This window comes from Chenopodium album, chromosome 18 (assembly GCF_948465745.1).
Source record: "Chenopodium album chromosome 18, dcCheAlbu1.1, whole genome shotgun sequence".
NCBI lineage: Eukaryota > Viridiplantae > Streptophyta > Magnoliopsida > Caryophyllales > Amaranthaceae > Chenopodium > Chenopodium album.
The window spans coordinates 45,882,569-46,026,747 of NC_137851.1; the positions used below are offsets into that span (position 1 = coordinate 45,882,569).

A 144,179-nucleotide genomic window follows, 5' to 3' on the forward strand; every position below is an offset into this window, starting at 1 on the left:
TTAGGTGACCTGTTGGGACCATTGAAAGCAAATTCATATTAAAGTTCAGATTATTAAAAAATAATCGAAAGTTGGGATAATTTTGGGTGAATAAGGCAAAGTTGGGATTATTCATGACAATTTTTCCAAAACAAAATAAAATGTTATCTTTTCTTGCATTATTATCTTGATAATTGCCTATGCTTTGCTAATGCGTGCACGGGTAAATTGTTAACAAGTTACGAGTAATGTTTTTAATTAAAAGACTACAATCCAATACGTTTTACTATTGTCAAATCTCATTATGTTTTCTTCACATCATTCTATTTTTACATCATATAACTAATATATAAAGCTAAACTTTTAGCTAGGTCACGAATCAAACGACACTTGGCGTTCTAACTTTTCGCCAAGTGTCGCGTCACGTTGGATATATTTAAATAGACTTCATAAGATTAAAAAAAAAATTAGTTTAGAATTTAATTTTAGGATAAAAATGTTAGTTTGGAGTTTTATTTTCGATAAAATACCAATATTTCAAATGTAAAAATTAAATTATAATTTGATTCAAAAAAAATAATTAGATTATAATTCTCAAATATGTCATAAAAAATTATTTTTCATATCATAATATTTTTTGAGCGAAGGAAATAGTTTACAACGTAAAACATCCATTTATAATATATATTAATCGGTTAAAATAATATACTTCACAATCCAATGTGTAAATCTGTCAATTAGGGTCGGGTCATGAGTCATCTCGGAATGGGTCACTTCAGGCTACAAGTCAAAAAATGTTCAACGCCACCTAAAGTTTTGGGTTCGGGTCAACCCAACGGGCTTTGAACATTTAATTTATTTAATTTATTTTTTGCTAATTTTTTTCTATATTTTTAATGTATTAAATTAAATCAAACATTTCCACCAACATTATTATTAGTCATCACATCCCTACTAGATAGCAAATCATCACAAAATAAAGCACATCAATTCCTATCTAATTTTGTATCAATGATATATTTTAATATTTAACATATAGATTAAAAATTTATCTTAAAATTAAATAAATAAATCGGGCATCGCACGGGGCACACAACTAGTTAGTATATAAACAGAACATAGCACAAATTCCTTCTACATTTTAGATAGCACCAAACTGCAAACCAAACCACTATTTTGTTGTTTTGTGCGGTTTGCGGTTTGAAAATTGCGGTGTGGTTTTTGAAAGCGACCAAATCGCGGTTTACGTTTTGGTGCGGTTTCCAAAAAAATTAAGACCAAACCACACCGCAAACTGCACTTTAATGTGGTTTACAATTTTTATACTATATTTTTATTAAAAAAAAAAAAGTATAAAAGAACTAAAATATATGAGCTAATCTTTGAGTATTAGCTAACTAAAGGTTAAAAAAAGTGTCTAATATTTGAATTATAAATTAATAACTACAAAATACAATAAATTTATTTTTTTAAAAAAACTAATTATAATATTTAAAAAAATATGGTTTAACCGCAAACCGCACCACACCAAACCGCATTTTACGGTGCTGTTTGATTAGAAATGCGGTTTGGTGCGGTTTGAAAAAAAATACAAACCACAATTTTTCGGTTTGCTACGGTTTAGGATCCAAACCGTACCGCGAACATCCTTATACAGAAGGGAATTTATCAATTTTCATGTTAAAGTGTGCATTTTGTTCAATTTCTAAATTTAAGTTCATCACTAATTAATGAACTGAGGTGTCAAAACCGACCCGATCAAGCGAAAACTAATCTGATTTGAACCGAGAAATTCAAGACCCATACCCAATATGTAACCGATTTAAACTCAAATCAAATCCGAATTTGACCAATCTGATCTTAACTCGGCATTGTTTTGACCAAGCCTGAATTCAACCTTTTTGACCCGACTTGAACTCAAACGAAACCGGGTTGTGTTTGACTTGAACTCAACCTGACCTGAAATTGAGCAGCTAAATACTCGATTCAATATGATCCGTTTTGACCTAAACTAATATTAACCTAATCTGATCCGATTTTTACTGACCTGATTTCATATCAATCCAACATGATTTCAAACCAACCATAATTTTTATCCAACCTAAGATTCAAATCAACCACAATTTTATACCCAACCACGAACTCTAATTAATATTTTACACGAATTGAATTAATAACTTAGCAAACTAACATTGCTTTTACATAGCCTCGTAAGATCATACGGTTAAAGAGTACCCCGTAATAATTAATAGCAAATCTAATACATATATATATATAAAGGAAAGTTTTTTTCCCGAGTTTTTAGAGAGCAACATAGGATTTAATTTTTTCATCGCGCCATGTAGGATAATAATTTTTAGTGGTAGCCAATTAAATACGAGATTATTAATTTCTTTTAAAATTAAATAATTTAAATGACACGTAAGCAAAATTGACGAATTAGATTTTCCAGTTTAAATTAATTAAATATAAAATATTATCTTTTGATATCAGGAATTTTATCTAAATATATAACAAATTTTAGCACATAAATATATATATATATATATATATATATATATATATATATATATATATATATATATATATATATATATATATATATATATATATATATATTTATATATATATAAAGATACATAGTATAAATTTTTGTTTACAAATATACATTAGTTTCCAAAACAAAAGGATGTACAAATTCTTTTGTGTGTAACTTGTTTATTAATATATGTAAACTTCATTTTCATACAAAGAAAAAAATTAGTTAAGGAGTTCATTACGTAGGTGTTTACATACTTTGCTTAGGAATTGAATTAGAAATTTATAATTATAAGTGTTTACATACTTTTTTTTTCACGTGTGTCAATCTCTAATATATCAAAACTAATTTAAAAAATTTGATTAATATGGAGTATTTTTTTTTTCCTAAAAGGTTTATTGTATTATATTATCTTTATGTATTAAAATGTATGTCCGTTTTATTAAATTTGTATACTAATGTAATAATGTGTGACGATATGGAGGCTGCAAACTATATGGAGATAAAAGGTTTGTTGGAGTTAATAACCCAATGCGTGGCTAATATGATTAAAGGAAAATCGCTAAAGGAGATTAGGGCTCATTTTAACATCAAGAATGATTTTACGCCTCAAGAAGAAGAAATTATTCGAAAGGAAAACCCGTGGCATTCGAAAATTAAAAATTAATATATGGTTCTATAAATCGATTAAAATGTTATCATCTAACGTTTAAATTTTTTGTTGACACATTGTGATTATTTTTATTTTGTGTATGTGTTTTCTGTTTTTAGGCCCCGTTTACTTCAGCTTATTTTTGCTGAATTGAAATTATTTTTACAGAAGTGAAATTATTTTTGTTGAACTGAAATAATTTTTACTGAATTGCTATTATATTTCTTCTTTCACTTTACTGATTTTTATTGAACTAAAATTATTTTTATCGAACAGAAATTATTTTTGCTGAACTAAAATTATATTTACTGAATATTATTTTCTTAAGGTAAAGTGAACAAGGCCTGTGTGAAATTTGTTGTTCTTCACTTGATACTCAGAAAAGTTTGTGTGGAATAAAATTATGTTTTATAGTTAAAAGGACTTATATTTTTTTTCCTTACCATTTTTTTTTTTTGGACAAGATCGGAAAAGGATTAAGTTTTACTATAAAAGATTTCATTCACTAATGTAACGAAAAACCTTATGCTTAAAGTTAAACTCAAATAGAAGTACCTAATGACAGAACAAAATAAAACCTTATCTTTTCTTGCATTTTTATCTCGATAATTTGCCTATGCTTCGGTAATGCACGGGTAAATTGTTAAAATGTTAATATTTTTAATTACAAGAACTAACAATCCCATTATGTTTTACTATTAATGATTCAAATCTCATTTGTTTTTGTTTACATCATTCTATATTTAGATTACTACAAGTAGAAACATTGCATAACACAAGTTCTCCCTCAGGAGAATGGAGTTTATCAATTTTCATATTAAAGTTTCTTGACCACTTGAATAATTGTACAATACATTTAACTGGCCAACTTAACTTTATGGGTGCATCATTATGTTCAATTTCTAAAATTAAGTTTATCACTAGTGAGTAGGGGTGTCAAAATTAACTGGACTTTAAAAAACAAAAAACAAAAAAAAAATAATAAATAAAAAATAAATAAATAAAAACCATCTGTATCAAATTTTAACAGATCTGATTTGACTTGAGAAATTTAAGACCCAAGTCGATCTTGACCTAATTTGATCTTTACTCGACACCGATTTAAACCGACTAGAATTCAACATGAAACCGATTTGACCCACTTGAACTCAACCTGACCCAAAATTGACCAATAAATACCCAATTCAATCTGATCCTTTTTGACCCGAATTGATTTGAACCCCACCTGATTTTAAACTAACTGTAATTTAAAACCAACCATAATTTTAATCCTACTTGTGATTTCAAACCAACCATAGTTTTAAACTCAACCTAAAAACTCTAACTAACATCTTACATGATTTAAATTAGTAATATATAGAATAGGAAACTAACAATTTCTCGTAGCCTCATAAGATCTACGGTTGAAGAGTAATAATAACCTTAAAAATAAGACATCTTTTGTGTCTATATAACCATATGTGGCTATCATCCATCAATTTGTCACTAGTTCATTACATATTGTGTCATTTATGTATGTATGATAAGTCATCAATAATTCAATTTTTATTTAGCTTACTTAAAGATAAAAATGGCACAAGAAGTGGTCGAATAATATAATGAGAAAACTAATAATTTGGTAGTTTGGTACTCCATAAATATTAATGACACAATATGAAAAAGGAAAATTTGTCAAGAATAAGCAAACCTTTGCTCGATCTTCCCAAAATAAGCAAAATTTTTTACTAACCCAGAGTAAGTTGACCTTTATGGGGTATTTTCTCAAAATAAGTCATGATCAGTTTCTTTTAAGTGTAATTAATTGTTTGGGTTGCTTATGCCACATGTCATTGTGTGGTTGGCCAATTTTTAAAATTTAATTAAAATGTATTATTTTAATTAATTTTTAAAATTTTGTAAAAATTTTTTTTTTTAAAAAAACACTTTTTCAAGAAAAAAAAAAAAAAAAAACCCTTAATTTTTTAGATACCCATAGGGGATGTGGTTTGTGCGGTGGCCGGCGGGGATGGGGGTGGAGCGTTGGTATGCGGTGGGTTTTTTTTTTTAAATACAATTTAATTAATCATCAAATATAAAATAAGAAAAATATTAATTAGAATTAGGAAAAAAGTGACCTATTTGGTAGGTGTAGGTCATCTGAATTATTTAAAGAAAATACGCAATAAAGGCCAACTTACTTGGGTTAATCAAACGGTTTGCTTATTTTGGGAAGACCGAGCAATGATTTGCTTATTTTTGACACATTTTCATATGAAAAATGACACATGAATGACTCAACAATTATAGGTAATAACTCAACAATTACTTTAGTTTAAAAATAACCTTATTTAATATTGACCCAATTATAGGTAATAACTCAACAATTACTTTAGTTTAAAAATAACCTTATTTAATATTGAATTTAATCAACTCGACCAAAATTCTGTCAAACATGAAAAGGATTTGAATTGGAATTACTGAATCAACCTTATGTTAATCAATATTAACTTAACCGAATCGAAATCAACCCCTGAAGTCATTCGACCTGAAATTAACTAGTCAAACCCGTTTTTGAAACCAATATGAATTTGTCAGGATCGAATATAAACCGATCTGAAGTTGACCAACCTAAACTCAACCTTGACCTGAAATCAACGGTGAATTAAATTAAAAGACTAATCTTGACCCAAAATCAACGGCGAATTAAAAGGGTAATCTTGACCCAAACATACCCAACCCATCATGGGTGAACCCAAACTCCATCCGATTAGCCGAATTGACACCTCTACTAATGTGTTGTCGTTAAGGTTGATTAGGTTCAATTAAGTGTATAAATATAAATTGAAGGTTTTTTTTTATTTTTTATTTTTTTTTGTGAAATTAATATCTTATAAAATTTAATTGTCAACAAAATTCAGATTAAATAAGTTCATATATAAAGAGAGCAAAAATAAGGCCCTGTTTACTTCACCTTAAAAAATAATATTAAATAAAAATAATTTTATTTCAGTAAAAATAATTCCAGTTTAGTACACTTCAGTAACTATAAAGATAAAATATAATAGAAAATCTGTAAAAAAAAATAATTCAGCCAAAATAATTTTATTTTAGTAAAATTTATTTCATTTCAGCAAAAATAATTTATGGTTAGTATACATAATTTAAGTTCGGCAAAAATAAGGTGAAGTGGATGGGGCCTAATAATAATAATAATAATAATAATAATAATAATAATAATAATAAATAAATAAAAAATAATAATAATCCTAGTGAGGTCGCTGCCCCTAAACTCATGAAAAAATTGGCAGATATATATTTCACAAAGGTTACCGCTTCTGCAGAATCTGCTTATTCTTTAACTCCTCGGCAATCAGCATTATGGAAATCACAGCAACGAGATCACACCTCTGCCTGGCTTAAGGCGGTCCCTATTTCGGGGTTGGGTCAGACGATGAACGCCAAGACTTATCGCTGTGTGCTGTGCTACCGGTTGGGTGTTCCATTGTTCTCTCTATCACGACGCCGTGCTCTACTTGTTCAACGGTTTTTGCTGGGGATATTTTCGGTGATCACGCGGTGTCTTGTGCTGGTATTGTGGGCATTAAACATCGGTATAATGTTGTTCGGGATACCCTTGTTGATATTTGCTATCGGTTAGGGATTTCAGCTAGAAAGGAGGTGGACATTGGGTTATCTGGAGGGAACGGCGGGGCTCTCAAACCTGCAGATGTGTTACTTTATTCATGGGATTGTGGTCGTAATGTCTGTGTTGACTTGACAGGGCCTTCTCCATTAACACAGTCTCGGCTTTCTGACTTTGTTCCTGGACAGGTAGTGACTGATGCGGCCAATCGGAACCGGGTCAACTACGAATCCAGTTGTCAAGCAATTGGATATGGCTTCCTTCCTTTCTCTTTATTTCTCTTGGGGAGTTAGAAAAGGAGGCTGTTGCATGGCTGAAGCAGATCCATAAGTTCTCGAACACTCAGGACATTGGGGCGCATGTTGCAGCTTATATCTTTACTAGGATCAGCTTTTCTAAAGCTAGAGGAGTGGGGGCCCAGATTGTGTCTCGGCTTTCCACTAATTTTCTATAGGTTGTATAACTTTGTATGTTTTTGAGATATAATAATAATAATAATAATAATAATAATAATAATAATAATAATATGGTTGATTCTTGAATATACTATCAAATAAGTAAAAATTGTTGGAGAATAATTGGGTGATTCTATTTGTATCTTCCCACAGCTTCATTGAACCGCAACCCAGAATTTTCACATTATTTTTTTTTTTACAAGAATTACCTAAAATCATGAAAAATGTCATGAAAAATAGAGATGCAGTTCAAGAAAGCCGTGGAAAAATAAAAATAGAACCATATATTATACGAGAAAATGGTGTATATAATATGGTTTTGATATAATCATAGAGATATGATGAAAGAGGCTATGAAAAAAAACCCTAGAAAAAATAAGAGGAGAGAGAAAGAAAGAAAAGAAGAAGGATGTTTCTACAATGGTCATCCTTAAAACAACCACCACTATTCTTAATTCTCATTGGCTAATTTTTCCTTTTTTTTTATTGCTTGGTCAAACCTTTTTTTTTTTTCTCGTTTTTTCTTTTCTAAATTCAATTTCTTTTTTTCGAAAATTAAATTCTGATTTTTAGAAAATCTTTTTTTTTCATAATTATTTTATAAAAAACAATTTTTTATAAAATCAAAAATAAATATTAAATTAAAAGAATTAAAATCAAAATATTGTTTTTCATTGTTATTTAATATTCTTCATCCATAGATGAAAATAACCACCATCATTAGAATCTTTGTTCATCCATAAATGAAAATAACTACCATTATTAGAATCTTTGTGCCATATGTAAACTAACACATCAATGCAGATTGAAAATGGATCTCGATCTACATAGTTTATGCAAAATTTGAGTTTGTTCAAAATCGGGGTTTGTATGTACGAATTTGGATTCGATTTAAATCTTAAAAAATACTATATGTTAATTGGACAATCCCAATCAAGGGATGCATAATCATTAATTATATCTATGCGAATTATTTTTTTAAAAAAAAAATCAATTTTTTTGGCAGTCTGGGTTTGTGAGGCAAAGTGAAGAACAAAGCATATTATTTTTTTCGAAAGCATGTTTGATCCAAAAAACGAAGAAATTTTAAAACTTGTTTGTGTATAAGCTATTCACTAATATGCTAATAGGACATTACCTATAACAAACAGTTTTACTCTTTATTCGTTTGTGATGACCATGGATTATTGTTAGAATATATTTAGTATATATTATATGATAATTGTATATATCTAATATACTTAGTATATATCCACTTTCCTTAGCTTTGGTATTCAGTTGAGCTAATCTAGCATTATTGTCTTATTGATTCCTTTTTGAAGAAAATTGATTCTGTGACTTTTGCATTGCTAAACAAAGGATATATTTACAAATTACAAGCCTCAACTTAGGCTACAAAATCCGTATGACAGCTATCCCAATAATGCTAGATTAAAGCTAAGGAAAGAGGATATATACTTGTCTTCCAAAAAAAAAAAAAAAAAAAAAGAAAGATATATACTAACTATATTAGATACATATATACATACAATTATCATAGAATATATAATTAATATATTCTATTCTAACAGTTATTTTGGAAATTTTCAATTATTAGAATATACTACACTATACTAAGATTATTTTATATCCCTTTTATATGAACCTAATTTAGGATCATTAAATATTTCATCCTATTAATTTATTAGGATAATATCAATATATGGAATACAAGATGGTAAGCAATTAACTATAATAACTCAATTTATATTAAAGACGTGATCTTTTAAATTGGAATATTGTAAGATTTGTAACATAAGTTTGGCAATTATTTGTCAAATATTAAAAGACATTTAGACTTCAATTGATAAGTTGATCATAAATATAATTGTTAATTAACCTTTTTTTGGGGAAACAATGTTATAGTTTTTTTTTTTTATTATTATTTATTTTCAAAAATCACACCAGTGCCAGATTAAATATATTAAATAATTCATAGATCGTTGTTCGTTGATACTTATTAATTAGTTGAATAACATTTCTTAATAAACACTACATGACATAAGCCTGATATAGGGCCTGTTCACATTTACTTAATTTCAGTTCAGTTCAGTTCAGTTCAGCTCCAATCAGTCCAGTTCAGTTCAGTTCAGTTCCAATCAGTTCAGTTAAGTTCAGTTCAGCTCTTAATTTTCCTCTCACATAAAATATTCATTTCAGCTCAATTCAGTTCAGTTCAGTTCAGTTCAGTTCCAATCAGTTCAGTTCAGTTCAGCTCCAATCAGTTCAGTTCAGTTCAGTTCAGCTTAGTTCAGTAAATATGAACAGGCCCATATTGTTTCATAATGTAATGACCTATAATGTATATGAGCATAACCTTCTGTTTATTATGAACATGTTGATTAAAGTTTTCATTGTAATTTTATCAATTATTAATAGCTAAATTGAATTTGTATTGATAATCTAATGAAAATTGTTCGATGATAACATAAATATAATTACAAAAGCCATCATAATCATAACATTAAATATGATTTAAAAACTTCTTAGGATCGTAGACGAATAAAAAAATAAAACTATTTGTTAGCGGTAATGACCTATTAGCTTATTGGTGAATACCTTATACACAAACAAGCTTTAAAATTTCAGCTTAGTTATTTTGGATCAAACAGACTTCGAAAAAAAAATGGTTTCTTCTCCAATTTGTCTCACGAACCCTAATTGGAAAACAATTTTTTTTTTTTTAATTTTCGCAAAACATAATGGGTGAATAATGATTATGCATCGTATCCTTTGCCTTGATTGTGATAGTCAAAATAACATGTATTGTTCTAGGATTTAAATTAAACTACGAACCCCGATTTTGAGCGAACACAAATTTCATATATACTATGTCGATCGATGCATATTTTCAATCTTCGTTGATGTGTGACTGTCTTTAAGGGATAAAGATTATGATATTGGTAGTTATTTTCATCTATGGAAGAAGAACATTGACGAAGATTAGAATAGAACGATATTTTGATTTTTTAATTTTGTTAATTCAATCTTTATTTTTTATTATATCAAAAACTGATTTTAGTAAAAATTAATGAAAATAAAAAATATATTTTTGATAAATAACATATTAATTTTCAAAAATAAGAAAATCAATTAAAAAAGAAAAAAAATAATCCAAAAACAAGTTTGACCAAACCCCCAAAAAAAGGAAAAATTAGCCAATAAAAATTAAGAATAGTGATGATCATTTTAAGAATGACCACTGTAGAATTTTTCAAAGAGGAATGAATCAGCTGAGGAGAGAGATATCATCGCATAATCTTTTACCACAATTCTTTAAACCCTAATTATTCAATTTTACAAAACCTTTTATATACACCTTGTTAAATTTTTTTAATGGTCAAAAATAAATTTTTGTTTTCAAATATTAATTACCTGACTAATTTTTTTTTCCTCAAACTGAATCCCACTATCTAAAATTATTTAACTTTCCAAATAACATTCTAGTAACAATAACGATGATAAGGTATAAATTATCTCAATAATAAATTTATAAATTTGGAAATTTACGATAGAAAGATCAGAGTATAATTTTTTTGTTTACAAAAATACATTAGTTTCCAAAACAAAAGGATAAAGACTTAAAAAAAAAAAAAAGGTCGGTTTGTGTGATTTCACCCATGTCATTGGCAAACATTAAAAAAATAAAAATAAAAAATAATCGTGTTAAAAAAAGGAAAGTATACTTCAACTAGAATTTAGTCAAAAAAAATAAAATAAAATTTGCAAATACCAACGAAGTCTTACCAAAGTCTCATCATCAATTCATATTCTTTCATACTCCCAACAAAAATTCTCTCTCTAAAATTTCTTAGCTTTTCCGAACCTTAAAACAGTCAACCTAATTAGCAATGGCAGCATCAACCTCTTCTTCATCTTCATCCAAGAAGATAATCCTAAGGAGTTCCGATAAAGAGACTTTCAACGTCGACGAAAAGGCAGCAATGCTTTCGCAAACAATAAAGAACATGATTGAGGACCTCGGCGACAGCACCGATCCCATCCCGCTGCATAATGTCACCTCTAAAATTCTCGCTAAGGTTATCGAGTATTGTAACAAACACGCTAATGATGATAACTCCGAATCACCTAATAATGATGAACTCAAGCAGTGGGATAAGCACTTCCTCAATGTCGACCAAGACACCCTCTTTGATCTTATTCTTGTAAGTATCTTTCTTTTAATTTGATCTATTTTCTTTATTTTTGTTGATTTGTGATTGACTTTAATTTTTTTTTTTTTAGTTTATTTTGTTGATTTAAGATATTATTAGGGCTAATTTTACGATTAATCGATCTTTTTAAGGCTTAGGTTCGGATGTGTATATATGATTAATTATTTTATATTTGAAAGGGTTTGAGTTAATGTTTAAAATAATTTTTAGGGTTTAAGGGTTCGAAAGTATAATAATACGACTACCTTAATCTTTTCTTGTCTTTATAAAATCTAGTTAGTCTTTAACTTTTGGGCTTGAATTATTTTACAAATAAAATAAAATTGATTATATTTGTACGATTAAATTATATTAAATCTTGATTTTAGGTCTGATTGGGTCGTCCATATGAATTCAATGAGCAAATTGGAGTTCTACGAGTTCTTTGCATTTTTTTTTCTTTTTTTTGTGTTTGTTAAAAGGCTTTAATTAAATATTAGCTAGTTTTTGTTTTGGGATTATATTAGTTAGTTATATAATTTTATCATATATGATTATCATAATTTTTAATAATATGATAATAGTTTAACACTTTGACTTCACAATCATCGCATTAAACATAATATTGTACCAAACTTTTTTGCTTAGATGTACCATGTATGAGTTGTTTGTTAATATAATTTAAGGATTGTTACAACGGATAAATATAAGCGAACATGTTCTTATAATATATACATTTACGTGGTCAAATGATAGAGCAATAACAAAATTAATAATGTGTGATGATGGTATGCAGGCTGCTAATTACATGGATATCAAAGGTTTGCTGGATTTAACTTGTCAATGTGTGGCTGATATGATCAAAGGAAAGACACCCGAGGAGATAAGGAAGACATTCAACATCAAGAACGATTTCACACCCGAAGAAGAGGAAGAAGTTCGCAAGGAGAACCAGTGGGCTTTCGAGTAAAACTCAAGTAGCAATGGAAACATAAGAACAACTTTATCTAGCTACATACGTTTGTTTGTTTAATGTTTTAGTACTCACTATGTTTACTGCTTCATTGAAGAACTCATCACAGTGTTTAGGATTGTTTACTGCTTCATTGAATTATTTTTAAGATTCACTATTTTCAATTGTTGTGTTCTCTTCATCAAGAAACAAATAAAGTTTTAGGTGTAATAGTTATAAAGGTTCAATCAACTATCTTGCGATAAGGTTAAATCACATCAAGTAGCTTATGTTCCACTCATAATCGATTATAGGTAAATAAGTTACATTATACAAGTATACATTCCGAAATCAATTAAATTTATAATCAATCAAGTTAAATTACATGAATTAATATTCAAAAATCAATTAAAAGGTTTCATTCAAGTTACAACCTATAATAGCTTAGGTTCCATTTAAGTCTAATATATATTCCAAAATCGATTATGTTTCATATCTCTAACAACTTCAATACTTAAATACTAAAAAATGTACTTCTATCTTAAAAATTGAATTAAAATAATATGTTTGCTAAGGAGCTGAGTATAAAACTAAAGTAAGTGAATCAATTATATAGTTTTAGCATATGATAGTAGTGGACTAGCGGTTGTATACACAAAGCCGCTATCACATTTAAGAATGGATTATTGGGAAGTTGGGACAAATGAGATTTCGAATACGCGTAAAGGTTTGAGCAATGATATATGAAAATGATGTTAAATGAAAACAACTAATATTAATAACAATTTTATGAAATAAACTGCTAATAATGTCAATAGTAGTTTTATTAAATGAATCGTTAATTAATTCAATTAGCGTTTTATTTTCAGTAAACCGCTACAAATATTAGCGATTTTTAGCCTCGGATAATTAGAAAAGTATCTATAAACATCTACTTATTATAAGAAACACTAATGATAATGATATTAGTTGTTTATTACTTTTTAAAATCGACCATTATATATTTAGCAGGTTTTAGCCTCAGAATGGAAAATATTTTTAAAATGGATGGTAATTAAAATGGAAAATATTTTTAAAATCAACACATATAAAGAATTAGTCTATGTTTTTAACATAAATTAAATAAATCACTCAATAAATCCTTTTTTGGTTCACAATATGTTTCACTTGAGTTATGATGATCCAAATAATTAAGATAAAACTAACTAAAAACGAGTTGTCATAAGTTTTTATGTGTTAATAATGGTTATTCAAATTTCGTATGTAATGTATGTTGGGTTTGAGAAGTGTGGAGAACGGTTCAAGGAGGCTAAGGGGGTGCATAGATTAGGAGTTTAAGCTATAGGCTATTGCTTGGTGTTAAGCAATGGTGGATGACAAAGGGCTGACTTCAAATGATAATATCTCAAGATATAGGAATGATATTGAGATTATTCAAGTTGGAGGTGATAGCTTGTCTCAAGAGCTTTCTAATGACTGGTCATAAGCTCAATTTGGCCAAGAAACGAGGAAGATATGGCTGTTTTACGAGAAGCTATTCTGCAGGGGAAATCGGAGCGGCCGCTCTTTCGAGGCTCGTTTTGGCTAATTTCTTCCAGTTTGTTGGAGCACCCTCTCCTATCCTTTGGAGCGGCCGCTCCACTGGATTTCTCGGGGCTCTGTTTTATTGCACTTGAGCCTCGATTTTACGGTCTTGATTTCTTCTTTGTTAGTAACTTATATTCTTAGCCCTTGGATTATTTGCCTTGTATTTGGAGTATATATACTCATGATTTCATTGTAAGAGAGTAATAGGATGAGGGCAAAGATGTAGAGAGAGAAAGCCTCATGTAAACCCATACACTTAGGGTTTGAGTGTTTGAGAGGGTGTGTTTGGGGTGGGAGCTTTCATGGGGATTGAAAGCTTGTAAACTACATTGTTCTTCATCAAATTATTGCTCCATAGGGGATTGGTGGGTTTTTCTCCCGGTTCTCGGGTTTCCCACGGTAAATTCTCCTTCGTTGTTGTTAATTGTCGTTAATCGCAAACTTGCTAGCACATTCGTTAATCCCTTTCAATGTCCATACATCAGGCTCAGTTTCAAGCTTCGCTTATTTTTTTTTTTATTTTTTACCAATGTAAAACCACTAATGGTTATGGCAGTTATAGTAATTGTAAACTCTAAAAGTAAAAACGGACTGAACCTGTAACGGTATTAGTGGTTCTATACATAAAACCACTGTCATAATTACGAATGGATTATTGGGAAGTTGAGTTAAATGAGACTTCGAATTTGAGTACTAATGTTTGAGCACTTATATGTCAAAATACAATTAAATGAATAACACTAATAATTATAAAATTTTATAAAATAAACTGCTAATTTCACTAGTAGTTTTATTATAAAAACTGCCAATGAAATTAGCTTAGCGGTTTTAAAAAAACCGTTATTATTATGAAAACTGCGAATAACACTAACGATTTTATGAAATAAACTGCTAATAGCTGTAGCAATTTTATCAAAAGAACCGCTAATGAAATTATCTGTTTATTAAAAAAAAAAAACGCTAACATATTTAGCAAGTTTTTAGCCTAAGAAAAATTTAAAAATAGAAACTTCAAAATTGGGGAAAAAACTTCAATTCGTGAAATAATTAACATGAATATGTAATTTAATTTGATTTTTCCCCAATTTTAAGAGGAGTACAATATAGGGGAATGAGAAATTGAGAGAGAGAGAAAGAAAGGGAGGGAAAATGTAGTTAATGGGCCCTATATAACGTCACATTTGAGTTGAAAGTTAAGTAGGTGGGAAGTTTTGATGTTTTGAAAAATAGTTGGTGGTAAAAAAAAAAAAAAAAAAAAAAAAAAAAAAAAAAAAAAAAACTGTAGGTGGTAATTGCTAAAACAACAACAATTGTAGGTGGTAATTTTTAAAAAATCCTAACATTAATTACAAAAATCACTTAATTAAGTCTTGTTTGATTCACAATATTTTTCACTATACTTATGAAAGAAAAGGAGGGAAAATGTAGTTAATGGGCCTTATATAACGTCACATTTGAGTTGAGAGTCAAGTAGGTGAAAAGTTTTGATGTTTTGAAAAATAGTTGGTGGTAAAATTCAAAAAAAAAAAAAAAAAAAAAAAAAAAAAAAAAAAAAAATTGTAGGTGGTAATTGCTAAAACAGCAACAATTGTAGGTGATAATTGTCAAAAAATCCTAACATTAATTACGAAAATCACTTAATTAAGTCTTGTTTGATTCACAATACTTTTCACTACAGTTATGATGATCCAGATAAGATAAGACTAACAAAAAATGAGCTGTCATAGCCTGTTAATAAATGGTCATCCAAATTCCGTGTGTAATGCCCATATAGGTTCGATTTCAAGCTTCGGTTATTTTTTATTTATTGCCAGTGTAAACCGCTAATGGTTATGACGGTTTTACTAACTGCATAACCTCTAAAGGTATAAGTGGTTCAGTATAAAAAAACCTCTAATGGTATTAGTGGTTCTATACATAAAATCACTAATATAATTACGAATGGATTATTGGAAAGTTAAGATAAATGAGACTTTAAATTTGAGTATTAGTTTGAGCAGTTATATGTAAAAATATGATTAAATGAAAACCGCCTGTTACAATAATGAGTTTATGAAATATATCGCTATGCAACTAATATATTTTATTTAAAAAATTGCTAATGAATTTACGGTATTATTTAAAAAAAAAAAAACCTCTATTATTAGCAAGTTTGATGCTCGGATAATTAAAAAATTGAAACTTCCACCAATCCTATGTGGATGGTACAATGGGAAACAGTTTGTAAATCAACACATATAAGGAATTAGTTTACGGTTTTAACATTAATTACGAAAACCACTCAATTAAGTCTTGTTTGACTCACGAGGTTTACACTTGGGTTAAGATGATCCAGATAAGATAAGACTGACAAGTAAATAAGTTGTCATATGTTTTTATACATGCTAATAAATGACTATCCTAATTCGATATTTCGTAACCAATAAGTTCAGATATGTATAGACAATTATGCTTAAGTGGTAGAAATCAAGTTATTAAAACACTCTTTAAAACTGTGGAATTACATTGGTTTAAAAATAAATAAATAAAAAAAAAAAAAAAAAAAGAGGTAAAGGTTGTATATTACCATATATAGTATTGCTTTTGGAATTACATGGGCTTAAAATAAACGTGAAACTCCTTGTTCCAAAAGTTCTATAAATACAGCTCTAGTCTTTCTTAGGGCCTGTTCTCATTGACTGAACTCAGCTGAACTGAACTGAACTGAACTGAACTCAGCTGAACTGAACTGAACTGAACTGAACTGAACTCCAATACTCAATTCCTCTCTTTTTCTCCAATTTTCTCTACTTTTCAATTACTTCCTTCTTCAATTGCTATGGCTTCTTCCAGGAAGATAATCCTCAAGAGTGCCGATAATGAGCGTTTCGAGGTCGACGAAAAAGCAGCAATGCTATCTCAAACCATCAAGAACCTGATCGAAGACATCAGCGAAAGCAACGATCCAATTCCGCTGCCAAATGTGAGCTCAACAATTTTGTCAAAGATCATTGAGTACTGCAAAAAACATGTCGAGGAAGAGAAGAAGGCTGAATCCGAAACCCCGAATAATGATGATCTCAAGCAATGGGATGCTGACTTCCTCAAAGTCGACCAGAAAATCCTCTTTGATCTCATTCTTGTGAGTTTTTTTTTTTTTTTTTTTTTTTTTTTTTTTTTTTACTTTGATCTATTTTCTTGATATTGGTTTATATGTTATTCACGTTAATTTTGTATATTTTTAGTTTGTTTTTTCGATTTCTTTTTGCTTCTTTTGTTTGATTTATTTTAGGGCTAATTTCATGATTAATTATTTTATTTTTAGGGTTTTTGTTTGTTTTAATAGTTCAAGATTTAGGGTTCAGATGTTTGGTGTCTTTTTAATTAAATCTGAAATTCATGTCGCCACATCCGATTGGGTCTTTCATGATGTATGATTTTTAATTTTTGATGATATAAATTAGTTTAATTTTTATGATAATCGACATATATTATTTAGTTTAACTTTTGCGCTTAGAGATGTATGTTATGAGTTGTTTGTTAATACTTAGGTCTGTTCTCATCAGATTATTTTCAGTTCAATTTAGCTCTAATAATTTCAGTTCAGTTCAGCTCCCAATTTCCTTCTCTAATAAAATATTCATTTCAATTCACTTTAGCTCTAATAAATTCAGTTCAGCTCAGCTCATTTCATTCAATGAGAACAGACCCTTATAGTGTTATACATTAGTGAAATGTAATTGTTCGTTAATATGAGTATATATTATATATACATATACATGATTAATTGATGATCGAGTATAACTAAAATAATTTTGCGTGGTAAATGTAAACTACTGCTAATTAAATGCATTTAGTGAATGTTTTCCTGTTTTGTTTTTTATTTACATTTTCATGATCGATTAATCAATTATGTGTGTGAATGCAGGCTGCTAATTACATGGATATTAAGAGTCTGCTGGATTTAACTTGTCAGTGTGTGGCGGATATGATCAAGGGCAAGTCACCCGAGCAGATAAGGAAGCACTTCAATATCAAGAATGATTTCACACCCGAGGAAGAGGAAGAAGTTCGCAGGGAGAACCAGTGGGCTTTCGAGTAATCTGAAATAGCAATGGACTAAACTGTTTAGAACAACGAACTTCATTTACCAGTCTCAAATTGTGTTTCTAAATAGTTTAATTACCCTGCTACATTTGTTTGTTTATTGTTGTAGCACAAACTATGTTTACTGCTTTATCAGTTTATCTAATTTAATTTCAAGCGGTTGAAGTTTATTCTATTTTTGTGTGTGCAATTTTTTTTTATTTCTAATCGATCATCATGCTTAACTACCAACAAATTTAATGTGTTGTGGATATGAAAGAAGGAAAGACAATAGACGAGACAAGAAGTACATCCATTTAGATAATGACGAATTTACTTGAGGAAGTAGCAGAAATTAAGAAAGGATTTATTGCCATTTTTTTTTTTTTTTTTTGAAACCACTTGCGGATAAATATATTAATAGAGATCAATTTCCGCCAAAGTTAATATACTTTGAGGAAATGGACCTAAGCAAACAAACTCATCACAACCTCTAGACTCCCACCTAGCCACATTGTGTGCTAAGGAATTACCCGCACGTTTTACATGAGAAATCGAGAAAGTATCAAAACATTGAGAAATTACACTAATATCATCAATTAGAAGGGAAAGAGGAGTAAAATTGCCAGCCACCTTCCTGACCCCATTCACGACCTTTAAAGCATCAGTCTCCAGAATCACAGCCCCATAGCCCAGCCTAGTAGCCAACTGAAGTCCATAACGGCATGCCGCAGCTTCAGCCACAGCGGAGTCCCACCCCGAACACTCTTTACGCACAGTCACAACTAGCAGTCTTCCTGTTTCATCTGTAAACACAACCCCCAACCCCGTCTCACTCCCACAGTAAGCATCACAATTAATTTTTACCATCCCCGAGTGTGGCTTTACCTAAGATGAAGCTGATGGCAGAACTAGAACTCCCTACCCCATGAACACTCTTTTCACATAATCCCCATACTCAAGCACTGATTTCAGCAGGTTAGATGCCACACTCACCGAACATAAATTCGCATTTTCAAAAATAATATGGTTGCGGCACCACCAAGCAGCCCAAGCCAGAGTAACCATCTCTCGCAACTCTTCACTACTGACTTTTGATGCTAGCCACAACAGCCTTGAACTGAAGCACATAGATGGAGCTTGAGCAATTGGGGGGGGGGGGGGGGGGGGGGGGAAGTGCTTGCGTTCCAAATACTACTAGCTGTAGTACACTAAAAAATGGCGTGTATTACTGATTCATCCCCATTCCCACAGATCGAACAAGTTTTATTCTCAACCATGTGACGAAAATGTAGCGTTTCCCTCACTGCAAGGAAGCCTTTGCACTCCCTCCATAGAAAGTGTACCAATTTAGGAGGAACCTTTGACCCCTAAATCAGCTTCCATACATCATAAAGAGGTTGGGTTTGCATCTATAACACCCTAGAGATTCCTTTCTTTTAAAATACCTGTTTTGCCCTGTTTAAAACTTTAAATAGGAACATCTATGATATTACCGCCACCGTAAAAACGGCTAAGGCAACTATCAAAGACACACAGCGGAAGAATAATTTCAAAACAATTCAAAACAAGTCCACTTGAAAAGTCAATCAACGAAAGTAAAGTCAAACCAAAGTCAAACGTGGTAAAATAAAATCAACCTACAACTTGGAACCATTATAGGTCCTTAATAAAACCAAATTTAAAACTTTTGCGTTAGTCATGCATAATTATAATATCATAAATAATTAAAGCATTAAACACATCATATACTTATGGAAACTAGCATGATTCGCTCTTCACTCATGCCCATTCATGAATATGCTTCATCACCTGAAAAGCTTCTCTCTACTTGTTTCCATTAACTCCATTAAAAATGGGTCATCATAGGGCCAAGATCAAGACAAGGCCAACAAACACACAAAACACACAATCAGCAAAGTTGAGTACATAAGCGTAATTAACACACTAACATGAAATTACCTATCAACACACAACTTATCTTGTTGAACCTGTTTTTTAAGCATACAACACTCAACAAAACTTCTCACTAGACAACTACATAATTTATGTAGCGTTGATTACGCATCGAACGGGTTTCCCCACTAACCTCCCCCAATTTATTCCTTAAAGAAACTTGATTTTTAATGCACTATCAAAAATTCCAGCATTATATTTTAATGAAAACTTGCTGTAATTTAGCCTTAAAACACTTTAATCAAAGGTTTAAATCATTATATCATAATCCTTCAATAATTCATAATTCAAGAACCTAGGGTTTTTAAAAATTAGGGCTTTTCAATTAAAAATAAAATCTGAAAATTAATTTACATAATACTCATAATCAAACATCAAAAATCAAATCACAAAACTCATAATTAATAATTAGATCTAAGATTAAACTAGTTTTTAAAACAAAGTTTTAATTTTTACAAAGATTTAATTTATTTATTTTTTTTTTTGTTCGAAAAGGGCAGCTGGCCGGCCACCACTACCGGCTGGTGCTGCTGGTGGCTGGCGTCGGCGGCCCACTGGTGGTGGTGGTGCTCGACAGTCAGGGGGAAGCCGAAAAGGGGAAGGGGGGAAAAGAGAAAGAAAAAGAAAAATAAAGAGAAAAAGAGAGAAGTTTACCTTGGGTTTTCTCCACTCTGGGCAAAGTTTGATTTGCCTCAAGTGTTGAATATTTATACCCCTTCTCTAGAAACCCTTCTTCCTAAGCTTTCCTTTTTTAATCTTTCCTAATCCCTTCCCTAATAAAACTTTACTAAAATATAACTTTGCTAAATTAAACCCCAACTTAAATAAAATAATTAATTAAATAAACTTTCCTTTTATAAAATATTTCCAAACTTATTAAAATGAATAATTAAAATACTTTAAATAAAATATTTCAATTTAATTAAATACTTCTCAAAATACTTATTTTGATTAAAATAAGTATAAAAATACAAGGTATTACAATCTACCCTCCTTGAAAGAAGTTTCGTCCCGAAACTTGGGAAACGAAATTCAAACTTTTTCCTCACTTAGTATAATAATAAAATATTTTAATTTAATTAAATACTTCTCAAAATACTTATTTTAATTAAAATACGTATAAAAATATGAGGTATTACAATCTACCCTCCTTAAAAGAAGTTTCGTCCCGAAACTTGGGAAATGAAATTCTAACTTTTTCCTCACTTAGTATAATATTGTTGTACTTTTTGTCAGACAAGGTATTACAATCTACCCTCCTTAAAAAAATATATATTAACATTAACATAAACATAAATTAATAACATTATTTATATAAACTTAAGTTGTTCAAAAAATATATATATATCGATTTTTTTATATACATATATATTTAAAAAAAAAATACGGGTTGGCCCGATGCCCGGCCCGGCACGGCCCGCCAGGCACGTGGGCCGTGCCGTGGGCTGGGGTGTGCCAAAATTTGGCACGGCACAGCCCTGCACGAGCCCCACCCAGGTAGAATTTTTACATGCACTACCCCCCCTGTGTTTGTTTGTTTTTTTTACCTATACCACCCCTCCCCACGACGTCGTTTTGTTTGTTTCTCATGTTTCCATCTTCTTTTTTTTTCCTTTTTTTCTTTTCTGCCATTTTGGTTAGTTTTTTTATTTTCCATTTTTTTTAATGTCTTACTTTTTATTCAAGCTATGTATATATATCATTTTTAAACTTTTATTTTCTCTCTCTTCAATTGATTTTGTTCTTATTTTTTCTCTCTCTTCACGATTTTTCATCATTGATTTGATTTCATCTAATTTCTTCGTTTGATTTTGATATTTGCTTTTTCTTCTAATGGATGATTCTTTTTATTGTTAACTTTGATCGAGATTGCGAAGCTGTTCTTCCATCTGGTGTTTCATTGGTTGATTCATTTGTTCATCAATGTGAGCTATTATGATCCTAATTTAATTATTTTTTAACATTATTGTGTTTATGTTATGCTCTGTTTATATTTATAATTTCAGGATTTGTTTGTATTTTGATGCTCTGTATTTCGCTAATTGATTTATGTTTCCTGTAATTTTAATTTTGTAATCGATTTGTTGTTCTGCATGTTTATTGTGATTTTGATGCTTTGTATAGTGAAAATGTTTAGTTTATTTTGATGCTTTGTATTTCGCTAATTATTTTGATTTTATATATCGATTTGATCTTATGCATGTTTAAGAAAATTGTAAAAATCGCAATACATTTTAGTACATTTTGTTTTTCTAGATCTTAATTTAAATTGTTTCTATGTTGTAATGTGTTTTAATTTGTTTTGTTTAATTGGTTAAACATTTTTAAGTTTTTTTTGATCAAATTTAGTATGCTAAATAATCATTTTTATATTATCATATGTTTTATTGTTTGTTACAGACTTACTGATATATTTTTGAATATTGTTCATTTTTAAGTGATAAATGACCATTTTTAATTACATTAGATTTTAAATTTTTTTATAGTTGATTATTTGTTTTTTAGTTATTGTACAATTTATGCATTGATGCTGATCATAATTTTACTTTATATATCTATGTAGTGGGAAAAAAGGATGGTATTGTTTATCAAGAAGCAGATAAGTCTGAATTATTGCATAAAGGATTTAAATCAGAAGACAAAGCTTATGAAATGTATAATGAGTATGATTTTAGGAAGGGTTTTGGAGTCCGAGTTGGGAAGAGTAAGTGGCGAAGAGATGGCTCATTATCGAAGAAATGATTTGTTTGTTCTAATGAGGGTTATAAGGATGATAAGTGTAGGAATCGTAGGGCTTATAAGAAGCTTGATTTTCGAACTGGTTGTAATGCTTTTATACAGATTTTTGTTGATCATGATGGTGTTTGGACATGTTCAAGACATGAAATGGTTCATAATCATGATATGATTCCTGTTGAAAAGAGGCATTTAATAAGGTCTCAAAGGAGTGTTAATGAAGAACAACTTCGATTTATTTCTACATTGAAAATGAGTGGAGTCAAAGTATCTGATTCTTTGAGGGCTTTAAAAAAGGAGGTTGGTGGGTCTCCTAACCTTACTTTTACGGCTTCGGATGTGTATAATGCATTATCATGTGATAAAGCTGCCAAACTTGATGGATGTGATAGCAATCAATTGATAAAGTATTTTACAAAGAGACATGTATATGAGGTTTATTTTTATTATGATTTTGAGCAAGATGAGAGTGGTGCCTTAGTTTTTTTTTTTGGCGTGATGGAAGAATGCTCATAGATTATCATTACTTTGGAGATTTATTGGTCTTTGATACAACATATAGAACTAATAAATATGGAATGATTTGTGCTCCCTTTGTAGGGATGAACCATCATGGTAACAATGTGATGTTTGGTATGGGTTTTATTCTTAATGAGCGCACTGATTATTTTGATTGGTTATTCAATACATTTCTTTATTCAATGGGAAAGAAAAGTCCCATCACTATTATGACTGACCAAGCACAAGCAATTGCAGCGGGTATAAGAAACATTTTCCCTTCGATTGTCCATCATTGATTATGTGTATGGCATCTTGAACAAAATTTCGAAGAAGCATATTGCAACGTTGAGAGCTTTGGATGGTTTTACAGATTTGTTTAGCTATTTATTGAAATATTGTGAAACCCGTGCTGAGTTTGAGCATTTCTGGAAAAGGTAATATCATTATATTTTATACTTTCTGTCTATTAAATAATTATGAAAATATGATCATTTTATAATTTATATATGTACATTACGTGTTTACATTTGATCACTTGGCATAGTTTTATTATTTGGAATCTATACATTTTATGGTTATATAAGTGATCATATTTAAATTTATATTTAAATATGAACATTTATGTTTATAAAAATGTTCATACAAGTATTTGATATATGTTCATTATTGAAATGATAAATGTTCATTTTTGCTTCACAGAATGTTGGTGAAATATAATTGTGCAAATGATGATTGGTTGTGTGATTTATACAAAATAAAGGAGATGTGGTGTCCAGCTTATTCTAAGAAGTTTTGGTCTGGTGGTATTCTATCTTCTCACCGTAGTGAAACTACTAATAAGTCAGTTTCTCAAAGACTTAATAAGACACAAGGTCTATGTGACTTTTACCATGTTTTTCTTAATGTTGTTTCTGAGTGGAGAAGCAAAGAAGGTGGCAAAGATTTCAATAATTTGAGGGGAAATAGACATTTAGCTTTTGCTAACATTGGGATCTTAGTTCATGCAAGATCTTTGTATACTCACTACTACAAAAAAGCCTTTAGAGAACGGTTGGAATAGGCTTTATAGAACGCCTTAGAACCGTTTTTCTGCTAAGCGATGTGTAAAGTATATAGATCGCCTTAAAGAGGCGTTATATATGTTGAACAATAGATTACGGTTCTTTGTCATAACCGCTCTCTTTTCCCTTCTTGAAATTAGAAAAAATGAAGGAAAAGAGAACGGTTAGAGTACTTAACCGTTCTATATTATCCTTACAAAATAGAACTATTACCTAAGATAACAGTTCTATAATCCTTTTTTTTTTTAAAAAAAACCCAAAATTGCTAGCTTATACATCCTCCTGCTGTATTCCTGTATTTCCAACTGTATTTTTCTTGTATACCTTTGTTTTTGTATATATTACTATGAAATTACACTAATGAAAAAAAAAATATTTTGTATTTATATAATATCTAGCAAAAAAATTATGCATTTCTTATGTATAACTCCCTGTATAATATTATAAAATACGGAGTATATTAAAAGTACTACCAAATTCAAAGGTTTAAATTAAATTAAAAGTACTACCAAATTCAAAGGTTTCATTGCTACTAACTTGTTTGTTGTGATGTATCTGGAATCGGTAATACAACTAAAAGCAAAACAAAAGCCAAGAAAACAAAATGCACATGCAAACTAAGAAATTAAAGCTCCCAGCAAAATAATTTCATTACTTTGTAATATATACAGTACTATACTTAACAAAATTCTTGACCTGACATAATATAATCTTATGCTTGAGTAACCTCAGAAAATTATACTTCGTATAGCAAGGGCTGAATTTTTGTGCTTCGCTTTATTTACATAGCGTTGAAGACTGTATTCTCTGAAGCTAAGCAACCGAAATTTGCATTATTCTTCATTGGATGATCGAGATTTAAACCCGAGTTATGTGAGCTGCCAATAATTTATAAGCCGGGTTAATCCAACAATAAAATTAGCAATCACAGCTTCACTAACAAACAATAAAAATCATGTACCACACAATTAAACAGAAAACCCAATTCAACAAGGGACAACAACACAAAATCACGAAATTGTATATGATGATTTAAAAAGGAAGCTAAGAAAGGAAAACTCACAAAAAAAATGGAGGAGAGAAGCCCATCAATTAAGAGCACGAAAGCACTTCAATGGAGAACTCGAAAATCGTTTCATTGGAAAACTAGCGCGAAGAAGGTGACGACGGAGGCAGTAATTTCCTAGCTCTCCATTGAAGGTCCCACCACCCACAACCACAACCACCTCCTCTACCGACAACGCCGATACCACCATCACCGCTGACGTAATAAATTATCAAGATTTAAACATATCGACCGTAATTAGCCATAAAATCCTTAACAAATACATGAAGATAATCATATAAATGAGTAATTTCTACAATTAGATTGTAGAATACCAACCAAATTAAGTTGATAGTTAGAGAAATTGATACTAGAGGAGATTAGAATCAATACAACTTTTCGATCTATCTTATAAATTAGGATTGAATTTTTTGTTGCTAAAATGAAATGAAAATAGAGTATGTATATGAAAGTTAAGCAATACAGCTAGAGGAAGAAAGAGGAGGCGGGTAGAACAAGAAAGAAGTAGGGTTAGGTTTGCAAAAGTAACAAAGTAACTGCCCAATTTTTAAAAAGAAAAGAAGGATAAACTATGGGTGGGCGGGCTTTTCAAAATTCACTCAAAAAATACTTAGCGGTTAGTATAAGTGCACTGTTTTACATTTTTTTATTAACTTAATAAAAAAAATAATTTTTCTGTGTTAATAAGAATAGAGAACGGTTACGAACCTAACCGTTCCATATTTATTACTTTAGACAACGCCTAATACGGGTAACCGTTCTATATAGTTGCAGAGAACGCTTGTCTTACCCAACCGTTCGATATGTTGCGTTTTATTTTCTAGTTTTTGTTGTAGTGACTATTCAAGCTTATGTGCTTTTTGAAGAGTAGTTCATCAAAGGTACTGCATATGATCATCAAGATTTTGGTTTGTGTTTTCCTGAATATTCGTATCATCTTTGGCATCCTGGGAAGGACATGATTAAACATGAAGTTGTTTTTGATAAAGAAACACATGCAATCTTTTGCACTTGCATGTTCTTTAGTGAAACTGGTTTGCTTTGCTCTCATTCTCTACGAGTACATAATGAAACGCTGGACAAAGGCTGCTATGTGTAGTCATGGTATTGAAGAACCAACTTTGAGAACTAATATTGTGTCTACTAGTGTGTGGAGATCACAAACACTAAGGAAATTTGTAAAGTCGGTAACAAGTTGTCAAAACTCATTGAATACAAGGGCAAAGGTTGATTGTTATTTTAACCTTTTAAAGGAAAAGTTTGAGAGTGTTTCTGGTGCTATAGATTTTAGTGAGCTTGTTGAAGGTATTGAAATTGTTGATCATGAAGTCAAGAATCCACCAAAATCAAGACCTGCTGGTGAGAGGAATTTTAGGCCAAAGAGTGCCTTAGAGAAGGCATGGAACAAAGCAAAGGGTAATTGGAGGAAGAGAAAGGCAATATTTACTCTTTATATACAAGCTAAAGGTCAAGTTGTTGCATAAGTAATTATGATCATTTATCTTATCATATATGTTCATTTAACTCATTACATACAATTATATCTTCAGGAATGAACATTTATATACTTATATTTGAATATGTATCTGAAATATATTATTATTATTATTTTTTTACTAGGAATTTGATGAGAATGGATTTGCAGTTAGTTATGCCAATTCTATAAATGATCTTACCGACTTGATTGTGCTGAAAAAACCATTACATCAGGTTAATTTATTTATTTTCTTTATTTTATCTTTATTTTATAAACAATTAATGTATAATAATAAATTGTAGGTTGGTAGGAATGTAGTTGTAGAAGATATGCCTTCTAGCTCAAAGGATTCTGATCAGAGTGTTCTTAATGAGGTTGATCAGGTATCTAAAGAATGTTTAATAGTTGAATTTTTTACTTTCCATTTTATATGTACATTATTAACATTTTTAAAATTTGTTATTTCAAAGCCTACTGGTGAAAGCTCTCTTCAATCCAATATATTTGTTGATCTAGATATTTCTACTATTGCTAAGGTTATATCATCTTATTTGTTTATTTTATTTTTTGAAATTGAACTTTTAATTGTCTCATAATGTTTAATTTTCTTGTGTAGGAAAAGGATTCACATATATCTACAAATGTCCAGAAACGGGTCCATTTTGGTTGCGTGAATGATAATGCTGCTGGTAGTGCTCCAAGAGTTCCAATACTTTCTACTGTTCTTCCTTCTATTCAAAAGAATGTTCTAGCCAGTGCTAGTGGACATATATCTACAAATGTTCCAAAAAGGGTCCATGTTGGTTCTGTGAATGATAATGTTGCTGTTAGGTCTTCAAGAGTTCCAATACGTTCTACTGTTCTTCCTTCTACTCAAAAGAATGTTCAAGCTGGTGCTAAGGCTTCAAGGGCTAATATTGAAAGTGCTTCAAATGTTACAAGAAATGATCATGTTGTTTCTGAAAAGTTTTCTACCAAGTATGATAGAATTTTAGCTTTTTTTTTATACTAATGTAGCTAAGAGATTGGATAATAGTGGTAAATAAGAGAGCTCATTAGTATTTCGTACTTGTAGAAAGAATTATATTGTCAAATTATATATTTTTTTACACCATTAATGATATTATAATGTGTTTCTACAAAATAATATTGTTAATACAATTCATTAATTTAGAAAGAATATTATCAACAGTTGTAATTTTTTAATATATATATGCTGAAATATGATCATTTTATGAATTTATATATTTACATTACGTGTTTACATTTGATCACTTAGCATAGTATTATTATTTTGAATCTGTACATTTTATGGTCATATAAATGATCATATTTTAATTTATGTTTAAATATGAACATTTATGTTTATATAAATGTTCATACAATTACTTGTTGTATGTTCATTTTTGAAATGATAAATGTTCATAGAAATATTGCTATTTATAAATGAACATTTTATATGTAATATTGTTTATACATAAAATTGATTAAAAAGAAATATCCAAGTACAAAACTTTGTAAAATAATAACTACCAGTCTATATATGAAATATGATTATATTGCTATTTATAAATGAACATTTTATACTACTGTTTTTCTAACTTTCTTGCTTTTCTTCTGTTAATCCTAGACTCGGTGTTTTCTTCAAAAAGCATAAGTTCAGCTGTGTATTGCATCCTCAGTTTCCTTATTTGATCCAACTGTAAATGAGAATGAATTATAAGTTAAGAACAATTCTATGTTATATAAATGAACATTATGTCTTACATAATTGAACATTTGATATACTTACATTGTTTGCTTTCAGGTCACAAATTCATTGTTCATTAAGATCAGCAGTGAAAGTTTCCATATGCTTCATGATGTAGACTCCACAATTTGTGTAATCTACATTGCTACGCCATTTCATTTTTCCAATACAATTTGATAATCTTCAATAGAACTTGCATCTTCATACCCAATGTGTTTCATGTATGCAGCCAATCCTTTTAACTGATTTGAACATTTATCAATCAACAAATGAATATTTATCAATCAGCAAATGATCATTTATATTAAACATTTGTCAAAATAGATTTTAACATTTTTCAACGAAAAAATGAACATTTAAACAATAAGTCAATTATCAAATTGTTATAAAATTTTAACTTATAATCATTTTTGGTTCGTCGAGATACTTTTGAGGTACTAACACATGTTGTGGTAACTTTCGATTGTCGATGATATGGATGGTATCCTTCATATGATTGATGCACAATACGAAAAAATGATTGGCAGTTGCTATTGGAAAAAATATCTGAACAAATAATAAATTGTTAGTGAACATTTAATTCATTATAATTGAACAAATTATAATAAATGTATTGATGTTACCTGTTTGTATCCAACAATGCTTTTGATTTTGTACAGCTGCAACTCATTGTCTATTCTTTCTATGAATTCTTTAAATCTTTTTTCCATTATTGACCCTTTCTTGCAAACTCTATTTGTGCACATAATTTGCTGCATTTTTGTACATGTAAACATTAATGAATAAATCCTTTGTTGAGTAATATATATCAAAAATAATTGATGTAAACTTATATGTGGCATTGTTGAGAAATATATCTTGTTTTTTGTGTTCTTATGATTTAGGGTTGTTGCCCATGAATCTATGACACAATTCATAACTTATACATCATCTCCAAGTGTTTTCATTTCTGCTCTATTTATGAGATTAAGTCCATCATGATATAAAAGTGCACTGCCAAATGAACATTAAGCAATGTATAAATGAGTAATTTCCCAAGAAACTTATAAAAAAATTAATGTATTATGAATAAATTACCTTTCATCTTCTTCACTATAAGCAAAGTCACATACAAGTTGATTCATTGTTTTCTCATCCTTAAAAAGATCTTTGTATTTGACCATGTATGGAGATCTAAGAGTAAGAGGAAGAGTTTGGGATTGACGATGTGGCCTCTTTGATGAATTGAACATATAATGAGTTAAATATGATCATATATTTATATACAAATGAACATTTAATACAATTAGAAAATAAAGGATTGTAATTTATACCTCTCATCTATGTTCTTTGCAAATTGTTTGCTCTTCTCTGGTTGTGTTTCATTTGAGTTTTCTTTAATTTTTTTTTTCATATTTTCTTCCCTGAACAAAAATAATTTATATATGAACATATTGGTTCCCACAAATGTTCATTTATTTATTGAGGAAGATATATAATATATTTACCTTTGGTCAGTCTCTGAGGAAGATATATCTTTCTTCTTGTTCTTCATTGTCAGAATTTTCTTCTCTATCTCCACTGTTAGAATTTTCTTTTGTTTTTTGAAAAATCAAATCAAGTTAGTAACATAATGTTATGTTTATATTTTAACAACCAAATAATTAATAGAAATCATTTAAAATTAGTTTATATTACATAAAAACTAATTAATATTACAATAACACATTAAAATTCATAAATTACATAAATCTTAATTGTTCTTGATTAATTAAAACATTCTTCAGAGTTACATAAACCTTAATTGTTTTTTTTATTTAACAAAATAAACTACATTATTACTACTAATACATAGAGCATCACTAATTGCTGGGGGTTTTGTTTTTTTACCCCTGAACCTGTTCACTTTCTTTGTCCTCCATAACTCACTAATTGCTGAAGTTTGAAATGTCTTCTCCATTTTTTTTTCTCGAAGAGGCTCATTTTCAACTTCTACAGAAGCAGAGGCTTGATTATCAATACTCTTTGGATTTGTCAATCCTGCAGTTTTTAAAATGAACATTAACAAATATAAATATGAACATTATCATATATAAATATGAACATTATAAATAATAATTATGAACATACTATTTCTTTTTAATTTACATGTAGGAGAAGATTTTCCAGTAGCATTTTCAACTGCTACAGAAGCAGAGGCTACAGCTTCAATAACACCCATTGTTGTAGATGTTGGATGACTTGGATCTGATTTTGTTTGTCATTAAATTTGTTAGTTAAACATATTATAAGATAAATTCAGTATAACATTTAAACATTTATAATTTGCTCTTACCAATTTGTGGAGATGGAAAAGTAAGTCCCAAGCTGAATGCTTTTTTGATATTGTACTCATCTTGTTTCTATTTTCCTTTTTTTTTTTTTTTTCATTTCAGCTGCTTTAAAAAACTCCTTTTCATCTTCTGCAATGGCATTCAAGAAATCTTTCAAGCTATAAATCTCTTCATCCTGGCTTAGGATTGATGGTTCTCTTGCCATTTTCCCCATAACCTCATCAACTTTTTTTACCAAGTCATTTTCGGGGAATATTTCCTTTGCTTTCAATAGTTTATCTGATAGTTTTGATAAGTAACGACCAATTTCAATCACCTCATCAATGAAATCATTCATAAAAATCTATATTATAAAGAAATAATTAGATTTAAACAATACATTTCGTAATAAAGAAATGAGCATTTATGTATTTAAAAGTGTTCATTTTACATACCTGAGGACTGATTTTAGCTTTTTCAACAAATCTAGGAAGTATTTTCCCTTTACCAAGTTCCAATTCCAATTCATTTTTTATTCTTTCAAGAACTATGTCCCGTTTCCATACATAAATAATGGGGATTGTTCTTGGTGGCTTTTTATCCAATCTCTGAACTCTATCAAAATAGAACAGCTACAAAAGAAATAATAATGAACATTTATTAGAGAATATATGATCAATTATCAAACAGATTTGAACAATTATCAATCAACAAATGAACATTATTATATATGATCAATTATCAAAATAGATTTGAACAATTATCAAAATAGATTTGAACAATTATTAACAAATGAACATTATTATTCAGACCATCAGAAATTGTAGGGGTCCTTTGTAGAATCCCTTGCTTGACTGTTTTCTCCAATCAACATGGTTCTTCATCAGTGAATCAAAAACATATTGACACCAATCCAAGTTTTTAATTCTTTCCTTGTGCATCATCGAATAGAGAAACTTGTAATGGCACCGATTGTTTTTTATGCACTTTATCAATGCATTCACTACTACCACCAAAAAGTTTGTAATGAAATCTTCATTGTCAGGTCTGTTTTTCTCAAACTTTTTGTTAATGTATTTTGCCACAATTTGGCGAAGGAACTTTTCCATTCCATTTTCCCCTCCACTTCTTCATAAAACTTTCAAACTCCTCACTTGCTTTTTCTGATTTTGCTTCAACAATGGGAATTTCCCCCATTGGTAGTCCATATACTACTCTGACATCCTCTACTTCCACTTCAATTGATTGATTTTTTGGAACTTCAAAAGTTTGACTATTGTTGAGTAATTAGGTTTTGATGATTATAAAGTAATGATGATTATCTATCTAACATGTTTGTTTAGTTGTGCATAGAAAGAACAAGTTATGCTTAGAATAGGGTAAAAGGAACCTGGGTAATGACAGGTATATATGTAAGGAACTTGAGTAATATATGATAAGCAATATAAGGAAAAAGCGCAATAATGAGAGATGGTTGATGAGCATGATGATGGCGAAGGATTCATGAAGGTAACTATGTAAATAGATGTTTACATATGTTAGCTTCACGAGGTAAGTATCCTATGCATATATAGGTCATGTATGTGTAGGAGTCTTTTAATTTAGTTTAGTTTTCTTTATTGTTTTTATAAATGAAAAAACTAACCTTCTGTTTTACTTTGTTATCCTCAGAAGTTTGCTCAGTTTGTCATCATCAAGAAGGGGGCAACTTGTTGAACCTTATGAGGTTTTGATGATGATAGTTATGATTGAGAATACTTCCATTTAATAAGGATTTTCTAGTGTTGTGATGTTTGTAGGTTTAGTAAACTCTGGGAGTTGAAGAAGGAACTGAAACAGAGGAACTTTAGAAGATCCATGAGGATACAAGTAAAATTAGAAGAAGAGTTCCAGAAATGGAACTTCAAGGTGTTCCCTGACAGGATCATATCAAGGGTTGTAATGACCTGTATCCGATGTAATGCTGGGGCAATGGTGTGTCATGACAGGAACATATCAACGGGTTGTAATGACCTGGTTCCGGTGTAATGCTGGGGCAAAACCTGAGATCCAGAATACATCAGGACTACAGAATTCCAGAACAAGAATATCAGAGAAGCAACATGAAGACGGAGAAATAGAAGTATATTGCTCTAAGATTCATGTAAGTATGTTGGACATAAAAGTCGGTCTGGAACAAGTTTAAATAGAACCAAGGTGAACTCCAGACAGTCAATGAAATTAGAGTTACTAACTTGTCAGGAACTCAGAGACTGTCAGAAGTTCCGAACTTAATAGGAACTTAAGTATGCACGTCTTTAAAAGTCAGTTTTAATGATAGATATTTATCTAATACGTGCATATCTTTTAGAGATTTAGTTTTATTGAATAAAGATATTTATTTTCTAATAAATTCCTTTTGGAAAAAGATAAGTTTGTTTAAAAAGTATTTTTAAACAAAAAGATAAGTTTTGAATAAAATCTGATTTTGTATTAATTATATCTTTTTATTATTGACAGATTTTATTCTTAATAAAAAGATATATTTTTGGAAGACTTGTTTTAGAAAATATCTTTTAAACTTATCTTTTCATAAAACCTATCTTTTTCAAGGTGAAATGAATAATTTGAGTGTACTATAAATATGCTCATATGTATTCATTCAAAGTTGAGGCTGATGAAGTGGAGTGGTCATGCTTAATGGTTTTATCCTTCACCACGAAGCTAAGTCAGTCCTCCTGGTCAAAGTTCCTATCAGGTTTTGGTTACAGTTCGTCCAGTGAGTTCCAGACAGATCTCGAGTGTCCAACATATTATTTTTATCTCTTTATTCATATATATGTATTTAGAGTTATTCAATGAGATCTTGTAATGGGAAAAAGGGTTTGAGTATTTTGGGTTTTGGGGTGAGATTGTGAATTCTCTTAAATTCACGTTTGAGTGTAAGAGTTTGAATTCTCTAAAATTCGAGTGGTAGTGAGTCACTTCGAGTGTGTCTTGGGTCGAGAAAGGAACCTGAGTGTGTCTTGGGTCAAAAAAGGTGCCTGAGTGTGTCTTAGGTCTGATAGGATAGGTTCTTATCAATTAGCAAGTGTCCGTGGAGGAACTTGCGAAGCAAAGGTCTGTGTAATAGGTTGTACTAGGAGAGTTGCCTATTATAGTGGAATTTGTTTATAAGTCCCTATAGGGCCGAGGTTTTACTTCCAGCTAGGCACTGGATGGTTTCCTCGTAAAATTGCTGTGTGCTTTAAGTTCCTTTTGCGTTTTTTTTTTAATTTCCGCTTAAGTTCCGCGATCGGAACCTACTACTATTCACCCCCCCTCTTGTAGTAGTTCATCTAAACTAACAACTATTTTTTTCAAAACTATTCAAAATCCAATAACAGAAACTTTGGTCGAACTGAGGTAACTGGATATGAAGTAGGGGTCCTAATCCAATCTCCTCTATCTCTTATTTCTATGCTTCACTCATATTTTTTATCCACTGCATCAACTTCACATGCCCCCCTCTGGTTGATGGTTTCTCTTCCTCAAACTCCTTTTCATCAATTTCCTCAACTTCTTCCGCCTTAACTATTTCTGTTTTCTGTTTACTTTTTCCCCTACCCTCACCTTTTGGTTTATACACAACCAACTCTTTCTCCCCCTTCTCAGCCTTTGCCTTCGCTAACTTCTGCTCCTTCTCATTCTTTGCCTTTTTCTTTTTTAGCTTTATTTCAACCTCCTCCTCCTCCTCCAATTCATCTTCTTCCTCACTGACAAGTTCTTGTTCAGCTTTATAGACAGATTCTTCACTATCATCACCACTGTTAGTGGAACTTTCATCAGAAGGATCTTGAGATGGTTCATCAAATGGTACTTCTTGTATTTTTTCCTCTTCCCAACATTTTTCTTGGCAGGGCTGACAACTGAAAATTGAAATCAATATAAAAGTCATCACATATGATCATTCAATGTATTAAAATGAATTTTAATCAAATAATAAAATGAACAAAAATGTTTTTATATATGATCATTCTATATATTGAAATTGAACATTTATAACATATCATTATATACCTGCTTTTCTTTTGCCAGCAACCTTAGAAGTTTTCTGCAGATCTCTTTTTTCCACCTACATAAATGATAAAGTTTTGTATATTACATACAAATTTTATATTTTATAATACATAACAAACTTTTAATATATTGAACATTTACCCTTTTTGCCTTGTTGTTCTATAACTTTTTCAACAGGAGCACCAAACATTTTTTTAATAGGTGCTGCAGCATATTCAGCAGGGGCACCTGCCATTTTTCTGATTGGAGTAGGTGCTGCAGAAGGTGTACCAGCTCTCTTTTGAATAGGAGAAGTCCTTGGAGAAATTCTTTTTTTTTTCAGACCTTTTTTTGCGGATCCTTCAGTAGGCTCAGCAGTTGCCTCCTTCTGGCCTCCCTTAGCAGATTCATCTAACAGAACATCTATTGTGTTTTTAAATTTTATGTTAGTAAAGTTAAAAATGTTCTATTTAAAATTAAATACAAAAGTATTATCTTTACCTTGGCTTCTTGTAACCTTTCCACTTGGCACTACAGGAGTTTTATTTTTGTTTTTTCTTGCAACTGTTTTGTATCTTGATTTCCTTTGGCTTGATTGTTCACTCTTTTGAGATGATGGAGCTGGCTCCTCCCTTACATGCGCTATAACCATATCTTCACCTATCAGATCAGTCTCATCCTCAATTTCATAATAATCATATGCCATTTCTGCTGCATATTAAATGATCAAATATAAAACAGTAAATGAACATTTATGTAAATAGAATGATAAATGTTTATTATATACAATATAAATGAACATTTCATATAATGAATATTACCCTTCTCATTTCTAGTAGTATCTTCATCTCTGTAGGCTTTGGCATATCTACCTTTTGTCCTTCTATGTAAATTTAATCAGTGAAATTTATTAATCTTCTTGAACATTAAATATTATGCAGATGCAAAATGAACATTTTATGTAATAAATATGTATATTTTACATTTTTTACCTTTCAGCTCTGTTGTCTTTAGAAAGACATCTTCCACAGTTTTCTTTTCAGGGCTTTTCTCCTTTTCTGGCCCTTTTTCCTCTTGTCCTTCTATGAAAATTTAATCAATGAAAATTGAAATTTATTAATCTTCTTGAACATTAAATATTATGTAGATCCAAAATGAACATTTTATGTAATAAATATGTACATTTTTACATTTTTTACCTTTCAACTCTGTTGTCTTTGGAAAGACATCTTCCACAGTTTTCTTTTCAAGGCCTTTCTCCTTTTTTGGCCCTTTTTCCTCTTGTCCTTCTATGAAAATTTAATCAATGAAAATTGAAATTGATTAATCTTCTAGAACATTAAAATTAATAATTATACATATCCAAAATGAACATTTTAAGTAATAAATATGTACATTTTTTTTTCACCTTTAATTTGTGTTGTCTTTGTTAAGTCATCTTCCACATTTTTCTTTTCAGAGCTTTTTTTCCTTTTTAGGAATTTTCTTTTCTACAAGCCCTTTTTCCTTTTGTTTTTCTTCACCTGCAAAATTAATAGTATTATTATAATTTATATATATACACATTAAACAGAAATATTCAATATATGTGAACATTTACCTATCTTTAACTTCTTGCTTGCCTTTTCCATTCTTTTGAGATTTTTCATAATTCTGATTGTTGATTCTTTATACTTCCTGTAAATGTGAGATAATATTATGAAATTTTCATATATATACATTATTTTTTTAATTTAATTTAGTTATTCAAATTTGAACATACTTTGGGTTTTCCTCTATGTCTAAATGTGTTGCATCTTCTCCTTTAAAGTTGTTATTTTTGGCTTCTGTTGATCATCATTTTTGGCTTTTCTGATAATTCATTAAAAATATGTTTGAATTTATAACTTTGACTAAATAAATATAAAATGAACATAAAGTCTATAGAAAATGAACATTTAATTTATCTTACTTTTGGCCGGGGGTATTCTTTTCTGGATTGCTCTGCCCCTCTGATTGAACTTCTTTTAGCTTGCTGAAATCAATATTAAGTAATACTTTTAACAAAAATGCACATAAATGGTACATAAAATAGACATTTATCTATAATAAAATGAACATTGTTTAGATCAACATCATGTTTGTCCTTTTCAGATATAATTGTATCCTGTTTTTGCTCCACATTCTTTTCACTGAATATTGTATGTATTTATTAATTAGAATTTGGATTATAAAAAAATGAACAAATTTTGTATGTAAAATGAACATTTGTGAATACAAAAGTGAGCATTAGCATACCTTTGAACCCTACTCTCTTTGCAGATTATTTCCAATCTTAGTTGTGGTATGAGTAGTAGACACACTCTCAATTGTGGTATGAATAGCAGAGACATTCTCACTTTGTTCAATAAAAAAATTAGAATTATTTTATATAATATGACATTCAAGTATGAACTAATTTATATTATGAAGAAGAGAACTAGTTATTTTGGTATAAAGTTTTTATACCTTATTGGTTGATTTGGCTCTGGTGGTCTTGATTTTAACATTATAAATTTCACTCGAACATTTTTTTTCACTAAAATTTTAAGAATTACCTAATTAGTTTGATATATATACACAATGTACAATTATTACATATAAAATATTTATACATATAAACAGACTTGTTTAAAGTGTATCTTTGATAACTACTACCAAATTCATATTGTTCTACAACCTTCTTTAGAGTTAATGGTTCAGATTTTCCATCTCTATATTGAAGCAAATGTTTCACTCTGAATGGTACATCACTACAATATAAATTAATTACAGGTTATTAGTTTGAATGCATACAATTGAAATGATTATTATCATATTTATATATGTTCAAGATGTTTCAATGAAATGTACATTTGTTGTTTAAGTCTCAATGAATACTCAAATGAATAAATACAAATATATGATCATCACTATATCTATAAATGAACATTATCAGTATCAAATATGATCATTTACAATGATATAACCAAAATCATGATAACATTATATATGATCAAATACAAATAGCATATTAAACAATGATATAACCAAAATATGATCAAATACAAATAGCATATTAAACAATGATATAACCAAAATCATGATAACATTATATAATAAACAAATGAACATAATATATTCTATAAATGATTATATACCTTGGAAATGGAGACATTTTAAAATCCGTACCACTTGATTTGTCAATATCTTTTAAAAGTTCAAGATCTACAATTGGGGTGTTTTCGCGGTTTTTTTTTTCAATTTTTCTACTCTTGACTGAATAGGTACATCATCATTGTCTCTGTTTTGTTTAATAAATTTTTAATATTGTTACTAAAACAACTTTTGAAGCAATTTCCATAGTTTAAGTAGTGAGAAAACTTACATTACGTCAGGATTTTGCTCTGATGAACTCTTCTCTGAAGTATTCTTTTCCAAACTGTTCTTCTCCGAATCCTTTTGTGTTTTTCTACAAAAATCGCATAAATTATAGTACATTTTAGTAATTTTCAGTAAAATCGTAGTATAATCGCAAGGTACCAATCACATTAATTGAATGAAACAAAAAAGGATCAATCATGGTAATTAAATGAAACAAAAAGGATCAATCATCTTTAATACTCCCTCTGTTATTTTTAATTTGCATCAGTTTGACTGGCACATTTGTCGAGACGCAACTTTGACCATTAATATCTTTAATTGTCTATTAGTAAAAAATATAACAAAATTATATTATGAAACTAGACATTATGACTAATCTAATGATATATTATTGTAGGGAATATTTCAAGCCATTAACCCCAAGCTTGAACCCCACTGTGATCATACACTTAAGCATGGTGGCGTCCAAAGGGAAGGAAGCTAGAGCAAAAGAGTCGCCAACAAGTTTTAGGAACTTGTAAACCGTTCACAAGGTGAAGATTACACCCCTTAACGATCCAGGAGATCGTCAACTCCAAAAGGTCTTGAACCAAATAGGGTTCGGGGATGAAGGTACAAATCCAACCTAAAAGAGATTGAACCTGCCCTAATATTAGGCCTCGACTTCATTCTTCTCGTATTCATGTGCACTTTCTGACTAGCATGCAATCAATAGGTTAACCCTAAACCTGTTTATCTATGTTGGTTGAATTTAATGCACAGGCAAAACTATGATTGGCGATCACTTGAATCATAATCATATTAGCCTTAAACAAGATTATTAATTATCTTATTAAGCGTGATTACAAGTACAAATTCCCTTTAAACATGCATAAAAGGTGTGGTCAAGCAATAACAATAAATAAGCATCAAGCAACATGATAATCATAAATCATAATTATAAAAGCAATAATTATAACAATAATAATCATGTTAAAGCATAATATTATTAGCAAGATCCTAGGCATGATACTAACAAGATTAATAACAAACCCTAGAATGTCACTAAACAATAAAGATCAAAGCTTTAAACCTAACATGGTACTAACATGATATTAGAAAAGAGTAAAAGACACCCTAAACATGATACTAGAAAGCAACAGAAACATCCTAACATGATACTAGGAATTAAACAAATTTAAACATGCTTTCCACAAGAATAGAGCAATAAGATTACATACTTTGATGCCTCGTATCTCTTTCTAATAACAAAATACACGCGTTAGTAACTTCAAGGAAAATATAAAATCAAACAATTAAATCAAATAAATTGAAATAAAGAGATTAGGGACCAAACCCTAAGAAATTATAACCTTTCACGTCTAGGGCGAAGGCAACTTCGAACTTGGCTAGGTGTTTCTAAATCTTGTGAATGCGGAATTTTGTTAGAGGGAAGGTTTAGAAAAAGAGGGAGAGAGAAAGCTTTTGAGAGAGATGAAGATTGTTGAATTGTAGATGATTCAGAATTGGTGAATAAAAACGGAGGTTTAGGACCCTATTTATAAGAAAATAGTCCGAAAATAGGTAGAATTTGATAAGGAATAAAACTCCACTCTGTCGCTGCAAAACCGACCTTGTCGCGTGGAGACAAGGCTTGTCGTTTGGCGTCAGGGTCTGTCGCGTGGCGACAAGCCTGTCGTTTGGCGACAGCCTGGATTCCTACGCGCTTTCAAACACGGAGTCCACTTATCAATCAAAATCAATTTGTAAAGTCCGTAAGAAAACTGAAATCGTATTTTTCATAAAATAATATTTTATTCCAAGTAAAACTCATCAAAATCTAATTATTAATTCTAATTCTATTAGGACTAAAGAGAACCTTCTAGAGAATTCTAGAAGACTATAATTAATTCTAATAACTTTAGGAATAATAATTAACATTGGGTCCTCCCCTAGATCATTGGGTCGCATGTAAAGATCAAACCGGGCCCAGTTTAGTATTTTGGCAATAACTTCCTCATTATTCATCGGAATTGGGCTTATAATATATCGTTGGAAAGCTCTTTGCAAGCCCCATCCAACTACACTATTATTGGACCCCTGTCGTGGACCAAACTAAACTGAATTGGCTGCTTTCAAAAAATAGAGTTGTTTTCGAAAATAGAAAGAAAGAATTTTATAAAACCAACCGCAACACTTGATTTTTCACACTTTCACCTCGTTCGATTATGATTCGATGCAAAAGGTATTCATCACTGGGTTTGGTTTTGGGGAGACACATTTGGGTGTCTACAATTATATAATAACATTTATTTATTTTATAGAGGTGAAAAAATTAAGTCAACCATGATATGTGAATAGTGTAAAAATCAAAGTGATGCATTTAAAAAAAACGGAGGGAGTAACATACATATACACAACTTGCAAAAGATGAAAAGGAGGATGAAAGTTCCAGAATCGCACCACGTTTAATTTTAAGGGGATTGACAATGTGAATTGCTAAACACCGCCGTCTAAAATGATCACCACCGCCATCATTTGGTGTAAATGGACAACCATGCCCTTACTCTTACACCACCCCTTATCCTCCCCGGCAACCCACCATCCCTTCCGACCGGCGACGACCACCACCACCTTAACCAGAAACCCACCACATCACACTCTATAACGACCCACCACTTTTCCTCGCCGGTGAGAAGGTGGCAATTTTTTTTATTTCCGGCAACTGTGGTAACCGGAGCCCAAAACCGATTACCGTGCGCGGGATGGGTATGGTAACCGATTTTAAGCACAAGTTGGTACAGTTGTCGGAAATTTAAAAAATACCACCACCTTCCCGCCGACGAGGGAAGGTAGTGGGTCGTCATTGAGGGGATGGTGATGGTCGTCGTCGGTCAGTGTGGTGGTAGTGGTCGTCGTCGATTAGGGTGGTGGTGTCAAGTGTTAGTGATTGGTGGCAAGAGGAAAGATAGTGGTGAAGTACTAAGGGCATGGTTGTCCATTCACAATAAATGTTGGCGGTTTTGATCATTTTTGTTGGTGGTATTTAACACCCCTTGACAATATATAATTGAACACTCTCTATTTTAGTCTCAAGTTTTCTGTTCTAAAAAGAAACACTTTAATCTGAAAGAAACGAAGAGCATCATCACAATGACATACAACACCCAATTAATATGAATGGTCAGCAAGGTCAACCTCTACAGTACAAAGGCATCAGCGGCAGAAAGGCTAAGCACTGATCGATCAGAATTATAATGTCCTCATATCCTCTTGAAATAATTTGAAGGGGACAATTTAATAGCAATGGAGATAGATGTTCAATTTTTTAAGAAGGGTAATGAGAAGACAATGGCATCCTAAAAATAAAAGAATCCCACTATCTAGTACTCCCTCCATTTAATGTTGTTATTTGGAATCTTTGACTTTTTTAAAAAAGAAAGAATTTTTTAAATTTCTCTTAATCTATAAGAACAAATATAGTCATGTGAGATCTAATTTTATTCGTCTAGGTCAGTAGATTATTAATATCTAACATTTATAGTTTTTGCTAGTGTGAGATTAAAGATATTTGCGGTAAAAATGAGTAAAAATTTGCATCAAAACAAGACATCATTCTAAAACGGAGGGAGTAATAATAATAATAATAATAATAATAATAATAATAATAATAATAATAATAATAATAATAATAATAATAATAATAATAATAATAATAATAATAATAATAATAATAATAATAATAAAAGGTACTCCGTATAAACTTTCAACAACTATAAACTTGGAATCAATTCAAAATTTTTTTTTTTATTATTATTATTATTTTTTTTTGTGCAAAAGAGGGGCTAGGCCCTGAGAAAATAAAAATAAGACTAAACATATATTAAACGTGGCAAGGCCACCCCTACAATATCATCATGTAAAATACGTCCTAACTCGATAGGCGGGAATTGAATCAACTCGATATTGTTGTTTTGGGTGACCCCTTGATTTGCTAGCCAGTCAGCTGTCCTATTTGCTTCGCGATAAATGTGGTGGATTTGTACATGCTAGTTGTTATCCTCAATGAGCTGCTTGCAGTGCCTTATTATATGGAATCCCTGACCTCGGTGAATTTCTTCATTGGTTATTGCTGCAACAACCAATTGACTGTCTACTTGGACTTGAAGTTTAGCAGCACGCATTCGTTTAGCCAATTCCAGCCCATATTCAATTGCCTTTAACTCAGACATAAACGCATCACACGTCCCTATTTTTATAGCAAAGGCATGTATCATTCTGCCTGTATAATCTCTAATTAACCCCCCACCCCCTGCTGGGCCAAGAGCACCTCTAGCTGCCCCATCATTGTTCAAGGCTAGCCATCCAATAGGGGGAGCTATCCACCGAATTAAAGCTTCATCCCTTGCTCTTGTTGACTGTTGTATGTTGTTTATATCATCCCCTAACACACGCCATACTTCTTCAAATCTCGCGAGTAGAAACTGATTAATGTCTATTGGTATTTCTTGACTTCTCTTAAACACCACATTGTTCCTCCATCTCCAAATCCACCATAAAATAATAGTGAAAATGGTTGGCCAGATTTCAGGGGAAAGGTTTTCAAGTCTGCACCTTTATGTTACGGGAAATCCACTGCTTCAGTGACCCCTGGAAGAAATCAGGAGCTGATGCTGGACCCCCCACTTGCCTCCACACAGATCTTGCTATTGCACAGTCACGCAGAGCATGAAGAGTTGTCTCTTTAAAATTGCTACAAGATTTACACCAAGGACTATTTGTGAGGTTGCGCTTTAATTTGTTTGCATTGGTCATGATGCGATCATGCATAGCTAAGTATAGAAACACTTTAGCTCATTGTTGCACTTTTAATTTCCAGATTAGTCTCCAAGTGCCATCATCCCCAATATCATCATCTCTTTTAATAATTCTCATAGCTGACTTAATTAAGAATTTTCCTTTTGTACCACTGTAGGGAATATTTCAAGCAATCCTACACTTGAGGCTCACTGTGATCATACACTTAATCATGGTGGCGTCCAAAGGGAAGGAAGCTAGAGCAAAAGAGTCGCCAACAAGTTTTAGGAACTTGTAAACCGTTCACAGGGTGAAGGTTACACCCCTTAACGATCCAGGAAATCGTTGAATCCAATAGGTCTGGTACCAAGACTGGAAGTTCGGGGATGAAGATACAAATCCAACCTAAAAGAGACTGAACCTGCCCTAATAATAGACCTCTACTTTATTCTTCTCATATTCATGTGCGCTTTTTGACTAACATGCAATCAATAGATTAACCCTAAACTTGTTTAATCTATGTTGGTTGAATATTAATGCACAAATAAAACTATTATTGGTGATCATTTGAATTATAATCATATTAGCCTAAACAAGATTATTAATTATCTTATTAAGCGTGATTACAAGTACAAATTCTCTTTAAACATGCATAAAAGGTGTGATCAAGCAATAACAATAAATAAATATAATATCAAGCAACATAATAATAACGATAATCATAACAATCACCATAATCATAATCATAATAATAATCATGATAATAATAATATTCTCAATCTCAAAGCATAATAATATTAGCAAGATCCTAGGCATGATACTAACAAGATTAATAACAAATCCTAGCATGTCACTAAACAATAAAAATCAAAGCTTTAACCCTAACATGACACTAACATGATATTAGAAGGAAAGAATAGGAAGCATTCTTTTAATCATACTTGATATTAGAAATTTTAGTTGTTACCCTAAACATGATACTAGGAAGCAATAAAACATCCTAACATGATATTAGGAATCAAAATAACAATCTAAGCATGATTTCTATATCAAAAGATCAATAAAACAACTAAATTACTTACTTCGATGCCTCATACCTCTTTCTAATAACAAAATACACGCGTTCGTAACTTCAAGGAAAAGTATTAAAACAAGACAATTAAATTAAATAATTAAAATAGAGATTTGGGACCAAACCCTCAGAAATATCAAACCTTTCACGTCTAGGGAGAAGGCAACTTTGAACTTGGCTAGGTGTGTCTAGTGCTACTGTATGAGGAATTGTGTTTGAGGGAAGGTTTAGAAAAAGTGTAGAGAAAGAAAGCTTCTAGCTTTTAGAGAGAGAAAGAGAGAGATGATGATTGTTGATGATTGTAGATGATTCAAAATGGAGGTCCAGGGACCCTATTTATAAGAAAATAGTCCAAAAACGATAGAAAATACTTTGAGTTCAACATGGAATAAAACTGCCATCTGTCGCCAAAGACAGAGCTCGTCGCCAGGCGACAGACTTTGTCACTAGGCGACAAACCTGTCGTTTGGCGATGCAAGACAGTTTTTGCGGATTTTGTTTTTATCATAACTTTTGATCCAGAATTCTAAATAAGTCATATAATATGTCTTTGGAAAGATCTTGAAGTCTAATTTCCAACTCAATTTGAATCAGATTAAAATAGTTTTTAGATAAAAAGATATGGCCGAAATAGTGAAAGGATGTCAGTTTTGGATAGAGTTTCGTATTCCTTTCATATCTTTTTCGTTATAGCTCGGAATTAATATTATAATATATCATTGGAAAGATAATTTCAAGATCAATCCAATAATATAAGATTTGGATAAATATTATGAGGCACGAAAATAATATCTGACTGTCTTTGAACATCTTTAAATTCGAATAGAATTAGGACTTAAAAAAGAAAAGTTTTTATTCAATTTCAAATTCTTTGATTTTATCTTTTCAAAAAGGATAATTAAGAACTTTTAGAAACTTATAGAAGTTTCTAATAAATTCTAATTAGCTTAGGAGTAGGATTAAACCTTTGGACCCTCCACATGATCATTGGGCCGTAGGTAAAATCCGATTTGGGCCCAGTTTAGTATTTTGGCCATAACTTCCTCATTATTCATCGGAATTGGGCTTATAATATATCGTTGGAAAGGTCTTTTCAAGCCTCATCTAACTACACTATTATTGGACCCATATCATGGACCAAACTAAATTGGAATGCACGTTTTCATAAAATAGGGTGAGAAAAGAAATATTTTCAAAAACTGAAAGAAGAGATATTTTAATAAAAACATCCTCATCACTAGACTTTTCACACTTTCACTTTGTTCAATAATCAAATGACATGAAAGGTATTTATCACTGGGTTTGGTTTTGGGGAGACACATTTGGTTGTCTATAACCACCATTATAATATAATAAATCCCCCACATTATTGTCTTTGCGGAGTGTGTGTGCCTCAATCATTCGCAGCATTTCAGCTAGAAATAAGTCAGCGAAGGAGTCCCATTTCCATCCATCTTGGTCATCCCATAACTCTGCCACTGTTGCGCCATCTAAATGCTCTGGATTTTCAGCAATCGCAGCAGCTCTAAGAGGGCTAGGCATGGCCCAATTGTGGTGCCAAAACAAAGTTGAGGCACCATTGCCAACTGCAACTCTCGATCCCGCAACAATATATTTAGAGTTCTCAGTGATTCCCCTCCATACGTTAGACATATTCGACTTTGATTTCGAACATATCAATATCACACCTCCCTTTACAGTATTTGGCTCTCAAAACATGAGCCCGTAGAGCATTCGGTTCCGTTAGAACACGCCATCCTAATTTAGTTAAAAAAGTTGAATTGGTGTTTTGGGAAGGTCGTATACCCAAGCCTCCTTGATCCTTTGATTTTTACAGAAAATCCCAAGAAAGAAGGTGAATTTTTCGGTGTTCTTCATCACCACCCCAAATAAAGTGTCTAGTCTTTTTATCAATTTCATCGCAAATTACCCTTGGGATCTTGGCTGTTTGCATAGCATACGAGCTCATGGTTGTCAAGGTGGTTTTTTCTAAAGTGATTCTCCCCTCCAAGGATATGTACTTTGACTTCCACCATGCCAGCCTACGATCAATCTTTTCGCATAGATATGTAAATGTGTCCCGTGTAACTCAACTTGAAAGGGTAGGCATTCCAAGGTAAGTGCCCAAATCATCTATCCCTAGTGCATGACAGATTTTTGCAACATTATCCATGAGCATATTCTGTGAAAAGTATACCCTTGATTTCGGGTAGCTTACCTTCTGACCAGATGCGCTACAGAAACGAGCAAGACACTCTTGAATAATTATTGCTTGTTCAACATTAGCCTCTGCGAAGAGTATAATGTCGTCGGCAAAACATAAATTTGAAAGCTTTGGCCCATTTCTACTAGCATAGATCAGTTTCCACCTGTAGGGAATATTTTAAGCATCCCACACTTGAGCCCCACTGTGATCATACACTTAAGCATGGTGGCGTCCAAAGGGAAGGAAGCTAGAGTAAAAGAATCGCCAACAAGTTTTAGGAACTTGTAAACCGTTCACAGGGTGAAGGTTACACCCCTTAACGATCCGAGAGATCATTAACTCAAATAGGTCTGGAACCATGATTGGAAGTTCGGGGATGAAGATACAAATCCAACCTAAAAGAGATTGAACCTGCCCTAATAATAGGCCTCTACTTTATTCTTCTCATATTCATGTGCGCTTTCTGACTAACATACAATCATTAGGTTAACCCTAAACATGTTTAATCTATGTTGGTTGAATATTAATGCACAAATAAAACTATTATTGGCGATCACTTGAATTATAATCATATAAGCCTAAACAGGATTATTAATTATCTTATTAAGTGTGATTACAAGTACAAATTCCCTTTAATCCTGCAAGAGAGGGCGTGATCAAGCAATAACAATAATATATATCAAGCAACAACAACAATCATCATAATAATGATCTCAATAAACCATAATAATAACAAGATCCTAGGCATGATACTAACAAGATTAATAACAAACCCTAGCATGTCACTAAGCATTAAAGATCAAAGCTTTATTCCTAGCATGATACTAACATGATATAAAGAAAGAATAGGAAGCATCATAAAATTAGAAATATTAGTTAACCCTAAACACGATACTAGGAAGTAATAAAACATCCTAACATGATACTAGAATCAACAAAATAATCTAAGCGTGATTTCTATATCAACAATTTAAATTACTTACTTCGATGCCTCGTATCTCTTTCTAATAACAAAATACACGCGTTAGTAACTTCAAGGAAAATAATAAATCAAACAATTAAATAATTAAATTAAAAGAGAGATTTGGGACCAAACCCTCAGAAATTATAACCTTTCACGTCTAGGGCGAAGGCAACTTCGAACTTGGCTATGTGTGTCTAGAACTCGTGAATGTGGAATTTTGTAAAAGGAAAAGGTTAGAAAAAGAATAGAGAGAGAGAAAGCTTCTAGCTTTAGAGAGAATAGAGAGAGATGATGGTTGTGAATGATAGTTGTTAATTGTTGATTGATTGATGACTGCTGATGATAAAAACAGGGAAATACGACCCCTATTTATATAGAAATTAGTCCGGAAACAAATCAAGTCCTATTTGGAATAAAACTAGTGTAATACCCGGTATTTTTATACGTATTTTCCTAATTAATTAATTAATTATTATTTTCTAAAAAGGGTATTTTAGTAATTTAACTTACTATTTAAATCTTGGAGCCAAAATGATATTTGGATTTTGGCGCAAAAGTATTTTAAAAACAAATTATTATTTTGGATAAGATTTATTATCCATTTATCCTATTTTAAAAACCGGATTATTTATATATTTTGGATATTTTAATTAAGGCAAAAGCTATATTTTATTATTATTTTAATAAGTCCAAAATCCCATTTATTTGGCTAATAAATTTCGGATTTTCCTAAGAGAAAATCTGATTTTTATTAGTTAAATTATTTGGTGAATATTTGGTATTTTATTATTTAATTATTTATTATAATAAATATTATTTACACAATTATTTTAATTCCTTAAAACTAGCAAAATAATTTCCTAAAGTACTAAATAGGAGGGCCGAAAATATGAGCTTAGGAAAGCTCAAAAATTTCGGCCATCCCATGTAGATTTTGGGAAAAATATTTTTGGTAAATTGTATTTTTAATTATCTCCTTAAAATCTCCTATTTTCCTTAAATCTAATTCTCCATCTTTTTAGTATCCATTCATTATATTTTCTTGCCATCTATTTTTCTTAATTATTCCCCAAGTAATTCCAATTTCCTTAATATTTTTCATGACAATCACACCTTCCATATTCAATTATACACAATCTCTTCAATATCAAAACTTTCCTTAAATCTTTATTCACTTCTCCAAGTAATCCCTTAAACCCTACTTACCATAATTCTTCCCAAATTCTCTTACCATAATTCTTGCATGAGCTAGCCTATAAATACCCCTCCATACCTCTCACATTCTTCACACCAGTTCTCTTCTTTTCTTCTCCTCTTTTTACACAAATCATCCCGTTTATCTTTGAAGCCAATTTTCGGGCACTTCTGGTCAGTTTTTGGGGTATTGCTGTTTCTCAGAAGATTGTTGCTCTCGAAAAATCCTTGAGGTTAGGCTCAAGAATCATTCAATTCGGAGTTATATCGAAGGAGTTATAGCCTCTGCAAGTTCTGCCTATTCTTTCCAACGAAAATCCAATTCTTCTCTTTTCCTTGGTTTCTTATCTTTTCTCTTTCTCTTCTCTTATTCAATTATTATTATTATTATTATTATGGGGGATTTATAAAAATTATTATGAGTAGTTTTAATTATATAAATTAGATTTTTAATGATGTTTATGAAAATTAATTTAAAAGGTTCATGTACATATAGTTGGGGGTTTTTAATTTCATTGTTGTGATTATTTGTTAACCTTATATTAATTAAGGTTATATTTATTTATAGGGTGTTTTTGATCAAGCTACTTGAGTGTTCTTTTGAAGTGTTCTTGGCTAAGCAAGGATCAAGGTACGTTTAGGTGGCTAGATACCTTTGAAAGTGATTGGTTTAATTTGAATAAAATGTTTTACATGATTTGATTGGTGATTGAATTAAATTGTTTTAATTATGATTTATTAAATAAATTATTTTTGGAGGTATTGATTTTAATATTTGTTTTAATAAAAGTATTTTGAATGATTGATTTTTAAATCATGTTTTGAATGGTTTGGATTACTTATCGTGTTTAAATAAAGGAATTGATTTTAAAAGGTTTGTTGAATTAAATAAAAGGTTTTTCAAGGAAGAGTTATTGATTTTGAAAAGTTATTAATATGAGATTTTATTCTCAAGTATCTATTTAAAAGGTTTTGATTTTCAAAGTATGTGGAATTATTAAAAGGAGTTTGAATTATAATGGAATTTATTGGATTTTAAAAGGATTTATTGAACCATTGAATTATTATTATTAATGCTTTATAAGCATGTTGGTAATCCCACTATGCGGATTTGGTATTTGATAAGGCCTTGGACTTTGTATGACCGGGTCTTTCCTCAAGAATAGCCTTGTAACATAAAGATACTAGCTTGGGGGTGTGCACACTTGGGAGAGGAATTGGTTAAATTGGTTTAATTGGTTTTAAAATAATTGGAATTGGTTTTGTTGATTATTGGGATTTGAATATTGAGAATTGATTTTGAATCATGAGTTTGGAATTATTGGAATAATTATTGGAATTGATTTCAAAAGCATGTTTGCAAATAAATTGAATTTAATTATCTTGCACTTACCGTACTTAGCATATTTGCTAACCCGTACTTCTTATTTGTTTTGGTTCGCCCTGTTTACCGTAATGGTAAGCAGTGTTATTTCAGGTGGAGTGAATAAATTGATGCATTGGAGTCCCGGGATTTGGTTTCACTAAGTTAGGAATCTTGGTCTTTGTATCTATTTTTGAGTACTCATAACATTGTTTTCTATCTATAGTTATTATTAATAAAGAAGAGTTTTGAAGTTTCCGCTGCAAAGTATGGTTTTGTTAGTAAGTTGGGTAGCCTTGCGTAATCACGCGGCGGTAATACGCCTAAGTCTATCTCTACGGTATAATTATACGTATTATACTGGTATTTCCGTAGAGGGAGATTTGGGGGTGTTACAACTAGCATCTGTCGCCAGGCGACAGATGTTAGCGCCAGACGACAGACTTTGCCGTTTGCCGCTAATTAAAAGATAAAACGTGCTTTTGTACGGAATCCTCTTTTTAATATGATTAGCAGCAAATTCTGTGTTTAGCATATTAAAATCATATTTGTGCCAAATCACATATTTTATTCAAAATAAAACTCTTTAAAATATAATTATCAATCCTAATGCTATTAGAATTTAAAAGAACCTTCTAGATATTCTAGAAAATTAAAATCAATCTTAATAACTTTAGGAATAATAATTAATAGGCCCTCCTCTAGATCATTGGGCCGCATATAAAATTCATTTCGGGCCCAATTTAATTTAATCTATAAATTCCTCATTATTCATCGAAATTGGGCTTATAATATATCGTTGGAAAACTCTTTTTGAGCCTAATCCAATTTCACTATTATTGGACCCTTATCATGGACCAAACTAAGTTGGACTGGCTATTTTCTTAAATAGAGTGTAAGAAGAAATATTTTCAAAAACAGAAAGAGAGATATTTTAATAAAAACATCCACATCACTAGACTTTCCACACTTTCACTTCGTTTGATAATCAAATGATGTGAAAAGTATTCATCACTGGGTTTGGTTTTGGGGAGACACATTTAGGTGTCTACACCACCGATTCTCCATAATTGATTCCTCAATGAGTTGATTAAACTGCTCCATACATAATACAAAAATGTAAGGAGACAAGGGGTCCCCTTGACGAAGCCCACGCCCCGGTTTAAACATTTGAGTAGGCTCTCCATTCCATAGTACTTTCATTGATGAAGTAGTAATACATTCCATTATAAGATCAATCATGAGCGGGGGGAAACGAATGTCATAGAGAATGTATCTTATAAAATGCCACCTCAAACCATCATAAGCCTTCTCGAAATCGATTTTAATTGCCATCAGACCCTTTCCTCCTTTTTCTGTCTCATAGTATGAATCACCTCTTGAATAATAACTATGTTGTCTGTAGATTGTCTTTAGGGAACAAAACTTGTTTGAGTACACGAGGTTAAGTGAGGCATCATAGGTTCGATCCTATTTACAATAGCCTTCGTAATTATTTTATATGCACCATTACAAAGGCTAATAGGCTTGAATTGAGTAGCAAGCTCCGGCATTTCAACTTTGGGGATAAGAACAATAAAGGTATAGTTTAAATTCTCTAGAAGACCTTTACCATTCAGAGCATCAAGGGCTACTTTGTATACATTGTCAGTGACCAAATCCCAGTGTTTCTGGAAGAATAAAGCTCGAAAGCCGTTCGGTCCCGGTGCTTTCATTGCACCCATCTCGAACACAACTTTCTCTATTTCGCACTTGGCAAACGGCTTTGATAAAAGATTCCAATCCCTCTCCGTAAATTCTGGGAAAATCTCAGTGGGCATTGGACCAAGAATCGGGTGTTCATCTGCTGCAAATAATTCCTGGAAATAAGAGACAATATTTTGTTGAATTTTTTCCTTCTCGTACAGCCACTCGCCATTAGCATTTTCCTTTATGGTTGTCACGTTATTCCTCCATCTTCTGGCTTGGTACTTAGCTGAAAGTAAGAAGTGTTGCGGTCACCATCTCGTATCCATTTGACTCTTGATTTTTGATACCAAAGCAACTCTTCTTGTTCAAGCACCTCATCTAACTCTTCACGGAGCTTAGCTTCAAGTTTAATAAGGTCTCTCGATTTTTGTTCGGCTAAGCATTTTTGTACACCAACAATTCTTGCGAGCAAAGTCCTTTTCTTTTTAAAAATATTATGGAATACATCTTTATTCCATTCTTGCAAATCATTTCCCACTTTCTTTAATAACAGTACTAGTGGGCTTGTTTTGTCCCATTTATTTTCAATAAATTCACGGAAATGCTCGTGACTCAGCCATGCCGCTTGGAATTTGAAAGGTTTATTAATTGCATCAATTGGAGCAAATCCGTTTGGCGAGATTAAAATCGGACAATGATCCGATTGTACAGCGGGACGATTTTTAGCAGTCGCATTGGCGAAACGGAGACTCCATTCACCATTGCATAGAGCCATATCAAGTCTTGCGCTAGTTTGAGTTTCATTGTGTTGCCTCGAGCCCAAGTATGATTCAATCCACTAAATTCAAGTTCCAGTAAGTCCATGTCCTCTACCCACTCACTAAACCTCGTTGCTCTTCTAGAAGTCTCGGGACAGCAAGAGCTTCGTTCATGAGAAAAACGGGTGTCATTAAAATTTCCTGCTAGCATCCAAGGTTTGTTATGAGTTGTTGCAAAGTCCTTTAACTCACGCCATAAATCACCACTCTTAGCAGGGTCGAGGGCTAGCATATATAGCAGTAAAATACCACAGTTCTTCCCCTACCCTTCGAATATTCATAGTAATATACTGATGATGTTGGTAGATTGGTTCAACGGTGACCACATTGGGTTTCCAATAGATCCATATTCCACCACTAAAACCTTGTGCATCTACCCTTGTATGACTCGTATAACCAATAATATTTGAGATACGTTCCGCCTGTTGACCCCCCATGTGAGTTTCAACAAGAGTTAATACATTAGGCCAATGGTTTCTAACTACATCTCGTAAAGTACTAATAAAAGCACGCTGCCCGCCCCTTGAACATTCCATACCATACATGAAATAGACAGGGAAGTTGGAGCTAAATTCGGTATAGTGTCTTCCATTAAAGTAGGAATCGAGGGTAAGGTACTTACATAAGCATTAGAAATAAATCGCATTAATTGATTTACCTCATTGGGTATCCTCAATGTGATCACCAATTCCATCGGTTCCGGGATCGGTTCCATCCATGACTCCATCCTCACTTCCATGATATTCGTCAGGGGTCGACTATGCCCAAGTATGGTATCTCCATCGACTGTCCCACCCAAAGGATTTTCTCCATTGGGATCATTAGTTGGACAACATCCGATGGTGGGGGAAACATGTGTGAGCTCCTTCGTGAAACATCTTGAGACACTACTTCAATTGCCTCTTGAATAACCTCGTTTGTCTTTTGTAATATGGCTTCCAAACTAGCAGTGGTAGAATTTTCTTTTCCAGTCTTATTTTTGGTAAAAAAAAATTGTACAGCCTCTTTTGATGTATTTAAATTTGTGATAAGGGTAAGTGGCCTATAACTCTAAGCGGCTGTTTTAGTAGCTTTTGAAGAATCTTTTTTCCTAAGATTTGATTTACCTCCAAACCGAAGTTCCTGGCTAAATTTTCCACTATTGAAGGGATTAGATTTAGGTAATTTTCCAAAACCACTTTGAGAAACATCTCCTAAGTTTACTGTGGGAATATTTATCTCCTCACTAATTAAGGGAGATATACTCAAATCTTTCCTTGTATCTCCTGTTCCCAAATTAATAATATTTGAGGAATTATCTTTTGCTAGAGGATCTTCCAAAGGGATATTTTCGGCTAAATCAGCTTCACCTTGATGTGCAAGTATATCAAAACTTGACTTAATTCCTTCAATACCCCCTAAGGATATGGCTTGATGTTTTGGCAAGTGTTGACCAGCCCCCTTAGCAGAAGCTTGAACCTGGTTCGGACCTCCCTTTTCCAGTCTCGGGTTTCTTTTTCGACCCGGTTTTTTGACCAACATCCAATCTCCATAGTTATCAATTTCTTTCGGTTTAGTAAGAGGTTCCTTCTGATTATCAACAATGTTATCCAATTGATTATTAACATTATCAATGACCATATTATCATTAGCACCTTTTGTTGCACATTGATTTTCTACATGCCCTAACCTCCCACACTTATAGCATAGCATTTTAATTCCTTCATATTGTATCCTCTAACTTTAACCTTTCAACCAACACTAGGTGAAAAAATGAAATTGGCACCGCCCTAAGGCCACCGGTTCTTAAGAACCGGTGGGGAAAAACGAGGGAAGGGAATTGCCACCGGTTCAAAGAGAACCGGTGGGTAAAATTTTAAACCCACCGGTTCAAAACCGGTGGCTTTATTATTTAAAATAAAAAACCGCCCCATAAATACCCAAATAAACCCTAACTCTCCTCAGCCGCTCTACTTCTCTTTCTCTCTCCTCCTTCTCTTTCTCTTTCTCTCTCCTAATCTCTCTTCTCTGTTCGTCTCCTTCTTTCTCCTGTTCTTCTCCTTCGATCTCATCTCCTTCTCCTGTTCTTCTCCTTCTTTCTCCTGTTCTTCTCCTTCGATCTCATCTCCTTCTCCTGTTCTTCTCCTTCTTTCTCCTATTCTTCTCCTTCGATCTCATCTCCTTCGCTCTCTCTCTCTTTCTCTTTCGTTCTACCCCGATTCTCGTCCCCTTCTCTTTCATTTCCACCACCACGAACACCACCGAAGGCCACCACCGAAGACCACCACCAAGGCCAACACCCAAGACCACCATGAAGACCACCAAGAACACTACCGAAGACATCAACATACAACAGCGACTTTAATCGAGGTGGGTTTAATTTTTCTGGGTTTGATTTTTGATTTAATTAATCGATTTTTCTGGGTACATGCATGTGTTTTTTGGGGTTTTTTTTTTTTTTTTTTTTTTTTTTTTTTTGTATTTTGAGTTTTCTGGTTTTTTTTGGGTTTAATTAATCGAGTTTTGGGTTTAATTGGATTTTAATTGGATTTTTCTAGGTTTAATTAATAGATTTTTGGATTTTAATTCGATTTTTTTGGGTTTCATTAATCGATTTAAATCGATTTTCGGATTTTATTTCGATATTTCTTGGTTAATTTTCGGTTAAAATAATCGTTTTTTTGGGTTCATGCATGCGTTTTTGGGGTGTTTTTTTTACAGTTTTCTGATTTTTGGGTTTTTTTTTTTTTTTTTTTTGGGATTTCTGGGTTCGCCAGTTTTATTAATTTTTTTTGTTTTCATTGATGCAGGTATATTTCTAGAAGCAAGAATATAAATTGAACAATAAGATGTTGTATGGGGTTTTTTCATTTTGATGTTGTAATTTTTTTTTTATTTATATTGTAATTTTTTTTTTGATTATACCGTTGTAATTGTTCGATTATATTGATTTGTATTGTAATTTTTTTTTTTGATTAAATGTTGTAGGTAATCGATTATAATGAATGAAATGGTTCGATTAATATTTTGATGTTGACATTTTTTTTTTTAGTTAATTGCTTTCGATTATATTTAAATTGAAAAAGACAAAAAAAAAATTATATACATGTTATTGTCACCGGTTAACCGATGTCATTTATGTTAAATATTAAAAAAAAAAATTATGGTTAGCATCTTTGCCACCGGTTAACCGGTGGCAATTCTTGTTTTTGCCACCGGTTTTGAACCGATGGCTTTTTAGTGGAGTATTGCCACCCCCCAATTAGGCACCGGTTCAAAACCGGTGGGTTATGGGGGGTTTGAACCGGTGCCTAATTCGTTTTTTCTACTAGTGCAAAATTTTGCTAATAATGGTTTAGATAAATCAATTTCCACACTTAATCTTGTGAATTGACCCCGTTCTGCATATGCCGTAGATTTATCGACTCGCACTACTTTCCCTATTTTTGCCCCAATTTTCCTCAAGAACTCCTTATCAAAGTATTTAACAGATAAATTGGGAATTCTCACCCATGCAGTTAAAACATAAATGGATGCTTTTTCAGGTATAAAATTTGGAGTCCATTTCCTTATTGTGAGGTATTTATCATCAATAAGCCATGGACCTTGTGTGAGAACATAGTTGTAGTCATCCACATTATTGAATCTAGCAGTAAAATACTTGCATCCAATATCTGTAAGGATTAACTCACCTTTCAATTGCCATTTCCTCTTGAGTCGCTTCATTAATCCCATATAGCTCAGGCTGCCATCAAACACAGGGATAATCAGAGTATTCTTCCATGGTTTGCGCATAGCACGCTTCTCCTCCTTTGTGAGTAGAATGACTGGACATCTGTCACTATCCTCTACCCCTTCCGGCGCCTCATCATCATCAGAAACATCATCCACATCCTCCTTAACCTCTATATGATTATCTAGCACTGTAGTGGCTGCAAGTTGGGTATCTCTGAGCAGATCACTAAAGGATTTTGGCGTTGCACCATTGATATGAGGCGAAGGTCCCAAGGCTCCTGGTTTCCGGTTCCCATTTTGACCTTGAGGCCTTTGCACTAAACCTTCAGTTTCAATCTCCATAGCAGCGTTCTGGGGATTAATCTCAGCTTCTTCATCCCTATTGAAAATTATATGTGTGATTTTTCTTTTTGGCTTTTTATTTGATCAATTCAGTTGATCGATCATTTCAGTAGGTTTCAAGTGATGCTGGTTATCGCTCATATTAGAGAGAGTTTCTCTGTAATCAAAATTGTCACAAAGTATAGTATGTGCATTGAACACAAAAAAACAGAGTATAATTATTTTTTTTATTTACACACAGAGTATAAAATTTTGTTTACAAAAATACAATAGTTTCCAAAACAGAAGGATAAACACAAAAAAACCACAAAATTTTGTATGCGGCCTACTGTATCGTGCGGTAGGGGTTACCCAAATTTTTTGATCAGGGGTTTCTCGAGTTTTCGGGATTACTCAAGTTTCTCGGTCAGGGGTTATTTGAGTTGCCGGGGTTAATCGAGTTTCTCGGTCAGGGGTTACCCAACTTGTCGGGGTTACTCGAGTAGCCAGGTGACTCGAGTTCTCGGTCGGGGGTTACTCGAGTTATTCGGTCAAGAGTTACTCGAGTTGCCAGGGTTACTCAAGTTACCAGGCAAGGGGTTACTTGAGTTAATAACTCCTGACCAAGTAACCCCTCAAGTAACCCATGACCAAATAACTCCTCGAGTAATCCATGACCGAACCTCTCGAGTAACCCCTGATCGAGTAACCCCTCAAGTAGCGCCTGACTGAGGAACCCCTCAAGCAACCCCTGACCGAACCCTTAAATAATCCCTGACCGAGTAATCCATGACCGAACTTCTTAAGTACCCCTAAGTAAACCCTGGCCGAGTAACTCGAGTAACCCTAAACCGAGTAACTTGAGTAACCCTTGATCGAGTAATTAACTCGAGTAACCCCTCGAGTAACCCTTGACCGAGTGAACCCCTCGAGTAACCCCTGTTCGAACCCCTCAAGTAATCCATGACCGAGTAACTCGAGTAATCCCAAACCGAGTAACTCAGGTAACCCTTGATCGAGTAATTAACTCGAGTAACCCTTAACCGAGTGAACCCCTCGAGTAACCCCTGTTCAAACCCCTCAAGTACATGACCGAGTAACTCGAGTAACCCCTAAAAAAAAAAAAACTCAAGCAACCCCTAACAAAAAAACTCGAGTAACCCCTGACGCATGGTGTGCCCCGTTACACCAAAAAGTTGCTATTACAAAATTAAATTAGTTTCCAAAACAAAGCGATAAATAAAATAAAAAAAAAAAAAAAAGTCGGTTTGGGTGATTTATTTCACTCATCTCATTGGCAAACATTAAAAATAAAAAAAAAAAAAATCGTGTTAAAAAAAGGAAAGTATACTTCAACTAGAATTTAGTCAAAAAAAAAAAAAAAAATCTGTAAATACCAACGAAGTCTTACCAAAGTCTCATCATCAATTCATATTCTTTCATACTCCCAACAAAAATTGTCTCTCTCTCTAAAATTTCTTAGCTTTTCCTCAACCTTAAAACACTCAACCTAATCAGCAATGGCAGCATCAACCTCTTCTTCATCTTCATCCAAGAAGATAATCCTAAGGAGTTCCGATAAAGAGACGTTCAACGTCGATGAAAAGGCAGCAATGCTTTCTCAAACCATCAAGAACATGATCGAGGACCTCGACGACAGCACCGATCCCATCCCGCTGCATAATGTCACCTCTAAAATTCTCGCTAAGATTATCGAGTATTGTAACAAACACGCTAATGATGATAACTCCGAATCACCTAATAATGATGAACTCAAGCAGTGGGATAAGGACTTCCTCAATGTCGACCAAGACACCCTCTTTGATCTTATTCTTGTAAGTATCTTTCTTTTAATTTGATCTATTTTCTTTATTTTTGTTGATTTGTGATTGACTTTAATTTTTTTATTTATTTATTTTATTTCATTTTGTTGATTTAAGATATTATTAGGGCTAATTTTACGATAAATCGATCTTTTTAGGGCTTAAGTTGATGTTATTTTAATTATTTATGATTTAGGGTTCGGATGTGTATATATGATTAATTATTTTATGTGTGACGATGGTACGCAGGCTGCAAATTACATGGATATCAAGGGTCTGCTGGATTTAACTTGTCAATGTGTGGCTGACATGATAAAGGGAAAGACACCCGAGGAGATGAGGAAAACCTTCAACATCAAGAATGATTTCACACCCGAAGAAGAGGAAGAAGTTCGCAGGGAGAATCAATGGGCTTTCGAGTAAAACTCAAGTAGCAATGGAAGCAATTAAGAACAACTCCCTCTTAATGTTTTAGTACTCACTATGTTTGTTGTCTCATTGAAGAACTCATCACAGCGTTTAGGATTGATTACTGCTTCATCGAATTATTTTTAAGATTCACTATTTTCAATTGTTGTGTTCTCTTCATCAAGAAACAAATAAAGTTTTAGGTGTAATAGTTATAAATAAAGGTTCAATCAACTATATTGCGATAAGGTTGAATCACATCTAGTAGGTTCCGCTCATGTTTAATCGATTATAGGTATATAAGTTACATTATACAATTATATGTTCCAAAATCAATTATATAATTTATATTCAAATAAAGTTATATTACACAAATTAATATTGAAAAATCATTTAAAAATTTCATTCAAGTTAATACCTATAATAGCTTAGTGGAAGGGATTATCGAATGTGCTAGCTAGTTTGCGATTAACAACAATTAACAATAACGAAAACGGAAAAACAAACCATAAACGAGATAAGGAGAATTTACCGTAGGAAACCCGAGAACCGAGAGAAAAACCCACCAATCCACTATGGAGTAACAATTTGATGAAGATTAATGTAGATTACAAGCTTCAATCACCATTAAAGCTCCCACCCCAAACTCACCCTCTCAAACACTCAAACCCTAAGTGTTTGAGTTTACTTGAGGCTTTCTCTCTCTACATCTTTGCCCTTCATCCTATTACTCCCTTACAACGACAATACAAGAATATATATAGTCCAAATACAAATTAAAGCAAATAATCCAAGGGCTAAGAATTTAAGTTACTAACAAAGGAGAAATCAAGACCGAAAAACCGAGGCTCAAACGCAAGAAAACAGAGCCCTAAGAAACCCAGTGGAGCGGACGCTCCAAAGGACAGGAGCGGGCGCTCCAAAGGACAAGAGCAGGCCCTCCAATAGACCAGAGCGGACGCTCCAACAAACTGGAAGAATAGCCAAAATGAGCCTCGACAGAGCGGCGCTCTCCTAGAGAGGAGCGGCTGCTCCGACTTCCCCTGCTAAACAGGTTTTTATAAAACAGCCATATCTTCCTGGTTTCGTGGCCAAATTAAGCTTATGATCAGTCATTGGAAAGCTCTTGAGACGAGCTATCACCTCTAACTTGAATCATCTCAATATCACTTCTAGATCTTGAGATATGGTCATTTGAAGTCACCCCTTTGTCATCCACCATTGCTTAATACCAAGCAATAGCCCATAGCTTAAACTCCTAAGCTATGCACCCCCTTAGCCTCCTTGAACCGTTCTCCACACTTCTCAAACCTAACACTTAGGTTCCATTTAAGTCTAATATATATTCCAAAATCGATTTTATTTCATGTCTCTAACAACTTCAATACTTAAATACTTTTATCTTAGAAATTAAATTAAAATAATATGTTTGCTAAGGAGCTGAGTATAAAACTAAAGTAAATGAATCAATTAAATGAGTTGTCCTCAATTTTCTTTTATTTATTTTGTACTTTTGGCTTCATTTTCCAACACTTTCTGTTTCATAATTACACCGTACCAACTACTTTTCCTCTCTCTATCTCTCTCTAACCCTCCATGCACATTTGTACTTTCCAATCATGGGTTTGAATGAATTTCTAAATTCCTTAATTCTCGTGAAAAATGGAAAATAGACAGGAAGGGAGTAATAATTCTAATAAACATAAATCTCATATATATAGTTTCATTAATAACTGTAATTTTACACTTGCAAAAAACTAGAAACTTTCACCAATCCTAAGTGGTTGGTACAATGGAAAATACTCCCTCCGTCCCTTTTTTACATTTCTATTTGTAAAATTACACGAAAATTAAGAAACTTGGAATAAAACAAAGAACAATGGGAATTACAAGACATTAATTGATGTCTTTGAATAAAACAAAGATAGAATAATATTTAATGTTGCACATGTCATCAATCCTTTGGAAAGAAAAAGGACCAATAACATTTTTTGGTGGAAAAAAAAAGGATTAATCATATTCATCTAAATTCATGCACATGGATTCTAAAAATAAGAGTGATAATTTGAAAATAAGAGTGAGAAAATAGAGAAAGGATTAATTGCAAAACAGAAAAATAGGGATAATTTGAAATATTTAATAAAATTTACTTACTAAAAAAGGAAAGTAGAAATGTAATTTTGAAATTCCCAAAAAGAAAAACAGGATTGTAAAAAAGGGACGAAAGGAGTATTTTTTTTAAATCAACGAACGCATATAAAAATTAATTTACGTTTTTAACATTAATTACGAAAACCACTCATTTAAAGTCTTAATTGATTCACGAGATTTTTCACTTGTGTTATGATGATTAAGATAAGACCAACAAAAAGTGAGTTGTCATAAAATTTTATGGGTGTTAATAGTTAGTACTCCCTCCGTCCCTAAATTACATTCTTGTTTGTAAAATTACACGGGAATTAAGGAGGAAAGAATAAGACAAATAACAATAATGAAATATTTCAATGGGAAATACAAAACATTAAATGATGTCTTTGGGTAAAACAAAGATAGATTAATGATTAATGACGCCATGTCATCAGTCCTTTGCAAAAAAAAAAAGGACCAATAACATGCTTCTAATTAAAAATTAAGAACCAATCCTATTCATTAGGTTAATTATGGGAAGTACAAACTTGAGAAAAACGATGGAGAGAGAAAATAAGAGTGAGATTAGGATAGTAAGAGTGAGAAAGCATTAAATATACAACAGAAAAAGAGAGTTGATTTGGAATATTTGGAAAAAAAAAAAAAAAAAAAAAAAAAACAACTTACTAAAAATGAAAAGGAGGAATGTAATTTTGGAATACCCTAAATAGAAACCAGGAATGTAATTTAGGGACGGAGGGAGTAAATGGTTATCCCAATTTGATACTCCGTATCCAATAAGTTGAAATACGTTTAGCCATTTATAATTAATTACAGTAGTAGAAATCAAATTATTACACGATTTACCACACTCTTTTAAAACCGTGGAAGTACATGGTTGCTTGTGCAGCAATTCTTCCAAAATTTCTATAAATATTGCTCTAGTCTTTCCTAGTCTTATCATCATATTCTCTCGTACTCCAGTACTCATTTCTTCTCCAAGTTTCTCTACTTTCCAAACACCTCCTTCTTCAACTGCAATGGCTCCCTCCAGGAAGATAATCCTCCAGAGTTCTGATAAAAAGCTTTTCGAGATCGCCGAAAACGCAGCAATGCTATCTGAAACCGTCAAGAACATGATCGAAGCCTTCGGCGAAAGCAACGATCCAATTCCGCTGAAAAATGTGAGCTCAACAATTCTGTTGAAGATCATCGACTACTGCAACAAACATGTTGAGGAAGAGAATAATGATGTACTCAAGCAATGGGATGCAGACTTCCTCAAACTTGACCAGGACATTCTCTTTGATCTCATTCTTGTGAGTATTAATTTTCTTTCATCTATTTTCTTCATTTTGGTTCATTTGTTAAACACGTCATTATTTCAATTTCTTTCGTTTGATTTTGTTTAGGGCTAATTTCATGATTGATTATTTTATTGTTTAGGGGTTAGGGTTTAGGTGTGTTTTGATTGTTTATGAGTTAGGGTTCTGAAGTATGATTGTTTAGTCTAGTATATTATGATTAATTATTCTAATTGTTTTAGAGTTATATTAGTGTTAACTTGGATTTAATTATTTTGTGACTAGAGTTCTGAATATGTTAATAATTCCTTGTTTCGTGGTAATTTTTTTTTTTTATTATTTATTTTTGGGCTTAAATTAGTATTCAAGTTAAAAGAAATATTCGGCTAAATTTTATGATTAAATCTGAAATTTAAGTAAGATTAGTTGTTTTACATGATAACAAAAGCAGATTGAGTGCATTATTAGAGGTTATCTTGTTAGCGATCTTTATAATCAAATATCAAGGTTGTTTCAAAAAAAAAAATAATAATAATAATAATAAAATAAAATAAAAAATCAAGGTGTTCAGAATATAGAGATTATTTTATCGTAGAATATGTGGAAATATGATTTTATGATGTATTGAATTTTAATTTTGATGTTACTGTCAGTGGCGGATCTAGCCTTGGTCCTGCTGGGTCACGTGACCTAGCAGAAATTTTTTTTTTTTTTTTTTTTTTTTTTTTTTTAAATGGCACCTATTAGAAAATAAGATATAAACATTATTTTTGGTTATAACTTAGCAATACAATCTTGTAGCTTAGTGGTTGGAGGGATTGGGACAAAGCCCAATTAGCAAGGCCCTAGCCACACAAGTCTTGAGTTCGAGCCTTAAGACTTGTAATTTTTGTATTCTTTTTGTTTTTTTGTTTTTTTTTTTTTGTTTTTTTTTGGAATTCCTTTTATCTTTTTGTTTTTTTTTTTTTTCCTTCCTATGTTATGGTTATGTGATTTATTGATTTTCATGTGATTATTTCAATTTTTTCCTTCTTTTTTCATTTAATTCATTGTAGTAGCATTAGCTAGAAATAGAATATTTTTTTTTTTGGTTTTCCTTTTGAAATGATAATGAACTTATGATATTTGATTAACATGTGATTAATTTGATTATCCTTCAATGCTGTTATGTTTTGTGTTGTTGAGACATTACATTAAGTGGTTTTCCTAATTTGTGTTGTATATATTATGTTTGTATAATTAAATTGGGTATTGTGACTTAATTGGCTATAATATTCTAAAAACCACTTGGGTATAGAATAGATAAGTTGCAAAAAGATTGAATTAATCTATTTTTGACAATATTGGATTTTGTAATTAAATTGAAATTGTGACTTAATTTTCATAAAAAACATATGATATAACAAGTTTCTTTAGTCCCAAGCATCCTCCTCCAAAAACTCATCGTCTATCACAAAATTCATCCACCTCCGGTATGCGGTCGATGAGTGATGATCGATATAGGTGACAGTGACCCAGCACCTTAAAAATCCTGGATCCGCCACTGGTTACTGTATAATATTAGATTAATTTTTATGATGATCGACATATAATATTGAGTCCAACTTTTGTGCTTAGAGATGTATGAGTTGTTTGTGAATAATGTAATGTGTTAGTTAACTATACATATACGTGATCGATTGATATACATTTTCATGATCGATTTATAGATTAATTTTGTGTGGTGAACGCAGACTGCTAATTGTATACATTTAGGGACTGTATTCCTGATTTATATACATTTTTATGATCGATTTATAAATTAATAATGTGTATGTGGTGAATGCAGGCTGCTAATTACATGGAGATCAAGAGTTTGCTGGATTTAACTAGTCACCGTGTTGCTGATATGATCAAGGAAATGACACCTGAGGAGATAAGGAAGGAATTCAACATCAAGAGTGATTACACACCCGAAGAAGAGGAAAAACTTCGCGAGGAGAACAAGTGGGCTTTCGAGTAATCTGAATTTGCAATGAATGAAACTGTTAAAACAACTTCATTTACCAGTCCCAAACTGTGTTTCTGAGTAGCTTAATTACCTGCTGCATTTGTTTGCTTATTGCTGTAGTGTTGTAGTGCTGTAGCACAAACTATGTTTACTGCTTTATCAGTTTATCGTATTTAGCTTCAAGCATTTGAAGTTTATATAATTTTGTGTGCAATGTATTCTATTTCTAATTGATAACCATGCTTAGTAAAGATAGCTCTGTTCAATAGCTCGAATATGTATAACCTGCAAATTGAAATTGTTGCGGATATGATAAAAGGAAAGACAATAGACGTGATAAGTAGTACATCTATTTAGATGCCTGAGGATGTAGCAGAAATTAAGAAGGTATATATTGTGGGCCTTCAAGTAGTGAAATGAAGTAGTTTTCATGGCTAATTTCTTTCTTGAGGATTGTATGCCCTGTTTATTTCTTCAAGTAGTGAAATGAAGTAGTTTTCATGGCTAATTTCTTCAAGTAACTATGTTAGGTATGCATAAATGTTAACATATAAGGGGTCCGTGTTGATGGAAGGGCAAGGTAGTTGAGTTGGTAGCTGATTTGGGATTTGTTTCCTGAAGTGCATTAGGGGAGGAGCTTTAGGAGGTGGATAGTTTACGTGGATTACGAGTAGGCTGGTTGTTATGCTTGTTAAAGCACTTGAAAGTGAGGACTATAAGCCTGTATTCTGCATGTCATTCAGAAAAAAGTCTGAGCTATTTGGCTTTTAACATACGTACCTTTGTGGCTTTGGGCTCTGGACTTGTATTCTAATTCGATAGTCATTGTAGGCTGAGACTGAGAGTATAGATCGTATATTTTATATTACCTTCTTCTAGTAGGGATTTGGGAACTTGTGTATTTTCACTACTGGAAATAAAAGGAGAAAGGGTGCTATGTCAATTTTTCTTGTTTTATACAAGTTTAATATACTGCAAATTTTCATATAAGATATTTATTTCATCATTACAATAGAAATATTACGCCAACTGTGAGAGACTAATACTGACATAGCCTAAATTAAGCTCCACTTCGGCTTACAACAAATGGACTTCTCACTATGAATTTGTTGCTTCTCCATGTGATTGCCCCAAACAAATCTCCCTTAACAGAAGAATCAGAAGTGGAAAACGTAACCATGTATTCCAACTTCTTGGTAGCTGTTGTAAATTTTAGTTCAGTAGGACTCACATCTACCTCAAGTCCTGTAGGTGTTTCAACTGTTACATTATAGACTGGATCATCATCAGTATCAACATTAGTGACAGTCCTATTCACTGTAATAGGACCTATTGTGTCAATCATGGATATAGCTATCGATGGGTAGTTGATGTTTGATATCATGTCAGTGTTTGAAGATACGGGACAAGAAAATCCACTTGGAAGGTCACCTGCAATAAGCTTTATGGTTGACATATTGTATCCATAATAACACAAAAAATTCAGGTATTCAGCTGCCTCGATGTCATAAATTAATCCTGGATGTAATCCCCCAGTCGGGTTCACCTCCCCTGCTCCAAGATTGTATGGTGTGGCTACCTCATCAAAAGATTGTGTGGTAATTGGCCTTTTTATATTATCGGTTTGGGTTGCTGCCAATGAAGTAATCACTTTGTAAGTATATAGTTTCCACTTTATTCCCTAGACAAAATAATGTCTGATGAACTAACAAGAAATAAGAAATGAACAGCTTGTTTACATGGTCAAAATAAAATAGTCTGATTATGCACATAATACTGCTTACAAATTCATAATTCAGATGAACTTTTCCGTCTGCTCTGAACTTCAATTTAGGCCGTGGTTTGTGAATTAACTTTTATATATTCACTGCCTATATTTTAAAGTTGAAATAATCTTCGTTCAATTGTTTCATGCTTAGTTCACTTACCAGTGGTCATGATAGCAGATCTTATAGCAGCGGGAGTCCAAGCAGGATTCTGAGATTTGATGTTCGCTGCAATGCTTGTAACATGCGGACATGCCATAGAGGTTCCAGAAATCACGTTGAATAGAGAAGGTTCTCTTCCCTCAGGTGTGGTTTCATCTAATGTGTCATTACCTTTCCACGCTGCAAGGATATTTACTCCTGGTGCTGCAATATCAGGCTGCCAAAAGAAAAGGTGAATACATCTTACTAATCTGTTAGCATGTTTTTTAAGCAGAAACAGAAAAAGGGATCTTACCTTGAGAATGTTTAATGTGGTTGATGAAGGACCTCTGGATGAGAAAAAGGCGACTGTTGGTGCTGGCTTAAATCTTTGGACTGTTTTTGTCGGTAAGATTGTTGCAACCGGATTTCTTGAACAAAAATGTAATCAAATTAGCATGTAATGTAATAAACAGTACTGAACATGATCACTCTAGCATATTTGAGTTAGGGTAGAGAGTTAAATAGTTATCTTACTTAGTTGCATTTATGTATGCAAGAATTTGGTTGCTATCCTTTGAAGTGATCACAGTCATTGGGAAGTCACCCGTTTTAATTGCAAATAATCGCATTAGATCACTGACAATTATCAACCCTACTGCACCACTTTCGTTAACTTTCTTTTGCTTCCAATACATACCATACTCACTGTTGTCTGCTTGCTGACAAAGGACAATTTTTCCTCTGATCTTCTCTGCATCAATTGAGTCTGGGTAGCAATTCCTAGGAAAAAAAAAAAAAAAAAAAATCTATCAGTACAAATACGATGAATAGCGACTATTAAATAAGAAATATAGAACAATACTGTTGGAAGGTACAACAACAACAGAAATTCACCTTGCTTCATATTCACTTGCAGACTTATTCTTGGCTGATCCTCCAGATATTAATGGGTATACTGGAGACTTTATAAGCTTTGAGAAGTTAATGGATCCACCCTGAAAAATCAAAGTAGACCGAAATCTGTATAACTTTGATTTACCTTATGGTGCAAATTTTTTGTGCAATCTTATGACGATGAAATAATGAATTGACATCCATCAAAAATATGAAATCAAACACTTGGTTTCAGAAAATCACATACTAGGACAGGTGCATTATATATATCTTGGATTTATGTAGTTTAAGTCACTAGATAATGTGTTACCTTAATTCTTGTGTTGTTGCCTAAGATGACATCAGACTCAAAGTCCCGGTCAATGGTAGTAGCAGCAACAGTAAAGATCCAAGGAGCAACATTTACAACAGATTGAGGAGAAGGGCCGCCATTCCCTGCAGAGCAGACCACAGTGATCCCTTTTTGTACTGCATGGAATGCACCAATAGCTATAGCATCAGTGGCGAAATCATTTTCAAATGAAGATCCAGTTCCAAGGGATAAGGACAGCAGATCAACACCATCTGCTATAGCATCATCAAATGCAGCCAAGATAGCAGATCCAAGGCAGCCCTCCTCATTGGAGAACACACGATACATAGCTATGCGTGATGCAGGGGATCCTCCCCTTGCTGTCCCATTAGCTAATCCATAATATGAAGCATTGGCTACAGGAGCACCTGCTGCAGTTGATGCTACATGTGTACCATAGCCAAAATCATCTCTAGGTGAGTCCATTATCGATTTGCTGTAGTGTCTTGCTCCGATTAGTTTTCTGCATAAGTAATAAATATAATGATTATGAAAAGATTAAAGAGAAATACATGGAAAATGTGTCATTTCATAAAACAAGCTAAGGAAAAAGAGACAAATCAGGTATATTTATTTTAGTACTAAACATACTTGTTACAATTTGATGAACTGAAGTTTTGTCCCTCCATACATTTCCCTCTCCATCTCCGCGGTATTGGGCCCATGCCTTTGTCACTAAAGCTCTCGGATTCTGGCCAGATACCTATAGAGTGATGTAATTGGATTATGTACTCTATCATGTAAAGTTTGACAAATTATGCATAGTCTTGAACTCTTTTATTGAAAATTTACCTGTATCTAAAATACCAATAATAGTATCTGATCCTTTAGTGGGTGACACTGCAGCATTAGAGTGTGATGATTGGGAGGCAATCCTTGGGGAAGTTCCGTACTGTAAGAAATCCCATGAACGCGTTGTATGAAGTTGTAGCAGGGGATCTGGAAACACTGATACTACCCCAGGTTGTTTGGACAGTTGAAGTGCTTCTGACTCTGACAATCGTGCAGCAAATCCTGAAAACCCGTGCTTATAGCTATGAATTAATGAACTCTTGTTCCTGCAACACAAAAAGAACAATTTAACAGTAAAAATTAATCACATAAATGAATAAAATTAACAGTAGATTACACACCTGCTTATCAATGAGCTAAGAAGTGTATCATAGCTATTCTTGTTAGCTCCCATGTACACGATATAAACATTGTCATTAGATAATACTGAGTTAGCCTCACTACTGGTTCCGTAATGTGACAAAATGAAGAGCACAAAGTAGTAAAACAGGATGGAAAAAGTTGTTTTCATGGTTGCATTGATTATGTGTTTTAGTAGATAATATTTGCACTCCGTTCATGCAGGTAATGCAGCCTATATATAGAGTTCAGTGGCAGTGAAGTAATGCATGAATTATAACATGTGTAACAAGGGAAGACGCATAAACAGTATAATACAACCTGGCTCTCAGTATGAACCTAGATTGTGACATTATACTTACCTTCATGCCATATATAAATGGTGAACATGGGTTGTGGTAGTGAGAAGAAATTCATTAAGGTAAAATTTGAAGATATAGTAAATCGTATTGTATATTTCTGCTATATAACTTATATACAAGGAGTAATGTATGAGAAATTTGTTCTCAGAGTATAAACCTAGATTGTGACATTATACTTTCCTTCATGCTATATATACATGGTGAAAACATGGGTAATGGGTAGGTTGGTGGACTGGTGGGAGGATAAGGTAAAATTTTATTATATAGTAATTTTTATTGTATATTTCTGCTATAGTAATTTATAGAAGTATTTTTGTATAAGAAATTTGTAAGTATGCGTACATAAATGAAAGTAACAGACAAAAGCAACATGCTAAGTCGATGGAGACCTTGTTTGAAATTAGTATGTGTGTTTTTATATCAAGGTAGAGTCATACCGATAGTTTCAGGACTGTAACAGAAGATGCTCACATAAGTTGGAAAATACATTTTAGAAATATTTTGATGATAACATGATACTAGGATGATTATGAGCTGAACCAAGCTAACCCAGCTCGGCTTGGCTTGTACCAATTCAAATTCAAATGTTTCAATTCTTAGCTTAGCTCGTAACTCAACATATGAAGCTTACAATGATAATTTGATTTTTAACTTGTTATTCAAAAATCACTAAGTCATTTTTGTAGCTTATATGGTCAGTCCTGCTCACGAGCTTGGGTTCCAATGTTGACAAGAAAAAACTTGCTAGGTATCATAGATTTTAATGTTACTACATGAAACATGTTAATAGAATTCAAAATATTACTTGTATGCCTGTATTATATTATAAAAGCTGCTCTTATTATTAATCAATTAAACAGGTGAAGGGTGTTCTGAAATTTTGTTTATCAGTGTTTCAGATATTATAATTGCGCAACACACAACATGACAAATTATTAGTAACTTTGATTTCATTATTTAAGGGAAATAATATTATGCTGGCCACTCGAATGAGTGATTTTAAACTTCTATTATTCTTACACATGACTACATGAGTAACTCCGAATTATTGTTATTTGTCCTGTATTCTCACGCAGTTTAATCTGTATAATTTCAAGTTTTTCATAGAGTAGTATGGGATTGCTACATGTAAGAGCACTCCATTTTGATTTGAGCCTCATTAATAATATAGCCCTCAATTTGGCAATAAAAGAGTTACTCCCGCTGTTCCTAAATTATAGGCCACTTTGAAAGTATTGTAGTCTAATTTAAATTATAGGCCACATTTAAAGTATTATAGTCTAATTTGATTTGTTGAACTTTGACCGATGGCTTTGATCAATAATTTTGGTTAAGTTTTATTTTATTGTGTACCATCCACACTACAGAAGTATTAATTTGCTGTGAATCTTGTAATTTTCGAAGTATTAGTTGGTCTTATTACTGACATTATATATCGACGAAGAAACTTTACAAGGCTTTATTATGTTGATACAGAAAGTAGCTGTTCATTTAGAATGTTTCAAATTCTTGATGTCCTAATCACTTTGATACAATTTCTCTCTGGTTTCCAGGGTAAAGCTTCTTGTCTTGTTATGTAGATGGATAACGTAACACTAAGGTTATCAGGCATGATATTCTATCATACCATGAGATATCTATGTACTAAAACCGATATCAAACTCCACTTCGGTTTACAACAAATGGACTTCTCACTTTATACTTCTTGTTTGTCCATGTGATTGCTCCAAACAGATCTCCTTTAGCAGAAGAAGAGGGAGAGAATGTGACCTCATAGTTCAACTTTTTGGCATCTGCTGTAAATTTTAGTTCATTTGGACTTACATTTACCTCCAGCCCTGCCGGTTTATCTATAGTTACAGTATAGGTTGTGGCTTCATCAGTACCAACATTAGTGACAGTCCTCTTAACTGTAACAGGTTCTGTCGTAGAGTTTATGGATATAGCTATTGATGGATAGTTCATGTTTGATATCATGTCCTTGCTTGAATTTTTAGGACAAGCAAATCCACTAGGAAGTTCAGTTGCAATAAGCTTTATAGCGGAGATATCATATCCATAATAACACAGAAACTGCAAGTAGTCTGCTGGGTCGGTGTCATAAACCAGTCCTGGTTGTATTCCTCCAGTCGGGCTTACCTCCCCTGCCCCATAATCATATGGTGTGGCGTTTTCTCCTGTTTGTGTGGTTATTGGCTCTTTTAAATTGTTGATTTGAATTGCTGTCAATAAGGTAAATCCTTCAGTAAGTATACTCAAAATATTTTTAATCGCTTCTTCTCATTTTAAGTTCCGTCTCCACAAGCTGTGCTTAGTTGCAATAAAAATCAGATTTCAGAATGAGCTTTGCAGATTAGTCCGCATTTAGTTTGAAAATGGAAAAAAATAAGTTATTTTTTATCAAGTATTAGCAATTAGGATATATGCAAGACTATTTATGGTAACGAACTTCAGATCATTTGCAGCAAGTATAAAGTTTTGATGCTTTGATCACTTACCAGTTGTGATTATAGCAGACCTTACAGCAGCAGGACTCCAGGAAGGATTCTGGGATTTAATGTTGGCAGCAATGCCTGCAACATGAGGGCAAGCCATAGAAGTTCCAGATAGCAGGTTGAATCGAGGAGGCTCTCTGCCTTCAGGCGTGGTTTCTTTTGATTTGTCATTAGCTAACCATGCTGCTAGGATATTTACTCCTGGTGCTGCAATATCAGGCTGCATAATGTTTGGGATAAAATTTTAGTTAGTTACAAGTAAAACAAAACATGTTTGTTCTTCAACCAAACAAAAGATGGCCGGTCTTACCTTGAGAAGGTTTTTAAGGCCTGCTGCAGGACCTCTTGCTGAGAAATAGGCAACTGTTGGTGCTGGCTTAAATGCTGGGATGGTTTTTGTAGCTAAGATTGTTGCAACCGAATTTCTTCAACAAAGTTTTTATACAATTAGCTCATATAATACAACGTATGAAAGAAAGAAATATACTTGTACATCTTAGTATCTTACTCAGTCGAGTTGATGTATGCAAGGATCTCTGCACTATCCGTTGAGGTAATGACAGTCATTGGGAAGGTTCCTGAATTACTGGCAACCAACCGCGTTTTATCATTAACTATTATAATTCCTACACCGCCACTCTTCTTGACTGCTGTTAGTTTCATTCTGGGGCTATATATATTGGTGTCTGCATGCTGACAAAGCACTATTTTTCCTTTTATCATCTCTGCATCAATTGAGTTTGGGTAGCAATTCCTGGGAATAATACATAAATATTAGTATGCTGAATGACACCAATACACATACTTCCGAAAAAGGAAAAATAAAAAAGAAAATTCTACCTTGCATCAACTTCAGTTGCAGACTTAGTCTTCGCCGTACTGCCAGATATCAGTGGGTATTTTGGAGACTCTTCAAGCTCAGAGAAGTTAATAGATTCACCCTGAAATTTGAACAAGGAAGGAGTCATTTTTGCACAGTTTATGTGTTATAAGAGGAAAAGATTATACTACAAACTAAGCTAATGATAATACCTTGATCACTTTGTTGTTGCCTAAGACAATATCAGACTCAAGGTCACGATCTATAGTAGTAGCAGCAACAGTTATGATCCAAGGAGCCACGTTGACAACGGATTGAGGAGAAGGGCCGTCATTCCCTGCAGAGCAGAGCACGGTGATCCCCTTTTGGACTGCATGGAATGCACCTATAGCGATAGGATCAGTGGAGAAATCAGGTGCAAATGAAGATGATGCTCCAAGTGATAAGGACAGCATGTCAACACCATCTGCTATTGCATCATCAAAAGCAGCCAAGATAGCAGATCCAGGGCATCCATCAGGGAAGCACACGCGATACATAGCTATGTGGGATGTTGGAGATCCACCCTTTGCTGCACCATTAGCCAAGCCATAGTATGAAGCGTTTGCTACTGAGACACCTGCTGCTGTTGATGATACATGTGTGCCGTGGCCTAATTCATCTCTAGGCGACTGCATTTGTGATTCACTGTCTTCATCTTTATAGTATCTTGCTCCTATCAATTTTCTACATATATGATACACCTTGTGATTACTAAAGATTACAAATACATGCTGTAATAATGTTCTTGAAAAAACTTTAGCATATCTGACTTATATAATATGCTGGGAAATATATGTATTTATAGTTCCAAACATACTTGTTACAATCTGAAGTAGTGAAGTTTTGTCCCACCATACACTTCCCTTTCCATCTTGATGGAATTGGATCCATGCCTTCGTCGCTAAAGCTCTCAGATTCTGGCGAGATACCTTTGCTTATTTTTATAAAAAATGATCAGAGGGAATGTAAGAAAATGAAAATCACTAGCAAATTTCAATACAGAATGCAGTATATAATACAACTACCTTAGCTTAGTACTTAGGATGAAAATAAAAGACATTTACCTGTATCTAAAATCCCAATAATTGTATCTGATCCTTTGGAGACTGACACTGGAACTGCATTAAAGCGTGGTTGGGAGTCAATTAATACAGAAGTTTCGTACTCTAAGAAATCCCATGAACGCGTTGTATGAAGTTGAAGCATAGGATCAGGAAACACTGAAACAACTCCAGGTTGTTTCCTCAGTTGACCTGCCTCTGAGTCTGATAACCGTGCAGCAAATCCTGAAAACCCATTCTTGTAGCTGTGTACTAATGCTTTCTTATTCCTACAACAAGAATTTCACATAATTAAATCCATCAAAGTACAGCAAAATTGATCTCGTGAATAACTATGGCTATGTACAGTATGACAGTATGTAAATGATCTAATGCGGTTAATAATACTCCCTTTGTCTCATAATAATCACAACACTGTCACTGACATACGTGCCAATGCACAACTTTGACCCTTAATATTTGATATTATATATTATTAAAAAGTATAAAGGTTTAATATAATGAAAATATATATAAAGACCAATTAAAAACTATTTTACATGGCAACATATGTTTTTTTTATATATATAAATTGGTAAAAAAAAAATATAGTCAAAATAAGAATATGAGTAGTGTAAAAGTCAAACTATTATGATTATTACAAAAAAGATGGAGTAGAGAGCATACTTTCTTAACAAAGAGCTAAGAAGCATATCATGGCTATTCTTGTTAGCCCCCATGTACACAATATAAACGTTGCCATTCTGAGGCGTAGTAGTAGCATCACTTTCTTTGTAATGTAAGGAGAAGAAGAACACAAAGTAGAAAATCAAGAAGGAAAGAGATATATTCATGATCATTTTCTTACAACAACGAAACGTTACGTTTAATTTCTTGAGGAAATATGTTTGCACTAATCTCATGCACCTAATGCATCATATATATAGTGTAGATCGAGTTGCACTGATGCAGTAAAAGAATTCATGATGATCTGATCATGCCATATACAAAAAGTGCGCATGCGTAAACAGCACCAATACAAGATGACCCTTAGTAATAACATAAAGTGCACCATTATATACTTATCTTGGAGCAGTATATACATGGTGACTGGTGAGTAATGTTAGTGGTGGTGGGAGGAAATGGTTGAATGTGCTAATGAAGATAAGGTTATTCATTAAGATAGGATTCAAGTAAATTGAGTAATTAGATATACACTAAATCTTTACTTATATTGCTGCAATAGTATTTTATGCAAAGCATATTATATAAAATATACAAGTAAATTTTTGTGCACAAATCAATGCAAGGTGATGAACAAAGGCACCAATGTGCTATAAATTTGTGGATGGGAACTTTCTTATGTAGTTGGTGTAAGTGGTACTTCAGTGGGAAGAAGAGATACTATGTATGATTTGAAGGGCCTACTAGCATAAATTCAAATTGGTTCAGATATTCTTCTTGTCATGCTGGCTCTTCATACCGTGTCAGATATCAAATCAAACAAAATTTTATCAATGTGCCTCAGCTCCTGTCTCATCTAGATCTCTCCACTCTATTTAAGTAGGTTGAGATAATGGATATAGTTCTTATTTTATTTTGTTAACGTAATTATTTAATTTATTTTTTAATATCCAAAACTAGAATAGTACATGTATCATTGTATTTGGAAGAACGAAACACATTTTATTCTACCAAAGCAAAGAAGCAAATTAGTTGGACGCAAAGAAGAAGAAATCAAATCAACTCAAAATATTATTTTTAAAAAAAAGTTGACTTGAAATATCCATAGTATGTAGAGTGTAGAGAGTGATATAAATGAGATATGAGGTTTTAATGGATTAAGAATATACATTGGTAAATCTAGCCAGAAACTATTACTAAATTATTTTGAATTTATCAGGGAGAAAAATCAAGAATTAAGTATTTTGGACAGAATACTCCTATACGTAGTTTCACTAACAATGTAATTTTTACGTTATACATGTTTGTCTAACATATCTAAAAAAATTTGGTACAACAATTCAATATACTCCTTTTTATTATTATTATTATTATTATTATTATTATTATTATTATTATTATTATTATTATTATTATTTATAATGGGCACACTTGTCAAGATAAGATTTTGATCGTTACTATACTTATTAAAAATGGAGGGAGTATCAGTTTTTCATAAATTTTACATGTTGGTAATTAGATATATTAACTATTATATAAAATCGGTAAACATGAAATAAAAAGTGTTGTAACTTTAAAAAAAAAATGAATAAAATAAAATAAACGTATTACACTCCCTATCTAAGTGTGACTCAGTTGGTATATTACTTTAAACTCATGCACTTCTTATGAGAGAAATAGAACGAGAAGTGGAGAATGACAATATTCTCAATATAAAAAAAACATGTAAATTACAGGAGCAAACCCATTATCTATGTAACTCCCATTATCATCTATTAGAGAATATGTGAAGAACAGTCCATTAAATAAGTTATATTTTTGTCAAAAATGTACAATTTGCGTCGTGCTGCAAATTTATGGGCAAAACACAGAGGACTGGATTTGCAAGTTTTTGTGCTAATTATACTCCCTATGGTCATCCAATATACACCTTCTTTAGCAACTTGGATTTGGTGCTCCACTTTCATCCAATGGCAAGGACTTCGTGGGAATCGACCCAATTCAAGTACGCCCTCTATGTATCAATGATGACTTAGCCTAGTGATTAAAACTGATGTGAGTGATGTCCTATGTATGATAGGTCTCAGGTTCAAATCATCCACCCTCATTTGTAACTTATTGGCCCTTATGACTCATTCACATTAATTTAATTTTTTTAAATAAAAAAAAAAATTATCTAATCAAGTAAAATGAAACAAAAATAGTATCATATTTTACTCATTATACAATTATGGAGTTATGGACTATATGGCCCCATAGGCCATTATTTGAAAAATGGTTTTATAAAGCTCAAAGCTTGGAAATGAAATAGTTGCAAATCAGCCCAATAGGTTAATTAGCCCAATAGCATTTAATGGTCTCCTTTGATTTTATTTGATTTTATTAGAGACAAGGTAAAAGACACACGTAATAATATAAGTAATCTATCAAACTTGATTCTCTGTGTTTTTTTTTACAATTTTATTTCCTTAATTCTAATTTTAAAAAATTAGTGGGTAATATTAGTGGGTTTCATATATATACATACATACATATATATATATATATATATATATATATATATATATATATATATATATATATATATATATATATATATATATATATATATATATATATATATTACTAAAAAAAATGTGTTGATGATGTCATGTAGGCCCAATAATAAAATTTGATTTCCTTTAAAAAATTAAAAAGAAAAGATGGCATTTTTTTTAAGCAAGATGGTAGGTTTTTTTTTTTTAAATAAAAAAGAAAAAGAAAGAGAGAGGGGATTTTGAAAAAGTGAAATTTATCACCCAAAACCCCTTCACTTTATATATAGGATAAGTATCAATATTCAATTATTAATAGCTAGACCGAGATTAGCTACTAATTTGTGTACCCCATATCATGCCATCTTTTTTTTAAAATATACATATATATAATTAATATGTATTTCTATAAACCATAATTAATATGAAAATTAACTTTATTGTTAGATTTCTAGGGAATCGATCCAATTCAAGTACGCCCTTTATCTATCAATGATGTCTTGGCCTAATGGTTAAGACTGATGTGAGTGATGTCCTATGTATGATTTCACATCACCCACCCATATTTATTGTAACTTATTGGTCCTTTTGACTCATTCACATTAAATAAAATAAAAAAAAAAAAAAAAACTTATTTAATCAAGTAAAATGAAACGAAAAAAGTATCATATAATCATTATACAATTATGTAGTAAAAGGCTAGATTGTAATATCTATAAGGCAATAAATGAATGAAAAAAAAAAAAAAAAAATGGCTAGCCCATAGGCTATTGTTTAGGAAATGGCTTTATAAAGCTAAAAGCTTTTTTTTTATAGGGAATGAAATAGTTGCAATCAGCCCAATAGGTGAATTAGCCCAATAACATTTGATGGACTCCTTTGATTCTATTTGATTTCATTAGAGACAGTTAAAAGACGCGCATATGTGTGCTTGTGAAATATAAGTAATCTAACAAGCTCAATTTTTAGAGTGAGCGATAATTTAAGTGGTTAGAGTTTTTTTACGGGTTTCAGGAGATTTTGGGATCGATTCTCACCCCAAAAAACAAACTAGATTCTCTATTTATTTTTTTTACAATATTATCTCCTTATTTCTAATTAAAAAGATATTAGTGGGTAACATTAGTGGGTTTAACAATTATTGATAAAATATAATTAAAAAAAATGTTATTCAAAAAATATGTTGGTGATATCATGTAGTCTAAATAATAAAATTTATTTTCCTTTTAAAAAAATTAAAAAGAAAAGATGGCAGGTTTTTTATTTTTGTTTTTTTGAACCAAGATGGTAGTTTTTTTTTTAAAGGATGGTAGGATTTTTTTTTTTTAAAAAAAAAAGGAAAAAAAATGAGAGGGGTATTTTGAGAATGTGAAATTTATAATAATAATAATAATAATAATAATAATAATAATAATAATAAAGTATGTATTTTGGTCTGAACTTTTTTAGTCTGATCTCAATTAATTTGATTCGGTCTGAGTTGTTTAGATCTAATCTGAATAATTATGATATGAACACAAATCTGAAATAAGTTGAAGAGGATATGTCCTTATTCATGTTTTATTATTACTTTTACAAAGTTAAAGGGACTTAAGTTTCTCTATTTATAACCTTTCTATGTTGATACTTTCCACTTTTTCTCAATGTGGGACTTGAGTAAATTATGACTCAAGTTTTTCTTTTTATAAACTCTATATATTTATACTCCTTACTTTTTCTTCAATATGGAACTTGAGCAAATCCCTTTATTCAACAAAACTACTTTATGCTAGCTTAGGCCTTGTTTAGTTCAACTTATTTTTACTTATTTCAGAAAAAATAAGTTCGATCATATCAGAAAAAATAAGTCATATTAGATTAGAAAAAATTAGTGCAGCTCAAATCATCATTTTATGTGCAATTTTTTATCGCAAATATCATTAATTTCATAATGAAATACATTATGAAAATTACATATTAATAAAATACACAATATTACAAATCTAACAAGATCCCACTTGATATATTTTTTCCTTACATATTTTCATACACTTTAGGTCAAAGTTCGGTCAAATCAGACAAAAAGATCAAATCAGATCTGACCAGATCAAATCAGATCTGACCAGATCAAATAAGATCAGATCAGACTAGACCAGATTAGATAAGTTTAAATAAGTAAAAATAAGGTGAACTAAAAAGGCCCTTATTCTCACCAATTTCCTATTTTTTTCTTTTCATCCCATTACATTGTTTCATTTGTTCAATCTTAATCGATATTGCATACTTTGTACTAGAGTCATTCATCATCATTTAATTAATTCTCCTTTAAACTTAAAATGGGGTAAATTATGGACATAGATACTAACTACTCTCAAAGTGATACTAGATAATTATTTTTTACTCTGAAAGTGATACTAAATAATTAGTTTTTTTAGCTATGATTTTTGAATTATCATATTTAATTAAAAAATTATGTTTTGCTAACAAGTTTACCTATCGAGTCAAGTTAAACCTAGCTCAATTAAATCGAGTTGAGCTAACTTGAGCTGAATTTTGACCAAGTCTATTCTGAGTTACTCATAATCTGTTAGTAGAGGATTTGGATGGGAGCGAAGATCAAGAAAGGAGAGAGAAATAATATTATATTAGAGATTTTTTTATCAAAAAGGAAGTGTAACACTTGAAATAACGATGGGAGTATTCTTTTTCTTTGCTCTTTTCTACATTGAGTTATAACAAATCAGTAAAAATATTGAAAATAATTGACTATACTACAAGGTCCCTACTAATAGAGAGTAAAAGATTGAAGATCTACTTACTAAAGCTTGAAATTTTATTTTTGTGTGGTTTTTATTATAATAACATGTGTACTAATTGGAATTGTCACAATTAATAGCTTATTATTCAATTGTTATAATTTAAACTTATTGATAGTTGTAATGCAAGTATATAATTTGTCAAAATTTTACACAGGCATAAGTGCGTGTCTAGTCAAAATAGAGTACGTAAATAAAAACAAATGGAGTATTATAGATGATAGATTATAATAATAATAATCTTATATATATATATATATATATATATATATATATATATATATATATATATATATATATATTAAGGGGAGTTTTTCCCATGTTTTTAGAGTGTCACGTAGGATTTAATTTTTTCAACGCGCCATGTAGGATAATAAACTTTAGTGGTAGCCATTAAATACGAGATTATTAATTTCTTTTAGAATTAAATAATTTAAATGACACGTAAGCAAAATTGGCGAATGAGATTTCCCATTTTAAATTAATTTAATATAAAATATTATCTTTTGATATCATGAATTTTATCTAAATATATAACAAATTTTAGCACATATATATATATATATATATATATATATATATATATATATATATATATATATATATATATATATATATATATATATATATATATTATTTTAAAAAGGAAAAATTTAAACAAATCGTGCATCGCACGGGCTTCATCTAGTTAATATAAAAGTAATCTTCTGATAATGATGACTACAATAACAACAATATTAACTTCCTAAAAAACCAACGATATTAACCTGATACTCGACCCAACTTGATTATCGATCAGTTGACTCAAAACCTGAAATGTCCCGAGCCCAACCTGATTATTAATTGACCCGAATTTAACCCGATCCATTTATCAGGTTTAGTCAGAATTCATTACAACCCGACCCGATTAGGACCCGTAATGTTTTGACCCGAATCCTCTTTAAACTGGCAAAACCCATTTTCAAACTGACCGAACTGAGCCGATTATAACTCGACTCGATTAGGACCCGACTTATTTTAACCCGAAATCCACTTTAAACTGGCAAAACCTGTTTTCAAACCGATCGAGTTCAACCCAACCCATTATGACCCAAATCTATTATAACTCGACTTGATTAGGACCCGATCAAAATAGAAACTACAATGAAAAAACCCAAACCGAATCGACCCGATAATTTTTAAAATCGACCTGAACTGACCCACTAACTATTTCAAACCATTATAAATTGACTCGTTATAAACTGAAAACGAATAAACCAAACCCAAAACCGAATCGTATACCCAATTGACACTTCTAATAAACGGTATCATAATTTTATCTTCAACCAACTAATTACACGTAGAGAAAATTAATTACATATCGTAGAAAGCTAAGTTTTATACTCATTTGTTATACAGATCTAAGTTAATTTTTTTTTTTTAAGGAAAAGTTATAGGTGTCTTATATTGATAGTTTTTCCAGCGTTACATAAGGAGAAACCTCACAAGGACTATGGTTCTCCCAAATTTGTTCAAAACCAAAAGGCACTAAACGAGCTAAATTGTGAGCTACAGTATTACCATCCCATGTTACATGACTCCAAGCAATCGAATTAAAAACAGAGCTAGAGAAGAGAATATCATCCAAGATTGTGTCAAGATCGGTGAGGAAGATGGAAGCCTTGCATAATCTGTTAGCAAGCACCTGAGAGTCCGACTCAATAATGACATCAAGCAGCCTATATTTGCGAGCAAGTTGAATAGCCATAGAGGCTGCCTTCCCTTCAGCTATGACAGTAGGCCAATACGCTTGAAGTCTTCTTTAGCTGCAGATAATACATCTCCCTTGCAATCACGAGCAACTACTCCAAGTCCCACCCATCCTTCTTCTCGCAACGAGGCATCACAATTTAATTTAACAATACTTTAAGGAGGGGCAAGCCACTTCTTTGGAATTTTTTTGACCAAGCTTTTTACCACACCATATATATTTTTTGCATAAGTAGTGCAGTCAGCCGCATGACATAATACTCTCTCAATGATAATTGTGTGGTGCGTGTCATTATTTTTAAAAAATCATTTAATTCCTTCTACCCCAAATATTCCACAACAAAATTGCTCCCCTACATTTCTTCTTGTTTTCCAGATTGCGCCAAGAGTTAAATAATTCCAAGAAGTTCATATCTTGGGGCCAAAGGAACATTTCACAACAATCACAATCGATCCATAAATTGCGTACCGTATGACAATCGAAGAGAGCATGTCTAACAGTCTCGGGGCAACCTGGACACCAAGGGCAGTCATCGTTCTCAGCCACGTGTTGGAACTTAAGATAAGCTCTTACAGGAAGGGTGCCTGTGCATATGCGCCATAGAAAGTGTCGCACCTTCGGAGTTACCTCAAGGCTCCATATATCAACCAAAGTCTTGTGAAAATTATCAAGATCGTACGATTTTCCCAACATATATGACGTTTTACAAGAGTAACTGTCATCCATTGAGAATGCCCATGAAATATAATCTGAAACATCTCTCGAGCTAATGGGAATAGCTAGAATACTCCTTGCATCTCTATCATTGAAAAGGCTATTGAGGCGACCCACATCCCATTCTCGACTTTCGTGATCAATGATCTCACTGACATAAGTCACCGAATCATCCCTAGGTGTAGTGATGAATCGATTGTCGCCATTATCAACCCATGGGTCATCCCACACATTCACCGAGCATCCATTACCAATCCTCCAAAGAAGGCCCTATTTTAGGAGTGCCTTGGATAACCAAATACTACGCCATGAATAGATGCCGCCTACACCCAAGTTAGAGTTCAGGAAGCTTTTTTGCGCATAATATTTAGCCGAGAGCACTTTATTCAAGAGAGAGCGGCTTGGAAACAAGTCTCCACGCTTGTCGGCCTAATAAAGCATCATTGAAAACATTTAGGTCCTTGAACCCCATTCCCCCTAAGCATTTAGGGGAACAAAGATCTCGCCATCTCTTCTAATGAACTCGTTTTTAATCATCACATTGGCCCCACCAAAACTGGGCCATCATGGCATGGATGTCGTCCATTACTCCCTTTGGAATCTTATAGACTTCCATGAGGTAAGTTGAAATAGCTTGGATCATAGACTTGAGAAGAATTTCTTTCCCCGCACGAGAAAGGAGTTTTCTTTCCATCCCATTAGCTTCTTCCGGATACAATCTTCGAGAGCCACAAAAATCATCTTTTTGGATTGTCCTATAATTGTAGGAATACCCAAATATTTAGAATGTTTGTCCACCCTCCGCATAGCAAGAACACTCAACAATTCCTCTTACGTTGCGTCACGAACCCCTTTGCTAAAAGAAACCTCTGATTTGTCATAATTAATTTTCTCTCTGGAAGCTGCCTCGTAGATGTTGTGAATTCAACAATTTTTGTGCATTCCCTTCGGCTGGCTCTTACAAAGAGTAAATTGTCGACCGCAAAGAGAAGATGAGATATTTCTAGCCCCCTTCGACAAGCTTTGGCCCCATGAATAAAACCATTTTCCATAGCTTTTCGCATAAGACCTGAAAAAGCATCAGCGACAAGGATAAACAAATAAGGGGAAAGAGGATCCCTTTGCCGGAGACCCTTAGAGGGAGTAACCGAACCACAAACATTCCCGTTAATAATAAATGAGTATTTGAATGTAGAGACGCAATCCATAATGATCTCAACCCATCTATCTGCAAAACCTCTTTTCAAGAGAAGTTTCTCCAGAAAATTCCACTCTACTCTATCGTATACTTTACTCATATCCAGTTTCATAAACATCATTCCTTTTCTCCCCTTGCTTCTAGATTTCATAGTGTGGAACAATTCTAGGGCAATGAGATCATTGTCTAAATCAAACAACCCGGAACGAAGGCACTCTAATTCTTTAAGACAATTCCCGGCAAAATAGACTTCTCATCAGAACAGCTTTGGAAGCTATTTTATATAGAACATTACAGAGGGCAATCGGTCGAAATTCAGACATATGAGAGTGTGTCTTCACTTTCAGAATATGAGCAACTTTAGAATTATTAACAAAGGCAAAGGACTCATTATCCTACAGAATATTACTAACAAGCACAAAAACATCATTCCCAACGATATGCAAAAATTTTTGGTAAAAAATTGCATGCATACTATCAGGTCCCGGGGCTTTGCAAGGGTGCATTTGCTTAAGAGCGACATATATCTCATCCTTTGAGTACGGGCGAAGGAGCTCAAAATTAATTTCTGGAGTAACAAATTTTTCAATTGTATCAAGAACTGAATCACATGCCTCTTCGGATAGAGCACCTACAGTAAAGAGATTTTGATATAGCCATCTTCACACCACACCCAATCATTGTCGAAGAGCCCTACTATCTCATTTTTCTTCTTGCGTTGGGAAACCTTTTGATGGAAATATTTTTTGTTTCTATCTCCATCTTTGATTTTTGATGCACGAGAACAGAGATACATGTACGCTTCTTGCTTGTCAAGGAGATTGTCAAATCGCTTTTTTAACTCAACACACTTGGCTAAAGAATCTGCCAAAACATCTTCTACGTGCGCACTTTTGAGAGCCTTTTCTGTATCATCGACCACTTCCCCAATTCCTAAAATTTGAGGTCACTCCAAATTTTCAGATTAGCCGCCACTGTCTTGAGTCGATCCACAACCCCATTGCCAGCATGTTTCAAAACAGAACCCTTTTTTCTTTTTTCTTTTCTTCTTGTGATGCTCACCAAACTTGTGGAAGATAGGATAATGGTCCGATTTGTATCTCACAAGATTCTCAACCACCGGATGCAAGTCAAGATTATGCCACAGGTCATTCACTACAAATCGATCAAGCCTTTCTCGGATGTGAGTTTATACAGTCAAGCCTTTTTCCCAAGTGAAACACTGCCCAATAAAACCCAAGTCACGAAGATTGCAATCTTGAAGAGTCTCACGAAACTCAGGCATAGCACGTCTCTTCAAATCCTGCTTCTCATCATAGCTAAGTATTTCATTAAAATACCCACCAATGAGAATAGGGCCATTCACATGCTCACATAGACTTTGAATTAAAGACCAAGTTTTGCATTTATTTCTTGTTTCGGGCCACCTATAAATTCCCACAAATCTCCAAGAAAATTCCAAAAGCTAGTGAAACATCCCCACAAATATGATTTTGAGAAAAGGAAATAAATTAAAATTGATTTCATTTTTCCAAAACAAACAAAGACCACCTGACCTACCAATACTACTAACACCAAAAGCATTTGAGTAACCAAAAATGAATTTATTATTTTCTGCAATGGATTTATTGACTTTATCACTACTAGAAAATCTGTGCATTTTGGACGGTTTTAAAGCTTTTTTTCGACGCCAAAAAGCGTCGAAAAATTATTTCTCGACGCTTAAAAAAAACGTCGAGAATAAGTGAGTCGAGAAAATTAGGCGTCATCAAAATTGTCGCAAATCTCAACACTATATTGTGTCCAAATTTTTACACGAAGCGTCGGAATTTGCAATAGTTGACGCACTTTCTCAACTTTAGCGACGCTTTTTTGTGTCTAGTATCTTAAATCTGACGACGCTTTTTAGTGTCCAAAGCTTGTGCATATTCTTTAAAAATTATCTAGAATATATTTACCAAAAAACAAAAATTTCACACTGAAAATTATTACTTGTATACTAGTATTAGCAAAATATAAATTATATATATATATATATATATATATATATATATATATATATATATATATATATATATATATATTAGGCCTAAAAAATTTTGCATATAAATATGTTTAGTAAACATATGTACAATATCTCATAGTAATGAGTTTTCTATTACAACAAATATAATTCTAACTTATACGCTAAAAAAATATCTTTCTTCCATCCTTGTAATCTTGCACCATTAGATGTCATACCTTTTCTACTGCTTCTCAATATTCATAGAAGTCGCATAATTTTTGGACCCTCCACCAAGTTCAGTATTTGCATCAAGACATCACCAAGAGAATCTAAAAACAATAACGGACCAAAATTAGCTTTCCAAAAAAAAAAAAAAAAAAAAAAAAAAAAAAAAAAAAAAAACCAAAATTATTAACACTAGGGAGCCATATGCTAAAAAACATAGAGAATACATTCTCTGGAAAACATTTTCCACCTAATCAAACCAAAATCACAACTAACTTCTAAAACCAATCCAATTACAAAGTTAAAAACTTACCAAAAGTATCAAGGCATCCATACTCAGAAGAAAAGACATCATTAGCCAGCATTTAATAGGTCACGATAGGCTTAAAATATGACATGCACCGGAGCCATGACCTGCACAGTTGTCATGCAAGCAAGAGCATATAATTCTAGACCTGTATATCCAACAGTCTAAGTTAAAATATCTCACAAATGTAACTAACATTACAGTCTACAGGCATCCATGCCCTAATTTTAAGCATATTATTAACCTATAAACCATGTACACCAAAAGAAAATGTTCAAGGTTAAGAATTCGGCAACCATCCTTCAAAGAAAAATTTATGATCTCGGTTTAAGGAGTGCAGCAGGACTCCTCTAGGTAATTTTATGTCCAATATCAACATGAAAAACAAAGATGTAGAACTTCTTAAACTAAAAGTACAAAACACAACCACATACAGCAAAAAGGTTAAAAACTTAGAACCAGCAGCCACATACAGTAAATGAGCCCCCAAAATTTTCAACTTCACCATGCCATGCAAACAGATACATGTGTTATTTTGATGATATGTAAAATTGATACAGAATAAGTGAGTAATTAAGTTTGACATACCAATTTCAAGTCATATTTCGAGCTCGTCTTGGGCGTTCCCTTGGAGCACAGCTCTAAAGTTAGGTCAACAATATAGGTAAAAACAAACATAGGTTGTCGATGTCATTTAGAGCTAGTAGAGTTGTTATTGGCTTCAACCATCAAGAATTGAGTTTCAAACGGAATGTCTCCTCCACAATTACCCATTCTCTGAGTCATCCACCATAGCTTGAATCTGAATACACACATAAAACACAACCCCCTACACGCATGAAAATTACAATTACCAAATCAACAAACTTTCAAGATCTCTCTACAAGCAATAATTCAATTGAATTGGAACATATCGAGTTGAATCCAAAAAAGAGCTAAATAAAATACCCGAGAAAGAAATGGCAGAGAAGAGGGCAGGTAGCAGCAAAAATTAAACAATCAAATCAGCTTCTCATATCAAAGTCAAAATTTTCAAACAAAATAAGAATTATGATCATGACCTGATTCACAAATGAGCCAAGATAGACATATATCGGTATATCCTTCTTTATTATCCATTCAATTATAATACAGAATCTAAATAATCACAAAATAGATTGATATTCATGACATTGCATATATACAAGTGCTAAGAAAAGGGCCACACAAAATTGTTTCATCGTACACCTCTAGCAAAATATCTAGCTTACAATTCAGTTGAAAAGGGAAAATCTCAGGGTAATAACTAAACACCCAACAGATTGAGAAAATGAAGATGAATATCTCCTATACTAGTAAAGTTACGAAGTATACAAAAAAAAAAGGGATTTGACAAATCAGCTAAACCTAGAAAATTATGAAACAACTAAAATGATAAATTTAGAGTTCTAATCTCATTCTCCAGCTCTCTGCTGTATAATCCTCTTTTAATTAGTTAATTCCATATAAGCTTGTAATCAGTAATGAACAAGAAGCAGCGAATGTTAGCTACTAATACTATAATTAAAGTAATCAAATTTAACATGTGTTCCTTCAAGTAGGATTCGAGCAATCAAATATGTACTATGATCCTTCAAGTAGGATATGAGAAATCAAATATGTATTGTGTTCCTTCAAGTAGGATTAGAGTACATTAATTTTAGTTGTTGTAGACACCAAATTGTGTCTCCCAAAAACCAAACCCGGTGATGAATATCTTTCATGTCATAGATTATCGAACGAAGTGAAAGTGTGAAAAGTCTAGTGACGCGGTTATTTTTAATAAAAATACTTCTTTATGTTTTCGAAAATATTCCTTTTCGTACCCTGTTTATGAAAGATGTCCAATCTAATTTAGTTTTTTCCATGATATGGGTCCAATAATTGTGTAGTTGGATGGGGTTTTAAAAGACCTTTCCAACGATATGTTATAATCCCAATTCCGATGAATAATGAGGAAGTTATGGCCAAAATACTAAACTGGGCCCAAACCGGATTTTACCTACGACCCAATGATCATGAGGAGGGTCCAAAGGTTTAATCCCATTCCTAAACTGATTAGGATTAATTAGAAGATTCTATAAGTTTCTAAAAGATCTTAATTATCCTTTTTGAAAAGATAAGATCAAAGAATTTGAAATTGAATAAAACTCCTCTTTTTGAGAGTCCTTGTCCTGTGCGAATCAAAGATGATCAGATATTATTTTCGTGCCTCATAATTTTTATCCAAATATTATATGGTTGGATATATCTTGAAATTATATTTCCAATGATATATTATAATATTAATTCCGAGTTATAACGAAAAAGACATGAAAGAAATACAAAAATGTATCCAAAATTGACACCCTTCCACTATTTTGGACATATCTTTTATTCTGCAAAAGATTTTAATCTAAATCCAATTGTATTGGAAATTATAATTCAAGAAATTTCCAACAACATATTATATGACTTATTTGGACTTTTGAAGCAAAAGATATGATTAAAACAAAATTCGCAAAAAATTATCTCAGCGCGAAACGACAGCTATGTAGCGCCGCATGATTTATGTCGTTTCGCGACAGACTTTTTCGAGCGCGACAGCTCTGGGACAGAACCAATTTTATTCTGATTCAAATTCTAACTCTTTTCTATCATTTCCGGACTATTTTCACTATAAATAGGGTCGTATTTCCCCGTTTTCAATCATCAACAATCATCTAATTTTTTTCTCTTCTCTCTCTTAAGCTAGAAGCTTATTCTTTCTCCCTCTTTCTAAGCCTTCCCCTTTTCAAATAAAATACCGTATTCATGAGTCCTAGACACACCTAGCCAAGCTCGAGGTTGCCTTCGCCCTCGACGTGAAAGGTTGATAATTTCTGAGGGTTTGGTCCCAAATCTTATTTCAATTCTTTGATTAGATTTACTGTTTAATATTTTCCTTGAAGTTACTAACGTGTGTATTGTTTTGATAGAAAGAGATACGAGGCATCGAATTAAGTAATTTAATTGCTTAATTATTCTTTTGATATAGAAAGGCATGCTTATATTATTTTAATTCCTAGTATCATGTTAGGGTGCTTTTGCTTTCTAATATCATGTTTAGGTTGCTTCCTATTTCTTCTATCATGCTAGTATCATGTTAGGGATAAAGCTTTGATCTTTATTGTTTAGTGACATGCTAGGATTTGTTATTAATCTTGTTAGTATCCTGCCTAGGATCTTGCTATTATTATTATGCTTTGATGAGAATATTATTATGATGATGATTGTTATTATGTTGCTTGATATATTATTGTTATTGCTTGATCACGCCCTCTCTTGCAGGTTTAAAGGGAATTTGTACTTGTAATCATGCCTAATAAGATAATTAATAATTTGGTTTAGGCTAATTTGATTTTAATTCAAGTGATCGCCAATAATAGATTTTTTTGTGCATTAATATTCAACCAACATAGATAAACAGGTTTAGGATTAATATATTGATTGTATATTAGTCAGAAAGCGCACATGAATATGAAAAGAATAGAGTAGAGGCCTATTTTTAGGGCAAGTTCAATCTCTTTTAGGTTGGATTTGTACCTTCATCCCCGAAGTTCCAGTCATGGTTCTAGACCTATGGAGTTAACGATCTCATGGATCGTGAAGGGGTGTAACCTTCACCTTGTGAACGGTTTACAAGTTCCTAAAACTTGTTGGCAACTCTTTTACTCTAGCTTCCTTCCTTTTGGACGCCACCATACTTAAGTGTATGATCACAGTGGGGCTCAAGTTTAAGATGCTTGAAATATTCCCTACAGAGGTGCAAACCTTAGTGGATACTAATCAGTTTGTAGAGATTGCCAAAACAATAAAAAACTTTACAAGCAAAATAAGATATAGCAGCAACAAGCATGAAACAAAAATAACATGTACCAAAACATGCACTTACAAACAAAAACCTGAAGTCCTCAACCAAGCATGCATCAAATTGGCTCCGACAATTAGAAGCTTCTAAACCAGGTAAATCTAGTCAGGAATCAGCACTACAAACAACCAACTGAGTTAAATCTGCCTGGGATCCTTGACATCAGACAGTAAAGGAGCATTTCGAAAGAGATGCTATTTGCTACCCTTTTCACTCCCAATATTCTTTTGCCCTGCCTGGGAATACCAAAATGCTATGAATTAGCTCGGGTAAGTAACCAATCATAGATATTTAAGGACAAAAACGAGAGATTAAGGGATGAAGAAGAACAATCAGATATATAGGTGTATAAATGCTAAGCAATTAGAACCCTAAATTGAAGGGAAACACCCACAAAGTATTTCTCAAAGAATAATTGCAATTAGACCCAAAATTGGAAAAAAAAATACATGAATTTCAAATTCTGACCAAAATCAACAACCAAAAATGAATTCTAAATCCCTGCACCCAACACGACATGCAAAAAATCCCTAGATTCCAATACAATGGCTTTCTACTACTATAAAATAACTACAAATTCAATGTTATTTCACAACAATTAAATATAACAAATTAAATCTGAATGGTATTTTAGCACGAAATCCTGGAAATTGATGAGGAGAAGAATGAGATTACCTTAAATTGAAGAAATTAACAAGGAGAGGAAGGAAATTATATCATGGCTTCCACCCAATTCGCTAAAATTCAAGCAATTTGATCAACAGATGAACTGAGATCGTATAAAAATGAAGGGAAAAAAACAATTAGGTTTAATTTGTGTTGAAGTGCTGAGATCTAAGAGCTAGAGAGAGATAATTATATGTGTGGGACTGTGGGTATACTCGTGGGTATAAGGCGGTTTCTTATATTTCTTTTTTTTCTTTTTAATTTTTCTTGCCTTAAGTCACGTGCAAATCATACGAAGTTATCGACGCTTTTTCTCATCAAGAAACTGATTCGACACATAAAAGCGTCGAAAAAAAGTGGGAATTTATTTTTATGTTAACACCCCATACACAGTGTCGAACCAACAACGTCCAAAAACTAAGGGATTTGTAGTAGTGTTAGTTTCATAAAAAAAACAATAAATCTGGGGCAAAAGACGAACACCACTTTCGAAGTGTTCTAACTGCTCGAGGGCTTCCAACCCCTCGACAGTTCCAGCATAGAGTACTCATTGTGAAGGGCGAGGTTGGGTCTAACCAACCTCCGCCGGACTAGTAGAGTCAAGAGTGACACCAGGTGGGATTCGCACCTCTTCCCAGTTGAGTCCTTCTTGGTTTCCACCATATGAGAGCCAAGATTTTTTTGCTTACCAGTAGCAGTAGGAAGATCTTCCATAGAGGTGTCTACATCCCTATCATATCCCTTCTAGGTTTTCATAGCTAGGCCTTTCTTGTCATGTGTCAAGATAGGAGTAGAACAGGATGTGTGTTGCAGCTGGGCATGAGTGTGACTGCTGGTTTTTGCCTGCAAGGAAACTGGTTCAGAAAAAGGATTAATAGGCAGCAGATCAAGAGAAGGGGAGTCTGAGTTAGGTGTTACTTTATGTGAAGAATTGTCAAAATACTCCTTTACTACTTGAGTCTCATTCATAGTCACCAATAGGTATTATTACCTTGAGCCTTCTCCCTTTCTAATACCAGCAAAGGATAATTTTCTGGCCACTCCAGGAGGGCCTTTCCTTATCACACTAGAGCTGTGATAACCAGGAAGCTTAGGGGCACAAGGTAGCTTAAGTTTAGCAAGCCAAGTTCTCTCCTTTTCACGATCAAAAATGGTGAGACGGGTTTTGTTCCTCGCTGAAGCTCCAAGCCAAGGTTCGTACTTATAAATCACTTCCTTACTCAGATTTGAAGCTTCAAAAAATCGACATTCATTATCGGTGTAGTCCAAACTCCCACAAAAATAGCGAATTTTTGTCAACCGTTCATGTTGTATGCTACACCATTTCGAGCTTGAACCTGTAGCAATCTTAACTCCTCTATGCAGGGGTTTATTAATCTCAATTTGGATCATGACACGCAAGAAATCGTTCCAACTAAGAGGGTCAGAATCATCATATTCAATAAATCCACCCAGATGTTCTCCAATGTCAAAGGCAAATTCAAAGTTTCTCCTATTAAAGGGGACGTCTTTGATACGAATTCAAAAGGGTGTATGTGAGAATTTCACTTCGAAAGGTTGTTTTTCCCCGGCAATATCATTCAACAACAATAGTTTTTTATCAAAAAACCAAGGAGCACCTTCCATAACCCTAGCTTTGTCTTCCCCGTCAAAAAATTGAAAAACAAATAAATTTATTTCGGCCATTCTAATTGCAACATTGTTCTTACAATTCCACAGATTCAAAAGAGTTCTTTTCATTGCTTCTACATTAAAGGGCCTTACCGTTAACAATTTCCCCATAAGGGTGAGGGAAATTCAAGTCTTGGTGTCTTCATCTTCTTCGGCATCCAGGGCACCATGAACAGAGTTTTCTTCTTCCGTCAAACGGAGCTTCTCCCACTCCTCAATTAGATTATCAGCCATTGTGGGGTTGGAAGAGGACGAAATTCTGGTCAACAAGCTGTGATTCAATAGAGAAATCGGGATGAACCAAACGAACAAACGCAACCCTAGGCAGGGACGAGAAAGACTTTCACCCTAGGCAGGGACTTCTATTTTCTTAGATCTAAGTTAATTATATACAAGTACTTATCACATCCAAATATTAAATTCTCTCTCGATGGAAAACCATATTTCTGGCAATGAAATTCTCCGTTCGTAGGAGGAAATATATCTTTTAGATCGATCCAGGAAAAAACCTAAAAGAAAAATAAATCATTTGATTTTCACCAAAGAGAATCAATCGGACGAAGTCATGGTTGAAGCACATGAAGGAAATATGGGAAATTTAGAAGACAATGTTGTAAAAGAGATGGTGCCCTCGCCATTAGTTCCCCAAGGAACAGGAACTTCCTTTAGAGATTTGATGAAGGAAGACAAAAATAGGAAAATAGGATCCAATCTGAGGAACAGCAATGATGAACTACAGGAGGAAGCAATATTTGATGATAAGGATTTGCCGGAGGATATATTGAATGATGAACGTTGCCCTGTCATTCAACTCACGAAGGAAGAGAAAAGGAAACTTAGGAAACCATGGAAAACTTCTCTGATTATCAAGAAGTTTAGTGGGAAGATTAGTTACATGGGATTAATGAGAAGACTTGAGAAGAAATGGCACATAAGGGGGGAACTTCCACTTACAAATATAGGATGCAATTACTATATAGCAAAGTTTTGCAGTGAGGCTTACTACAATTATGTCCTTACACAAGGACCATGGCTATTGGATGATAATTATTTAACAATTAGGAAGTGGATTCCCAACTTTGTTCCAGATGAATTTCCCATTCAAGTACTCACGGCCTGGGTTCGTATCCCTAACTTGCCAGTGGAATATTTTGACATAAATTTCCTGAGTAAAATTGGATCAAAGATTGGTAAAGTGTTGCATATTGATAAGACTACTGCCTAGGCGGAGCGTGGACAATTCACAAGATTGAGTATTGAGATTGATTTATCAGAACTGCTGCTATCCAAATTCTAGTTGAAGGGTAGAATATGGAGAGTTCTAATATGAGGGAATTCGTATAGTGTGTTTTAACTGTGGCAAACTTGACAACATATAAGATGAATGCCCTTTGCTGAATTGGATGGGAATAATTCGTCTATGGTAATTTACATGAAAATCCTCTACATAACAATGTGCCTCGACTAGAAGAGAATGAAGATTTCGGATCCTGGATGCTTGTAAAGAAACCGCGGAGAAAGAATCCATCGAAACCAGAGAAACCCCCTCCTGGTGGAGAGAGGAACAATGTGAATCCAACTCGGGTGGCTGAGAAGAGTCACAACGAGTCGACTCGGACCGGAGGAAATTTAGGAAAGAATAACAAGAATATAACTGATGGAGTTATTTTAGGAGGGGGGTCAAGATTTAATATTTTGACTACGCAAGAAGTGGAAAATAATGGGATAAACTTGGAAGGAAATTAGGATGGGGAAGATATGATGGAGGGGAATTATGATAAACTTGGAAGCAGAGATATCTCTGTCAATTTAGGGGATAATTCTCAACAAAATATTCCAAGGGGAGATTTGTTCCCTAAATTTCAAGAGAATATTAATATTGCAAGTCAACATGCCCTTAAATTCAAAAAACAATCCAAGAAAATATATCAAGAAAAGAAAAAATCTTTTTTGAAGGAAAGCAATGTGCGTTTGGAAGATATAACGAATTTTAGTGAGGGGATACGTCCTTTGACTAATGATTCAGTGAGCATTGAAAAAGAGATTGGAATAGTGAGTCAAGATATGTGACAGAGAAGTAAGAACAAGCCACCACAAAGCAATCACAAGCCATCAGCAGGTAGAATCAATCCAGTGAGAAGCAAACACTAAGCCAGACTCATGTATCGAACTCCATACTCGATCAAATTATGTATTCCTCCGGAGAAAGCAATATGTGTTGGAACTCCGATGAGGAACCATACCTGACGATCATGTGCCCAATAGTGCATGTGATGGAGATTCGGATAGACTCATGGTTACCACCAATTTCGAACCCCCCGGAACTAGTGGTAACGGTGAAAATTCCCAATGAAGTTCAGCGTCTCTTGACGCTAATCAGACAAGATTATGTCTCATTCCTTTATTCAATCCCGGATTCTATGGAAGATAGCATTCCTAATTTAAGTCCAGATACCCAACCTATCATGTGCATGGTATGGAATGTACAGGGTGTAGGGAATAGGAATTTTGTAAATAGTCTGAAGGATTTGGTTAGACTCAACAAACCTGATGTTTTAAATCTTGTTGAGACACATATGGGGAGACAACAGGCTGTGAAGTTAGCTTCTATAATTGGTTATGCTGGCCATTCGAGAGTAGATGCAGCCGGATTCAGTGGTGGGATATGGGTTTATTGGAGGACTGACTGTGTAATAGTTAGCCCTATTCTGAAGCATAATCAACACATAACAATGGAGGTTTCTAGAGTTGGCTCAATTCCATGGTATTTTTCGGCTGTTTATGCAAGCTCTGATCATGCCAAATGGAAAGATCTCTGGAAAGAACTCTAGAATTTTGCAGCAACTCATAATAAGATATGGCTCATTGCGGTAGATTTTAATGATATTAGATCACTGGTGGAAAGAAATAAATCTTGCAATGAAACCAATAGACAATCAAGATTATTTAATGACTGGATTGAAGAGATGGACCTACTAGAAGTGGAATTTTTAGGAGCAGCAAATACTTGGGCAAGGGGGAGATCTCTTGAGACAAGACAAAGCGCTCGTTTAGACAGAGCTTTGTGTAACTCGGAGTGGGTTATGCATTTCAATCAGGCATTGATGAAACACTTAACGGCTGTATTCTCAAACCACTACCCAATTTTTGTTTCACCGAATGGTTTCATACCAATGCAAGCTTTGCATTGACCACTTCGTTTTCAGGCCACTTAGCTTTCTCACGAAAATTTCAAATCTTTTGTGGCTGAAAAATGGAACAAGGAAGAGAATTTGATGAACTCCCTAGCAAATTTATCGAGGGAGTTGCAAGAGTAGAATAGAGATGTCTTTGGCAACATCTTTAAACAAAAGAGAAATTTGCTAGCCCGGTGTAGACACCCAAATGTGTCTCCCCAAAACCAAACCCAGTGATGAATACCTTTTGCGTCGAATGATTATCGAATAAGGTGAAAGTGTGAAAGGTCAAGTGTTGCGGTTGGTTTTTATTAAATTCTTTCTTTCTGTTTTCGAAAACAACTCTATTTTATGAAAAACAGACAATCTAGTTTAGTTTGGTCCACTACAAGGGTCCAATAATAGTGTAGTTGGATGGGGCTTGCAAAGAGCTTTCCAACGATATATTATAAGCCCAATTCCGATGAATAACGAGGAAGTTATGGCCAAAATACTAAACTGGGCCCGGTTTGATCTTTACATGCGGCCCAATGATCTAGGGGAGGGCCCAATGTTAATTATTATTCCTAAAGTTATTAGAATTAATTATAGTCTTCTAAAATTATATAGAAGGTTCTCTTTAATCCTAATAGAATTAGAATTAATAATTATATTTTGATAAAGTTTTATTTGGAATAAAATATTATTTTATGAAAGATACGATTTCAGTTTCATACGGACTTTACAGATTGATTTTGATCCATATGTGGACTCCGTGTTGAAAGCGCGTAGAAATCCAGGCTGTCGCCACGCGACAGACCCTGTCGCCTGGCGACAAGGTCGGTTTTGCAGCGACAGCGTGGAGTTTTATTCCTTATCAAATTCTACTTATTTCCGGACTGTTTTCTTATAAATAGGGTCCTGGACCTCTGTTTTTATTCATCTACAATCTACAATCTACAACAATCATCTTTCTCTCTCAAAAAAGCTAGAAGCTTTCTCTATTCTTTTTCTAAACCTTCCCTCTCACAAAATTCCTCATTCATTAGATCTAGACACACCTAGCCAAGTTCGAAGTTGCCTTCGCCCTAGACGTGAAAGGTTATAATTTCTAAGGGTTTGGTCCCAAATCTCTCTTTCAATTATTTGATTTAATTGTTTGATTTTATATTTTCCTTAAAGTTACTAACGCGTGTATTTTGTTATTAGAAAGAGATACGAGGCATCCAAGTAAGTACTTTAATTGTTTAATTGATATTATGATATAGAGAAATCATGCTTAGATTGTTATTTTGGTTCCTAGTATCATGTTAGGATGATTTCCTTAGTATGATATTTAGGGTGATTTGCTTATATCAATTATGATTTCTAGGATGCTTCCTATTTTCTTTTCTAATAGCATGTTAGTATCATGTTAGGGCTAAAGCTTTGATCTTTATTGCTTAGTGACATGCTAGGGTTTGTTATTAATCTTTTTAGTATCATGCCTAGGATCTTTCTATTAATATTATGCTTTAGCTTTAACATAATTATGATTGTTATTATGATTATGATAATTATGATTATTGTGGTTATTATGTTGCTTGATATATATTATTGTTATTGCTTGATCACGCCCTCTCTTGCAGGTTTAAAGGGAATTTGTACTTGTAATCGCGCTTAATAAGATAATTAATAATCTTGTTTAGGGCTAATATGATTATAATTCAAGTGATCACCAATAATAGTTTTCTTGTGCATTAATATTCAGCCAACATAGATAAACAGGTTTAGGGTTAACCTATTATTTGCATGTTAGTCAGAAAGCGCACATGAATACGAGAAGAATGAAGTAGAGGCCTATTTAGGGCAGGTTCAATCTCTTTTAGGTTGGATTTGTACCTTCATCCCTGAACCCTATTTGGTTCAAGACCTTTTGGAGTTGACGATCTCCTGGATCGTTAAGGGGTGTAATCTTCACCTTGTGAACGGTTTACAAGTTCCTAAAACTTGTTGGCGACTCTTTTGCTCTAGCTTCCTTCCCTTTGGACGCCACCATGCTTAAGTGTATGATCACAGTGGGGTTCAAGTTTGGGGTTAATGGCTTGAAATATTCCCTACACCCGGATAGCTGGAGTCCAAAAGAAACTGGCAGTTAAGATTGATAGGGGTCTCATTAAATTGGAAAGCAGATTGAGAAGATAGTTGGATGAGATATTGGAAAGAGAAGATATTTTGTGGTACCAAATATCGCGTGTGGAATGGTAAAAAAATGGAGACCGCAACACAACTTTTTTCCATTTGAGTACGGTGGTTAGAAGATGGAAGAATAAGATCAATTCTCTGAAGAATGATGAAGGACAATGGATTCAGGATAAAGTTGAGATAAAAAACCAAGTGGTGAATTATTTCGAGAAGTTGTTCAAGGAAGAAGGGGAACCGGATGTAATTGATTTGCCTCAAGATATTTTTCCGAAATTGTCAGGACAAGATTAGAGAGCTTTGAAGGCCCCTTATTCGAGAATGGAGATAGAACAAGTAATCAAAGAAAGGGGGGCATTGAAAGCACCGAGTCCGAATGGTTTCCAAGCACTTTTTTATCAAAAGAATTGGGAGGTGCTGGCAAATACTGTTTACAAAACCATAATTCCGATTCTACAAGGGAAGGGCTTCCTGAGCATTTTAATGAGACCTTCATAACTTTAATCCCAAAAATTGATCAACCTGAATCAGCTTCACAGTTTCGGCCATTGGGGTTGTGCAATATGGCTTATAAGATCGTCACGAAAATCTTGGTGAACCAAGTGCAGATTGTGTTGCCGCATATCATCTCCAATACTCAAGCGAGTTTTTTCACGGGAAGGCAAGTAATTGATAATATTGTGATCGTACAAGAAGTGATTCACACTATGAGAAGAAAGCACGGGGCGAAGGGCTATATGGCCATTAAAATCGACTTTGAAAAGGCCTATGATAGACTTAGATGGTCATTTATTAGAGACACAATGTTGCAAATGAACCTCCCAATTTTCATGATAAAGTTGACTATGGAATGTGTGTCTTCGGCCTCACTCCAAGTACTATGGAATGGTGAACCAACGCAAAGTTTTAAACCAAGTCGTGGGATAAGACAAGGTGATCCGCTTTCTCCTTATTTATTTGTGATGTGCATGGAAAGGTTTTACCAAACAATTGAGGAAGCCATAGTTCGAAAGAGATGGAAACCGATTCGTGCAAGTAGAGATGGCCCCCTTCTTTCGACCTCTTTTTTGCAGATGAATAATATTGTTTGCGGAAGCAAGTGTTGAACAAGTAGTGACTATCCATGAATGCTTGAATCGTTTTTGCTAGGCATCAGGCCAGAAGGTGAGTTTGGCTAAGTCGAGGGTTTATTTCTCGAAAAACATGAGTGAGGTGGTTCAAAATGAAATAAGCTCGGCACACCAAATGGAAAAAACAGAGGATTTGGGCATGTATTTGGGAATTTCGACCTTGATTAGCCGAGTCACTAAGGAGACTTACAGCCATCTATGTGAGAAAATTGATAGACGACTCACCGGATGAAAATCCAAATATTTATCATTGGCTAGGAGGATTACTCTAGCAAAGTCGACTCTTTCAACCATGGCCTATTATTCAATGCAATCTTCCAGGATCCCTCGAGGCATATGTGAGGAAATTGATAAAAAGATGAGGCGCTTTATTTGGGGAGGCAATGATGAACACAAGAAAGTCCATTTGTTATCATGGGAAAAGCTGTAATGTCCAACAGAACAAGGAGGGATTGATACTACTTCTGCTAAGCAAGCTAATGCGGCATTTCTATCTAAGCTTGGGTGGAGAGTACTGGTGGAACCAAATGCTTTATGGGCAAGGGTTCTTCGTGCCAAATATTGCAAAGGGCGTTGTGATTTGGACATGTTTGAGCCAAAGGTTGGAATGTCTAACGTTTGGAGTGGTATAACGGAGAATGCTAAAATTATTGGGGAAGGCAATCGAGTTGCTGTAGGAAATGGGGTTAGCACTCGATTTTGGGATCATAGTTGGTGTGCTGATAAAAATCTTAAGGAATATGCTACTCAATCTATTCCAGAGGAACTACGGAGCGCCACTATTAATGACATGTGGGAGGAAGGGGAAGGATGGAGATGGAACATTTTCTCTCCTTTCTTGGATGTTGATACTTTGAAATTAATTCAAACATGTGCTGTGAGTTGATCCCAGTGTTGGGGATTTGGTGTATTAAAAGGATGGGAAGAAAGGCAAGTTCTCAATCAGATCTGTTGTTCGAATAATGAAGCACGAAACTGAGGTGCTGAATGAAGAGTGTTGGGAAGCAATGTGGAAGGCACCATTGCAGTAGAGGATTCGAGATTTTCTTTGGCTAGCATGTCATGATCGAATCCTTGGTAATCTCAATAGGTTCAAGCGCAAACTTACGGATGATCCGAAATGCTAAATTTGTGGAGAACGTGAGGAGAGCACCTTACATATTCTTCATGATTGTCTAATCGCAAAGGTGGTTTGGCGCAAAACTCTGACACCTGATGTTTTCCAAAGATTCTTCCAAGGAGACATTAAAGATTGGATCACAATGAACCTAAAGAATCCAGATGCAGACGACGAGGAAAGTTGGGTGATTTACTTTGGTGTTGCGGTGTGGTGGATATGGCATTGGAGAAACTGCTATGTTTTCAATCGAAGGGATGAATTACCTCTGGATTTTGTTGCATTCCTACAGGTGAGATATGAGGAGGCAAGAAGAGCTTTAAATAGTGAAGTGGGGGAAGGCAGTAAGGAAGATAAGCGCAAGGTGGAAGCGCACATCTCTTGGCAGGCCCCTGACTATGGATGGTATTGCCTCAATTGTGATGGAGTGGCCAAAGGAAGTCCTGGACCAGCTGGTGGTGTAGCCATAATACGAGATTACACTGGCAGGTATGTATCGGCTTTTGCTAGCAATTTTGGATATTGTTCAGCTTTCAGAGCTGAAGTTCTAGCTCTAGCTAGCAATGGGACTAGAAGTGGCGAAGAACCTGCAAATAAGCAAACTGGAAGTACAGATGGATAATCTTGCGTGTGTACAAGCACTTCAAGGCAGGGAAATTCCTAGAGGCAAGAATGTGCATGATATAAACTACTGCAAGCAACTGTTATGTGATTCGAATTGGGAAGTCAAGATGGCTCACACGTATCGTGAAGGCAATTGGGCGGCGGATTGGTTGGCCAACCGCGGCGTCATTCAAGACTCACAATTAGTTTATTTTAATCAAATTCCATTAGAACTTAGTAGGATATTAGAGGAGGACTCTATGGGTGTGGCTTTGCCACGCTTTATCCCTCCGTAGTAGTGTGTTTCGTTTTTGTTTGTGTGTTTTTGTTTTGTAATTTTCTTTCTTCTTGCCATGGTCCTCTTTTTAATAAAAAAAAAATCTTATTTGTTACAATCAGTGGCGGACCCACCCTTGTGCATGGTGGGTCACGTGACCCAGCACAAAAAATAAGAAGTTATAAACATTAAACATTACGATTAATAATCATATGTGTCTATTAGTCTAGTGGTTGAGGTCTTACTTCTCTATCTAGAGGACCCAGGATCAATACCACTATATAATGATTTAACAATTCATATTTTATAAATAAGTGCACAATTTGTTTTTTAAGACTTAAGGGAAGGTAAATACTACTATATAATGATTTAACAATGCATATTTTATAAATAAGTGCACAATATTGTGGTGGTGAAACCATTATAATTTTGTCAAAGATCATGGGTTTGATATCCACGGACATCATTTATTTTTTAATTATTTATTAATTAATTTCATTCCTCAAAGACTCTTTTTTTTTAACACATATTCTTAGTTCACACGAAATTTATTTTTTATTCATTAATTTCATTCCTCAAATCCTATCTTTTTAGTTCTCACTACGTAACTTGTTAACCCTCATCGCTCTAAATCTTTATGGTACTTTCATTGGTGATTTGTCATTGTCCGTCATAAAACCCTCCTCCTCCTCTCCCACAAGATATTTAATACTTTTGGAGTGACTTGTTTTTATTAGCTTTTAGAATATTTATGCATTAATTATTGATTAGTATGCTGTCAATTATAATATCCCTTAAAATAACAATATAGTATGCCGCCGGTGACCCAGCACCCATAAAGTTTTGAATTCGCCACTGGTTACAATTGATAACTTTTATACCACTATAATAAAGAGACGTTAATTTTTGTACCGAATTGTTTCATTAATCACCAAATAACTCAAAAGTTAACCTCCTCCAATGACGATTGGTGTCATTAGAGCCAGGTTATCTCCAAAAACATAGCCAAACTTATGCTATAATATCTAGCAAGTTAGCAGGATATTCGTATATATTAAAGTCTTGTAAAGAACTTCAGCACATGTGATGTGAAACAAACTTTATCATATAGTGGTCTCCAAACATACTTTAATAAAATTAATATAAACCCGAAAGTAATAAATTTAGTATACAAAAAAACTAATTGTATCATTCTAGTTATTCTATATACTAAAATACATAAATAGGAGAATATTTATATATTGATGAAAGTGAAGGCCAAAAAGTCCAAAGATGATAACTTTAAGTACTACTATTATTATCATGATAAAAAATTGCTACGAGTTGTAATTTTCATCAAGGATAGGATGAAATTAAGGACAAGATGATAGTGATGTGTTGATACGATATAACCAAAAATATATGTACTATCTTCAAAGAACACATCTTTATTTATGTGCATATGTGATATGTAATTCATACGTCAAATTAGAGCGGTTAAAAATTGACCCGATCCGAGAACCCGATTTAAATCGGCAATGATCTGAACCTGACTTGTACCTTAACAATGGGGTGAAACTAGTGACCTGTAACTTGACCTGAACCCAACTTGATGTTAACTGACAACCGATGCGATCTAATAATTTATGACCTGAACCCAAACCTACACCCAGCCTGATATTAACCGTCAACCGATTTAATCCGACCCGACAACAATCCGAACCCGAAATAGTACCCAACCCTATTAGAACCTGAAAACGATTATAACCCAACACAACCTGCTATTGACCCGAGTCATGGAAGGTTTAATAAAAATTCATATACCTTTTGTTCAGCTTATATATATTGGTACAATTATGTAAACCCTTAATCCTTAACAATATATTGGTACAATTTGATCAACTTATAAACCTTTTTTTCTATATTACTTCGTATATATGTTTAATAAAATCTTTATATTGCTTGATCAAGTTATGAAGGGCATAACTATATAGATTCAAATTGATCACATCGATATTTATTCGAAATGAACTTGAACCAAAACCAAGAATGATCCAACTTTAAGATTATTCGTCCAATTATCTGACCCAACACTAACCCAAACCCGAATGTACCACCTATTAACCCGCCCAGACCTGCCTCAACACAACCCGAACCTAAAATTGAAATTGATCTGAATTTGACTTGAATCGAACCCAACCTATACTCGAAAGGGTAAACGACCCAGAATAACCTGAACTAAAATTGACCCGACCCGAACCTGAACCTGATCTGAGGCTAAATTGACCCGACATAACCTAATCTTGATTTAACCCAAAACCTAATTTGACCTGACCCGAACCCGACTTGAATACCCGAATTGACAGCTCTACGTCAAACTGATAGTATTTGAAACTACATTTTCAAAAGCATCCCTACCATGAAAAGGATTTATATCCCTTTCATATAATGGTGATCGATTAGCATATATAGCCGCTTAATTAATCATGTTGCTTCAATTTGTAAGAGAAAATAGGACATGTTATAGTGTGTGGTATGTGCTTAATGCGCGTGTCTATACTATAAATAGATGTGCATTCTCAGGCTTTGTTTTTTAGTTCACCTTAATTTTCCTGATATGACTAGGGCCTGTTTATTTCAGCTTAATTTCAGTTCAGTTCGGCTTTAATCAATTCACTTCATTTCAACTCTTGATTTCCTTCTCTCATAAAATATTCATTTCAGCTTTATTCAATTCAGTTCAGTTTAGCTCTAATCAGTTCAGTTCAATTTAGTTCAGTTTAATTCAATTGAGTTTAGTAAATATAAACAGGCCCTAAATTTGTTATAATATGTAAATAATTTTTTTTTACCTATTTGGTTTGATACATGTAGACGTTTTAAAGTTATGATTATTATTATTTTGCTAACTGTTTAAGAAATAGCTCAAGTGGTTAGAGCTTTTCTCCCGAATCCTAGAGATCCTGGGATCGATTCTCACCCTTGCCCTTGTGGCTTTCTAAAAAAAAAAAAATTATGCTAGCTAGTTTTCAAATTTGTTCTATAGTTATTGTAACATACATATATATATATATATATATATATATATATATATATATATATATATATATATATATATATATATATATGTATATATATATATATATATATATATATATATATATATATATATATGTATATATATATATATATATATATATATATATATATATATATATATATATATATATATATATATATATATATATATATATATATATATATATATATATGCAATTTAAAGAAAATATTTGAAAAGAAATAATTATAAATTATTGATATTAATTAACAAGATTTCACATGACTAGCTAGCTAGGTTTTATTTTTATTTTTTTTCTTATTTTTAAATCACAAAAGTCATCAAAATAAAGTTTGTGAATAGTGTCAAAGTCAAGATGTATCAGCTAATTTGAAATAGAGCAAGGATATAAAATATTCTTGGTTTGGTTAATTTATACGTTCTTTGTTTCATATTAGACGACACGTATCATTTAGGCACGTTTGTCAACGCATACTTTACAATGCAAATATCCATGTTTGCATATTAGCAAAAATTATATATAAAAATTTGATATTTAAGAAATAGACGTTGAGACATATCAAATAAGACCCCACATGACTATGTTTTTTCTCATCACGAAATCACAAAACGAAGTCAAAGCAACTTATATGAATAGTGCACAAAGTCAATCTATGTCATTTAATTTGGAACAGTGAAAGTATATGTAGACATTGAATTTCTGTATACTAAAAACTTATATCTATTGAAACTCGCTCATTCCAAATATAAAATGTAGGATATAATGAATTCCATATAATTTCCTAATATATATGACAAATCATCTACTACCTCCGTATAATATTAGTTGCAACTTTTACTATATTTAGATGTTTAGTTTTAGTTGCAACCTTCCCAAATATTTCCCCTTTTAGTAACTTTTTGTATTGAATATGTCAATATTGCCTTTATTTAAAAAATTAAACATTCACTTAGGTAATTAAATTCATTACATTAACAACTTAATCTGATTTCATTAATCTAACAACTCCCATCAAAAATTATACCATTTCCCCACCTCCCTAATTTGATTCCCTCAATTAAATTCATCATATCTTCATAAATTCATCATCAGATCTGGTGATGAATTTTCAAACCCTAGTTTTTGAACATTCTTTACATCTTCCTCCCTCCTCTCTTTCTCTCTCCTCTTAAGCGCATTCTCCCTCCTTCTCCTCTTTGATTCCCTCCTCTCTATTTCTCTCTTATTTCAAATCTTGTAAATTGAACCACTCAAAAACCCTTGAGTCCCTTCAAGATGGATCTTTCCCCACTTCACGAAGCTTTATTTGCCAGTGATATAGATTCTCTCATAGAAGCCTTCGATCAACGAGCATCTTGGCCTAAAAATTTCTATATTTCATATCAATTTTTTTTTTTTATTTATTTATTTATTTTTTTTTTGAAAAAACTACCACAAAAATCCCAAAAGTTTGAGTAGCATGCACATCCACTTTTGGTGTTCCGACAAGAATCTCTAGTTAAGAAGACCCAATTTATAAAATTCCTGCCCAAATAATCCTTATGAATTAACAAAATTGTCTCTACATTAACCCTAAATTGGGTAGCACAATTCAATTGCACCTAATCCCTCAATTCTGTAAAACCCTCAATTCAATTTTTTGACATAAACCCCAATTTTAATTTCCTCTTAAGAAATTAAATCATATATGATGCGAAATTAAAGATTATTTACCTATTATTATATTCGGGCACTGAATTTCGTTGTTGTCTATACCACAATTGATTGAAATTGAATAATGTAAATCTCACCAACCGAAGATTTTTTGCCGGAAAACCAAAATTGGTAGGGCGACTTAAACTTTTTTTGTTTTTGTGGTAGTTTTTGCCAAAAAAAAAAAATAAAATAAAATAAAAAAAAAATAAAATAAAAAAAATTAATAAATAGTTATTTTCAAAAGTGGTTATTTAAATGGTAATTGATGATAAAGTTTTCTTATATATACAATTTTTATAATATTATGGTAAAAAATATTTAACAACCATGCATTATACCGAGTTTTGCCTAGTTGTGTACTAATTTACAATCATGACAATACACATCTTTAAAGGAGCTTTTAAGTCGGTCTATTGCATTGGTTACGATTAAGACGTTTCTATAAAACTAATAATAAAAATAGTTTAGTTTGATGAATCAAAAAGAGTATAATTTAGGTTTGAATATAAAGGAGGTATGTTCACGTAAGTAAGTAGGATTAATAATAAAAATAGTTTAGTTTGATGAATCAAAAAGAGTATAATTTAGGTTTGAATATAAAGGAGGTATGTTCACGTAAGTAAGTAGGATGAATGGATGATGATTGATGATGTACTCTTGTTTATCGATTTTTTTTCTTTTAAGTGAAAAGTGGAAGCTAGGATATTCTAACCCCAAAAAACCAGTAGTAGTTCCTTTTATAATTTTTTTTCTTTTATAATTGTATTTATAAAATATTGACGGTCGAAATTTGTACAATTGCATTACGGGTCCCACTACTTTAGCTTGCTTAGCCATTACTGTGGACCCAATACCATTAAAAGTGACTTAATTTTGCTAAGCACTAGCAACTAATTATTAAACTGTTTGTCTATTCATCTCAACCACCCGTACAATTCCATTGGAGAAGAAAAATTAAATCATTGGACCAAAAACAAGTATATGAGAGTAAGACTATGACATAAACACACAATAATGACATATAATTAAAGAACAAAATATTTACAATACTATATTACACGTTTATGTTTCATCAGCAAAATTCCAACTTATAATTTGTACAATCCATTGAACAAGGCAAAGCAACCCTAAACTCTAGTACTCCCCATAGCAACCCTAATTTATACTACTCTTCATAGAAACCAATCCAAAATTTGGATTAATTTTCTTATTCCAGCCTCAAAGTGGTGCTGTAGACGATCTACTATGACTACGTTTTTTCGGCACCTCAATTGAAATAGATAGGGATAACTGCAATTAAAAAAAATTAAAAAAAAAATAAAATAAAAAAAAAGACAAATTTGAGATGACTTCTCTTCAAAATTCAATATTACAACAACTTTTTGGCTACACATTACACTATATTTAATGTTAGGTACACTTCACATTTCTTTTGTCATAAATGCAATATTAATCTATTTTATACTAACTATTGGCTTTAAGGTTTATTAATAATCAAATAATAAAATATATATGTATGATTCGTACTTATATATTGTACATGTTCAATACATTACTTTTCTTACCGAGTAAAAAAGTTGAAAGCTTTAGCTAATTCTACAAATAGAGCAACATGTTCTCCTTTGCTAATGACTAATTCCCCTCTTTGTAATTATTTTTGGTAAGATGAATGCACTTTCTTAAAGAAGAATTTTGCACAAGTCAACTCTAATGGTTTTAGCATAAACAATTCCTTGTGAGTGAAAGGTAAGTATGAGAATTCCCGTCCCTAAAGTGCCCATGAGAAACAATTCTTACCACTATTTGAATATGTGCGTATATAATTAACACTTTAAAATCGATTTTGTAAACTAAATTCATAAATATAATTATTCATTAACAACTAACTGATGATTGTCAAATAAAGTCAAATTTAAAACTTCAGCAACTTAAAAGTTTTTAACCTAAATTACTAAATTTGAGTAAACTCCCAAATTTGGTAGGTTCAACATTAAAATACCATTAACAATATAGCCAAGCTTTTGTCGAGGTAATTCAGTACAACGGCTTGGGCTTAAAGTGGCTCGATGGCCACTTTTAAAGTTCTAATCATAAGTGACAAATAATTCTAGCCCCAACGCCCCAACACTCCAACAGTCCAACACCCATAAAAAAACAAAACAAAAAGGTGACTATGATATGATAATGAAATTTAAAGCGACAAAATTATCTAAACTTTAACACTATGATAAGTGAAAGAATTATTAAATAACTAAAAATTAAAACAAATGCTTAAAAAAATCTTACAAGAGAAATACAAGTAGTAAAAATATCTGGCCAAAGAAATTGACTATTCGACACAAAGACGACTGAAAATCATGAACTTTTTTTGTATTCTTTAATCTTTACTACGGAGTAGAAGAATTTAGTAGGCATGAATCATAGTTTCTTGGCTTAGAATACATAACAATATAATATTAATTTTTGTGTGTTGTAATATACTTTCACACCAATTTCTATTTTACCCCTTTTTTTCGAGGAAAATCAATTATACCCCTTTGTTTTCTTTTCTTTGACATTTTTATTACTCCGTAATAAGTTAGAAATTATGATAAGTAACATATTCTGGCATTCACTACTTTTGGTCGTGATACTTTTGTCTTTTACCAATTTTATATAATTAAAGGTTAAATACATGATAAGTTTTGAATAAACAAATAAAAAGCAGTGAAAAGATGGACAAACTCTTGCAAAATTGATGTTTAGATTTTGAACAACCTATACAACTTTTTCACTCAAATCACGGGGCAATTGAAAGTGCTTTTAAAATTTCACACAATCATATCCATATAGTGATATAGGTCTGGAATTTAATAGACAACTATTTGAGAGTATTTTACAACATTATGTGTGTCAAAATCATTTTCAAAGTAGCTAGAAAACACTTATTCTTCCAATCATGGGACACTAGCTAGAAATCGCTTATTCCTCTAAACATAGGATAATTTTATATTAGGAATTGCTATATAATTTTGTATTAAGTAAGTAATCTTTGTACGTATAATAGCTTTTATTTTGTCTTATATGATTAAAATTTAAATTTTCAATATCGATTATATTAGAAGTTAAAAATGACTTACAATACAAAATTATCAATGGATTAGACTTTTGTTTTTAACAATAAAAAGATTTGTTTAATGATCAATGATCTTATTTTAAAAAATATGATCAATGATCAATTCAATTTAATGAAAACGATCTAAAAGGAAAACAAAGAGTTTTAGACAAATTTTATTCTTAGTTACTTGCCATAATACGGGTAAATTCAAGTTTATCTCTGAGATAAATCTGTGAATATATCTCCTCTCACAACTTATTCATTTTCTTTTATTATTTAAATGATAAAATGAAAATAATAAAGTGGCACGGAGATCAATGCATAAAGTTGTGAGGAGAGATAAACTGAAATGTTAATCTCCGAGATTAACTGGGGCTCCCTCCCATAATACGTCAACTCATAATTTGTGTTAAGAAAGATGGAAGCTAAACTTGTTTAAATGTTGATAAGTTATCAGAACTATATATTCAATCACAAGCTATTTTTGAAAAACAATTATTTGAATTTTCTTGGCCATAATATTTCTACATAATATACCTATGTCTAAATATTGTCTACGTACTAATTGTAAATTATGGTAGCATTCCTTGCCATTAATTGTATGCCACTAGTATTATACATTCAAGGCATTACATATGCCCATGCGACATGTATTATGCACGCACACGTGTATCAGACTATAACTTGTATATCTGTGTAGTTAATTCATGGGACACTAGCTAGAACACATGATCGTGCTCATAAGAGTGTTCAAGGTCTAACGCGCCACCGGACGTACCTTCTTTCAGGTACACCCGAAAATATAATAAAATTTGCACTCACACTCCGGATCTACCCTGGACATTATCCACAACAATTGTTAAATAAGCAGCTCCCCTGTTTACGTTCGGACAACAGTAAAAGGGCAAAGGTCAAAGACCAGATCACAACCAAAAAACATGAATTTAACAAATTTAGGGCTGTATGATCAAACACAAACATAATAATAATAATTATAATATTAAAGCTAACCAACTAGTTAAGATAAGTAATCACCATTTGTTGCTGTTTCCTAAGCTTAGCATTTTCTTCTTTCAATTCAGCATGTTCCCTTTCCAACTGACTTGTATAAGCCTGCACCCAATTTTCAAGGAATATACAAAATATATGGTATACGTATACCCCATATATATTGCCTCTGGAAATTAATTTAAAGCATTCTTACCACAAAAATAATTTAGTATGACATCCTTGATAAATTCACAAGATAAAGCACATAATGCACAAACGATAAAAATATATGGAAACACCACATCAACAATGTTATTATTAATGTAACGCAAACACGTTTTAAAAGAAAGAATGAGGACCTGTCTACGAGCACGTGACCGAGCAGCGGACTCTCTATTCTTCATCATACGCTTATGCCTTCGATCAACACCAATTTCACCATCGACAATGTTCTGATCTTCAGACATCCGCTTGTTTTTGACAGAAAAACAAGTGGAATTCAACAAAGAAGTGGCAGAAGAAGAAACAGCTACAGTAGCCAAAGCTTCAAATGGGGAGTTTAGTGAAGAAATAAAACCAGGGGTGTTAAGACTATTAAGAAATTCTTTCTTAAACATCTCATTTTTATCATCTGCATCATCAACTTGTTTTTCTGTTTCATCTTTATCTTTAATTGAACCTCGAGATAAGAAGTCTTGTAAAGAAGATTGGTGGATGCCATTCCAAAGTTCTTCCATGATATTTTTTTTTTTTTTTTTTTTTGGTGGGTTTTTTTGGGTTTTTTTTTTTTGTTTTTTTTTTATGATTATATGAGAGAAAGACTTGGAAGATCAGGTGAAATATTGAGGAATGGAGATGAAGGAGACATGCAGAGATCAGAAAGAAAAAAGTTAAAATGAAATTTAATATTTGGGGTTTGGGGTTTTTGGTAGAGAAAGAAATTGATTCTATTCAAGATTGGACAAAAGTAGGAGAAATTAAGGGAGAAAAAGATTCGATTTTTAGTGAGGTAAGTGTACTAGTGGTGCTTCTCTATTGATATTTTTACATGGCTTGAGCAATAGAATTGCTCCAACCTGGCACCAATAACAATTTTAGACCACATATTTTTCTAAGTGGGACCTCATTTCTGGCCACCTAATGTCTCCAAATAATGATGACTTATGTAATAAGACATGTCAAACCCGACCCTATCTGAAGGTCCCAATACCCGAGTAAAGATAATATTGGGCCGGGCTAGTATTATACAATCTAACATGAAAAAAACACGCATGTATAAAGGATATGTTCTCTTCACCTTAATTTTAATTTATTTCAGTTTAGCTCAGCTCACTTCAGTTTAATTTCTAATTTCGTTCTCTCATAAACATTTTAGTTTAATTCAGCTTAGCTCAATTCAGTTCATTTCACCTCAATTCAGTAAATCAGAACAAACCCTTACTGCACATTTTTTTTCCAGAGAAGTGGAGAAATATGATCAATAGTGACACTACATAACTGCTAAAATAGTTTAATTTGACGTAGGCATACAAACATGATTAGGGGTGCAAAGTGAGCGAGTCGATCACGAGCTAAGGGGTTCTCAACTCGAATTGAAAACTTTTTTTTATATGCTCAACCCGTGCTCGTTAAAGTTTCGAGCCAACAAAACCTGCTTGACTCGTGCTCGTTAAAGTTTCAAGTCGAGTAGCTCACGATTTGCTTGGCCCTTCTAAAAATTATAGGCCTTTATTGTTTTTTTTCACTTCATATAGTTTCTTTAATTATTTTATTTATTATTAAAGATTTACTCTTTTTTTATATAATATAAATTGGCATGTTCATTCAGCTTAATCTCATTTCAGTTCAGTTCAATTCAATCTTGTTCAACTCCAATCAGTTCAATTTAGTTCAGTTCAGCTTCTAATTTCCTTCTCTCATAAAATATTCATTTTAGCTCATTTCAGTAAATGTGAACAGGCCCTTAACTCTTATTAAGTGTCAAATTTGTTCATGGTAATAACGTTGTTTGTAAATTCTATATTAATAAAATATATTATCGAGTTGCTCACGAGCTTATCAAGTTGAGTAAAAGCTTACTCAACTTGTGCTCGTTAACATCTCGAGTCGAGTCGAGCCAACTCAAGTCGAGTTTTGACCAAATCGAATCCGAATTGCTCACGAGCTGATCAACTCAATTAGCACCCCTAAGCACACAACACAACACGTAATAAGTGAGCTTAGCCATGGGTCGGGCCTAATAAAAAAGAACGCAAATTTGGTAGAAGGCATGACCCACAACCGTTTTAGACCCAAGAACTTTTTCGATCAGTTCCTAACTACTTGCAGTGATTCAACATTTAGAATATACTTCCTCCCTATCTCAATTGACGAATTATAGAAAATTCACACACAAATCACTAAAGAGCGACAGTGAAGTGATTTATATATTTGTCCATATGGTTAGAATGGTTACCTTCTAACTACGTTATGTAATGTAAATTTTTTTTTTTAGATTGCTCGATAAAAGTAGTAGTACCTTCCATTACATTTCGCTCCATAATTTTAAGGAAATTTTGCACTTTACAACCTCTAAAATACCATATATTGAGGTCACCACCTGTTTTTTTTTTATTCATTTTATTTAACCACCTATAAAAACGTAAAAAAATAGATTTCATCGCCTCTTGATCCATTTAAAAAAAAAAAAAAAGTTAAAACTTACTGTTTTAATGTTTTGGGGTTATTTTCACTTTTTAGGGTCTGATTTAAAGTCAAAACTAAAAAAATAAACATATCTCGTTTTACGTGCTAAGAAATACGTTTACAATAAATTTATAATATCTCCAAAAATATTTTTTGACATGTAATGAGTAAAAAACATGGAGTAAGTGAGTAACCACCTTAATTGTTTTTCTTTTTTTTTTTTTATTTACTTTTACGTGTTTTTTAATTTAAAGATATAAAATTATTTCGTTTTTCTGCTTTTTTGAAGTCCAAAATTAAATATACTTTTAAAAAAACATGGTCCGCTATAAATGGCCTTTACAAATTAATTTTGAACGTCTTCAAAAGTCAAAACCCAAGCCCAATTTAAACTATTAACCCAGACTAAAATTGCAAAGCCTAACTAAAATTATTGATAAAACCCAATAAGATCCATCTGCCCAACAATAGATAATACTCCGTAGTACAGTAGCTAACATTAGGGTCATTATCTAATAAGGATGCCTACTATGAGGAAGTTATAATAGCCTATTTGTGAGTGTCCTACAGTGGAGAAAAAGGAGAGGTGGTTCCACTTTATAAGGTAGAGAAGTACTCCTACTATTGCCAATTGATTTTAGTATTGAAGCTCCTAAGCCTTATTTGTGGACCAAACTCTCATATTCCTTGTTCAGGTTACCTAGGCTCATTTCATATTGTCTCGAAATTTAACATTAACATAATAAACTCTTTCACCTCTCATTTAGTAGTACTTCTCTGTAATACTTTCAATTTGTTAATATTTACAAAACTACCGCCGATATGTATTTGTTAGTGTATAACTGTTATGCTTTTAAATTCCCTCACTACTACACTTGTTTATGACTTTGTGCCATAATATACGAAGTAGTTCTTAATCAAATTTTTTTTTTGCACGGTACTCAAGATGTGCATTTAATCATATCAATATCTTTAATTGCATACTAATAAAAAATAATAAAATGTTGATATTATAAAACTACACTTTGAGACAAATCAAACAATGTCTCACAACCAGAGTATTTTATGTATAGTTGTAAACAATGAGATTTATTAGTCAGTTTTCAAAGTTTGACTACATAGATTAAAATGAGTACAGTATTAGACCATCTCCAATGGTGAGACTCAACTTTGAATATTGAAATACAAAATAAGTTGTTTTTTTTTTTACCTCCAATGGTGATACCCAACCCACTTCTCAATTTAGCAACTCATGTGAACTCTAATTTCCCAACAGTGAGACTTTTTAAAGTATACTAATGCCACTTTCAATTTATGGCCCATCAAATCATTTAAAAGTTTTTTTTTAGAAAAAAAATAAAATTAAAACTTAAAATAAATTACAAAACATATTATAATATTGATAAGGGCCCACACTTTTTGTCAAATGAGAGTCAAAGTTGAGTATTTAAACTTAGCAACTTTCTTTTGGAGTTGCTAAGTTTAGATAAGGGATTTTAAAGGGAGGAATGTTATGTATGTAGAAATGCATAACAAGGGACATTCATGTAATTACACATATGTACAAATGAATGCATATTCTGGTATCATTGAATGATCAAATGGTACCACTAAACATACAATGATACTATATATGCATATAATGGTATTAAATATTCATTCAATTATACTAAATTTATGCACAAATAGTACCACTGAAGATTCAATGGTACTATATAAGCTTTCAGTGAAATAATTAGTATGTGGTCCTCCATCACGTGGGGTCCACCTACAGACCTCTCTCTTCCTATCTCTCTCCTCTTTTCTCTCTCTACCATTTGTTTTTAAAATATTTTAATCAAATAGGTTAGAACCCGTGCGATGCACGGTTTATATAAAACCTATTTTTAATTTGTACATTTTAAAAATAAATTGCTATTTTACATGAATATAAATAAGAATTACGTATATTTTGTAATTTTGTAATTTTTTATTTTCATCAAAATTATGATATAGTATCTGTTCAACTTGTCTAATTCATAGTTCAATGTAGGAGGTCATTTATTAGTGTGCTATTTAAAATTGTTTCAATTACTTAAGATAAATTGATAGGTTATACTTGTAATGTAGAAGTTTCTAATATTTAAATTTCAAAAATGTTAAATATGATAACTCTACCAAAAAAAAAAGGATGACATCATCATTGCATTTAGGCGGAATTTTTTTATTGAGAAAGCGACAGTTGGACAATGGTGACGTCAGCAACTTCTGTTTAACTAATAGTTAATAGAATAGATGTTATGTATTTACAAATAGATAAATTTCTCCATTTCTACTTCTTCAAGTTTAGGTACCAAGTTATTGGTATTCTTTGCAAAAAATACTCCCTCTCTCTCCTAAAGAAACTCCCCCTAATCTCACCATTGGAGATGCTCTTATATTATGAGATAGAGAGATTAGATCACTTGATTATAAACTTGAAACCTTAGAAGATGATACTCAACGTTCAAAAGTTGAAAATTATTGCCTCCATTTTCTTATAAACAAATAATAAATTTTACATCAGTGTTCAGTCTATCAATACTAGATTCTAGATATAAACGAAGTATATAAACAAATAATAAATTTTATTATCGCTTAAAAGTTGAAAATTATTGCCTCCATTTCTTATAGTTTTAGCACTTCGTTTTTATTCATTTGCTACTCTTTTTTAACAAAAAATTTTACTACCTTACCCCATTTATTTATATTTTCCTCTTTTCTATTCACTCTTTCTCTAACTTTATCTATTTTTTAAAAAAACATGATGATAAACTTGTATTTTCCTTTTCCCTGATTTTTTTTTTTTTAACACTCTTACTTCATCCAATTTGTTTTTTTCTTTTTACAACCATTAATCACATCATTATATTTCCACATGCTTTTATTTATGTGAAAAATTCATAGTTAGATGTGGTATTTCACAAAGTATATATTAGTGTAATCCATCTATTTCACAATACGTACATCACTTTGAAAAAACTTCGACCAACTACTTTAATTAGATCATAGATATTATAAATATTTGATATTTTTCAAATATATGTTGTGATTTTCCTAATAAAAATTAAAATAATGATACATTTTAACATATTATTTGATAAATATAATAATAAAATATGGTCAATGATATGTATGAACAATATATAACGATAAAATGATACATGTGTTGTAAAACAATGGAAATATAAATGATTGAAACTGTATATAAAAAAAAAAGAAAACAATTTGTATTTTTTTTTTTTTTTTTTTTTACAAGAGCTTAAGCAAAACAACAATTTGTATCTAGGGGAGAGCAAAAAGAGGTTCAATTATCTATTAGGAATTTATTAGGGGTAACAATTATTGTAAAGGATTTGATTTTATGAGCTCACGACATGTGTAAATTGTTTTTAAACTCTTGTAATTCTTGTTTTATAAAATTTTTCAATAGTTTGATTCAAACATACATGTGAATTAATGTCAAAGGCGAGCTGCTACACATACACTTAAGTGTATGTGGCTCCCACATACACTTCCAATCAAGTAATGACACCTCACATTCAGCAAATAAAAGAGAGGGAAAATTGGGGGGGGGATTTCAGCCATTTACCGCCAATCTGTTCTTTTAGGCGGGAGAAATACATTGGTGCCAATGCTAAAGATTGCGGGGCCCACCTTTCCCACCCACTTTCATCATCAATTTAAAAAAAAAAATCATAAGGGAAGCCATTAACGATGGCAGCTTTTCCGGCGAGGTATTTTTTTTTTATATTTTGTTGTTTAATAAAATCACTGGTGTTCAACTATGTATTTCATATTCCCGATGTTCAAGATCCTATTGTTCAATACTTCATTCTACACACTCCATTTACAAAGCATGTTTTATGTAATGTTATAAAATCATTGAAGTATAATGTTGTAATTTCAATATTTATTGTTAATGTTTTTTTTTTTTTTTTTTTTTTTTTTTTTTTTTTTTTTTTTAAAGTCCAACAATAATTGTAGTGTTTGTTTAATTTGAATGTTACAAATATTTTGTGTTATTTAAATTAAGTGATTTTGTTTTGACAAACTTCTGGAATTGTATATTTCTGGTTAAAATCCACTATTCTGGTTCAACGAAGAAGAAGAATCGTGTTCTACCTTATGTTAAAATGTTTATATTAATTTAATAACAAATACAATTTTTAAGTATCTTGAATAATATTATATATTAGTAACTTGATAGTGACACCTATATTCTCTGTAGTATAATATCTAGAGTTACTAAACAAATGATGAAAATACTATTCAAATACATTAAAAAAAAAAAAAAAAAAACTGGCACTTAAAATTAACAAAGATAAGATTTGAACCCGGGACTCAAATGCATGGAATACGGTTTGTACATTGCAATTGTAACCAAGATTTGCGGGATATTCACCATGTTTACAAATAGATGATTTAAATAATTACAGTATACAAATTTGTTATTGGCAAACTGTTATATAAGATTCCAATATTATTCAAATACATACTGTTACTAAACAAATTTTAACAATAAATAAATATATTTGATTTGTGTAAAAAAATTGCACTTATAGCAAAAAAAAGGATTTAAACCCGGGACCTAATTGCATGGAGCTCATATTAACTAATTGCAATTGTAACCAAGATTGCGGGATATTCACCGTGTTAACAAATTAATGCTTTAAATAATTATAGTACACGTCGCTGTCATTTGCAAAATATAATACAGGTTTCCAGTACTATTAATACATATGGTTACCAAATCACAAACAAACGTACAATCGTTTTGTTAATAATATAGTTGAAATTATTGTCCATAATACGTTTTAATTTCAATTTTAATTAGCATAGTAATGGACTTGAAATGTTTCAAGGATTGAAAAACATGATGTTTTAATTTCTATCATCATAATAATTGACTTCAAAAGCTTGATGGAATTCAAATATATTATGATAATTATCAATTTGTGACACGATCTTTCCCCTTGTTAAGCTTTGCCCTAGTAAATCCACCTTAATAGTAAATCTTGAAATAATGATTGATTCAACCACCCAATATCACCGATAATACTAAAGTTGGAGGGCTCAAATTAAATAGTAAAGGTTTAAAATCGAACAGGGGAGGGTTTATAAAATTAAAAATTGTAATTTTAAAATTAGTTATCGCTTACTAATAAATGTGACTATACAAATTTTTTTTTTATACTTGTTACTTCTTGTAAGGAGGTTTAACCTTTTTGACCTTATTGTAAGGAAAATCCAAATTTTAACAATATATAATCCATTCACTAGTCGTTAACATTTTTAATATGATCCTATTACTTAATATTAAAATTACACGTACAATAGATTCTTATTATTAGATACTATCACAAATTTCTATATTTAATATTTCGTTGTTGAAAATTCAATGCTTTTATAAGTTTTAGGGGTATAAATGTCCCTAAACAAATCTTAAGAGTTTTAGAAAAGAGGTAATTATCATTAACGTGGGAATATAAGTAAATCAATGATTTAAAAAATGTCCAAAATACTATCCATAAGAAGTATCTCATACTTTTTAAAAGGTAGGGATAAAATTACTAACTTTCAATCAATTGTTTAACCAAATATGTAGTGTGTGTGTGTGTGTCTATATATATATATATATATATATATATATATATATATATATATATATATATATATATATATATATATATATATATATATATATATATATATATATATATATATATATGTATTAAGTAAGTAATAACTCTAGAAAGACTCATTGTTGATTCAACTACCCAATGCTAATGACAAAACTCAAGTTAGAGGGCTAAAAGTAAGTAGTGAAGGGTTATAATCAAATAGTGGAGGGTTACAATAAAAACAATTGTAATTCATAAAAATAACTATCGACTACTAATAAATATAGAATATTGTCAAAAATGACACAAATGAAGTAAAATTTTTTACAACATACATATACAATAAACAATGTAACAAGATATACTTTCTTTACTTCTTGTAAGGATATCTCTAACTAATGCGATTTTAATAAAAATATACAAAGAGACGAATCTAACAAGATCACATGACTATATTATATTTTTTAAATAAACAATAATGTATGGTCAAAGTAATCAAAGTTTGACCCCCACATAAATGGCAATAGGGCGACAATTAATGGACGAAGGGATTAGATAGTAACTCTTGATCGATTATTGTCCAAAAGTGAAATTATGCAAAAAAAAAATAAATAAATAATCACATAGTAAGGAAACTCTTGAAATAGTATACTTTTGTTTTTGGTTGAAACTTCTCTTATCATAGAATAAAATACAAATTTTTAATCAACAATCTCACAAATTTCTATATTTAATATGTCGTTGTTGAAAATTATCTTATATGTTTTTTGTTACAATATGATTATTGCTTTTGTTTCTTGAATTGATATTGTAATTTGTGTGAAATTTACTTACATTTTACTAATAGTTCCCACATAAAAATAGTAACTTCAAAATATTTATATGTAACAGGTGTTGAAATAAAAGTTCAATAAAATCTAAATTAGTAACAACAAATCACTTATTTTGAACTAAAATTTGTGTTTAATCAATTACTGGAATAAATAAAAGAGATCCATGTTTTATGATTGTGATTACTACAGCTTGTATCTTGTGTTACTAAAAAATAACCTAACTTATCAAACATTGGAATTAACGATGTGTCATTTTTCTTCAACGGAATATTATGTTTTAATTTATTTACATCACAATTGAATTGGGTTGATGTGAAATAAATCATATAATGGAAACAAAAAAGTTAAATATTATTAGAAATATGTTATCAACAATGTTAAATATAACAAATTCACATACATTTACAAAAATAATTGTGCAGCAAACAAAAATTTCTTTAAAATTGACAAAATCAGTGAATTTTTTTTTTGTAGGGAACATTTCAAGCATCCCACACTTGAGCCCCACTGTGATCATACACTAAAGTATGGTGGCGTCCAAAGGGAAGGAAGTTAGAGCAAAAGAGTCGCCAACAAGTTTTAAGAACTTGTAAACCGTTCACAGGGTGAAGGTTATACCCCTTCACGATCCATGAGATCGCTAACTCCATAGTGGTCCGGAACCATAACTAAATATTCGGGGATGAAGGTACAAATCTAACCTAAAAGAGATTGACCTTGTCCTAAAAACATGCCTCTACTTTATTCTTCTCATATTCATGTGCGCTTTCTGACTACATACAATCAATGTATTAACTTTGAACCTGTTTAATCTATGTTAGTTGAATATTAATGCACAAATAATATTATTGGCGATCACTTGAATTGAAATCACATTAGCCTAAATAAAATTATTAATTATCTTATTAAGTGTGATTTCAAGTACAAATTCCCTTTAAACCTGTAAGAGAGGGCGTGATGAAACAATAATATCAAGCAACATAATAACAACAATCATTTTCAACATCATAATCTCAATCTCATCAAAGCATAATAATATTAGCAAGATCCTAGGCGTGATACTAACATGATTAATGACAAATCCTAGCCTGTTACTAAGCATTAAAGGTCAAAGCTTTAACCCTAACATGATACTAACATGATAGAAGAAATAGGAGGCGGGGTGGATGTTGGCCTCCCATCCCCATCCCCACCAAAAAATTTCATCCCCATTTCCATCCCTATCCCTGCGGCGGGTCCAAAATTCATCCCCATTCCCGCCTTGGCGGGTACAATTTCAAAACCATCCCCGCCCCACCCCCCACTTGGATATCCATCCCCACTTTATCCCCATCTAAGACAGCCTAATTCCCACCTCCCAATATACAATTCAACATAATTAATATAGATTACAAGAAAAAAATTATTGTTAATATTACACACTATTTTTTTTTTTGAAGAAGTATTACACACTCTTTTAGTTATAATATTAGTCACTTATTTTTTTTTTTATTTTATAAAATAGTATAAAAATATATAATTTTGTCTTAAAAATATATAGATGTGGGTGTGAGCTGGGGGTGAGGCGGGTACGAAGTGGGGCGGGGCGGGGCGAGGGTGGGGCGGGTACAATGTAAAATCCACCCTTTCCCCATCACCCATGGCCGGTATGATTTTTATCCCCATCCTCGCCCCACCACCCGCTAAACCAAGACCCATCCCCACCCAACTGGGGCGGGGATGGGGCGGGTCTCCTACTTGACACGCCCCACTGACATCCCTAATCCTAACATGATACTAGGAATTAAAATAATATAAACATGCTTTCTACAAAATAAAAAAATAAAATTACTTACTTTGTTGCCTCGTATCTCTTTCTATCAAAACAATACACGCGTTAGTAACTTCAATAAAAATATTAAATCAAACAATTAATTTAAATAATTGAAATAGGGATTTGGGACCAAACCCTCATAAATTATCAACCTTTCACGTTTAGGGCGAAGACAACTTCGAGTTTGGCTATGTGTGTCTAAGTCTTGCGAATACGGTATTGTATTTTGAAAAGGCTAGGCTTAGAAATCAAGGAGAGAAGGAAAGAATAGGCTTTAGCTTAAAGAGAGAAAGAATTAGATGATTGTTGGTGATCAAAATGGAGGAAATCGACCTTATTTGTAGAGAAAAAACGACCGTAAACGATTAGAAAAGAGTTAGAATTCGAAGCGGATTAAAATTCCTTTTGATGCGGCAAGATAAGGACTATCACGGCGCGATAAAAACAGTTTTTTGCGGATTTTGTTTTTAACATAACTTTTGATCCAGAAGTCCAAATAAGGCATATAATATGTCGTTGGAAAGCTCTTGAAATTTATTTTCCAACCAAATTTGAATCAAATTAAAATATTTTGTAGATAAAACGATATAGCCAAAATAGTGGAAGGGTGTCAGTTTTGGATAGAGTTTCGTATTTCTTTCTTATCTTTTTCGCTATAGCTCGGAATTAATATTATAATATATAATTGGAAAGATAATTTCAAGATATATCCAACCATATAAAATTTAGATAAAAATTATGAGGCACAAAAATAATATCTGAACATATTCCATTTCACACAGAATAAGGACTCTAAACAAGAGGAGTTTTATTCAATTTCAAATTCTTTAATCTTATCTTTTTAAAAAAGGATAATTAAAATCTCTTATAAACTTATAGAAGCTTATTATTAATCCTAATTAGGTTATAAATGGGATTAAAGCCTTTGGACCCTCCACATGATCATTGGGTCGTAGGTAAAATTCGGTTTGAGCTTAGTTTAGTATTTTGGCCATAACTTCCTCATTATTCATTGGAATTGGGCTTATAATATATCGTTGGAAATGTATTTTCAAGTCCCATATAACTACACAATTATTGGACCCATATTATGGACCAAAATAAACTGGAATGGACATTTTTCATAAATAGGGTACGAAAAAAAAGATTTTCAAAACCAGAAAGAAGTATTTTTATTAAAAACAGAGAGATTCACGAGACTCTTTCACATTTCACCTCGTTCAATAATCAATGACGTGAAAGGTATTCATTATTGGGTTTGGTTTTTGGGGAGACACAATCAGGTATCTATAGAAGCCCCCACTTTGACTGAGTTTGGAGAAACATAAGTTTCGAAAATAAAAGTCAAAGTAGCGATAAGGACAGAGAATGATTCAGAACGTTCTGCGATCCTAAATCATTCTTGTAACGTCGATACCTGCAAACTAGCATTAGTTAAACAAATAAAAGAGTTAAGAAACGTGTATCTTGCACCGTCGAGCACACGTCTCTGGAGTAACTGATTTGTTTGCATTTTGTGACAACCTTCCTCAAGATAGGGGATATCGCCGAAAACCGCTCTGCTTGTAGCTGCCATCATTTCCGCTGTGACAGTCTTCTGCAAGCTAGGGAACACCATCGAAGATTGCTCCGCTTTAAGTAATCTTCTGCTATTTTGTGACCATCTTCTGCAAGTCAGGGAATATAGTCGGAGATAACTCCGTTTGTAGCCATCTCCCATTTTCGTGAAAATTCTCCACAAGCTAGGGAACATCGTCGAAGGCGACTCTGCTTGTAGTCATGTTCAGTTGTTTTTGACAACCCACCACATCTTAGGGAACGTCGTTGAAGATCATTCTGCTTGTAACGATGCTCAGTTTTGTTGTTGTGACAATCTTCCAAATCCTAGGGAACATTGTCGAAGATCTGCTACTACATCACGAGCTATTTTCTTGAATCATGGTGACAACCTTCACAAATAGCGAATGTGGTCGAAGACCGCCTCATCACGAACCGCTCTTCTCAAATCTGGGTGAAAACCTCCACAATCATAGTGAACGTTGTTTAAGACCACTCATCTCGTGCCATCTTCTCAAATCAAGTGACAACCCCCACAATCTTAGAAAAGCCATCGAAGATCGCCCATCTCATGCCATCTTCTCAAATCTAGGTGAAAACCCCCACAATCTTAGTGAAAGCCGTCGAAGATCGCCCATCTCGTGCCATCTTCTCAAATTAAGTGATAACCTCCTCAATCATAGCGAAAGCTATCGAAGATCGCGCATCTTGTGCTATCTTCTCAAATCAAATGATAACCTCCTCAATCTTAGAGAAAGCTATTGAAGACCGCTTCATCTTGAACCGTCCTTCTTAAATCAAAGTGAGAGCCCCTTTAATCTTAGAGCCTCCTGTCAAAGGCTTCTTCATCTTGAGTCTTCAAATTTTCTTGTCCTTACTCCTAGAAGTAATTGACCTTTCCATCTTTGGAAAATTTATTTTAAGAACCATATCTAAGATTCTTAAAGTCTTCAAATTGGTTTGTAGAAATCTTCCCTCCTAGGAATTCTTTTTTGATTATAATCAATCACTACTCAAATATTCTTAATCAATTTTTAAATCCGCTTCATTTGATCATCATCAGGCCGATCATCAATCAAGACTGTAACCGGGCCGATTACCAATCAAATATCTATCAATTGCTTAAATACTCATCAAAAGGCTCAAATGGATTAGTCACAGTCGAACCAATCCAAGTTGTGAGACCATCAAAGGCTGACGTGGGCAAATCAGAGCCATCACGCAGTGACAGGTCTATTGCACCGCGTCATAGTATATCGCGCTGCGTCAGGGAACCTCGTGCTGTGCTAAGGTGCATTGTGCTACGTTAGGTTGCATCGTGCTGTGAGGTTTATATTGCAAAGCGCTTGAACCCAAGTTAGAGCTTTTTCTGCTCGTTCAACATTAGACTTAGCGTACCTACATCTATATTTTGGACTATAGGACTTTGCTCATGTTTTTCTTAGGGTTGACCTAAGGCTTGGTGCTATTTAACTCATTGTGTGAACTCGACTTAATGTGTTTTGACTCATACGACCTCAATCATGACTCAAGATGCAAAACTCCACTCGATGTGATATGACACGACATGACTTAATGTACATGACTCGTGTGTGCATTGTATTGTGATGTGCTTGACTCAAAATGCCGAAAAGCAAAAATTTTCTATCATTTTTGTGGAGGGTACCAACTTTCTCCGGAAAAAGAAAAACGCGAAAAGGAAGAAGTGAAGTGTTTGAGAGTGCATGTTGAATGAGTTTAGTCAAATGTATGTGTTGATGTTATATCTCATGGTGCAAGGATTATAACATCCTAGGCTATCTCAATTGTTGACTCGATGATGAAAGTATTAAGGCAACTTAGGCACAGAGGCTAAGTACTTCATACTTTGTGATGCAATGATGATTATGATAATGAGTGATCTTGATATGACAAGGCATGCTTCATCGTTGTGTTAAGATTTCATGACAAAGGATTCCTAAAGAAAGGATTATTTGTTCATGTATCCGTGATGTGTGTGAAAGTGATACTAAAGTTAGGCCGTAAAGGCTAAGTGTATGGAAAAATATTTTGAAAAGAGTCAAATAGTGGTGACTCTTAGGCTGGGGAAGCTAATTATGTAGAGATCAAGCCCCCAAGTCTAGCTCTAAGTGGATAGGGATGAGCATTGGAGATCCCTTCATATGATTATGCGTGAATATGTATGTGAATGATTGCATGATTATTACGGCTGCACCCCAATGTGAGGTTGCCTAAGTATCCGTTAGGAATCAGGCCGAACGTAGCTCTAGCCGAACCTCGCACAAGTGTGTGTATACCTCAAAGAGGTCTTTTGAAGGGTTGTAACGGGGTTAGGCTAAAGGTTGAAGAAGAAAAGATAAAGGCTCAAGATCCTAGATAAGCCCCCAAGGTGTGCAACCTTACTTTTGAATCTTTGTATTTGTATGCTTAAGGTTTCCTCACTTTTGAACTCTCTTTTGTATATATTTTTGCTTTCTCTTTTTTGCTTTTGATTTATTTTATTTTATTTTATTTTTATTTTGATAAGTGTGGGTAATCCCGATCATGCGGTCTATCACTCACTTGGCATTCATGTTTCTCAGGCACGGTACCGAGCACTCGATAAGAGACGCAATCTGAGACGTGTTCTTATCAAAGATATATTCATATCAAAGACATTGGAACACTGCCCTTTTGCACACTATTTTTTGCTATTTTAATCTTTTGAAATTTTTATAACATCACTCAAGCTTTTGTATTTGAAAATTGCATAGGTTGTACACTATCCCATCCCAAGGTTAGGTAGATGTGGGTTGAAAAAAGAAAGGCTAATCGTTAGAAGAGGCTTAAAGTGTTTTATCAAGAAAGGATTGTATATTTGAAAGGGGTAAAGGTGATATGATATGGCTACAAGGGGTGCCTCAAATCATTAGTATACCTTGTGCTTAGTTCGACGTGGATTTTTTTTTTTTTTTTTTTTTTTTTTTTTTTTTTTTTTTTTTGTTTTTGTAATGTAATGCGATGATCATATGCAAGAAAAGAAATGCTCATTTTATTAAAAGGAAAAAAGAAAAAATCCTACAAAAGAAATCTAAGGAAAATAAAAAAGGTTCCCATGCTAGACTTATTGGGGAAAGGAGGAAAAAAAAGAAGAGGAGGTTACGAAATCTTGTCATTGAATCCCGCCTTGTGTCTTGTGCTTTATCATCACTCGGTCTTCTTGCCAGCTGGAGGTATGGGAAGCTTGTTATTATCAATCAAATATTGGATGGCCTCTTTTAGCTTCCAACAACTTTCGATAGCATGACCCCTACCTTGATGGTACTTGCAGTGTTGATTTGGATTCCAACTAGGCAACCTCTTTTCAGGTGTGGGATCTTGAATAGGTCCAATGGGAGTAATGAGTCCCTTGGCATGGAGTCGATCGAAGGCAGTATCATAGCTCATCCCAATAGGGGTGAACTATTTCCTTAGTTGCTTTTTCGGTCCTTGATTATCCATGGCTAAGACTTAATTGAGGTCAAAGGTACTAACATTGTTACTAGAGAAGGTGTGTTCGGAAGAAGAAGGATTGTCATTCTTCTTTCCTTTCCAGCCACCGTTGTTACTATTGTTAGTAGCTTTTTTTTTGCAAGGTCATCTTCAATGTCAATGCCTATGTAATAGACGGCCTTGAAAGTATTCAAGTTGTGTTGGTATTTCAAATGCTTTGAATACTTCTCTTGGAGATTCTTGATGAACATTCTTACGGACTCCTTTTCGATAGGAACCTCTACCATCCTAGAGGAAGTTTCCCTCCACTTATTAAAGAAAGAGGTGAACCCTTCATTTTCCTTTTGTTTTAGCATCTCAAGTTCCCTATGGTAAGTTTTAACTTGAATGTTGCACTTATATCTATCAACGAAAACGTTTGTTAAAGAATCCCAAGAAGAGATTTTCTCTTTGTCAAGGGATAAGAACCATTGTTGACAAACGGTTTCTAGATATAGTGAAAACAACGAGCGGAAAGCTTTCTTATCAATTCCCTTAATATTCATTATAGTTTCGAAAGCTCTTAAATGAAAATAACGGTTGTCAGTTGGCTTGAATCTAGGGATGTCGTTGGCATTGAACTTCTGCGGAAGAAGTTTCTTGTCCAACGAGACCCCTTGTGAGCTAATCCCCTAAAATTTATAGTCATTGGAAATTTAGCTCAAGCATTCTTCCATTCGCTCAAGTTGTTGTTGCTTAGTAGGGTCATTGACTTGGAGAGCGAGAGTTTTGAACATCTCGGTCAAGTTAGTCATGTTTTTCCTTAGTTCATTAACTTCTTCTTGGGATGCCATTTTCTTAGCTTTCCTTTTTTGTCAAATCGGTTTATCAAATAGTAGAACTTGAATGAAAGGGTTGTCCTTGATTAACCGCCCTTCTCTCCTTGACCAAGTGCTATGGAAAGGGAAGTTATGGAGTCTTATTATTAATTATTTGACTCAAACCCAATTCAACATGCAATAGATAGGAAGAGATCATGGAAGAATCTGGGGAGTGATATGCATGGAGAAAGCATGTAAAGAGTGGAAAGATGATGTAGATGGAGAGATGTGGAAGAATTAGGAATAGAGTGGACCCCCAACTCAAATGACAGAAAGAGCAACTCATGCATGAACCTAAGACATGGTCATGTTGTGAAAAGAGTATGTACTAAGTGTGTGAATACTTGTGAGTGTAAGTGATATGTTCAAGACTCGTATCATGACCATGTGACTAGACTATGTGACTAGACTCAAACAAAGACTAAGGTAAGACCTCACGTATGTGCACTAAACTGGATAGGCTGTCGTATTTTAGTTATAACTTTTGATCTGTGATCCGAATTGGACGAAACCAACGCCAAATGAAAGATAAAACTCAGGGCTACAGATCCATAGGTTGCACGACTCGTAATTCTTTCTAGAAATCCGGTTATGACCTAAACAAGTTGACGCTTGTGCAGTATACGGAAATAAAAATTCGAGTTGACTCAAAGGAACTATGACTCAATTTTAGACATATTTATTTGCTCAAATTAATTAATTAATAAATTAAGCAAAGTCCTTTAGTCATTGGTTAGTTTATTAAGACTTATACATATGTCAAACAAATGGTTAGTGTAAACACATATAGATTATGCACAAGCAAGAATGCACAAATAGTCAAGTAAGCACAATATGATGCAATGAGTTTGCAACCTAACCATGGCTCTAGTTCTCTGAAGTTCAAGGATAAGGGTTAGTCAAAGAGGGTCCATGGTTATGAGTCTGGATGCATCGCGCGGAAGCCTTACCTTTGGAAGGGTTGGCGCGTATGATGGGACCCCACAAGTTAAACTTGTTTCCATGGTTAAGTGAATTCACAAACTCGGATGTACCCTTCGTTGTAATGAGCGTTCGATTGGGTAGATGGAGCGTGAATTCCCAGAGGGTTATGGCCATATGTAGAACACATATGGGTTCAAAAAAGAGGGAAAAACTCAATCAGGAAGTAAAATCGAGCAAACAGTACTAGAACCGGTCAAAGCAAGAACGCAGATTTCTAGCTCGGTATTGGAAGAACTTGGCGCGAGACAACATGGACCATCGCGAGAAGATAGCCCCGTCGCGCCGTGATATTGCTATTGCACCGCGACAGAGCCATCGCACTGCGATGGGCACTATTTTCTCAGCGCCAGTTCTTACATGCCTCAGCAGCTCCCTGTATTCTTAGAATTGTCAAGTTTCCGCAGCGTTTTTTTTTATTCTAGTTGTGAAAGATATTTCCCAAATTTCCTACGTGTAAAAAATCCTACGTTTTTGACGCATTTCGGATGGTCTATCCAATACGGACCTTTTTATGCTTATGCCAATAATGTCAATCAAAATTACGCACATGAATACTTAGAATTTTTTGAGTCTCATCCACTCATTCTAAATTAGGCCAAAATAAATTTTAGCAATTAAAATAGAAATCCTCCCCAGTGGAGTCTCCAAAAAACTGTAGGGAATATTTCAAGCATCCCACACTTGAGCCCCACTGTGATCATACACTAAAGTATGGTGGCGTCCAATGGGAAGGAAGCTAGAGCAAAAGAGTCGCCAACAAGTTTTAAGAACTTGTAAACCGTTCACAGGGTGAAGGTTACACCCCTTCATGATCCATGAGATCGCTAACTCCATAGTGTTCCGGAACCATGACTGGATATTCGGGGATGAAGGTACAAATCCAACCTAAAAGAGATTGACCCTGTCCTAAAAATAGGCCTCTACTTTATTCTTCTCATATTCATGTGCGCTTTCTGACTAACATACAATCAATGTATTAACCTTGAACCTGTTTAATCTATGTTGGTTGAATATTAATGCACAAACAAAGCTATTATTGGCGATCACTTGAATTGAAATCACATTAGCCTAAATAAAATTATTAATTATCTTATTAAGCGTGATTTCAAGTACAAATTCCCTTTAAACCTGTAAGAGAGGGCGTGATGAAACAATAATATCAAGAAACATAATAACAACAATCATCATCAACATCATAATCTCAATCTCATCAAAGCATAATAATATTAGCATGATAAATAAAAAATCCTATCATGATACTAAGCATTAAAGATCAAAGCTTTAACACTAACATGATACTAATATGATAGAAGAAATAGGAGGCAACCTAAACATGATACTTTAAATCAATAAATAACATCCTAACATGATATTAGGAATTAAAATAATATAAACATGATTCTACAAAATAAAACAATAAAATTACTTACTTTGTTGCCTCGTATCTCTTTCTATCAAAACAATACACACGTTAGTAACTTCAATAAAAATATTAAATCAAATAATTAATTTAAATAATTGAAATAGGTATTTGGGACCAAACCCTTAGAAATTATCAACCTTTCACGTCAAGGGCGAAGGCAACTTGAGCTTGGTATGTGTGTCTAAGTCTCGTGGCTAGGCTTAGAAATCAAGAGAGAGAAGGAAAGAATAAGCTTTAGCTTAAAGAGAGAAAGAATTAGATGATTGTTGATGATTGTTAGTGATCAAAACGGAGGAAATCGACCCTATTTATAGAAAATAAACGACCGTAAACGATTGGAAAAGAATTAGAATTCAAATTGGTTTAAAATTCCTTTTGACGCGGCAAGATTACGACTATCGCGGCAAAATAGTATTATCGCGGCGCGATAAAAACATTTTTTTGCGGATTTTGTTTTTATCATAACTTTTGATCTAGAAGTCCAAATAAGGAATATAATGTGTCGTTGGAAAGCTCTTGAAGTCTAATTTTCAACCCAATTAGAATCACATTAAAATCTTTTGTAGATAAAAAGATACAGCCGAAGTAGTGGAAGGGTATTTCTTTCATATCTTTTTCATTATTTCTCGGAATTAATAATATAATATATCATTGGAAAGATAATTTCAAGATCTATCCAACCATATAAAATTTGGATAAAAATTATGAGACACGAAAAAAATATCTGAACACATACCATTTCGCACAGAATAAAGACTCTAAAAAAGAGGAGTTTTATTCAATTTCAAATTCTTTAATCTTATCTTTTCAAAAAAGGATAATTAAAATTTCTTAGAAACTTATAGAAGCTTCCTATTAATCCTAGTTAGTTTAGGAATGGGATTAAAGCCTTTGGACCCTCCACATGATCATTGGGTCGTAGGTAAAATTCGGATTTGGCTCAGTTTAGTATTTTGGCCATAATTTCCTCATTATTGATTGGAATTGAGCTTATAATATATCGTATGAAAGTTCTTTTCAACCCCATCCAACTACACAATTATTGGACCCATATTATGGACCAAAATAAACTGAACTGGATGTTTTTCATAAACAGGGTACGAAAAGAAAGATTTTCAAAAACAGAAAGAAGTATTTTTATTAAAAACAGAGAGATTCACGAGACTCTTTCACATTTCACCTCGTTCAATAATGAATGACGTGAAAGGTATTCATCACTAGGTTTGGTTTTTGAGGAGACACAATCAGGTGTCTACAGTTCTCCAAATTGGTGTTACGCATGCAATTCTCCAGTTTAATTCGGATTATTTTGACGGGGGTAATTCTCTAGTTTAATTCCATTTCTTCGGTACTGGAATTAAACTCCAATACGCGATTATGAACCCTAGAATTTGGGAATTTCAAGGGATGTGAAAAGAAAAGAAAAACCCTTAAAAAATAAGGAGCAAATTGTGTACACAAATCCTGAAAATTAAAGATTATAAACTTGTAAATTATTTTCACAAAAAAATCTTGGAAAAAAGTTAAAGAAGAATAGATGAACATTGTGAAGAACAATGGAGGAGAGAGAAGAATCCTAGAAATTAGCGGTTTGTGAAACGAAAATTAAAAATAAAAATCGAAAAAAATGGAAGGAAAAGTTTTCACAAATCCAGAATATTAAAAATTTTAACATGTAAATTAGTTTAATAAACAAAATTTGGAAAAAAAATAAAGAACAAGAAGAATGGAGGAGAGAGGAGAGACAAGAGAGAAAATTAGACGCCAATAAAAAAGGGGCTGGTCAAAATGAGAGAGGAGAGAGAGTGGGATGGTTGGAGAGAGTGGGGCCCAATAAATTTTGAAATTTGAAATTTGAAAATTGAGATTTTAGTTTTTTTGTGACCCAAGTGAAGAACCAATGGGAAGGCGACACGTCACTTAGTGTATGTGTAGCCTTTGCGATGTCTAAGAGTAGCTTAAGTGCCCTTTGTTTTAGTGTAGTTATAGAAGAAGATTAGGCTAAGTTGATGGTGTTAGATATACTAATCAGCCTAACTTTTCACACTAACTTTATACAAGAATAATGCACGATATAAACAGAACACGATAGAACGCTTAGGATTTAACACAAAAGCATACTTTTATTAATATCATTAAAAAATTTTCTACACACACTAATTTATGGATGCCTTGGACAAGCATCAAGGTCATCTATTTATAGGCAAAGGAGGCCAAGTGGCACCCATGCAACTATGCACACACTATTCCAAGTCAACTATCCTAACCAAACATAACGGATCACCACTATCATCCTTTGTGTCTCTTTGCTTTAACCAGAAAGCCTTATCCACGAATTGTCACTTAATATATGAAGTGTTGCATCGCTTTAGTTGAGCATCCATAGTCTATTGTAACAGTTTACCAACCGTCATCTAGCTCACCAACCATCGCATCAATTCCCAACCGACACTTGCTTCGTAACCGTTGCGTCCATTTGCTTCCGGCATACCACTTAGCACATCTGTGCTGGTCCTCACCAAGCAACGCAAAATTTCGCAAGCATCGCATCATTTTGCACCGTAGTGCTGCTTCACAAGCACCGTGTCAGCAATCAAGCGTCGCGTTGCTCCGCAAGCACTACATCGCTACCAAAGCGTCGCATCACTCTACAAGCACCGCATCGCTACCCAAGCCTCGTGCTACTTCGGAGCACCATGCCGCTGCCCAAGCGTCACGTCCTTTCGCAATCTAGCCAAGCACGCACAAGCAAAGGCTCCCCACGAGCCTTCGCTTAAGCCCAAGTCACTAAGCCCACTAAGTCATCAAGTCAACCTTGTGCCCATGGTCTAGGTAGCCAATGCTACACTAGCACCATGAACCATTGCCTTAGCCAATGATGCTCCTATATCCAACCCCCAGCCACAAGAGGCACTGCTCCCTTTAAAGAGCTTTATATGGCTCTAGGCTTGAAATAATAGTGAACACACCAATGACAAAAACACAATAATGGGCTGGTGGCCCCAACCCTTTGGTCCAACGCCCATCCAATGGACATTGGTTTAACCAAACCAATATATAGAGGCAACTATATGCCTTTATTGACTTATCAACCACACCATAGGGTTGTATAGAGCTATGTACATAGCCTAGCATCTAGCCAAGCAATTGTGTGTCTTCACCTTCTATGCCGCACATGGCGCAATAGGGGGTCTTACAAACCTCCCTCACTTGAAGCACTTGATGCCCTCGTCAGATAGTCTTCAATCTAAGCCTCGAGATGCCATAACGTAGTATCACTTTCTCACGAGGCCTCCACCTCGAGGCAATTCTTCCACTACACCAAGTACTCAACTCAGCGATTTTTGTTACTTTAATCCAACAACCTTCGATCTTGAATATTTTCCACTTCCTTAGTGAATTGCTTTCGGATCGTTGGCTGATTCCTCTTTGAGGCTAGATGCAAACCCTATGTATCCTCACAATAAGGCTTCAAATAGCTTACATGAAAAGTTAGGTACATCTTTATTCTCTCTGGTAACCTTTGAGGCTAGCACGCATAAGAATTGTAGTAGTAACTGCAGTGAGCGAAAGAATTTAGGAGAGAAAGTTGGGGAGAATTTTGAGGGTTGAAGGAGGGAGGGCGACAAAAATTAGGCGAGTAAAGGGAAATAATTTTAGGGTAAGGGAAAGTTTATTGATTTGTAGCTGTTAAATGGAAACACCCCTGCTAATCAATATTTTTTTTAAAAGAAGGGATTATATTCTAAAACCGCTGCTAATGAATATTGTGTATATGCAAAACTCAAATTAATTTGCAGCAATATGACAAAAACGCAGCAAATTAATAGCAGCAAATAAATTTTTTTCTTGTAGTGACCAAGTTTCTTTAACACCTCAAATGGACCATCTTATCTTGGAATCAAAGCCCTTTGCGCCATTTTGGTGCTTATTTTCTTCCAAATCCGAGGAGTAAATTTCAACAACACTTTGTCCCAATCGTTAAACTCTAATGGACGCTTTCCCTTCTCAGCATACTTCTTCATGCGATGATAGGCCTTCTCTAGGCTATCTTTTGCCTCTTCTATCAACTCTTGATGACTTGTAACAAAGCGATGTGCTGCGGGGTAGCCCACATCCTTACTTTGCTTTATGACCTCATGCGACGTAACTGGTTGCCAACCCATGGCAAGTTCAAAGGGACTCATCCCCGTTGTCGAGCTCTTATGTACGTTATAGCAAAACTAAGCAGGATTTAATAACTCCAGCCAAATAATTTAAGAGGTTGTGACATAATGTCTTAGATACTTCTCAAGCAAACCATTAATGTGCTCTATTTGTCCATTCGTTTGCCGATGATTGGCCATCGAGAACTTTAATTCCTATCCCAACAAATTAAACAAAGAAACCCAAAATCGACCAGTAAACCATATATCCCGATAACTAATAATATCTTGCAGTAAGCCAAAATATTTAAAAACATACCCAAGAAATAACTTCGCTTCCTCCTCGGCAGAACACGCATTAAGAGCCAAAATGAACACAGTATACTTTGAAAACCGATCAACCACCACCATGATAGATCTCTGCCTGTTCACGTTGGGAAACCCCGAAATAAAATCCATCGATACTGAAACCCAAGGCTTCTCCGTAATGGACAACGGTTGCAACAAGCCTGCCTCCTTGCGACACTCAGTCTTGTCCAATTGGCACACATTACATGATTTTCACATATGCCTCCACTTCTGCCTACATTCTAACAGAAATAACTACATTCCAACAACGCTTGTGTCCCTTATTTTCCAAGGTGTCCGGCCCAAACAACATCATGAACCGATCTTAATAATTCTTGACGTAATTTTCTAGATGGAACGTACAAACGCCCTCCTTTTGCGCAACAACCCGTTTTCTAGACAATACCTTCGCATAGAACCTTCTTTCACCTGTTCACTTAACTCAATATATTTTGCATTGCTCTTGCACTCATCCTAAACGCGTTGTGTTAAGTTAGATTGTACACTAGTAAGCGCCGCAAACACTTCTTGCGCTTTCCAACTTAATGCATCTGGCTCACTGTTATGTCGTCCTAGTTTGTACTGCTAAGAAAATTCGTATTCTTCAAGGAATTCCATCCATCGAGCATGCTTTGTAGACAATGCCTTTTGTGACTAAAAGAAAATATTGGCCACATTCTCTGTCAAAACTGTAAATTTTGTACCCAACAGATAATGGTGCCAAGTACGAAGGCAATGAACACCTGCTAGCATTTCTCCTTCGCCTCTTTGAGCTTTTGACCCTTGAAAGCCACAAGATGTCCGTCTTGCACCAGGACCCCACCAATGGCCCTGCTTGAGGAATCAATGTGTACTTCGAATGGCTTGTCAAACTCCGAAAGTTTTAGCACTGTTTCGGATGAAATGGCCAACTTTAAACTTTTGAAAGCATCTTCACACTTCTTTGACCATGCCCACGCTTGACTCTTATTCAAAAGATTAGTGAACGACAATATTTTTTGAGAATAGCCCTTGATAAACTTTCGATAATAATTGGATAGGCCCAAAAATGATCGCAACTTCAGGATAGATTTGGGCTTTCCCAATTGACAATAGCCTTCACTTTATTTTTATCCATCCGAACTCTTCCCTTGCTAAATTTGTGACCAAGGAACATAACTTTCGTTCTTGCGAACTCACACTTTTCCTTTATCACATATAACTCATACTTTTCTAACTGTTTAAAAACCAATCTAAGATGGCTAACATGTTCATCTACTGGTAAAAAAAAACGTGTTCATCTAGACTGCTTGAACTCACAACAATGTCATCAAAATAGACGGCACAAAAACTATTGAGATACTCATAATGAACATTATTCATTAAATTACAGAAAGTTGTTGGGGCATTGGTTAGCCCAAACGGCATTACAAGAAATTTATATAAACCATATCTAGTTACACAAGTTGTTTTAGGCTTATCGCCCTCCTTAGTTCTAACTTGCCAATAACCAGAACGTAAATCAAGTTTGATAAAATAAGTAGCCTTTGACAATCTATCAAACAAATCTTCTGTCCTTGGAATGGGATACTTATTCTTTACCGTCACCTTGTTCAAAGCATGATAATCAACACACACACGCATTGAACCATCGACCTTCATTTGAAAAACACCGGTACACCATATGGAGCCTTAAATGGCTTGATGAAACCAGCATCCAACAACCCATCAAGTCGCTTGCGCAATTTGGCCAATTTAGATGGCCTTATCCGACACGGTGCCTTTGTAGTTGACCTCGTATTGGGCTCCAATTCTATTGTATGATCCACTTCGCACCTTGGTGGAAGCCTCTTGGGCATATTTCCAGGCATTAAGTGATGAAGAAGGTTCCATGGAAAAGTAAGAAGAGGATAACGTTGCACCAAGAATGAATACGATGAAGTTATTAAGTGTAATAAAAGGTGAACAAAAGGAGCCAGTTGATGGCCTTATGTACTGTCGGGTCATTGTGAATGGAACTGAGATGTGGGCTATGATAGACACTAGGGCTACCCATAATTTTCTAGAAGGTGGGTTAGTTCGGAACTTAGGCTTGAAAGTTCAGCCCTCTTCGCACATGATCAAGACGGTTAATTCTACCACTGCGGATTCTGTAGGGATTGTCAAGGATGTCCATGTCAAAATGGGTGTGTGGAAAGGAATGGTTGAATTGTTAGCTGTTACAATGGACGACTATGAGTTAGTCCTTAGCAACAAATTCTTCAAACAAGCAAAATTGATGGTTGCGCCATATTTGGGCGGTGTCATGATAACCGCTGAAGCATATCCTTGCTTTGTCCCTTGTAGGTTATCTACTGCAAATGTTACTTTGACTGATAGTTTGTTGTCAACCATGCAGGTTAAGAAGGGTGTTAAACAGGGTAAACCCACTTTCTTGGCCGCCTTGATTGAAATGAAAAAAGATGTGATTGTCAAAGTGCCAGATGAAGTTGCAGGCTTGTTGAAGGAATTTGAAGGCTTAATGCCTGGAGATCTGCCCAAGAGGCTTCCACCAAGGCACGAGGTGGATCATGCAATAGAATTGGAGCCCGGTACGAGGCCACCTGCAAAGGAACCGTATCGAATGGGGCCATCTGAATTGGTCGAATTGCGCAAGCAACTTGATGGGTTGTTGGATGCTGGTTTCATCAAGTTATCAAAGGCTTCATATGGTGCACTAGTGCTGTTAAAAAAGATGGCCGATGGTTCAATGCATATGTGTTTTGATTATGAAAAAATTTTTGTTCACTGTGATGGTGTTAGATATACTAAATGTATAGGATAGCTCTTGGTGAGCTATCACCACATTCCCAGCCTCGCTCACGGGGTACGCACTCATCGTTGGAAGAACAATCAGAGGGGATCACCAGCCCGATAAAGTTAGCTCACAGACAAACCAAGCAAGTACGGACCTAGGGGGGCCTGCCTGGGCCGTGGCCCCCATATGATTAAATTTTTTTTACACAGTAAGCCCGTATAGCAAAACACGGATAATAAATTATTTGGGTTTCAATTTATGTGTTTCCGCCTTTCGTAATTCCGCTATTTTATTCTAATACCTACAAGGCTACAAAGTCTAAATAACCTATAACTGCAACTTTGTCAGGTAATCATCATATTTCCAAATCAATAAAAAAAAAATAAATTTTTTCTTAAAATTTGTGCTGCTCCGTGATATTCCATACATCAATAGTGAAAAAGCTCAATTCATCATCCGTTACTTTATTTTATAAGGTATGTTTGTTTCTTAAGTCACCTAAATTGCATATTTAATTTAAATTTGTTTAATTGTATTTCATATGTTGACAATTTGTTATGTTCTTTTAGACTTTTACTAGCTTATTAGTTTATTACTAATCCAATACAAATTACCTTAGCAATTAGCAGTGAATTTGTGAAATTATGTGTTTATTTTTATTGAGTGTAGTTAGTGATAATTAGTTTTTTTCCGATATTATTATTAGGTTGAATGATAAAGAGGAAAACAATTGACTCATATTTTACAAAAGCAAAATCTACTCCTGAAATAAATGTTGATAACACGCACCCTGTTGGTCCAACCAGTGCTATTGAAGTAGATAATGTGGTTCCAGAGTCATCTAATCAAACTGTAGTTGAACAATCAGATAACCCTACAATCAATATAGGTGGTACTATATTAGTGCGTGACCCGGCTTTGCGTAAGCCAATTAGTAGTTATTAAACTCCAGAGGGAAAAAAAAGATATTATAGCAGCTTTTGTAAAATACGGACCTTATCAATTTCAAATGTCAAAGTATCCTACTTCTAGCCTATCAGATTATCCAAGAAGATTTCAATCAAAATGGTTTAAGACTTTTAATTGGTTGGACTATTCACCAACTACTGATGCTGCTTATTGTTTCCCATGCTTCCTCTTTGAAAAGAAACCATTTGGAAAGGGTGGTTTAGATGCTTTTACGGTAAATGGCTTTAAAGCCTAGAAGAGAGTTGGTGGTAAAGATTGTGCATTTACGACTCATATAGGAAAAGACACTAATTTAGTTCATGGATATTCTATAGTAATGTGGGAGAATCATAAAAACCCAAAGGGTCACGTTGACACACTTTTTGAAAATCTTACTCCAAAACAGATTGTTGATAATCATTTAAGGCTAACTGCTTTAACAAAAGTTGTACGATGGCTTACCTTTCAAAAATGGGCTTTTACAGGACGTGATTAGGGAGTAGATTCAAAAAATCAGGGAAACTTTTTAGAGCTGCTAAAACTTATGGCTTCATACAATGAGGAGGTATAAAAGGTTGTGCTAGGTAATGCCCCACAAAATGCGATTTACACAGCTCCGACCATTTAGAAACAAATTTTGCACATCTTTGCTCAAAAAGTACAAAAAGATATTTGTGAAGAGATTGGTGATTCAAAGTTTTGCATTATTGTTGATGAATCTCATGACATATCTAAAAGGGAACGAATGGCTAATTTTATACGATTTGTTGATAGGAATGGAATTCTACGAGAACTTTTTTTTAGAATTAGTACATGTCAAAGATACGACCTCCAAAACACTTAAAGAAGAAATTTGTAGGGTTTTATCTAATCATGAATTAGATATAAAAAAATATTAGAGGACAAGGATATGATGGAGCTACTAATATGCGTGGGGAATGGAATGGCTTACAAGCTTTGTTTATGAATGATTGTCCATATGCATATTATGTGCATTGTTTAGCGCATCAATTATAACTGGCTCTTATTGCTGCTGCAAGAGAAGTATCTGAGGTTCATGATTTTTTTAAAGACTTAGTTTTTATTATGAATGTTGTTAGTTCCTCTTCTAAGCGTCATGATGAATTACAATATAGACAAATATCTGAATTGGAGCATTTAATTGAAATTGAGGCTGTTGAAACCGGGAAAGGGTTGAATGAAATAGGCACCTTGCAACGCCCAGGGGATACGAGGTGGAGTTCACATTTGAAGTCAATTTTTAGTTTAATAAGGATGTTTAATGCCACTCGGGCGGTTCTAGCCGTTGACATTACAGTATAGTCCACAAGCGGGTTGCGGTAAGATTGGTTGGTTATTGAAGGGTGCTACAATTTATCGTTTCTTCCATGCCTTTGATTTGTGATACATAATTGAGTCTTGGATTAAAATGATTTTGGTTTTCAATTTAATTACTTGGTTAAGCAATTTGGTTTAGAAGTTCTTGATTTGGCTTAATAGGTATGCCTTCTGAAAACCTTCACGAGACCATACTTGTCCACTAGAGTAGCCTAGGGGTTTAAAGGGCTTGTTGCATATGCTAAATGCAATTGTGATTCCTACAATAGTGAGTATTAGGATTTATTTCTTTCTAGGTTAGTTTTAGTCTTATTTACTCGAGGACGAGCAAAGGTTAAGTATGGGGGAATTTGATAATACGATATTATACACTATTTATATTTGATTATATTTGATTTTGTTTTCACAATTCTCTTACTCTTTTAGAGCTAATATTCTTAATATTTCGATATTTCTCTCCTTGGTATGTTTTATTTTGTTTTTGTAGGAAAAGGGCTCGGTTTGATAGATGGTAGCTTTGATCGTGGTTTGATTGTTAGAAGATGCGTTTTGTGTGCAATGGAAGGCGTGGCAGCCTACTCCACAACCTGCTTGTGGCAAATTATTCTCCACCACAACCCTCTTATGGTCATTCTTTTAGCTAAGAGTTTAGAGTCCTAATAAGATAGAATTTCCTAGTTTTGTACTAGGATATAAATAGGTTAATAGGAAGATAAATAAACAGGCTTTTTCATATTTTTATTATTAAGTTTTCACGTTATTTTAGTTTTACGTTCGTTATTTTTCTCTACTTTATTATTCTTCAATGAAGATTTACTTTCAAGCTTCAATTAATTCAATTCAAGTATTTTCTCTCCTTTATTATCTTATTACTATTGTTATTATGTTTTCTCTCATTGTTTATTCTATTTATTTAATTATCATGTTTAAGTAGTTTTATAATCTAGGGTTAGGTTGAACCCTAATATGGATCAATATGTTAATTGATTCCCAATTCCTAATTTAATTAATTTATAATTCCTATTTGTTAGGGTTGGTTTTATTATCAATAATTAACTAGAAATAGTATTATTGAATGTAATTAGGTTTACAACGAAAGTTGATTATTAATTGATTTTAGAACCCTAATTTAAAAGTAAGAAGCTTTATGCATGAGAATAGCTAATTGTTCTTGCTAGGACTTATAGGATGTCGTTCTTAATGTCTTTAATATGTATGATTTCATGAAAATAGGTATGATTGCATGTTAGGGAAGCTATTGGTTGATCGAAAGAAACTCTTAGTATTGTCATAGGGAGCATCTGTCCTATGGAATATTTATTGGTTTAATTGAGGGATAAGGGATTGTTCAATTGCATTGATTCGTATTAGTGGGGATACTTAATCTTGATGTCTTTAGTTCTTGATTAATTCCGTATTATTATTATTTATTGCTTATTAGTTAATATTTGTTTTGGTATAGATTTCTCAACTTTGATTTGGTTACTTGCTTAGTATTAATTTGAGTCTGCTTACTTAGTTAATCCTTAGTCTCTTGGAATTCGACCCTTACTTGCTCGACTACAGAGTAGAGTTAGTTCGGTTATTTTTGTTAGGTACATGACACGAGCCTCGTATTGGCACAACGTAGTATCACGTTCCCACGAGGCCTCCGCCTCGAGAAATTCTTCCACTGCACCAAGTACTCAACTCGGCAATTTTCTTACTTTGACTCAATTCACTTCGATCTAGAATCTTTTCCACTTCCTTAGTGAATTGCTTCCGGATCATTGGTGGATTCCTCTTTGAGGTTGGATGCAGCACTATGCTAGCAATCAAGCGTCGTGTCACTCCACAAGCACCGCATCACTACCCAAGCGTCGTGTCACTCCGCAAGCACCGCATCGCTACCCAAGCTTCGCGTCGCTTCGGAGCACTGTGCCGCTGCCCAAGCGTTATGTCGCTTTGCAACCTAGCCATGCTTGCACAAGCAAAGGCTCTCCATGAGCCTTCGCTCAAGCCCAAGTCACTAAGCCCACTAAGTCATCAAGCCAACCTTTTGCCCACGGTCTAGGTAGCCCATGCTACACTAGCACCATGCACTATTGTCTTAGACAATGATGCTCCTATGGCCCACCCCTAGCCACAAGAGGCATTGCTCCCCCTAAAGTGATTTATATGGATCTAGGCTTGAAATACCAGTGAACACGCCAATGGCAGAAACTCAATAATGGGCTGTTGGCCCCAACCCTTGGGCCCAACGTCCATTCAATGGATCTTGGCTTAACCAATCCAATATATAGAGGCAACCATACATATGCCTTTATTTACTTATCAACCACACCATATGATCATATAGAACTATGTACATAGCCTAGCAGCTAGACAAGCTTTAGTGTGCCTTCGCCTAGGCACGCCATGTCGCCCATCCACAATAGGGGTCTTACACTAAGCCACTAAGGTTATGGGTGATAGGAATGGTGTCCTTCGAACAAGTGTATTATTCCGGAAGAGGGTCGGAATTATTAGAAAGCTAATTATTCAGTGAGGTCAAGTGATCGGAATGCCTAGGCGGAGGCCGCTTCCGATCAGTAATATTAATGAGTAATTAATATTACAGCTTAATCTTGACTGAACCCTTCGGGTCACACCCAAGAAACTAACGAACTGACATGACGAATTAATTCGGAAGGAATTAACGAGTTGCTCGAGTAATTAATATCTAGACGTCGGAAATTCGAGCTAGAAGCGTCGAAACCGAGCGTCGGAAGTCGAGTCGAAATAATAAAAGACGAGACGGTAAAATCACTAATTAATCAACAATTTACCGAAATTACCCCTAGCATCAGAATACCCCGAGCAAACCAAAGCCTATGGGCAATTGGTATAACCAAGGTGGCTAACAAGCGCACCAAGCCGAGCCTAGGCTAGTTGGTACGTGCTAGCGCACCATGGCTAGCATGGCACGCTCATAGTCGCAGCTGCTATGGCGCGCCAGCAAGCTAGCAAGGCACGCACATAGCAGCAGCAGCTATGGTGTGCCATGGTGCTTGTGGGGAGTACGGGGCAGCTGCTGGGTGCGTGTACTGGTAGGGGCACAGCAGCAGGCCTCGGCCAGCAGTCCGCACTTGTGTGTGTGGCTTACTGGGCCGAAAGCAGTAGCTGCGCACCATGTTGCCACGCCAAGGCCAGCAGCTAGCTGGGCCGAGGCAATAGCCCACCCTGGGTTGCTTTAGTGCCCGAGTTAGGGTGCCACGTGGCAGCGCCTCATTGGTGCCTTGTTTGGTATAGGTGGCCGGTTATGGGGAGTGCTTGGGGAACAAGTTTGGTTCCCTCCTTTCCTTGTGGTCCTTACCTAACCCTTCCCCCTAAATGTGCCACTTATTGATTAATTAGTTGTTGGATATTTAATTTTATTTTTGATTTAAAAATAAAGAAAGAATATTGATTTTATGAACTCTCCCACATTGATGGGAGAGAGGATTTCATTAATGAGTTTCCCTATAAATACCAAAGTTGGGGTATGGGAAAACTCACTTGAGTAAGAGTTAGAAAAGGCATCTCCATAGAGAAAACCTTTAAACTCATAATTACTCGAGTAGTTTGGTCGGGCTTAGCTAACCTCTAAGTAATAGACCTAATCGGGGTTGTGTTGCGGGTGGATACCGTAGGAGGTTTTTGCCCGTTGCGACACTTAAGCTTTCTCAAGTAAGAGCTCGGGGTACGAGCGAAGCACGCGTCAAAGGTAATTATGTCTTTCCTTAATTCTTGTTAATTATGTCTTTTGATTATATTAATTGTGTGTTTGATCTTGGCTCGGGTTTTATTTTCCGCGGTGAGTCGGACTCATCAAAACCCAACAACGGTATCAGAGCCTTGCTTATTTATTTTTATAATCATGATTTTCAAGGTGTTTTTATGGCTTTATTTTTTTGGTTTTATGTTGCTAATTAGATTAATAGCTTGGTTTTATTAATTTTAATCCCGTTTTAAAGCTGATTATGGCCCCGAACCCAGATTTTCACCTGAAATTAGTGAATTTTGGGTGGAAAAGGTGTTCTGTAAATGTTTTCACCCTTTAAGAACTGTGTTTTAGGCCAAAATCTGATCAGAAATGCCTTTTTCGAGGGATTTTTCGTTTTGACGAAAAATTATAAGTCTTTCTAACCTTAAATCTTAATGGCATATTTGTGGTGATTATGTATATGGTTCTTTCCTTAATGTTTCTACTTTTTTGAACCTCTTTAAGCATGGTTACTTGGTAGTAATTAGTGCTTGAAGTATTGATTAAAATTTTCACATAATTGCAAATCCATTGCATTAAGTGTAAAAAAATTGGTCTTTGAGGCATCTAAGTACTAAAGATTCAATCTTTAATTATTTTAAGTGATTGAAACTTTGAGTTACTAAATTCCATGAATTTTTGGTTGAATTTCTGATTTAATCATGTATTAAGTTGATTGGAATCATAAAGTTTGAATCTTGTGATAGAATTTTCATTTATCTTCATATTGGAAGATATAATTTTTCAAGGATTCACAAGTTAAAGTTGGAATCTTTTTTTTTGAATATTTGTGTTCATAATTCCAACTCCTCTTTATTTTGTCAAAATCTCATGATTAATTTAAATTAATTGACTTAATAGTGAGTAATTACCTTTGTTCATTTTGTTGCACCAAGTTAAACCAATTTTATTAAGGAATGGTTCTTGGAAATAATTTTGGTTATGTGCACCTTGATGATTTTTTATTTAAGTTGGACTTGTAATAATTTTTCATTTTTGGCTCCTTTTATTAATTCTAAAATTAATTTGGAATCAATTATTTAGTCACATAAAATTTAGGTTAAAAACCCGAGGCTATGGCACGAAAATCGAGGCAAAAGCCTTCCTTGGCTAGCCAGGCTGCATAGCAACCCGCATGTGGCTGCCAAGGGGCTGCCTCGAGTGTGTGTTGCCTTTTTGTGGCTGCTGCTCCCTGCCAGCAGCATCGTGCTGTGCGTGGCTTGGCTGGCCGTGGCATGGCTTACGCGAGCTTGAGCCTTGTGGTGGAGGGGTATCCTATGAGTATATGCATCTTGGTGTGTTGCGAAGAGGCAAGTAGCCTTGCGTGTGTTGCCTTGCACCTTGCAACCCGTAGCAAACGCTACTAGGCTCGGCCTAGCTAGTGGCTTAGTGCTATGTGGTGTGGTGCGGGAACACGCACCAAGCCGCATTGCCCAAGGAGTGCTAGGCACCCTTGGCTAGCAAAGGTGCGCACTAGCTAGTCTAGGTGCGCAAACCATTTGCGTGCAGTTGGCTACGTGTTTGCTTATTTTGCCGTTTTAATTATCTAATTAATTTAATTATTTTGGTTTTAATTATTTTAATTAAATTTTGAGGCTAGGTCTCGGTTTTGAGCGGCATTGACAAAATTTTATTTTGGCAAAATTTTGGGTTTACCGGCTTGATTAATTGGATTAATTAAGTTGGATGCGGAATTTAGTGGTACCTTTAATTTTAATTACGCTAAATTACATAATCGGTTAAACAACTTTGACTATTTTTAATTAGGCATGTTAATTGGATTAACAACCTAAATTAGTTACTAGTTTACGCGTGTTGGTGCATTCTTACTTGTTTATCGTTGTAAAATGAATGGGCCATTCACAAATAGTGAATGGATGAATGGAATGTATATTCTCCGCATGTTTTATAAAAATGGCAACTAGTGGGGCCCGATTAGGATAGAAAATACGAACTGCGTTCCGTGATGTATTTTTGTAAATCTAAATACGGTTTGCGAACCGTTGAGTATTTTTGTACCTTAATATTTAGATTAGTCCTAGTTGTAGATGCTAGTGTTTGCATAATTTTGGTTATGTCTAGAAGACGGAGGTCCTTGGAAGACGAAGCCATGAAGTTGCAAAAGACGTTCCTTGAAGACTTGAAGACTCAAGGGATCATGCTAGTTGCCAAATGCATCTTTATTTATGTTTTTCGATATATATTTATGATTATATATGTGAATTATATGATTAGATGCGTATTTAGGATTTCGAATGTTGCGATGATTAATTAAGTTCACTTAAATCAACCAATATAGAAACCCTAGGTCCCTAAAATATTGAGTAAAATTGTCATTCCAAAACAACACTTATCGACCTATTGAGAGTAGTTATGGGCTATGCCAAAGCGAGGCATCACTATTAATCCCTAGGATACGTAAGGCATATCGGGTATGCAAATTGGTTTTGGTTATACTCAACGATACGAGTGATGGAGTCCTAACATGTTGTGGAAAAGTGGATAAGTTGTTGAGAGAGCATTAGATGCGACGATTCTTCCAACCAAGAGTGGCTTGGAGCCATTAGCAAAGAGTTGCTTATCTTAGAAGATTGAGTGTTCGTTATGACAAGCCAAAGCATGCTTAACCACTCATTGTTTCTTAGGATCTTAGAATCGACTTATTCTCACCAAATGGGGACAATTTAATGTGTGAATAAGATGTTTAAATAAGTTTGATTAAAATTCATGATTTCAAT

At 33.3% G+C, this 144,179-nt stretch overlaps 10 protein-coding genes across 15 annotated transcripts; 7 read left to right on the forward strand and 3 right to left on the reverse strand.

Moving 5' to 3' along the window:
- Positions 1 to 11,137: 11,137 nt before the first annotated feature.
- LOC145590938 (SKP1-like protein 1A) lies at positions 11,138 to 12,410 on the forward strand. The gene is made up of 2 exons (XM_081647322.1): positions 11,138 to 11,452; positions 12,237 to 12,410. The coding sequence occupies exons 1-2, from the start codon at positions 11,138 to 11,140 to the stop codon at positions 12,408 to 12,410; spliced, it is 489 nt and encodes a 162-aa protein (XP_081503448.1).
- Positions 12,411 to 16,794: 4,384 nt separating this feature from the next.
- On the forward strand, positions 16,795 to 18,172 carry LOC145590939 (SKP1-like protein 1B). Its single transcript, XM_081647323.1, has 2 exons — positions 16,795 to 17,100; positions 17,887 to 18,172. Exons 1-2 carry the CDS (start codon positions 16,798 to 16,800, stop codon positions 18,058 to 18,060), a joined length of 477 nt encoding a protein of 158 aa, XP_081503449.1. The 5' UTR covers positions 16,795 to 16,797; the 3' UTR covers positions 18,061 to 18,172.
- Positions 18,173 to 21,837: 3,665 nt separating this feature from the next.
- On the forward strand, positions 21,838 to 24,297 carry LOC145592220 (protein FAR1-RELATED SEQUENCE 5-like). Its single transcript, XM_081648678.1, has 6 exons — positions 21,838 to 21,925; positions 22,564 to 22,694; positions 22,842 to 23,121; positions 23,337 to 23,495; positions 23,608 to 23,671; positions 23,937 to 24,297. Exons 1-6 carry the CDS (start codon positions 21,838 to 21,840, stop codon positions 24,295 to 24,297), a joined length of 1,083 nt encoding a protein of 360 aa, XP_081504804.1.
- Positions 24,298 to 57,917: 33,620 nt separating this feature from the next.
- On the forward strand, positions 57,918 to 58,643 carry LOC145590941 (SKP1-like protein 1A). The gene is made up of 2 exons (XM_081647324.1): positions 57,918 to 58,232; positions 58,470 to 58,643. The coding sequence occupies exons 1-2, from the start codon at positions 57,918 to 57,920 to the stop codon at positions 58,641 to 58,643; spliced, it is 489 nt and encodes a 162-aa protein (XP_081503450.1).
- A 3,152-nt stretch (positions 58,644 to 61,795) lies between these two features.
- On the forward strand, positions 61,796 to 64,179 carry LOC145590942 (SKP1-like protein 1A). Its single transcript, XM_081647325.1, has 2 exons — positions 61,796 to 62,074; positions 63,888 to 64,179. The coding sequence occupies exons 1-2, from the start codon at positions 61,796 to 61,798 to the stop codon at positions 64,059 to 64,061; spliced, it is 453 nt and encodes a 150-aa protein (XP_081503451.1). The 3' UTR covers positions 64,062 to 64,179.
- Positions 64,180 to 65,109: 930 nt separating this feature from the next.
- On the reverse strand, positions 65,110 to 68,508 carry LOC145592221 (CO(2)-response secreted protease-like). The gene is made up of 9 exons (XM_081648679.1): positions 68,339 to 68,508; positions 67,998 to 68,263; positions 67,797 to 67,908; positions 67,164 to 67,668; positions 66,854 to 66,954; positions 66,494 to 66,739; positions 66,273 to 66,387; positions 65,978 to 66,194; positions 65,110 to 65,681 (listed from the first exon to the last, which is right to left on the reverse strand). Exons 1-9 carry the CDS (start codon positions 68,506 to 68,508, stop codon positions 65,110 to 65,112), a joined length of 2,304 nt encoding a protein of 767 aa, XP_081504805.1.
- Positions 68,509 to 70,100: 1,592 nt separating this feature from the next.
- LOC145590943 (CO(2)-response secreted protease-like) lies at positions 70,101 to 73,955 on the reverse strand. Its single transcript, XM_081647326.1, has 9 exons — positions 73,783 to 73,955; positions 73,120 to 73,385; positions 72,873 to 72,984; positions 72,226 to 72,739; positions 72,034 to 72,134; positions 71,702 to 71,947; positions 71,504 to 71,618; positions 71,197 to 71,413; positions 70,101 to 70,920 (listed from the first exon to the last, which is right to left on the reverse strand). The coding sequence occupies exons 1-9, from the start codon at positions 73,953 to 73,955 to the stop codon at positions 70,355 to 70,357; spliced, it is 2,310 nt and encodes a 769-aa protein (XP_081503452.1). The 3' UTR covers positions 70,101 to 70,354.
- Positions 73,956 to 98,014: 24,059 nt separating this feature from the next.
- Positions 98,015 to 99,756, forward strand: LOC145592223 (uncharacterized). The gene is made up of 3 exons (XM_081648680.1): positions 98,015 to 98,051; positions 98,458 to 98,894; positions 99,205 to 99,756. Exons 1-3 carry the CDS (start codon positions 98,015 to 98,017, stop codon positions 99,754 to 99,756), a joined length of 1,026 nt encoding a protein of 341 aa, XP_081504806.1.
- Positions 99,757 to 105,764: 6,008 nt separating this feature from the next.
- Positions 105,765 to 109,896, reverse strand: LOC145592452 (bZIP transcription factor 27-like). Of its 6 annotated transcripts, none has more exons than XR_014102421.1 (4): positions 109,215 to 109,894; positions 108,901 to 108,978; positions 108,644 to 108,741; positions 105,765 to 106,058 (listed from the first exon to the last, which is right to left on the reverse strand). XR_014102421.1 is itself a non-coding variant. In XM_081648900.1 (4 exons), exons 1-4 carry the CDS (start codon positions 109,590 to 109,592, stop codon positions 105,941 to 105,943), a joined length of 627 nt encoding a protein of 208 aa, XP_081505026.1. In that variant the 5' UTR covers positions 109,593 to 109,896; the 3' UTR covers positions 105,765 to 105,940. The 6 variants fall into 6 exon arrangements, 5 of the variants coding, with proteins under 5 accessions (XP_081505026.1, XP_081505030.1, XP_081505027.1 ...); XM_081648900.1 differs by having other exon boundaries at positions 108,644 to 108,696; positions 109,215 to 109,896; XM_081648904.1 differs by having other exon boundaries at positions 108,644 to 108,701; positions 109,215 to 109,893.
- A 24,635-nt stretch (positions 109,897 to 134,531) lies between these two features.
- On the forward strand, positions 134,532 to 135,419 carry LOC145592224 (uncharacterized). The gene has a single exon (XM_081648681.1). The coding sequence runs from the start codon at positions 134,532 to 134,534 to the stop codon at positions 135,417 to 135,419; it is 888 nt and encodes a 295-aa protein (XP_081504807.1).
- The last annotated feature ends 8,760 nt before the right edge of the window (positions 135,420 to 144,179 follow it).

Coding starts and splice junctions, on each gene's coding strand:
- LOC145590942 (XM_081647325.1), top strand. CDS start 61,796: ATGGCTCCCTCCAGGAAGATAATCCTCCAGAGTTCTGATAAAAAGCTT. Junction 62,075..63,887: donor TTCTCTTTGATCTCATTCTT/GTGAGTATTAAT, acceptor TGGTGAATGCAG/GCTGCTAATTACATGGAGAT.
- LOC145592223 (XM_081648680.1), top strand. CDS start 98,015: ATGCTTGAATCGTTTTTGCTAGGCATCAGGCCAGAAG. Junction 98,052..98,457: donor GCTAGGCATCAGGCCAGAAG/GTGAGTTTGGCT, acceptor AATGTCCAACAG/AACAAGGAGGGATTGATACT. Junction 98,895..99,204: donor AATTAATTCAAACATGTGCT/GTGAGTTGATCC, acceptor CTAATCGCAAAG/GTGGTTTGGCGCAAAACTCT.
- LOC145590941 (XM_081647324.1), top strand. CDS start 57,918: ATGGCAGCATCAACCTCTTCTTCATCTTCATCCAAGAAGATAATCCTA. Junction 58,233..58,469: donor CCCTCTTTGATCTTATTCTT/GTAAGTATCTTT, acceptor GATGGTACGCAG/GCTGCAAATTACATGGATAT.
- LOC145592220 (XM_081648678.1), top strand. CDS start 21,838: ATGATTCTTTTTATTGTTAACTTTGATCGAGATTGCGAAGCTGTTCTT. Junction 21,926..22,563: donor TGATTCATTTGTTCATCAAT/GTGAGCTATTAT, acceptor ATATCTATGTAG/TGGGAAAAAAGGATGGTATT. Junction 23,672..23,936: donor TTTGAGCATTTCTGGAAAAG/GTAATATCATTA, acceptor TTTGCTTCACAG/AATGTTGGTGAAATATAATT.
- LOC145592221 (XM_081648679.1), bottom strand. CDS start 68,508: ATGAAAACAACTTTTTCCATCCTGTTTTACTACTTTGTGCTCTTCATT. Junction 66,740..66,853: donor GCAAGTGAATATGAAGCAAG/GTGAATTTCTGT, acceptor TTTTTTTCCTAG/GAATTGCTACCCAGACTCAA. Junction 65,682..65,977: donor ATCTGCTATCATGACCACTG/GTAAGTGAACTA, acceptor CTTCATTGGCAG/CAACCCAAACCGATAATATA.
- LOC145590938 (XM_081647322.1), top strand. CDS start 11,138: ATGGCAGCATCAACCTCTTCTTCATCTTCATCCAAGAAGATAATCCTA. Junction 11,453..12,236: donor CCCTCTTTGATCTTATTCTT/GTAAGTATCTTT, acceptor GATGGTATGCAG/GCTGCTAATTACATGGATAT.
- LOC145592224 (XM_081648681.1), top strand. CDS start 134,532: ATGAAGTTATTAAGTGTAATAAAAGGTGAACAAAAGGAGCCAGTTGAT.
- LOC145592452 (XM_081648900.1), bottom strand. CDS start 109,592: ATGGAAGAACTTTGGAATGGCATCCACCAATCTTCTTTACAAGACTTC. Junction 108,979..109,214: donor GGTCACGTGCTCGTAGACAG/GTCCTCATTCTT, acceptor AATTGGGTGCAG/GCTTATACAAGTCAGTTGGA. Junction 108,697..108,900: donor TTAGGAAACAGCAACAAATG/GTGATTACTTAT, acceptor TGTCCAGGGTAG/ATCCGGAGTGTGAGTGCAAA.
- LOC145590939 (XM_081647323.1), top strand. CDS start 16,798: ATGGCTTCTTCCAGGAAGATAATCCTCAAGAGTGCCGATAATGAGCGT. Junction 17,101..17,886: donor TCCTCTTTGATCTCATTCTT/GTGAGTTTTTTT, acceptor GTGTGAATGCAG/GCTGCTAATTACATGGATAT.
- LOC145590943 (XM_081647326.1), bottom strand. CDS start 73,955: ATGATCATGAATATATCTCTTTCCTTCTTGATTTTCTACTTTGTGTTC. Junction 72,740..72,872: donor ACTACTTCAGATTGTAACAA/GTATGTTTGGAA, acceptor TCATATATGTAG/AAAATTGATAGGAGCAAGAT. Junction 71,948..72,033: donor GCAACTGAAGTTGATGCAAG/GTAGAATTTTCT, acceptor TATTATTCCCAG/GAATTGCTACCCAAACTCAA.